This window comes from Phocoena sinus, chromosome 1 (genome assembly GCF_008692025.1).
Source record: "Phocoena sinus isolate mPhoSin1 chromosome 1, mPhoSin1.pri, whole genome shotgun sequence".
In the NCBI taxonomy this organism is placed as follows: Eukaryota; Metazoa; Chordata; class Mammalia; order Artiodactyla; family Phocoenidae; genus Phocoena; species Phocoena sinus.
The window spans coordinates 103,284,060-103,398,824 of record NC_045763.1 but is presented as its reverse complement, the minus strand read 5'-3'; the positions used below and the strand labels follow the sequence as shown (position 1 = coordinate 103,398,824).

Below are 114,765 nucleotides of genomic sequence, written 5' to 3'. Positions count from 1 at the left end.
AAGATCAAGTAATGAATGGAAAGTTTTCTGACGGCCAAACGTGGAATCTAGACTGTGGGGGCATGAGGTTGGGGAGGAACAATGAGGTAGGGCTTGTAAAACTAAAAGTCCTTGAAGAGTCTCTCCTCCACAAGAGGAAAGCGAAGTCTGAGTACTGTTGACACTGGGGATATCTGGGCTCAGGGATGAGAAGCGCACTGGCCTAGCTGGGGTGATCCATGCTGCAAATGTGGAGTGCCATCTTGGAATGATGGCGTCCAAATGCCTCATCTGGATTATAGCACCCAGTTGTTATTTAAGCAGAAGTGGGGTCAGTACCACCGCCAACGAGCTAAGGGGCCAGGACCAGCTTTGTCATGGGGTAAAAACTGATTTCCTTTACAGGACACCGGCGGTCTATGTGAAGTGTCTCTCGTCTACCTTACCATCCTCATGTCTCATGACACCTCCCAACCATCTGCCCCTTTGCCCCTCTACCCTTAGAACCTGAAGTTGGCCGAAGCTGCGTGGCTGTTTAACACCTCCAAGCCTTGGCTTATGCTGTTCCACCTGCTGGAAAGCCTGTCCTTCCCCATCTGTGCCTGCCTGGCAAACTCCTATAGAGATACACTCTGTGACACTTCCAGTCACGCCCCAGGCAAAAGGACCACCTCCTCTGCTGAGGCCTAGCTGCACCCCGTGGAGGCCTCTTACAGAACCTGCAATGTATTGTACTATTAAGTGTGTGTCTCCCCACCCCCACCCCCCGGCCATTAGTCTGAAAGCAACCTTAGGGAAAAGACTTTGGCTGATTCTGTTCTATCCTCAGTGCCTAAACTCGGATTGGTACTTAATCTTTAAAAAAAAAATTTTTTTTTTTATACAGCAGGTTCTTATTAGTCATCCACTTCTTACACATCAGTGTATACATGTCAGTCCCAATCTCCCAATTCATCACACCCACCCCCTGCCACTTTCCCCCTTTGGTGTCCATAGGTTTGTTCTCTACATCTGTGTTTCAATTTCTGCCCTGCAAACCGGTTCATCTGTACCATTTTTCTAGGTTCCATATATATGTGTTAATATGCGATATTTTTCTCTTTCTGACTTACTTCGCGCTGTATGACAGTCTCTAGATTCATCCACGTCTCTACAAATGACCCAGTTTCATTCCTTTTTGTGGCTGAGTAATATTCCATTGTATATATGTACCACATCTTCTTTATCCATTCGTCTGTTGATGGGCATTTAGGTTGCTTCCATGTCCTGGCTATTGTAAATAGTGCTGCAATGAACATTGGGGTGCATGTGTCTTTTTGAATTATGGTTTCCTCAGGGTATATGCCCAGTAGTGGGATTGCTGGGTCATATGGTAAACTTTGGAGTGGCTATTTCCTTTCCCATGTTAGGGAAGTTTTCGACTATAGTCTCTTCAAATATTTTCTCAGGTGCTTTCTCTCTCTCTTCTCCTTCTGGGACCCGTATAATGTGAATGTTGTTGCGTCTAATGTTGTCCCAGAGGGTTCCTAGGCTGATTCATTTCTTTTCATTCTTTTTTCTTTATTGTGTTCCGCAGCATTGAATCCCACCATTCTGTCTTCCAGGTCACTTATCCGTTCTTCTGCGTCAGTTATTCTGCTATTGATTCTTTCTAGTGTCGTTTTCATTTCAGTTATTGTGTTGTTCATCTCTGTTTGTTTGTTCTTTGATTCTTCTAGATCTTTGTTAAACATTTCTTGCATCTTCTCAATCTTTGCCTCCATTCTTTTTCCGAGGTCCTTGGTCATCTTCACTATCATTATTCTGAATTTTTTTTCTGGAAGGTTGCCTATCTCCACTTCATTTAGTTGTTTTTCTGGGGTTTTATCTTGTTCCTTCATCTTGTACATAGTTGTCTGCCTTTTCATTTTGTCTGTCTTTCTGTGAATGTGGTTTTCGTTTCACAGGCTGCAGGATTGTAGTCCTTCTTGCTTCTGCTGTGTGCCCTCTGGTGGATGAGGTTATCTAAGAGGCTTCTGCAAGTGTCCTGATGGGAGGGGCTCGTGGTGGGTAGTGCTGGCTGTTGCTTTGGTGGGCAGAGCTCAGTAAAACTTTAATCTGCTTGTCTGCTGATGGGTGGGGCTGGCTTCCCTCCCTGTTGGTTGTTTGCCCTGAGGTGACCCAGCACTGGAGCCTACCTGGCTCTTTGGTGAGGCTAATGGCATACTCTGGGAGGGCTCATGCCAAGGAGTACTTCCCAGAACTTCTGCTGTCAGTGTCCTTGACCTCACAGTGAGACACAGCCACCCCCCAACTCTGCAGGAGACCCTCCAACAATAGCACGTAGGTCTGGTTCAGTCTCCTATGGGTCACTGCTCTCTCCCCCTGAGTCCTGATGTGCACACTACTTTGTGTGTGCCCTCCAGAATTGGAGTCTCTGTTTCCCCCAGTCCTGTCAAACTCCTGCAAACAAATCCCACTAGCCTTCAAAGTCTTATTCTCTGGGAATTCCTCCTCCCATTGCCAGACCCTCAGATTGGGAAGACTGACATGGGGCTCAGAACCTTCCCTCCAGTGGGTGGACTTCTGTGGTATAAGAAGTGTTCTCCAGTTTGTGAGTCACCCACCCAGCAGTTATGGGATTTGATTTTATTGTGGTTGCGCCCCTTGTACCATCTCATTGTGGCGTCTCCTTTGTCTTTGGATGTGGGGTATCATTTTGGTGAGTTCCAGTGTCTTCCTTTTGATGATTTTTCAGCAGTTAGTTGTGATTCTGGTGTTCTTGCAAGAGAGAGTGAGAGCACGTCCTTCTACTCTGCCATCTTGAACCAATCTCAGTGATCTTGGTACTTAATCTTGTTTGACTAAATATTCTCTAAGCCCCAATGCAAAGCTAATTTAACAACTATTAGCACCATTAAGAATGTGCTATTGATTCTCGAAAGTCTATCTTATCCCAAGACGTTTTTGGCAACACGGTGTCATCTGTTCAGGTTTGCTGAGGATAGCCAATTGCTGAAGAAATAGGAAGACTATCTCCTTGGCTCAATAAGAAGGTTTCCAATGGGGGATGTTCTCTTTCCTCATGTTAGCAAAGTCCCCCAGCAATATAGCCATCATGACGGGAAGCAAAGCAGCATGGGGATGATAGCAGTGGTCCCAGGCCCCATTCTCTGGGCATGGAATGACCACAGCCACCTAAGTGTCCATGCATTTATTTTAATGCACCTTCAGACCCAAATGGTTGCAAGGTGAATTAAGGACCTTTTTCAAATTAACCTGGTATTTCATTGATCAGAACTCTTTGGAGCAGTGATGACCAGAATTCTTAATGATCACCCTAGTCACTGATGATTAGGTTACACCCAGTAGTTTTAGCATTGAGTGTGCTGCCATGTTCTCATTCATTCGTTCACTCATTCCAATATTCATTCAATGGACCCATAAAGCTGGTTACCACATGTGGATCACAGAAGGCAAAACGGAGTGGGTAAGATGGGAGAGTTGAGCAAGGAAACATGTTTAAAGCCCCCGTGTCAGTTGTACAAATGCATCATCATTTTGTCTGAGACATTATGAATTCTCAGAACCGTAGAAACACATTCAGATGTAAATATAGAGAACACAACCAGAAGGCAAATACAGTTTTGATTTTCCACGTCAGCATTAGCCTGCATAACTAGAAGATGCTGCATGACACCAGTAGGGAATTACCAAGTCTCTCTTGTGCAGGGATACTGCCCATTCCCACACTACTACTGGTGGGTCTTGTCTCTGGCACTAGGCACGCAGGCAGTGGCTGTAGCTGATGCCATCCTGATATCCCTCATTCCACTTCCATAATCTCAGTTTATCATCTGACATTCTCGGAACTCTTCCAAAATTCTATATCTGTATTATGGGTAATGAATGAAAAAGAGAAGTCTTTGGTTTATGTTTGCATACACTTTTAATCTTTTCTCTAGTAGGTTTTGCTTGTGCAGGTGTAAATTGTGCCCATCTTGGCCCAGAGAAACAGAGTTTATCAATAATCTATACAATGAATATCATCAAATCAATTACTTTCTCTGATCTTTATCCATGCAACAGGTAAGAATCTGACTGTGTGCTACCAGCATTCAGTAAGGACAGCTGGGAGTAGCAGAAGGCAAGCTCCAATATTTGTCAAATGATCAAGTTCCCTTTAAATAGACCTATCGAAAATAAGTCAATAATTTAAATTGAATTAGCAAGCCATTTGCAAAAACAATCCAACATTCATTCACCCTCCTCATAATTCCAGGGTCTGACATTTTCCTCCCTCCTTACTTGACTCAAAGATCTTTTTTCACTTGCTGATTTACTCAAAAGGCCTGTTTCACCTCCAAGTTTTAGAGCCTAAGGATTTAATTTTCAGTAATCTATTCATTTAAAACATTCTCTTGACCATAAAATGATCGCAACCTATAGTTTTTCTTACAATGGCAATTCCACTTTCCCGTTCAATCTACCATTACAATTATCTTGGTTTTCAGAGAAACTTGACAGGTTATATATATTTAAGAAGGTATCAAAATTATTCAAGAGTGAAAATGTTCCTTAAAAAGTAGAAAACACTTATGGTTACCAAAGGGGAAGGGGGGAGGGATAAATTAGGAGTTTGGGATTAACATATATACACTACTATATATGAAATATATAGATAGCCAACAAGGACCTACTGTATAGCACAGGGCAGTATACTCAGTATTATGTAATAACCTATAAGGGAAAATAACCTGAAAAAAATAATATGTATAACTGAATCACTTTGCTGTATACCTGAAACTAACACAACATTGTACGTCAACTATACCTCAATAAAAAATAAATAAATAAAATAAAACTTTTTAGATTGAAGTAATCACATGAAAAAAAAGTAACAAAATGTAATTTGGGATTTCAGTTTATTTTCCGAGTTTTACAGTATAAAAAATGTAACATGTAAAATGTTTTACAATTAATTGGAATGGGGGCCCAAAAGAGAACAAAATAACTTGGATGCCAGGTACACTATGCCCCTCATAGACTCTAACATTGTTACTGATGTTACAATGAAAAGAGGCTTCACTGCATACATCTTATGAATATACGTAAATGTACTTGGGCAGATGGTTGCTGGTAGTGTAATTCATTCATTCACATGTTTGCAATGTCTCAATAGAGCCCACCACCCAGTTTATGCAGGAAGTCACACTCAGACTTTGTCATACATATCTAGTGATTGTGCATTTTGCTAACCAGCAAAACTTCCCCTTCTGGTTACAAAGTGCAGTATTAACTAATAAGGGAGAATGAAAAAGACCCCTGGCCACATCTTTGCACAAACAGTAATGGCCCCATCAGATAGACAGATGGTTTTGTCACTGAAGTTGCTGGGTTGATACTGGATTCTAAATCCAGAAATGTAAAGTCCTTTCAACACAAAAGCGATGGTCAAATAAACTTCCCTTGAGTAAGACCTGGCTCCTGCCTCTCTGGTCTTCTCCCAAGCATCTTTGTTGAGGAAGTGGTCATCACAACATGAGTTAATTCACCACCCCAGTGAGCCAGTATCCACCACTGCCCTCATCCTGGCTGGTGTCCTCCACTCTATGCAATAGTTGTCATAAACAACTGCTTGGAAATCAAGTTTTTTAAACATGTCATAATTTAGGAGTCCCAGAGGACTCTGCTATTTAGTTAAAGCCTACTGTGAATCCATTATAAAAAGAAGGACTTCTCAGCAAAGTCTGGATTTTTTTTTAGAATGATGATCAACACTAAGTGAATATTCCATTATTTCTATAACTGAGGGGCGCTGGCCAATGCAAAGCGACCGCCACCTCTCTCCACCTGGCCCCTGGAATGGTGATGGTGTATTAACTGTTTAAATTCGCTACAACATGAATTGAACTAGACTTGACACCCGCAGATCAGATGCCCGGGTCCCACTACTAATTCCCTGAGCAAGAGTCTCTGGCCTCAGACATGAAGCTTTCCCAAGGTGAGGGCTTTTGGGGGTTTAAAAGCTCCTAAAGGATGACCTCCTTCAGAATGAAAGCTCATGTGCACAAGGGAAGGCTGAGATAAATACAAGCAAATACAAAACCAGACACTGCACAAATATTTTTATCCAAGTATTATTTCAGTGCCAAAAGAAGTGCCAAAGACACTCAAGATAAAAGCCTGGGAATTGGTCACATTTGTCCCCAAGGCTTAAGAGTGTTTTTATCCCACTAAAACAAGGACAAAACACTGATGTTTTCAAGCTGAGAGACATATCAATTGTAGATTCCTGGTGCCATATTGGGAGTAACATTTCACCGTGCTGCTTCAGGTGTCGGAAACCTGTTGCTGTGTTGGGGAGACTCTAAAACAACCCATTGAAGAGATTTATGTTACAGGTGAAACAAAACAAATTGGGTTATCTAAGTAGACAGGGACAGGCCTGGTAAAAGGGACACAGAGTACTAAAATCTAATTTTATTCAGTAGTTATACATTCCCTATTTACCCTCTGAAAATGTGTCCTACTCGTTCCTAATAAGCAGCAATGCCGAGAGGTGTGTTATCTTTCCTTTCCTATCCTCTACTGAAAGCAAACAGCAGGAGAGAAGGTAGTTTATGCACAACTAAACCAAAACCTCAAGACATTGGAATAGAGAAAAAAGTGTGCTCAGAGTCCTGTTTTATGTCTAGTGATTAAAACTCTAGAGGGCAAATGTGGGGAAGATAGTGGGATGCAAAATGCTTGCTGAGAACATGAAGTCAAGGATGGAGGCCAGGGGCTCCAGTCCCAAACCTCCCTAGGCTGGGCTGCAGGCAGTCCCTCTCCCACCCCAACCAGTGGAAGCTGTTGGGGCATAATGTTGACAAAACACCAGGAAGAGGCCTCCTCAGATCAGAGGGAGGCCAGGTCAGCCCCTGCACACTTCCCCAAGGTGCACACCTGCCCAAGCCAGCAGGGTGGGAGTGGAGGGGGAGGGGACAGAAGCAAAGGGTGGCTACCAGAACAATAGCACCTGAGTCCTACAGCAGGTGCAGCGCTAGCAGGGCTGGTTTTCCTAAGGGAAGGAGGATCCTCAAGTTCTTTCCATCAAAATTCCTGAGAAATCTGCTAGCACGGCGGAGCAGCCTTCCCTGGAGCCACAGCTCTGGTGCAAACCCGAGGTCAAAGAACAGATGTGATTTCGCCTCCAACGAACCCCCAATCCCAGCTTTTGATTCAAGGTTAAGTATCCTCAGGTCTCTCCTCCACATCCAGAAAATGCCAGATTATTTAGGTAATACTTCGAGGTAGTGACTGAGGGATTGGGATCAAACATTAGATTTGAAATTTCATTTATTAGCCATGAGATTTCAAGCAAGTTCCTCCCTCTCTGCTCATCCCTTTTCTTACCTGTAAAATTCAGATAACGCCTACCTTAAAGGAATTCACATTCTAAGACAACGCCTAACATGCGATACCTGATAGATACATCTTATTACCCTTCTCTTCCTTCTTTGACCAAAATATATTTTGTCAAAAATGTGACCCCAAATCTAATTTTCTAGGCATCCACTTGGTTAAAGCTCAATATGGAGATTTCAATGTAGTGCCTAAGGTACCTTATTCACTACTGCACTGAATACCATTCAAAAACTGTGCTATGGGCTTAAGAATAACTCATATTTTATTTATAATGGATTATGGCCACAGGGTTACATAGCAGTAAATTCACAGTAGTGATTTATTTTTTGTAAAACAAGACTCGCAAAGCACAAACACTACCCAGAAATACTTACACCACTTTACAACTGCAGGGTCTCTGCTGGACTATTTGAATATTATGGCACCATTTCTGTGCTGCTTTTAGTAATCAATCTTTTTTTTTAAATGAAGCTCAATTTTTAAGTTATATTGAGAAATCTATGGTAAGGCTTCCGGGGTAGTGAAGTTGGAGCAGTCATTATCATGGAGCTTGACCTTTCTTTCTTGCTGTTTTCAGGTCATAAAGTCCTGAGGCAAGAAAGTCTAATGGACTTGCCTACAGGACAGCAGGCTCTCCAGAAGACACTGCTGTGCTAAAGCCATTTACTCCTGGGGAGAAGCCAGTGTAACCTAGGGGGAGGAGTAAAGGCGGGGAGGGAGAAGTATCTGGCTTTAGAGTAACCTCCCAGAAGATGGGTGCTGTTAGGGTATCTCTCAAACACAGGGCATATGTAGAAACACATGGACTTTCACACACTCATCTATATAAACACATCCACAAGTTATTTGCTGAGATACACACCCATCTGTTACAGATAACACAGATGTTCAGATGGCTAACATAAACATGCCGTCCATCTGGTAATTACACTCAGAGAAATGCTCACATATATAGAAACACACACCCACAAACAAATGTGCGTCCCAGTGTAGGGAGCCTTCCATAGCAGGGTTCACACAGACGAGAGTAAACAAGGACTTGATTTTGCTGATTTCATTGAGCGGCTGCTACACTCACTCTCCCGGGAAAAAGTAAGGAGGGGCAGGGTCATCAGTTTCTGTCAGCCTAACAGGCTCATGGCTTCCCACAGGGCTACAGGCTTATCTATATACATGCACACCAAAGTGACCAGGAGACACAAGAAAGAGAGTACTCGACCACCACCAACTATGGTGAAGACAGCGGAGCACCTCATGCCCACCCAACACACACCCGAACAACCACCATCTCCCCATTGCAAAGGAGGTCCGAGCTCTGGCAATGAACCGCAGCACAACACACACGTACACATATACTACGGCCACTTTCCTCTATCCGTTGGCCGTACAGAATTTGTCCTGTGCGTAGACAGAGGACAGAGAGGAAGGAAGGGAGATGATGACAGCTGGGCAAAAAATAGTCAAGCATTTTCTCTAGGGCTTACTTTAAAAACTTTCGCAAAACCATTACACGTTTTGACTTAACCGATAATGCAAAGGATGGATCAATCACAAAGCCTTAAAATCCCTTCCAGCTCTATGAATGCAGACTTCACTGTTTAGTTCATGGACGATTAAAAATTGTCATTATCTTCAAAAGTACACACTTAAGAACAGAAACTATCTACTGGTTAAAACATCGCCAGGGAAGAGAACAATCTCAGACATATACTCCTCATTAAGTTTTTCTACTCCTTACTGTTTAACGTTCCCATTTTAATAACAGGTTGAAAGTTATAGAAAATCTATAAACATTTCAGGCAAACAAAATCTTGTATCCTCTAATGTGAACTTATCTTCTAATTCTACTAGCCCAGGGCACAGTTTACCCCTTTTCAAAAGAAGAGCTTATTGACTGCAAGAACTGAAAAGGACTGTGTTCAACTGTATGAGACAGCTTTTCTGAAAACTTACATTTTTAAAAAAATGCCATTTACATTGTTCCCACTGTACCAGTAACTCAGGCTATGAAGAGTTGGCAAGTGCAAAGCCTTGATACAAAGATCCCGCATTTTATTACGTTGTTCTTTCGAAAAGGACTCAGTACAAAGTCAGTGTAAAAAAATCAATATTCAATTTAAAACAGAAACAGTAATTTCACAAAGTCTGACATTCTCCTATGCAAAGACTGGGAGAGAGAGAAAAGAAATTCCTTAATTTAAACCTTTCTTCACCCCGCTGGGAAGGCAGGCACCAAAGCCATGAATCCAACTTAACCCCTTCTGGACTGGTAATTGAAGACAGGGTTGTAAGCACAGTTTTTTAGAAAGCTGATGGATAGTGTCGTTATTAACCAGATGAATATACACGTATGGCACTTCTATTGCCGGGTTTCTGATGCAGCAGCCTGTGATACATTTAGTCTGGGACAGTATAACCTTTATGCAGCCAAAGTCTCTTATACATTCACCATCCCTTGCCCAGTCTCCCAAAATATATTCCTGAGAAAGACATCAAAAGGAATGTCCGGCTTGAAGGGACCTAAAGGCAAAACTAAGAAGAACAAAAGCACCACGGTTACATGGTATGTGTTTTTCATAAACGGAAACCACGTAGTTAAATAGTATGTCTTGGCTTCACACCATACCGACTGGTTTCTCCTTCCTGCTTTTCCAACACATCTTCTTGTTGACCTGAAGGCTGTAGATTCAAGAACGCTGTTTACTTTTTCAGGTACAGGTGTGTGACAAATATCAAAAGCCAATTTTGGTTTAAGACAGTAATAACAAACACTGCACCACTTGTGGAATGCATAAACCAGAAAGGGTACATGCGAACACATACACAAAGAGCATTTGACAGTGTCATCCTTGGCTATAGCAAGGTGACTGGTTACCCTAAACACTGGGGAAAAGCGAGAGTGAACACTCTGCAAAGGTTTGCTGTGGATACAGGAAGGCAGATGCAGGAACTGAAGGCCGCTGCGGGGCTCTGCCCCTTGGCGCCTCCGCTCGCCCGGCCCGGCTGCTCCCCTGGGCCCGGGCCCAGGCAAGCCCACTGAAACCATCTAAGAAACAGACCAGGCTGGCATCATTCTGGATCACAAGCTCGGCTCCCTACTTTCCTTTCCCCAGATGCTGCAGCTTGCCCATTCCCTCTCCTCGCTTAACTGCCAACTACGAGTGATTTAGCACCAGGGCCTAAAGGAGCCCCTGCACGGGTAGTAAGGGGCGGAGGTGATGAGCGCACAGTGACGGTGGTCAGAGTCAGGGGCTGGACGCCGCAGCTGTCCCTTGGCAAGACAGCTTGCTATGGAGCTTTGTGAGGACGTACCTCCAGGGAAATGGAGGCTCTGAGCTGAACTTGCCAGTCCCTGAGTCACAGCGTGGGTCTCCCCCTGGTGGGTGTGGAGCAGTGGGGGGAGGGGCTCCTGCCGCAGCCTGAAAGGGACATCCTAGCTGGCATGCCCTCCCTGGGACCTACCTGGGGGGTACTTCACCCTTCCCTACGTAAACAAACAATCCGTGGGGCGGACCTGAGGCTGTGCATGGAGCCCGAGGGCACACGTGAAGAGCCAGGTCCTGGGCGGCTCTGAAGGCTGGGCTGCCAGCCAGGTAGGGTGTGGTGTGTTTTGGGAGGGTGGGGGTGGGATGGAGCGGGGTCAGGTAGGCCATCACTGGGTTAGGAAAGAGCTACCTGCTCAAGCTGGTAGGCAAGCAGGTCAAAACTGGGGCAGGTAGATTCTCTCTTTGGGGAAAAAAATCAAATCATTAAGAGCTGTAAACTGATAGTGCACGTTTGTCGTTGTGATCTTTCTCTGCAGAACCCAAGGCAACAGAGAACAAAGACGAAGGCAGGCATTTCGTGAACGGCCCGTGGCTCCCGTGGTGCCGGATGTTTACATATACAAACGCGTGTGGACATGTCCCGTCTGGTTCCCTGAAACAGGACAAAGACGTGTCCCCAGAGGCCCACGAGTGGGATGGCCAGAAGCAGGGCAGGGCTGGGTGCTGGACGAAAGGCAGGGACGAGTCGTAAGGCGAGGTTCCCAAGAACCTCCAGCTCCGCTTTGGTTTGCAGCTGTCACAGAAACGCCAGGGAACGGCTTCTCGAGAGACGTCCCATCCCCAAGCCAGATGTCATCAGTCACTTTTTTCCAGGACGGACATCTTCTGCTTCCTCCCAAATAAAGTGCAGATGGTCAAAGGACCCTGGTCTCTCATCTGCCAGTTCAGTCAGCAATGAAGAATAATAAAAACAAAGATGCCCCTCTGGTATACATATATATCTCTCTATATATTCTTTTTTTTTTTTTTAATAAAGCCACAAATATAGAACTTTTAAACTGACGTCTCAGACTGTAAGCGAAGGACAAATTTGTGAGACTTGGGGTCTATGAACTCTTCTGAGAGCATGATGAATGGAATTTTCTTCACATTGACTACGAGGCTGAAGTCCAAGCATTTGAGGACAAAAACGAGTCCATCCCGCAGCCCGCTGGTCACGGCCTCATCACTGACGAGCCGCCACTGCATGGCGAGCCAGCGCTCCCGGTCGTACTGCAGCGTGGGACCCGTGCTGAGGTACCGCTCGAGGAAGGCCTGCAAGGACAAGCGGAGATGCTATTAGGGAGGGAGCACCTGCTCCAGGCGGTGCTGCTGGGGGCTGCCTGCTCTCACTCCTGGGAAAACATGTCCTCCCAACAAACCAGGATGGCCCCGCAGATCACACCCAATTCCATCAGGACTGCCCCACGGAGTCCCTGCTGGGGAGGGAAGGCTCCCTTACTTTCTCACTCTCCAACCAGAGGGTGCCAACGGTGGTAAGCAGAGACACGAGGAAGGCAGGGTGGCTGGTACCCACGTCTGCCCAGAAGCCGTGGCTGAGGCACCAGCCGCCTCTAAGGGCCTGGGTCCCACGGCCCAGGCCACGGCTTGTACCTGTTCATAGGTCGGCCTCCTCCCATCCCGAGAGCTCCTCGGGGCAAGTGCCAAGCATGGAAAAGCACTCTGGAAAAGCAGGTTCAGCGGCCATGGCTCACGGGCCCAGCCGCTCCGCGGCACGTGGGATCTTCCCAGACCGGGGCACGAACCCGTGTCCCCTGCATCAGCAGGTGGACTCTCAATCACTGCGCCACCAGGGGAGCCCGGGAACTATTTTTTAAATTCGGATTTTCCATGTGCCTGGCATATGCTGGGGGGCTCAACAGCGTGTGTGTTATATCAATAAATTTATCGATTTAGCTTTGAGAAAGAAGAAGAAAGAATGAACCAGGGATCCAGATAGAAAATATTAGGATAAAACACTCTGGTCCTAAACAGGTCACAGATGGTTTCTAAGTGGTATCCTCCAACCACACCTCACTGCTGCTGCCAGGTACATTATTTCTCATCTATAAGCATATATTCTAAGGCAGAAGGGAGAGTTGTGCCTCTACCACAACACTCACTCATATAAAAATAACTCCTATGTGGGCAATTCCTGGCGGCCCAATGGTTATTAGGACTCAGTGCTTTCACTGCTGGGGCCCAGGTTCAATCCCTGATTGGGGAATTAAGACCCTGCAAGCCACGAGGCATGGCCAAAAAAAAAAAAAAAAAAAAAATACAACTCTTATGAATCATAAGGAAAAGAAACAGCTCAACAGTTAGATAAATGAAATTAATAAGACAATTTATAAAAGAATAGAAAATTAAGATATGAAAAGATGTTCTATCACATTAATAGTTAAATATGACTTCAAATAATAAAAATCTATTTCCCTCCTCTTAGATGGGCAATGATCAAAAAGAATGGTAACACCCAATGCTGGCAAGGGTAAGGGGGAAATAAACGGTCTCATATCCTAAAGGCAAAAGTGTAAAACAGTAACACCCCTTAGAAGGACAATTTGGCAGGATCTGTACCTTTGATCCAGCTGTTCCTCTACTAGAAATTTATCCTTCAGAAATACTTGCATAAATGTACAAACACATATGTAAAAAAGAGATATTCACTGCAACACTGTTTAGACCAGGGATTGGCAAACTTTTCTTTAAATATAAATATTTTTGGTGTTGCAAAGGCACACACTGTCACAACTACTCAACTCTGCTGTAGTAGAAAGCAGCTGTAGACAATCTGTAAACAAAAGGGTGTAGCTGTGTCCCAATAAAACTCGATTAACAAAAACCACCAACCCCTGGTTTAGACTAACGAAAGATCTTAATCCAAATGTGCATCAGTAGGCAATCCATTAAACAAACCATGGTATTCAGTGGAATAAGACGCAGCTATTACAGGGAATGAGTCAGATCTGTGTAACGGAGATTGCGAAGTACTGACATGGAAATATAGCCAAGAGACAGCTTTAAGTGAAAAAAGCAAGTGTCTAAACCTTACCTATATGGTATGAGATCCCATTTCTGTTTTTCTTTTTCTTTTTTTTTTTTTTATCCATTTCTGCTTTAAAAACACACACACACAAACACCTGAAAGAATATTACCCCTACTCTTTATATCAGTAAGAACTGTCTGGGTTAGAGGAATGAAAACTTCACTTTGTACATTATACTTTTCTTTAACGTTCGGATTTTTATACAAAGATTATTAGTTTTAATTCAGAAAAGTATGCTTTTAAATGAAAAAGAAAGCAACCAGGAAACTTAAAAAAAAAGAAAAAAACCTTGAAAAAGGAAACCACTTCCATTCTATGTGGTACGAGCTATCACTTTGCACATGCAGACATATTGTACTCACTCGTAACCACAGTGTTCAAAGCTTTTTGCATTCTGTTGTTTGTAAATATTCTTTTTTGTGTGTGTGTGTAAATATTCTAACGAAGATTCTTCCATGTTTTAACAGGTGAGACGCTGTACTATGTAAGCCACTGTTCTATTTTTAACTCCAGTTTGGAGTTAATACAGATTATTTTGCAAAAATCACGTGCATATATATTCATGAGTAGAGCTGACTGTGCTGAGTATTTTTTCTAGGAGAGGGATTAGTGAGTCAGAGAATATGGGAAACATTATGGCTTCTTTTTTTTTTTTTTTTTTTTTTTTTTGCGGTACGCGGGCCTCTCACTGTTGTGGCCTCTCCCGTTGCGGAGCACAGGCTCCGGACACACAGGCTCAGCAGCCATGGCTCACGGGCCCAGCCGCTCCATGGCACGTGGGTTCTTCCCAGACCGGGGCACGAACCCGTGTCCCCTGCATCGGCAGGCGGACTCTCAACCACTGCGCCACCAGGGAAGCCCTATGGCTTCTTAATGAATATTTCCATATTGCTTTTCTAAGGATCGTTACTGGTTAGTGACAATGCAACCAGCAGTTGTATATTACAAGGCAATGTATGAACACAGGTCCTTATACTAATAATATCACTACCATGTGTTATATGTGTACTATATGCAAGCTCATTTACTTTCTACCTCATGATTTACGTGTCATGCTGCCATATTTAATATAATTCTCATACAACAATCCTATCAGGTAGATACTATTATTATCCCCATTTTATAAAAGAGGAAACAAGTGAAGAGTAACTTAGGCAAAGTCACAAACCAATTAGGTGGTGGAGCCAGGATCTGAACCCACTTCTGTTTGAAGAGAGGTCCTTTGCTGAACCCTTCCTTCTACTTTGCCTCCTCGGCCACAGCCCTCTATTAGATGCATGGCTGTTTCCTGTAACAGCCCCAAAAGTGTGCTCATGTCATAATCCCAGAGAGCATTCAGTAAAACTCACCCCCTAAGAGCCAAAACACCAAAGTGATGGCACGTTTTCTATGGCTGATAATAATGGCTACTTATTTGGTCCTTATATTATGACAGACGCTGTTTTAAGCACTTCATAAGAATGGACTCTCTTAGTTCTCATGACAACCCAATGAGGTAGATATTAGTATTATCCCCAATTTACAGACTAGCAGACTGAGGCACAGAGCCATTAGGCTCTTGTCCCAAGGTTTCCCACTAGTTGGTGGAGGTGCCAGGTTACAGTGAGTCAACTTGGCCCCAGAATCCGCAGAGTAACCTGAACTACTACCTGGACTGTCTCTAAGTGAAAGTCTTTCCTCTGCTTGAATCTAGAGGCCTTCAAAGGCACATTTTTAAAACGACGGTATCAAAACAACATAAAATAAGTGAGAATCATTAATTCTTATTAGTTGGTGCTTTAGAGAAGCCTTTGATTTTATCATTCCTGGTAATACCCTAAGATGGGACTTTCCAAGCTCGGTGACAAGCCGCACCTTTGGGGTCATGCTGTTGGTGATGCAGAAGGCCAGGTGCTGCAGGATGCTCTCCATGCTGTGGTAGTGCTGCTGCCGGGTGGTGCGCAGGTACTTCTGCAGAGCCCGGGCCATGGAGGGGAAGATGGCCTGGGCGGCCTCCCTGGGGTCCATCACCTCCCCTGGGGCTTTCTGCTGCTCCTCAGCCTGGAGACGCTGGATGTGGATGAAGGCCTCCTCCACTGCAACCACCAGCCTGCAGGCGATGAAACACAGCAGTCAGGACCGTGGTGCAGGGCTGGAGAACAGAGTCACGTTGAATGTGGGATGACTCCTCCCAGTCTGCCACCAGCTCACCCAAGGCTCCAGTCCTTAGCTGACACTCCAGATGGTTGGGAGAGGAGGGAAGGGGAAAGGAAGGCAAAGGCAAAAATAATACGTGGAATGGGGGCTCCAGGGTGAGGAGGAAGGAGGCTGGGGGTCGGAGATGACTTCTGTTCTCAATTCTGCCACTAATTTACTCGGGAGACTCAGTTCAGTCCCTTTCATCTTTACAATGAAGGGTTAGATGAAAAGAGTTTTAAGGCCCCTCAGACTCTGGCTACAAAAGGCTCTGCTTGCACTGAGAGGTGGCTGGTGGTGCGGAAGCAGCCTTACAGAGAGCCAGAGCTGTATCCCCGGATCCAGCCGCCCATACCAGCAGCCCCTGGGAGAAAAGAAGGAAGGGGCCCATCTCTGTCCACTTTGGCTAATGTGATCAGATCTTGAAAATCAGCAAGAGCCTGGGGATATAGGGCGGGCCACTCAAAGTGCTGGCTGCGGGCCAGCAGCTTCATCATCAGTTGGGAATTTTAAAGAAATGCAAATTCTTGGGTGGGCCCCACTCTAGACCTTCTGAAAAGTTAAGTATCCGTTGCCGGTAGGGCCCAGAAGCTGAGATTTGTGTTTTAACAAGTCCTCCTGGTGATGCTTTTGAATGCTAAAGTTTGAGAAACACTGGAGCAAGATTCCCTCCAAAGGCCCAAGCAGGTCATGTTTATAAACTGAAATTTCATTCTGGTTAAAAAAAAAGTCTTACAGAGAACAGACTGTGGGTTGCCAAGGTGGAGGGGGCTGGGGGAGGGAAGGAGTGGGAGTTTGGGATTAGCAGATGCAAGCTGTTATATACATAAGATGGATAAACAACAAGATCCTACTGTATAGCACAGGGAACTGTATTCAATATCCTGTAATAAACCATAATGGAAAAGAATACAAAAAAGAATGTATGGATATGTATAACTGAGTCACTTTGCTGTATAGCAGAAATGAACACAACATTGTAAATCAACTACACTTCGATAAAATAAATTTTTGAAAAAGAGTGTTAGTATGCCATTCGAAAGAAAAGTGTGTTACAGGCATGCTAGTTTTGGGTGGTGGGCAGTGTACCTTGCTCTCCGCTTCTTCACCCGCCGTTCATGTTCCGCCTCCTCATAATACAACTCGTTGTGGCTCGAGTCCCTGCGCCGAGCAGCTGCGGCGATCATTGCCCGGGACTGACCAGTGGCGTTATTACTGGGGCCTTTGGGGGAAAGGACGATGGAGGAAGGACAGTTTTAATGCCTTGGGGCTGCGAAACAGAGCAGAAAACTAGTCCACAGTCTGTCAGTACCGTCTGCCCATCCCCTGTGAAGCACATACACAAATCCCAAAAGTAACTTCCCAGAAGGGTGAACAGGACCCCTGCTCTGCGTTCAAAATGCTCACAAGAAGAAGGATATCTCCCCAAACCCCAACTTGATGAGTGGAAATGGAAAAAGAACTCCGAAGGAGATGAAGAACGCTTGACAATTAAAATGCTGGCCAAAAATAGCACAGACTGTGCTGAAGACGTTACTTACCATCTGTTACATAAAGTTCCATTTTGGCCGTAAGGGCAGCTGGAACATTCATTTCGGCGACAAGACAATGGGAGAGGATGAGAGGGATGGGGGGAACAGGACAGAGGAAAAAGAGAGTCAATGGCCATGGAGACATTAACCACACACGTGCTGGAGGGTCATGGTAGCCACAACTTTTACAGAAAATACCCATGCTTGGGGTCTTGCAAAATGTCATGTTTATTAATACACACCTAGAACTCCCGGTCTCGTTCCCCTGACCGTGGACTGCCTTAACTTTTTAGAAGGACGAGGCCGACTGTACGCTTTCTTACGTAGCATCTACTTAATTAAGCCTGGCTTGCTAGTGGGATTCTGCACTAGGTTTGTGAAATTTACCAATCCTTTAGGATTCACAAGCGACTGCACAGCTCATAGAGCCAAAAACAAAAAAAGGGGGAGGATATTGTCACTAAAACTGACACCGCCTATAAATCACTCGACTTGTTAACAATATGATCCTCTTCTAGGTTTTGCAAAGCTCTTGCCCTGACCCAAGGTACCTGGCAAGAAATGACACCGTGTCCTGTTTCTTGCACTTAACCATCTGATAGCCCGAAACACAGCTCTGATGTCCCCAGCCTGGCCTCCGGCCTCCAGCCACCCACTCAACTCTGGTTCTCAGCCAGGACTGACAAATGCCTGTAAGAATCTCACCAGAGGCCTGAATTATAGACTTAATGGATTGGGGTAGCTGAATCTTTGGTAATTTATCCAAATTTTGAAAAGCAGCCTTTTCCTATGAGCTTTCAATGTAAGATGTTCACAACAGGAGGCAGGAAACCCACATCACTCCTGTTTCATGTAGTTTTCATAAAATCCTCAAATGAATGAATCTCCCACATATGCAGACTATCCATCAACATTTCTCTAAAAATATCTTTGTCGGGAAAAAAAAAAAAAAAGGAAAGGAAAGAAAGGAAGAAAAGACAAAAGAAAAAGAAAAAAGGAAAAATTGTTCTGAAATGAGAATGTACCATAAAGGCAGACCCTGAGAGGGGTAGAACCAAATGGAACATACAGTTTAATCTAAGTACTGGGTTGGCCAACTGCTCCCTGCACCCACCAGAGACACCACTTCAAGGCACGTACCATCTACGTTGTAGACTTTCAGCCCGGCCATGTGCTTGGCTGCTCGGAATTTGGAGGCTGTTAGGAGGTTGGGGTTATAGATGGTGAAATCTTTATAGTAATTTTCCAGAACCACCAATGCTGCTCGCTGGATACTGAGAAAAGAAGGAAAAATTAATGCAGTTTTTCCAAGCAGGTTCTATGTGAAAAAAATACTCTTTTGGAGTCAGGTAAAATAACGGATCACCAAGGATAACCGCACATAGAAGGCTCCTGGGTTTCACCACATCTTTTGTCTCCAGGACAAGAATTTAAAGATGAAACTTAAGTCCCATCGTTCAGTGGCTTCTGTGCCTTCTCCCAGGCTACATCATTAGCCGCATCCCATCTAGCCAATATGCGAGAAAGGAATGTTATACCTTCTAATTTAGATTTGCTTAGGCTATACAGAACGTTCCTCGTTTTCTCAGTTTACAGAGGAGCAAACTGGACCCCAAAAAGGTCAAGGACTTACAGATGGCTGCAGAGCTACTGAGTGAAACAACAAAGTGTAGATTCAAGTTTGTCAGGTCCTAGAGCAGTGTTTCTACCCACACCTCGTTGTCCCTGATGGAAGGAATGTAGGGTTTTCAGTTTTCTGTAGGTCAAAACAACACCCACACAGGGCAAAGTGCACTGGAAAAATACTGGCTGCAAACACTAGTTAATCCTGATTCCTACTCTTCATCCCATCCATCCCAGGCCAGCGAGAGCTCCCTCTTTCAGAGGAAACAAGATCCTTTTCCCTGAGCCCCCTGAGGCCTCGGCTGAGACCTCACTCTTTCTCGGTCTACAAGGCCTCCTGCTCCGTGGGTTGCTGTTTCCAGTCCTCCGCAGGGGTGTGTTAAGAGGACTCCACTTGCCAGTGTCCTGCGATCTCTAATCTGTCACCAGCTTGGCCACTCTGAGAGCAGCAGAGGAGCAGAGAAGAGGTAGCAGGGTGGGTGAAGGGGGCACCCATACTCAGTACTGGTCGCAAAAGAACATGCTCTTGGGCACAGATACAGGACACTCACCCCTTCAAAGAGTGACCTGTAATAACACAGCCAGGGATTTTACATACCTCATCTAATTTGACCCTCACAATCATTCAAGGGAAGAAAACCAAGGCCCAAAAATCTGACCTGCAAACAGGACACATCTACCAAACAGCAGAGCTGGAACTCCAATCTGTTCCTTCTCCCAGATGTGCGGCCACTGTAGGACAGTGTACGTATGCACTGACCTCTCCAGGTCTCTTAGATGTTCACCAACCACCAGTGTGCTAAACTCCTCATAGCTATTTGTATCTTGCCCTTTATATTTTTCTTCTTGTTTCCCTGCTAAGTAGGTGAGCTTATAAGGATTATTTACGATAGCCTGGGCACCAGGATAGGGCTGCCTTCAATTCCTGGATGACCACACTGCCTTCTACAGCTCTCCGAGTGGCTCAGGGTTCTTCACCCCAAGACAAGACTGCCCCTAACCCATCAGCTTGACACTCTGCCAACCCAGTCCTCAGCTCCCCTTGGGGCTGTGCCCCCAGAGTTTAACATGGAGTCGAAAAACAATCTAGAAGTCAATCAGCTAATCTCCTTGAGAGCAGAGTCATGGCAATGCTTTCTTACTCATATCCCCACAGTGCCTCGATCCGTGATCCGCAATCAGTTGGGGCTTAGTATCAACCTAGATATGCACACTCATGCAGGGCTGGGGAAATCTGGGAAGACCAACTTCCAATAACAGAAGTATAAGATTCCTAAGAGCAAATCCACATTCAAAAGCCCTAGACATTTAGTCTTCCAGTCGCCCACTCACCACTCTCATATTTAAGAACCTATGTCAGCCAAGCTCTGGGAATGCAAAGATTGGGTGGGAGGAGCTTCTCCTTGCCGGCGTTATGTGGAACAGAAGCTCTGTGACCACGAACTGGAATACACAGGGGCTGAGGAAGCGCAGAGGAGGGCTTCTAAGCACCTAGGACTTGGGTAGGCATAAGAGCAACTTCCTGAGGAAGTGAAGTGGCCCTTGAGTGGAGGTCTGTGTCTCATAGATCTTTGTGAAGAAGTCCTCTTGGCTTCCAGACACCCTGCCCGGCGGATCCCCGGCTCAGCATGGCCAGCCTCGGCTCTGTCCCTGTGTCCGTGACATTCTCCCACGGGCGGGGCATGTGTTGCTTCTCCACCTCCTGCTCCATCCTGAGGCTGACGGCGGCCTCTGCCTGCTGCTCGCTGATCACACACGGACACTCCCTCCTACGCACCTCCACCCGCCTGCCCAGGTACTGCTCTTCCAAAGTCTCTGGGCTTCTTGGAGATGAGAAGCCCCTCTACACAGAAGGAGGTCTGTTCATGAGCACGGACTTGCCGCACGCAGGCTACTTCATCCCAGGCTCCTGTGCTGACATGGACACATCTCAAGGGGCCTGGATTCCAGCGGAGAAGTATTTCCCTGATCAAGATTTAAAACTTAAAAAGGCAACTCAGAGGTTATGCTCAGGCCCGTCTTCAAAGCAAACCCTCTTGTGGTTGTGGGGTTTGGCTTTTCTGTTCAGCCAGCCCGCAAGGAGGGGCCCAGGGCACCACACTACCTCAGCCAGGGCCTGCAAGGCAGAGAGGGAACGGCTGGACCGGAGCCTGGCGGCCCTGTTTCCCAACCTCTCTACCCCCAAAGCCACCATGCTGCCCAGAGAAGGGGTGTCTGTCCACACCCAGCTCTGGCAGGAGCCTTGCTCTCCAAACTGGGCAAGTCCACAGTCAGCATTACTCCAGAGCCCTGGGCGGCCTGGGGAGGGCTCAAGGACTGGACAGGAACCTCCCCAGGCTCGGGAGCCTTTGCTCAGAAAACCAAACAAGGGGCAGGGCTCGGGTGATGTTTTCTTCCTTCAGCCCCGTCTCAACAGAGAGGCACCAGAAAGCCCCAGAATCAGCTGTGGACCTGCCCGCCTCCACAGGCTGACAAGCTAACACAGGATCAAAAAAAAAAAAAAAAAAAAAAAAAAAAAAAAAAAAAAGTTGAGATTTGGATTAAAATCCAATCTGCTTTTCTCCACCTTTTTTTTTTTTTTGCGGTACGCGGGCCTCTCACTGCTGTGGCCTCTCCCGTGGCGAAGCACAGGCTCCTGACATGCAGGCTCAGTGGCCATGGCTCACGGGCCCAGCAGCTCCACGGCACATGGGATCCTCCCAGACCGGGGCACGAACCCGTGTCCCCTGCATTGGCAGGCGGACTCTCAACCACTGCGCCACCAGGGAAATCCCTCTTCACCTTTTTGAAGAGAGCAGACTGTAATATATGATGTAAGTCTTGGTGAGTCAGGGTGATCACCAGCCCCAATGAGGTACTGGGCTGTGCTTTGTATGTATCAGAGGGGAGTGTCAGAGCCCTTAGGAGGCCGGGGTTCCTCCTGGTGCCCATGCTGCAGTCACCTTGAGTACTCAACAGCCGTTTTTCTCATTCTTCACCATGTTCTCTCTCACTACTGGCTACCGAAGTCATTCCTAGCTGCTGACAACCTAGCTGCCTCAGGCAATGATCCTCTGTTCTCGTACATCTTCAACCTTGGTATAGAGAAAATGGGCTTTGCGGCACCGGAGTGAGACGCTCTGCTCGGGCTAAGTGATATCCACTCCAGTACGGCAGTCCGATGTTGATTTCAATCCCAAGTCTAAGGGCTTTCTCATTTCTGTTCTGGCTCCTGATTCATGCTCTGGACTGGCTGAGTTTGTTAGATAACTTCAGGAGAAAAGAAATCTACAACTACTATATCATTTGGCATCTACTGAGGGGACACCACCCTGCAGGGCACCCTAGCATCAGCCTAAGTTATGGCTCCACAATGCCAGGATGCAGGAGCACCCCTGTCCTCAGCCAGTGTTGGGGTTCAGAAGCCCCCTGCCTCTGCTCCTTGGCATCTTCCAAATATGGCATCTCACAGGGCCAAAGCAGGGCTGATTTCTTTCAGGAAGCCTTTTCCAACCCTCCGGTCCCCACTGACCTGTCAGGGGAGTCACACAGACAAGGCTCGCTCTCTAACAAGCCCCGGGAAAGTCCCCCATGCACAGGGACACCTGCGGTGGCTTCCCCACGGTGCACGGTACTTGTTGGCTCAACCTGCACATTTAGGAAACCCTAGTAATTGCCACAGGTATAGGATCAGTTCTGAGCATGTATTTCATAAAACCATGGAGTTTCAGAGGTACAGGGGCCTCAGAGATGAACAAAAGCAAACCCTTCAACTAGCCCCAGTCTCCGGACCAGACTGCCTCTGGGGAAGGAGGGAGGCAAGAAAAACTGAGCTGGTGAGAAATTTGTTGCCTCTCTTATGACTACCACAGTCATAGACAAAAGACAGTAACCTGACTAAATGATCCTCGTGCAGAAACCCTGTATACAGGCAGGCGGAGCCTGATGTCCAGACTGACTGTGGACACGGCCACACCAAAAACCCATGAAAAGAGCACTTTCCCAAGATACGGAACTCTGAGCTCAATAATTACACCCTCCCAGGGAAATGCCCCTTTTCACAGACCACATATATTTGTGGAAAACAGCGCATGGATACGCATAGCTCATAACAGAAATTCACTTGAGACCTGCACATAAAAACACAAGTATAGGAATCCCAGATACGCCTAGAAAAGGACAACATGGATGATGGACTAGCCATGATCAGGACCAGAAGAAGTTGATGCTGTTCCCAGTGCGAAAGTAACCCCCTCAACTCTACTTGGTCCAAACTTGAGCTCGTGGATGAGACAGGGCAGCAATGGATCAGCACAAATGTCTGAGGGAATTCAACAGCCACGGCTGAATCTGAAACTCACCCTTGACCACGTTGCCTTACTGGTCTATTTTCTTTTCAGGACAAAGAGGGTGCAATGGGAAATGCTATGTCTAATCAGCTACAAAACATCTTCCAGGGTCAGCGACAACTGTCATACAAAACTGCCACGGCAATGGAGGCGAGGGCTCACCCTCGTGCTACATTTCTAAAACACATTTGGAGAGAAGCACCTCTGAACACAGTTCAAATTTTAGTTCATATAACTCCGAAAGACACGTCTTTGAAAAATAAATTCTGAAAAACAAAACCAAACTAATGCCCTACGTATCTGTACCCCCACAGCCTCTCCACTCTCTCTGACTGTGGGTCTAGGATGCACACTGTAAATGGTGCAGGCTCAGGGCTCAGAGAGCATGACCCTTGACTCTTCCATTTATTCTCTGACCTTGAACGAGTTAACTCATTTCTCCAAAGCTCAGATTCTTCATCTGTAAGATGAGAATATAACAACACAGAAAACCCTGCTATAACACGGTAAGTGGGCTTCAAAAGAGTCAACTGTATACATGTATTACTAAAAGGTTAATGAAGTGACTTGGGCCAGCCCGGTGAAGGTAGCTGGTGACAGACTGCAAGACCCAAATATACAGGTTTGGGCTGAGGTCTGGAGTCACCTGTGGTAATTGTCTCATGAGCTTAAATGTTAATGGGGACAATTCCAAATTCAATGACTTTCTGAGACTTCAACAGTTGGCACTGAGGCCAGGAAAAATACTGGAGACTCAGGAGTCTACCCTCCACCTTCCTATTTCCCAAGGAGAACCTGCCTGCCTGGTTTAGGTTTTTGTTAAAGATTAAATGAGGTAATATATTTTAAAGTGCCTGACCCAAAGCAAACGGCTTATGAATGGTAGCACCGTGAGCTTACGCATCTGTGTTTGTTGGGGAGGCCAATCTGTCCCCTATGTGTACCTGTACTGCCCTCCCCACCAAGGGCTACCACGAGGGCACTACTACAGGAAGTGAGCCAGGACCATTGCTTTCCTTAGGGACTTAGACCATAAAGTCGTGCTACTCTCTGTTTTTATGCAGTATTTGCTGCCAACTCTCAGCCTCCTGAAAAATCAAACCTGTAGCTACTGAGAGGCACCTGTGGTACAAAGAGTAGAAAAAGCACTGCCTTGGAGTCAGAAGGCCTGGATTCCTGCTACTCTGTAAACCATATAAGTTACTTCCCCTTTCTGGGCCCTGTCTCTTGGCTGATGATAGAGAGGGAATACTAACTACTGCATTTGGTCGTCGAGAAGAGCAAATGAAATACTGCCAGTGAAAACATTTATAAACTTACAGGATTATACAAATATAAAACAGTATCATATTACTAACGAGTCTGAGCATTTTGTAGCAAGAGATGGGGTTGGTTGTTGGCTAAGATATTCACACAGTTCCTGGACATAAAAGCATGACCCAATCTCCACATATATATATATATATATATATTTTTTTTTTTTAATTAATTTATTTTATTTTTGGCTGTGTTGGGTTTTCGTTGCTGCACACGGGCTCTTCTCTGGTTGCGGCAAGCAGGGGCTACTCTTCGTTGCGATGTGCAGGCTTCTCACTGGGTGGTTTCTCTTGTTGCAGAGCACGGGCTCTAGGCGTGTGGGCTTCAGTTGTTGTGGCACACAGGCTCAGTAGTTGTGGCTTGCGGGCTCTAGAGCGCAGGCTCAGTAGTTGTGGCACATGAGCTTGGCTGCCCCGCGGCATGTGGGATCTTCCCGGACCAGGGCTCGAACCCGAGTCCCCTGCATCGGCAGGCGGATTCTTAACCACTGTGCCACCAGGGAAGTCCCTCCACTTATGTTAAATCAGAAAATTCTTGAAATGAGAGTTTTAGTGTTCTCCTAAGCATAGACTCAAGAATTGAAGAAATCAGAGTCCATCTAGTCCCAACTCACAATCCAAGCACCAACTCTTTAAAACACCCCAGAAATCATTCAGCCTCTGCTTGAAAAGAAAATACGCTCTCACTTTGTACTGAAATGACCTTATTTTAAGTTCTACCCATTGGTCCACCCACAGCTTCCTTCCGCACCCAAGCCCCTCTTTCTTGTGAAAGCCCATCATATACTTGAAGAAAACAACTGTGGACATAAACCTCCTCCCTTTTAACTTTCCTATTTTGCAGATAAGGGCCCCGAGGCCTAAAAAAGTATGTGCACACCACCCCGCCCCCCCATACAGAGTTGTTTATTTCCTATTCATTCACTTTCCTCGGATCTGATTGTGGCTTCTGCAATTAAACTAGCACATGCTATTAAAATCAGAAATATTAAGGCTGGAAGAGCTCACCCAGTCAGAGGCCTCACATTCCGCAGCTTTAAGTTCTCCCAGAGCAGGGAGAAAAGGTGAGATAGGGCCAGGTGGGGAAGCCTTGTTCAGGTTTTAGCCACTTCTTTTCAAATGTTAATTGAGCCCTTGAGCTCTGTCAACAAAAACAGCTTTCCCACTGTGAAAAATGAGCGAGCATTTCCTACATACCAAAGCCCCACATAAACACTAGCTAGCCGCCTTTATTCTGACGGCCTGGGTATGTGCTGACAGGAAAGCTCTGGAGAGACCGTGTACTGGTCACAGAATGAAATCTGCAAAGGCCCCCCTTCAGGGTTAGTGTTCGTTATCCTGCCAGTCAACTAAGGATGCCAACATTCAGAAAGATTCTAATGACCAGCCTTGACCACTCCATCCAAAGGCAAGTAGGAATCAGGAGCACCTGCTAAGTCCTGCTAAGTCCCAAGTGCTGGGATGGATGTGAATGACACCTCAAGGGGCTCAGACTCCCGTCGGTGACAACCACCCAAACAGGGAAGTACAGCTGAGTGACCTGGGGGCCAAGACAGAGCATGTGAGTGGGGGTGGGGAGTGTCAGGTGAAGATCCAAAGTGGAGGCAAAGCTGAGTCTCAAAAGATGAATGATGGTCACACCATGTGGACGACAGCCTATAAAGCCAATTCCGGGCAGAGGAAGCAACGTAGGCAGACACAGGCTGGTGTTCAACAATCCACCTAAATGGCTATAACAAGAGCAATGGGGTCACAGCGCTGAGTCCTAGGACAGCTCTGAGAACCCTGATGGGGTGGGCTGAAGAGCATCTCCCCAAAATCTGCATCTACTCAGAAACTCAGAATGTGACCTTATTGGTCCTTGCAGATGTAATTACAATTAGTTAGTAAGATAAGGTCATACTGGTGTCTATATAAGAAGAAAATAGGACACACAGAGAAGGCCGTGTGATGATGGAGCTGAGACTGGAGGGATGCAGCTACAAGCCAAGGAGCCCCAAGGATTGCAGGCAGTGGCCAGAAGCAAGGAGGAGCAAGGGAGGGCTCTTCCCTGGTGCAGAGGGAACACGGCGCTACCAACACCTAGATTTCAGACTTCTTTGCGGTACGTGGGCCTCTCGCTGTTGCGGCCTCTCCCGTTGCGGAGCACAGGCTCCGGACGCGCAGGCTCAGCAGCCATGGCTCACGGGCCCAGCCGCTCCGCGGCATGTGGGATCTTCCCGGACTGGGGCACGAACCCGTGTCCCCTGCAACGGCAGGCGGACTCTCAACCACTGCGCCACCAGGGAAGCCCTAGATTTCAGACTTCTAACCTTCAAAACTCAGAAAATTGGTTCAAGTCACTCAGTTTGTGGTCCTTTGCCAGTAGCTGCAGGAAGAGAATACACTTGTATTTAGGGAAAGCAGGATGGAGGCAGGTAGAGGGCAAGGCTGAGCTAAGGTTAGGTGGCCGAGGCGCTGCATGAATGGCAAAGGGGAGAGGGTGAGGAGAGAGGAGGAGGGAGGGAAAGGTCGGTGGGGGCATGGGGGGTAGCACAGAGGGTGAGCCAGCTGAGAAGACCCAGAGAACAACGGCCGTAAAGGAGCCTGGGTATCACGGCCACCGCGTCTCTTGCTCTTTAAGGCATGCCTACCCAGTAGGTGAATTTTAGGCCGGAACCCAGGTCTTTGAGACAACTTGAAAATGCAGGATCCAAAATGAAAGTTGACTCAGCTTCTTGGGAAAATTCCCACCCTGGGAGAGAGCTTGATGCCCTCGGTTTCACCTGACTGCTACTTCTCCCCAGGAGAGTCAACAAGGGTTACATCTTCCTGAATGTGTGGGTTTCACTGCTCCCTGGACTTGGAGATAAACTGACTTTGTGACCGAGGGTCAGGAGCATTTGCAGTAACATTCGTGTGAGTCCCAGAGAGGCACATATAATTAGCCTCTGAACGTTGCTGCCACCTCCTCTGCTGAGAACCGGACACACGAGTGTTCATACCTCCTGGCCTTCCTGTCCTTCAATCAAAATGTTTGTCTCACAGCTGCATTGGGGGCAGTAGCTTACACAAGTCCTGCACAGATAACAGGCAGTGATCACCTGGGAACCTGAGGTCAGGGAGTGGCAAAAACTGGAATCGGCTCCTGTTTACTGACAGGTCTGGTTAGGATGCAGGAAGATCTGGGAGAATGGCAGGATGTTCTGGGACCTTCCCCTGACAGACCGGGGCGGTGGGGGGGGACACACGTGGCTGCCTGAGATCTTGAGATGCGAGGCCCATCCTGAGAGGGGACAGTGGCCAGCGTCCCTGTCCTGCTGGGGAGGCCCATGGAAGCCCTTCTCCAGGCCACATGGATTCTCCAGGGACCCAGGTTTGCCGGCTCCTCAGCTTCAGCGACCAAGTTCTCTGAATTGAGATTCGAAAACTGGCAGGTGTCCCTGGACGAGGCTTTGAACACCAGCTGCAGACAAGCGCTACAGGGGATCCCCATTGAAAGATAGCAAACAGAGACCAGAAGCCGCATAGTCCTATGGGGGAAGGAGGTGAAATGTGCTATCTGGCGGGGCACACAGGGTACTTCTCCAAGCCCTTTGGTGTCCTGCTTTAAGTTCCTGCTAAGAAAGTGTAACCTGGGAAACACCCTCTCTAATAAAACAAGCAAAGTCACACTGGGAGGAGACCACGTTGCCAGCACCAGGAGTCTGTGAGCACAGAAGTGGCCAACAGCTACATACAACGCCCTGGTCCTCCTGGTCGCAGCAACTGAAAAACGAGAGGTGTGTCATTCCTCTAGGCTGCAACACGGAGAGACCACCGGGTGGTTCTGAGCGTGCTGACGACACTGATGAGAAAGCCCTCACCTAGGGGATGATCCAGTCATATCTGGCTGTCCCATGAGAGAAAGATGCTGGCAGACCCCTTGCGCTGGGAGGACCTACGAGATGTGCTTCCCCTCAAGTGGCAGGTTTGGCTATGGCCACATCTCCCCAGAGAGCTCGCAGCCCACTTCCAGGCCAGGGCACAGGCCCCTCCCACAGGATCCAACCTGGGCTGCACCTGCCATGCCTGCAATGGGAAGTCGGCCTTCCAAGCTTTAAATCACTGAGCTAAATCACACCAGATCAAAGACGACCACCTGTTCTGGGTGCCTTGAAAAGCAGATTTAGATCAGGACCAAGAGCAGCCCCAGACCCACCCAAGATGCTCGGCTGGCCTGCTCTTATCCAGCCTCACATCCTCTTGACACCGGTACCTCTGGCCCTGGGAGGAACCGCAGGCACCCAAATGGAGAGGTCTGGAGGCCAAGGGCAACCAGTCTAGCCAACGGATCTCTGCTCACAGAGACCAAGCGAGGCCAGTATGGGGCAGGACAGGGAAAGGGGACCCTGTTCACTTGCCCTCTTGAGTGTTAGTGTACCACACACACTGAACCAAATCACACCCATCAATCCATGCGGGAGCGTGCAGAAAGCCAGGCAGGCCGAGGGGCAAGTCCTTGGGAAAACAGACCACACACCACTCCAGTGCGGATCCACCACCTGCCGCCAGGGGCGGGGGTGTGGGGACGGCACCATGGAAACCAGGTTCACGTCCAGGGCTCCGTCCCGTACTCTCCGCCTCGGAGAGAGGATCTGTGGGCAGACGCCGTGCGAGGGCAGCCTTCCCAGCTGTGGCTGCTGCCAGTAGGCAGCTGAGCAAACAGGCCCACAGTGTCCGGCACCTTCCACTCTCATTAAAGCCACTTTTAACAGGCACCACGGGGCCAAACCACAAACGGCAGCTCTGAGCCCGCCTTCGAAATTCTCCCACAGGAGAGCAGAGCCTGAGCAAAACTCTGCACACGCTACTCTTTAGCTCTTACTCATTTTCATCCTTTGTCTCCTTAGGGAGTGGGGGTGGGGACTGCTAATGTCTTTACTGAAAAGCAGCTACGCAAGAAGGCACATTTCCAAAACTGAGACTGCATGGGAAACCATGATCATAAAAAACATGAACCAAGACCTTTGGCGGTCATTTTAAAACACGCCCTCACTTCACAGGCGATGGAGTCAGGCCCTCCCGCGACAGTTGGTGCCGGTCTTGAACGTGGGAGGGAGGGGCCCACAGCCCAGCGTGACAGCCAAGCCTGATCAGTGGGGTAATCACCAGCTTTGATATCATTTGACCCAGAATCACAGACGCGAGATTTCCAGTGGAGCTGGATATATCCTGGCGTTACTGGAGTAACCTTAACCTCCCCAGGAGACTCTCCTTTTCACACTTCTAACTAGAAAACCAAAGTGCCATCGAGAGAAACAAGGCCCCCACTCAAGCTGGGAAGAGGCAGGCGAGATCTGGAGAGAGGACAATAGGAGCTCTGTTTCATGGGGTTAAGCTCTGCTCATTGATCCGTGGTTTCCTGGGGCTTTAGGGTCAAAGGTCACCAGGGTGCCTAACGTTCCTGTCTTAGCTCGGGCTGCCATAACAAAATACCAGAGACTGAGGGGTTTAAACAACAGAAGCGACTTTTCCTACAGTTCTGGAGCCTAGAAGTCCAAGCTCAAGGTCTGGCCAACTCAGTTTCTGCTGAGGACTCTCTCCCTGGCTTGCAGACGGCTGCCTTCTCACTGTGCCCTCACATGGTATTTCCCCAGTGCATGTGCACCAGGGGAGAGAGCGTGCAGGCAAGCTCTCTGGTGTCTCTCCTTCTAAGGCCACTAATTTAAAAGATCTATGAACTCCCTTAACCTTAATTACTTCTTTAGAGGTCCTATATCCAAACATAGCCACACTGGGGTTTAGAGCTTCAACCAATGAATTTGGGGGTAACATTCCACCTCTGGTTCCCCCAAAATTCATGTCCTTCCTGCAAAACATAATCCCACCAAGTTCTTTGCCATTTTATTACAAAGGTCACCTTTTCTCCATCATCCAATAACATGTTCCTTGTTTCCTCATTTCTAGCTATGAATTTTTCAAGGAACACATTCAGTCTGTATTAGTTCCTTTTCAACACAATGCTACAATCATACATGATCATAAATTTCCACTGTTTGAAAAGCAATCTAAGAATCATTTCTTCTAAAGCATGGGTGGGTTCTGTGATCAGTAATCAGAACTTTGATTAAATGGTCCACAGTCAATGCCAATTTGTAAGATACTTTTAGTCTCAATGAATGAAGCATTGAGTTAAAAAACCTGCTGGCTGAATTAGGTACAGTGGAGCTTCGGCAATATGAATATCTTACAGAATGGGTCACTGTGAATAGACAAGTTTCCCAGAGGACTGAGACGAGAGTTAAATCTGCTTTTGTGGTTTCTGTCCTTGCTGATGACTACCAGCTATCACCCTCCATTGATGTTCATGTACCTCCTTATAGCAGCTCTTTCCCTGACTTGAAATATGTTACTTCTGGACTCTTGGAGACCTCAAAGTCAATAATTAAATTTTTTAGAGCTCTAAGAATATGCAGACTCTGAGAATGAGGGCCTGAGGCTGTTGTGGGAGCCTGCCACACAGTGAACCCCAATGAACCAATGCTTCCAATATCCCCCACCTGGTGCAGTCTTTGCCCCTTAAATCTGGGCTGGGGCTCTGACTTGCTCTTAGAAGAGGATGCAGTGCAAGTAGTACTGGCCGAGTTCCAGGCCTAAGCCTTAAAAGAGAGCTTAGAGAGCTCTGCTTGTGTGTTCTTAGGAGCCCTGAGAAGTTGTCTAGCTACACTAATGAAGACACTACTCCCCCAGAGGGAAGGCCCTCTGGGGAAGGAGAGAACCACAGAATACCTTGGACAAGAAAGCAGCAAAATCCCAGTGGAATCACCACATGACTGCACCGGGACCACTGGCCAGACCAGCCAAAGAACCTCCCAGCTGAGCCCAGCCCACAGAACTATGAGAAATGATAATAATGTTGCCCTAACTAAGTTTTGGGGTGGTTTTAACAGCCATAGTTAAAAGAGGTCTTCTTCGGCAGGGGGACCCAACCCCCAGGCCACAGACCAGTAGCGGTCCTCGGCCTGTTATGAACCGGGCCGCACAGCAGGAGGTGAGCAGCGGACGAACGAGCAAAGCTTCATCTGCCGCTCCCCATCGCTCGCATTACCTCCTGACCCACCCCCCCGACCCCCACCACCGCTCACATCCGTGGAAAAATTGTCTTCCATGAAACCGGTCCCTGGTGCCAAAAAGGTTGGGGACTGCTATTCTTCAGGACATGTGACAAACAGAAAGTTAAAAATGTTTGACCAGGGGACTTCCCTGGTGGCGCAGTGGTTAAGGATCTGCCTGCCAATGCAGGGGACACGGGTTCGAGCTCTGGTCCGGGAAGATCCCACATGCCACAGAGCAACTCAGCCCGTGTGCCACAACTACTGAGCCTGCGCTCTAGAGCCCGCGAGCCACAACTACTGAGCCCGCGCGCCACAACTACTGAAGCCTGTGTGCCTAGAGCCCGTGCTCCACAAGAGGAGCCACCGCAACAGGAAGCCCCTGCACTGCAACAAAGACTAGCCCCCGCTCACCGCAACTAGAGAAAGCCCGCGGGCAGCAATGAAGACCCAACGCAGCCAAAAATAAATTAAGAAAAAAAAAGTTTGACCAGACAAAGGTTCAAACCTACTTACTACTGTGGTTATAAGGCAGAGGCTTTGTTTGCTGAGCAACTGAATAAAAGAACCAATGGAGCTAAGGAATGACCGTAGAGTGGGTGCCGGCCATCTCTGACAATCCTCTTCACACCCTCCTTTCCAGCCCTGAAGCTATGATTTAAATGAGATAGAATAAGGTGTACAAAAATATCTAGCACCCAGCCTGGTTCATGGTAAGCGCTCAAAAAATGCTTACAAGTCCACTCATGCATTCTTAAAGCAGTGATATGAACATGAACACATCTGTTCAGGGGCACCATGGTGAAACGGTTAAGATCATTCTGGAACCAGCCTGGGCTCAGATCCTGGCTCCCACAATTACAAACTGTGTGGCCATAGACAACCTACATAACTCCTCCAAGCCTCAGTTTCCTCACCTGAAAATGAGGGTAACAGTGCCTACCTCACAGGATTGCTGTGATGATTCAATGAGTTACATGTTAAGAGCTTAGAAGGTGCCTGGCACATGTTAAGGTCTATGTCAGTGTTAACTGGTAAGGTTTCCATTGTTGTTGCTTTGCTCTGCATCTTGGATTCAGTCAGTCAATTCCACTGGCTGCTATGCTCTAATATTTACAGGATTTACCTTTAAAGACTTCAAAACTGAGAAATCATTAATGAGGATCATTAAATGTCATTTTAAGTCTCTTTTTTCTTCTGGGTTTCTCCCCAGATACAGTCAGATCAAAACCTAGTGCTTGGTGAAATCCTGGAAAAGTTAGCAACTCATTGCGAGAACTTGGCCAAGAAAAGTGACACGTGAGGTATGTGTGGAGAATTACGAACCCAATGTGCCAAGACCCCAGGATGCTGCGGAGAACACAGGGACGGAGTGTGATGCACAGGAAGGCGCTGGTTCCTTGCGGTCTCAAGCAGGTCCCTGAACCTATGGCTCGGGGCCCTCAGTGGTAAAGGGGCGACACCACTACAGCACCTGCCCCCACCCCTGACAGCAGCGAGGAGGGGAAAGGGAGACATCCCTAAGAGCCCTGGTAATCCCTACGGCACTGGGCAAAGGTTAGGATGTATCTTAATCTACTTTGGGGTCTCACTTTGTACAACTGGAACATTTTACATTTCTGAAAGTTTTCAAATAAGCCCAAACTCCCATTCCTGCCAACAAGCAAGGTCCCTGCAAGTACCTTTTATGAGAGCTAAGGAGAAACATATTTTAAGACACTAAAGAATAGATATTTTTCTGACTATTCTCAAAAATAGCTCAGTTGACTTTATAAAATCACCTTTGAAAACAAAACAACAAAAGAACTCACCATCGCTCTGCATCTCAGCCCAGTAGGCCGCTGCTCCGGGGAGGGCCTTACATAACGGAAGAGTAGACTGGCCTGATTCTGGGAGGGTCTGGGGATGACCTGCTATTCTGATCCCCGGGAACTGCTTTGTGTCTATTCCAATTCCCCCTTCCCTCCTGTTTCGACACTTTACAAAAGGGCTTAGAAGTTCTATTTCTGATCCAGTGACTCTTCCAGCCACCGATGGATTTAGACCAGATTTAGCCCAAGGCTCGGCGGGTGACAGGCCCACAGGGGCCAGCAGGGAGAGATGGGTCCCAAGCCCGCCCCAGATCTCGCAGCCTGGCTGTCGCATGGGTGGCTGGCCCTGCCCGAGGGCTCTGGGAGTAAGGACACCTCTCCTTCCCTGGCCATCTTTCCACCCCACAACCAGGGTCTCCATGTGAGGGGCAAGAGGGGCCTTATGAAGGCAGGAGAGGAGGAAAACAAATGGTCCTGCAGAGGGGCTGGAAGGAAGATATGGGGCCACCCCCGGGCCGCCTTCCATCTCCCTGGGGAGCTAGGGTGAGTGGCTTCAGGGATAGCAAGTTAAGGACTAGGCAGCTGTTTGGTCATGGGGAGGACAACCCTGAGGGGTCCGCGGCAAGCCCTGGGCCACACGGCACTGTGGGCCCTGCGTCTCCTGCCCAGGTCTACGCCTGGCTGGCGCAGCCACGTGGTGAGGAACCGGGACGACCCACAATTTTCTGAACATACCGTGGCACACTGCCCTGGGGCTGTTTTGTGTGTCCCCTCCCCACCTCCACCCTGATCCAGCACGCAGAGCAAGCAGTCCTAGAGGGAGGAGGGACACGGGAGCCCACGGAGGGAGTCAGCCCCACTGCCTGGACTACCTAAAGTGGGAAGACTCCCTTCCCTCTTCCACCTCTGCAGGTGGGATTCACACAACTAGAGCTGAGCCAAAACACAAAACCACGGCAGGCCTCGCTACGGGCCAGTGTATTAACTACTTACATTTACAGAGTCCCAAATGTCACTCATCTCTCTGTGACCAGAGCTGGATTTCTCTCCACCCTCCTGACCTTTAGCAAAACCTGTCCAATCCTGAGACAGATGTGTGGCCGGGCTTTATCTCCGTCACTGCCTGAAGTCCACCCCATCCTCCTGTGTTCCCGTTGCCCATTCCAAGGCCAGCGTCTGCAACTATGCACTGCACAGTGTGGCACTGGTCCCCCTCCCAGGAGTTCCGGGATACAGCTTCGGAGGCAGCCACCCTGTGTCAATGGAGCCCCCAGGTCCGGGCTCTGTACGCAGCAGACGTTTAATGCAAGTCTGCTGGTCATTCTCCAATGTAAAATATGGGGAAAGAAAGCTGCCTGAGATGGATAAGCAGCAGAGACTTACTTGCCTTCACAGCCCCTCTGGCATCTGCAAAGGACTCAATGCATCTGATTTCGCTGCGTAGAGCCTGTGAATCAGACGTCGATTCCCTCCAAGGATCGGTCAAAGTGGCACAGGCCTTGAATGCTAAACCACCCAGTCCTCAGGCGGTACATCTGAGCCAGAGGAATGAAAGAAGATTCGTGCCAACACCAAGATGGTTCGGCAGTATCACGGACTCCAAACCGGGGTTGGGTCACCTCCCCGGGCCCCAGCCAAAAATATGACAAAGCCCACTGTTCTGATCTCCACTAAGGTGCCCTTGCCATCTTGGCTGCTTTGCAGTATCACAGCAGTAATAGCTACAACCAACAAAGTGCTTACCATACGCCAAGCAGGTTACACACGTCGACATACATGTTGATGCAGAGGAGGGAGGAGAGCCCTAGGAGAGGACAGTGTCACACATCCCAGGTCATTCTCTCATCCGGTAACCATCTGAGTGCCAACCGTGTGCTATGCTCTAGGCCAGGCACTGAAGATGCAAAGAAGAGTAAGACACAGCACCTGTCCTCAGGGAGCCCACAGTTTGTGGAAGAAAACACAGAAAAATAGGCCAATGACACCAAGTGAGAGATGCCATAATGAGGGCATTAACTTAGGTCTGGCTTCATGGCGTCTAGGGGATCCTGAACAAAGCTAGTCATGTTCTTTTGTATAAATTACTTAAATTCCCTAAATCCCCATCTCTTCATCTGTAATACAGGGATTAATAGTACCCACACCAAAGAGTTCTGTGAAGACAATCTATACAAAGTGCTTACTTCGGGGTACATAAAAACAAAATAAAATAAATAATGATGATCACTCTTTTAGTTAACCACAAAATAATTGATTTTATGCACAGATTTAAAATATGACATCTTAATGTATTTCTAACTTCTTCTCACGCGCATACATTTTTAAAACGCTCAACTCTTCCAAATTTGTACTTTGAGTCTTTACTGGAGGATCACTAAGGTGACCATGTAAGTTGTTGCCCAAACCAGGACACTTCTGAGAGTGGGGAGAAAAGGAATGATTAATAATTCCACTGGGACAATGGGGTAAACCAGATGTACCATTATGAACAAAATGGAACCGCTGATGACTCTATCGTTCACAGGCCAATTTCCGGGGCAAGGTCAGCAGCCATCACTAAGGCTTCCTTTCTCCATCATTTTTAAGAGCTGCCAACAACTTTGGAAATAGGCCCAACAAAACTCCAAGCTGGAAGAGAGCCAGCACCTGTGCCACCCCATCTAAAAATCAGGAAAGTCAATGCACATGAACAACCCCACCTCCACCCTGCCATACACACAGCCACACACACACACACACAGCCAGCCACACACCACACACACACACACACACACACACACACACACACACACACACACCCCTCCCAAAACCTGAAAAAAAGACTCAGAGCCCGGTCCTGGCTCTTGGCACCTGCCGTCACCCCTCACTTGTTGAAGACTAGCTGTCTTCTAGACGATCCCCCTCACCTCAGGTGTCCAAAGCTGTAGAAGCGGGACTCGCCATCAGTGGAGCGGACCACCTGCAGCGTGAACATGGGCTGCAGCTGTCTGAGCTCCAGCAGGACAACGGCCAGGTAGTGGATGAAGAGGAGGGCGTCCACGAGGGAGACGGCGTATTGCACGATGCCCTGGTAATTTCGGTCCCGAGAGTCCAAAATGCGGACCCCGTAAAAAAGCCAATAGGAGACCACGAAGAGAAAGATGAGGACCAACAAGAGCGCACGGAACACGAAGATCCGCGGCACGTCGGCTCTCTGCTTGCGGAAGAACAGAGCCCAGGTCCCAATGAGCAGAATCAGGAGCTTGAATGCCATGGAGATGAAGAGTCCCTCGCAGATGGTGCCACAAGGCTCCAGCTCCTCCCGCCACAGGATGGGGGGCAGCAGGATGAAGGCAATGGGGGTGAGGAAGACCAGGAGTCCGAGCACCGTGGCAACGGTGAGGCCCAGGTAGCGTCTGCAGTCCAGCCCCACGCTGTCCTCCATGTCCTTGCTGATGCGGGCGATGTCCTCCTGCGAGATGCTATGCTCCGAAGTGCCTGTGATGGCCGTGGTGGTCTCCCCCCAGTTGTCATCCTGACAGGGAGAGAACAGTGAGGATGAAGAGCCACATGGCAGGTCACGTGTAAAAGCCACAAAGCCTGCGGAGGCACAGGGGACAGGGAGGGCCCACCTCCTCCAACCAACCCACATGAGTGGGCTTCCTGGGAAATGGAGGCTTAGCTCTTTAAATAGAGGAAGTTTTTAACTTTAACAATTTTCACTGAAATTTTTCAAAATGTATTATATATCTACCTTTTCAAACAGAGAAAACATAATTTGACCTGTTTGTGTGTTTGGGTGATTCGTGACTACAACAGTGATTATCATCCACTGTGTTGGCGTCCCTGAGAGGCTCGGGGATAGACGATCCTGCTGTTAGACTACCGTGTGCGAGCGCACCTACCGCCTAAGGAGAGAACCCTCTGCACTTCCTTCTTAATTCACGGCTGGGCGATAAAGCCTTACTTTAAAGCCCAACCCCTGAGTGGGGAGCGTTACTGCGCCCTCCAGGAGCTCTGAGGAGGGAAGATCTTGCACAGGAGGGAAACTTACATGGCTACATACATATCAAAAGCCTCCTGTAGTCGGTACGCACATTTTTTAAAACTCCATGATGTTTTCCGTAAGTATCAAGCAATCTGACAACATTTCTCATTGAACAAGCTAAGCAGATGCAAGTATCTCTGGCCAGGACAGCTCAAAAATTCCTCCCTAAACACATGTTCTCATGGCAAACTAAACATCAAGAGCATAAAAATACTGAGATTGGGCTTCCCTGGTGGCGCAGTGGTTGAGAGTCCGCCTGCCGATGCAGGGGACACGGGTTCGTGCCCCGGTCTGGGAAGAGTCCACATGCCGCGGAGTGGCTGGGCCCGTGAGCCATGGCCGCTGAGCCTGTGCGTCTGGAGCCTGTGCTCCGCAATGGGAGAGGCCACAACAGTTGAGAGGCCCGCGTACCGCAAAAAAAAAGACAAAAACGAAAACAAAAACAAAACTGAGATGACTACAATGTGTGCCTTTTACTTTCTTGCTTTCACTGTCTCACTTTCTCTTGCTTTTTAAAGTCTGAGGTAGTGTGGAGTGATTGTCTCTTCATTTAACATGATCCAGTTGCCAGGGTTTTAAACAATTTCTCTACTTCTCTAGCAACTACGACATCGTTCCAAAGCAACAACAGAGCAAGAAGACAATGAAAAGCCACATTGGGTCCAAAGAGGTTTTTGCCTCAGAAATTTGTGTACGTGACTTAACTTGGAAAAAACAGTCAGCCACGGTGGTAAGTTGGGTGCAACTAATGCGTAAATACCAATTTAGAAAAATCTAAGTTAACAGCTGAATCAGCAAGATAGAGATCTCGAGATCTCACAGCCAAACGATAACCTCAAATCTAGTAACAATCAAAAAAATTAGGATTCATGAAACGTATAAGCTATGGCAAGAAATAGTGGTGGCGGCAGGGAAGGTCTGGACCTGCGAACAATAGGTCTTCAACTCGCAAAGTTACAAGTATCAAGTACTATGAGGGAAGTTACTAGTTAAGGTAACAGCCAGAAGCAACCGCTACTCTCACTGCTGGTAGAAGTTTAAAATGGTACAATCACTCTTGAAAACTGGTCTGGTAGTTTCATATATAAATGTAGATTTACACTTAACTGTATGGCCCAGCAATTCTACTCCCAGATTTTTACCCCAAATAAATGAAAACATATGTCCACAAAAAGATTTGAACCAGAATGTTCTTAACATCTTTATTTTCATGCCCAAAACGATGCAACCCAAATGTCTGTCCACCGGGAGAATGGATAACAAATTGTGGTATATTCATACACTAGAACATTATTCAGCAAAAATAAAAAAGAATGAAACACAGCAAAACATGTATGAGCCTCCAAGTTATTATGCTGAGTGAAAAAAAAGTCCAAAACAAAAGAATATGATTCCAATTATATTAAATTCTAAAACAGGCAAAACTAATCTACAGTGATAGAAATCAAAGCAGGGCTTGCCTTAGAGGGGTTTGGGGGCAGGGATTGACTGGGAAAGCATAAGAGAACTTTCTAGAGTGAAAGAAATATATCTTGATGGGAGTGTGGGTTATATGGGTTTATTCAGCTATTACAACTTTTCAAACTGTACACTTAAGATCTGTTCATTTCTCTGTGTGAATTTACTTCAATTTTGAAAAAGAAAACAACACAAGCACGAGAAGAAACAGCCACACATTCAAAGATGGACAACTTGCTTTAACATAAGGTGAGTTTACAGATCAGTAAAGTCACTTTGTAACACTCTTAGTGAAGGCAAATATTGGATTCCATGTTTTGTATTGGGCCTAATATTCAGCTGATGATCAGTGTTGAAATAATGATCACTAGTACTGTGGTCACTTTGTTATGTAGCTGATTTAGCTTCTCACCCTTTTTCCCGCCAAAGAGTTGCTAACTAAATCCCCTGTCCATTTTAAGAATATGTGCACATCTGTGCCTAAAAAATGAAGATATCCAACAATCTTCCCAAGACTGAGGTTCTTAGAAGAGAAAGGATCTTAGATCTTCTATCTCAATCCCCTGCATTTTCAATGAAGAAACTGAGGCCCACAAAGGTTGTGAATGCCCAAAGTCAAGTCACATAGCCGCTGAGAAGTACAGCCTCCAAATGCCCACTTCAATGCTTTTCCCTGGTGTAAACACCAACGGCTTCCTAATGTAGCTTCCTAGAGAGCTACAAGATGTAGAGAAGATGACAGACAAAATGCCTTCACGGTGGGCCACCAGCACCTCTGAATTCACATCCAGGAGGAAACTGACCCCTGCAGCACTTAAGGGTGGCCCCGTCTTAGGATTGGCCCCATCCATCCAACCATTCCTCTGGCCCTCTGGCTCTCCATCCCTATGACTGCCCCAGAGCCAAGGCAGGCTGTGCAACAGTAAGGACTAAAGGCATTTACTTACCACTGAACAAACCCCACATTCAACCACAACTGCAGCTTTGGCTTCTCAGAGCATCTTGCATGCTCTGAAGAATTCCAATTTCAGTCCATATATCTGCTTATAAATGCACATCTGTTTGTACCCATAGGTACACACAGATACGTGCTTATCTATATCTTTACAGCTGTGTGGGTACACATCAGTTTATTTGGGGCTAAGGCTAGACATGCATATACTTCAAGGGGCTGTGCAAACATGTTTCTGAGTATAGCTCAGATGTTTATTCAAATCAAGTAGACTGTGAGACAGTTGGGACCCAGAGAGAACACACACAATGTTTTAAAAAAATTAATAAATAGTCCATACTTTAAAATTGGATGATTTCACATAAAATCCTAACTTCCAGCTTTTCTTAAATATTGCAAGACCCAGGAACACTTAATTCCTGCATTCCTGGTGTTTCCTTGACAGAGGAAATGCATTCTCCAGGTGCCAGATTCCATCACTCCATGCCACAGCCCTGACACTGACATGCCACACAGATTGCTATTTACTCCCAAGCTAGCCTGATTTATTTTTGCCTCTTCTGTGTAACCCAGGGTCTATTTCACTCACCTATGTTTCCCTAGCAGGCATCTAAGTGTATAGCTCCAGGTTTAGTGAGGCTTCGTCTGGGCTGTCCTAACCTCTCAGCTCTTCTTCCCAACATGACTTAGGGTCTCTGGAGAGCGAGTTTCCTTCTCTCTTACACTGTTCTACTTTGGAATGAGTCTCCAGAGCCTGCAGCCTGCAACTTTCCCTTCTCTGCTCTGTCGTCAGCCTTGCTGGCTTCTTTTCAACACCACTCAAAGGCCAACCAATCACACTTCAGAAGAATCCTCAAGCTAGCCAATGGTAGGTCAGGCTGTCCTTAGACCAACAAGAAACCACAGGATATAGATAAACTAATTAACATGCTAGAAAAATAAAGATAAAAACCCAAGAGAACCTATTACAACAAGACTTAGGAAAACATTTACAGAAAAGAGGCTTGATTGAGTGCCAGTGTACTTACAGACTGCCTTTGATCCTTACCTGAGCTTCCTCCGTCCGAGTAGAATCATTTGCCAACAAGGGCTCTCCAGTGGGAGCTTGAATGGTGACAGATTTTTCTGACCCTCTGCCATCTTTATTCCGGGGTGATTTGTGCCTCTCTCTATTTCTTTCCCTGAAAAAAAATAATAAAAGATAAATCCGCTAGCACATTTATGCCATGTTAATTAACCCTCATCAAAACATGTTATAGGACTTCCTTGGTGGTGCAGTGGTTAAGAATCCACCCACCAACACAGGGGACACGGGTTCAGGCCCTGGTCCGGGAAGATCCCACATACCGCTGAGCAACTAAGTCCGTGCACCACAACTACTGAGACTACGTGCCACAACTACTGAAGCCCGTGCACCTAGAGCCTGTGCTCTGCAACAAGAGAAGCCACTGCAATGAAAAGCCTGTGCACTGCAACAGAGTGTACCCCTGCTCGCCGCAAGTAGAGAAAGCCCGTGTGCAACAACGAAGACCCAACGCAGCCAAAAATAAATTAATTAAATTAAAAAAATATATTGTTAAAAAAAAACGTTATAAATTTCATTTTGAATTTAAGAAACTTCTACACACACACACACACATACACAAACACACCCATCCCACCCCCCGGCAAAGAGTAAGCTGATCTTTACTCCCTACCTACTGTTTTCTTTCTGCCACTCCAAGACCCAAAAAAAGACTGTCAATTCTTCTCTATCAACAGTGACCATATTTTTTCAAAGCCTAATACTGTGAACTTTAGAATTTCTGTAGGTAAGGCACATTTCATTGTAAAATTACTGACTTGAGTTGATCATAATTCGCCTAAGCTTATTTTCTAGGACTTTTTTCTGTTGGGACAACACAGCAAAATACTTAAGCTTTGGTCTGTCCAAAAAAATCTGGGACACACTGTCACCCTACACCATTGGACAAGAAGAGAAGAAAGGAAACCCTAAACCAATACAGAGAATCAGTTACTTCCCATTACTACAAATTCAAAACTAAAAGTCATCCCCATAGATTCTAGATGAACTTAAAGCAGCCACAGAAACAGGCAAAAGTTAGAGCAAATGACCCCAAGAGGTACACACACGTGTGTGTGTGTGTGCGCATGTGTGTATCTTTTCAGGCCCCCTAAGGAAAGCAGGCTGTTGCATGGTTTTACCCCAGATGAACTTCCTGGGTGGTCTTCCAGGGTGACGGTGAGCGCACCCTGCTGTGGATCAATGCTGAAATTAGGAAAGGAATCAACCACTGTGCAAAGCCCAGGGGTCATGACCTGGCCATTAACCACCTATGGAGACTGGCACCCCTACCCCCAACTGTGAAGAGTCAACCCAGGAGCCCCTCCAAAGGAGCCCCTCAGTGGCCAAGAATAAGTTCCCTCAAACTCCGTCCCGCAGGCCGCCCTGACATCAGTCCTCCTTCCTTCACCTGTGCGCCCTCCTCCCCAAGGTCTCCCAGGCAGGACAGAAGCATCGCACACACACACTACAGAGACAGACGGTCAGATTTTGGTTCTGCCCCTACCTGATGTGTGAGCTTGCACACGTTACTGAACCTGCCAATGAAAGAATGTCGCTCACCAGTGGCTCTAAAAGGATGAAGTCGCTAGCCCCTGCTGTTGCTGACCTTCGACACACCCTGAAAGGAGTTCAGGGCAGAGATCAGGAATGAGGCACTCTGTGCTCTGGGAACACTGGCAGAACAGCCCTTCAGACAGTTAGACGTTTTCAGGAGAAAATGTTCCGAACCCAATTTCTCGCATCTTCTCATACCTAGAAAAGCACTAAAGTCATTAAAGGAGACGTCTGCTCCTCATGACCAGCAGCAACCTTCTACCAAGATGTGTGCCTGCTTGCATGTACCCCTTTCGTCAGGTCATATAGATGCTGACCGCCCCCACTACCTCTTCAGAGCAGTTCCTCAGAGCCATGTGAGAGGCTGTCTCCCAGGCTTTAGTCTTCAGGAAGCCCCAAATAAAAGTGACCTCACAGCTCTCATGTTGTGTTTTATTTCAGTTGACAAGCCTCTGAAAAACCTCAGTTTCATCATCTATGCAATGGGGATAACGATCTCACCACATAGACACAGGGATGTGAAATAATACTGTGGCTATTATTATTGCTATTACTATCCACACATGGCAAAGAATGGTGGCTTGACGTGGTGAAGCAGAGTATGTGTTCCTTGGAGACAGACGAAAAAGCAGCTTTTAACACACAATCAAACCCCCTCCCCCTGCACAGCATCCCTCCTATTAACCTACTACTTAGCTAACAAAACCACATGCAGACTTTCTGTGGTCAAGCTTCTGCTTTATCAGTATCTCCCTAGGATAAGCCCTGGTTAATTCCTTCAAAGGGCAGGGAGGCTTCAGTTGTCCCAGAGACGCTTTCAGTGATACCATCTCTAATCCCTGTAGCGTAATTTATCACTACAATCTATTGCTAAATTAGAGTCCAGAAATAGATGTGTTCTGGTCAACTCTGGTGTTTTATTTTAACTGGGCAACTAAGGAAACAGCTAAGAGATGTTGTTTGTTTAACCAAGGGTGTGTCTCACTGCCAATCACTCCACTGCCCACCCCAATTTAAAGAGCACTTTACCAAGTGCTTTCTTATGTTAATCTTGTTCAATCCTAACAATAACCCTATGTGGTATTATTGTCTGCATTTTATAAATGAGGAAACGGAGGCTCACAGAGGTTAAGTGACTCCCCAAAGTCATAGCAAGTGGCAGAGCTGGATGTGAACCCACCGCCTCGATTCAGACCCGCTCTGCGGCACTGATTTGAAGAGCAACTGGAAGATTTTGTAGCGTAAGTATTCCTTATGCTCATTCCCACACCCTGAACTTGATGAACTTACCAGAGCTATGGAATCTGCCTTTGAAGCTACTGCTAGAAGTCATGACTGGACCATGACCTTGGAGAACACAAAGCAGTGCACCCAACACTCTGGCTGCCAAAGACAACCACTTCAAAAGGACTCACTGTGAGAAACAATAAGCAATTGGGGAAAGTTTTCCCATGTGTCTGATCAGTCTTAGCTGTTTAGACTAAGTCTGGAATCACTGTTCCCCAGGACCCCCACCTTGGCCAGGCCAGACCGAGGCACTGCTCCTCTTACTGTGTTTCCACTTTCCCCAACTGCTCTCACATCTATCACTGTCCTGCCATCTGCCAAGTCACGTGCTCCCCTAACCCATCAATCTCTTCACTAGTCCCACGGGTCAAATCCTGTGACAGCACAAATTCCACTGGAAATCAAAATTCTTCCACCGAGTGCCAATTCCTGCAGGCGGAACACTACCAGGGCCGGGGCGGGTAGGGAACCACCCAGGGCCGGAAACAGCCTCTCAGGGGCCAGCCCTTCCTCGACCCGACCCCAACTGGCCCAGCCTTGGCCCTTAAAGGGCCCGACAGTCCCCAAAGGAGACGCAATCTCTACAGTTCCCCTGGTAACATCATAGATAAACCAGCCTATTACCTGACAACCCCAGGAAGGTTCCTCATCCTCCAAGCCCCAAACCCTAAACCACTGCTTCTCACACGCGAAATGTGCAGACAAGCCACCTGGGGTGTAGATGAAGTACAGATTCATTGGCCCCATCCCCAGAGAAATAGTCCGGAGGGGAGAGAAACCGGGAATCCGCCCTTTTCATCAGCACCCCAGGTGATTAGGAGGCAGGTGGTCCAGGAAACTCTGCCCAAGGCTTTCCCACCCAAATGCTCCTGGGGGAGGAGGTTGTTGGAGCAACTACTCAGAAATTTCCCTGTTTGTAAAATGCCCTGTATACAGCGGGGGCTCAATAATGGGAGATGTGAGTGCAGCGCTCAGCTACACAATGTTGCAGTGTACAGCGTGGCTTCTATACCAAAACAGCATTAAGTGCATGAGGTGGGAGCAGGACTCAGGACAGTGTGCATCAGGCCCAGAGCCAAGAGCCTTCCATTCACTGTCAAGTAAGGGGCCGACGGAAAGCTCACCCTATCCACTCAACGTGGGCTGCATGTCGTGCTGGTCCTTGTCAAGGGAGAAAGACCTGTTGTACAGCTTTTATAAAAATCACTGGTCCTGAATTACTGCCCTGAATTACTGTCTGAGCCCAGACTACATAGAGAAGCCCAACAAAAAAGGCTGCCTTCCAAGTGCTTTCCAGCATGCAGGGCTATGAGCCCAGTATGGCTACCGCTTCACTGCATCGGTACCCAAACGTTCATCCCCAGAGCTCCAACTGCCGTGATGTCAAGGACGTGCCAAGTACCCTCCAGGAGAGGGCCCGCCAGTGGTGAAGACCACCAGTCCACGGTGTCTAAGAGAAACAGGAGACAGGGAGTAGGCTACCAAACCACTGAAAGGATTTTTCAAACACACGCGTACTTGGTGTTTCTCCAACTCCACTCGAGTTGTTTGGATCAGCTACGCATCTTTGCTGGGCAGGTGTGTCAGCCACAGGAATCCTTGTATCTTTATCTCTGAGCCTGTCTCCATGCATCCTGTGCCCGTATGAGTAAAGATAAGTCAGGGGTTGGGGGCAAGCAGTAACATGCTGGAGGCCTGGGCATGTGTACGTACCTGCATGTGTGTGAGTGTGTAAATGCTTGTTTTCAGGCGATTCCAGAGCTCAGCCCTGGGGGTGCTGCTGTAAAGCCCGTCTCACTCTGACCAGAATCCCCGTCGATTCCTAGACCGTTCCCACTTACAGTCAGCATTTCCTGGGAAGATGATTTTGCCCTCTTTCTGTTGTTCGTCTATTTCTACTTGGGGAAAGCCAGCCCCACCGGTTACTCTTCCCTTTCCTTCTCTACCACCACCCACTACCTGTCCTTTCTCCACCAACTGCGACTGCCGGGGCCTGGCTGCTTCCTCTCGGCACTGCCTTGGGTGCGAGGGCTGGGCACAGGACAAACTGACTTGGAAGCGGCCTCGGAACAAAAGCACAGACCCCCCCTACCGCTCAGGCAGCCTCTTTCGGACAATGCATTTTAGTACATTAGTCACATGGCTTACCCTCCACTCCCTTTCTTCCCTATCAGTTACTCTGCCGCTCTCCACCCAGCACAGCCCAGGGAGGAAAGCATGGCTTCCAGAGGAGGACTAAATGGGGCCTTAAACCTGAGGGTCTCTACCAACCTCGTAACTTCAGGCAAATAGTGCTGTCTTTCTGCGTCTCAATTGTATTACCTGTTGAACGGGGGTCCCACCTCCCACTGGTTCTGGGACTGCTGTGAGGATGGGGGATAACGACCAAGGGTCCTAACAGGCACTCTCAAACTGGTCATGAACAGGTACTGGCAGCCGCTGTATTGAACTCGGGGAACTGGTGCTCCAAAACCCAAAGGTTAGGCGAGGTCGGCTGGAGTCTGTGCCGTTTTCCCAGCAAGTTAACTGGATACCCTCTGGAGATGGCAGGTATCACAAAACCAGACCACTAACCTCTTTGTTAGAAAAGAGTCACTTGTCATCTGCTTAGAACCCAGCCAGTCCTCCAAAGATGATCTCGGTGTCATCAGGCAAATCATGTTTGCTGCCCTTCACGATTCCCCGCTGACAGTTCTACCAAGATTCCTAAAGAGCAAGCTCCCTCTCCTTCCCTACTCTGCCATTCAAATTCCCAACAAACCCCTGAGCAAAGCAGCCCTCACAGGGACACTCCCGGCTGACAGAGACCCTCTGCTGGGTCCAGGGCACGCCTGGGGGAGGCTACTACTACTCCCCAATACCACCCCGACAAAAGACTCCTGGCACCTACTCTCTATGGATTACCACCTCTGCCCCACAGTCACTATGCCCTACGGGGCTGCCTGTCAGGGAATCCAACTCAGAGGCTGTTGCTTTTCTAAAGATGCCAGGAAGTTCACCTATAAATCTCTTATCTCTCACCCTGAGCTCTTCTGAGTAGGCATTCAGCAACACCCTTGGTTAACTTATTAAAGGTCTCAGCTTGTATTATTTGCCAAGTACTTTCCGCAGGGGTCCAAGAAGGCCCTCAGAGTTCTGCATGCTGTTTTCATTGAAAGTTACAGTCTCCTAAAGTTACAAGAGCACTGCAGTATCAATTTCTCGGGGCCCCAAGGGGCCTGAGGAAACAGCAGTGCAGAGCAATGACAGTCGGGACACGAGTCTAGATAAAGGAGGCCAGAGATGGTTCCTCCTCTGAACACTGCAAGGCGTCCCTCTCTACTCATCCCCAAGCACCAAGAGAACCCCAAATTCCCACTCCACTCATCACAGTGTAGGATGGGGAAGCTTGGCACACTGACAAGGGAATTGCTTTTTCCAGTTAAGTTCAAAGATTGGACATTTTTACACAGCTGTTTCTAGTATTTTAGAACAAACCTGATATGTTTACCCACTGATTGAAATTTGTGATTAAATGTTGCTCCCCAGAGGGTTCCTGACTTTCTCAGGATCTGGGTTCTGGCATGTTACTTTACGCCTCACTCAGCAGCCCTCCTTGCTGTTTCCCATGCTGACTAGAAAGCCTTGTCTGGGCTCCAGCACAAGCTCATTTACCTCTTTTCCCCAGATTGTTATGATTATAAGAGCAATACATGAAATTTAGAAAATAAGGAAAGTTAAAAACACACACACACACACAACTATAATCCCAAGAGTTGCACACCTAGAGACAGGCATGGTCAATCTGCTACCATTCATTGTATCATAAGAATATATAACCATTATATGCACAAAGTTTTGAATCTTGTTTTTTAGTAACATGGCATCATATGTATTTTCTCATGTCATTAAATAATCTTTGAAAGTCCTTCTTTTACACTCATTCCATTTCTACTTTTAATCACAAAATATACACTTGTAAAAGACTGAACAAGTGCAGAAAGATAAAGCATAAATGAAAGTTCCTATCAGTCACCATCCTGTGTGGACCCCTTCCCTGTGGATGACCGCTCTGGGCAGCTCGGACACTATCCTTCCAGACCCCTTTCTGCGTGTGTACGTCCATACATGCTAACAAACGAATAAATCAATGAGATATCCATATCTTACTGCTGTCTTACAAAACAAAATCCTGCTCTGCAGTCAGCTGCTTGTATGGGGAACTGCTCGGCAGTCAGGGAAACACCACTATAACCACCATTCCCAGCCATGGCAGGGCTGTGACCACAGGTGGGCCTTTGAGTGTGGTGCTGAAATGCCAAGGCCATTGATAGCATTAATACAGCCACTGGTTAGTGACCTACTATGTGCTGTGTTAAATGCTTCACAAGCATCATCTCATTTAATCCTCTCAACAGCCCTGCTATACCCATTTTACAAATGAGGGCTCTAAATAAGAGGCAGCATTGCAATTTTATCAACTGCGCTCTTCACCAGTACGGTACCACCTCTTCATTTATTCATTTCCTCGTTTCTCTCCTCACCATTCTGCAGGTCTGTAATACTGCAGGCCTTATGAATACCAGTGCCCACCTGTTCATTCCTCACAGAGGAGAGGAAATTTGGCCCCGTCACCGAGGGTCAGAGTTTTCAAAACCCAGGCCTGCTCACTGGGAAGACTAGTCAGAGAGAAATAAATAAGGCACTGGGCCAATCCTGCCACTTCAGTGGATAAGCCTCAGGCAAATGCATAATGGATAATGAGTCAGCAGCTTTGGGTGAGAAGCAACAAATTAACACTTTTTTTTTTTTTTGGAACTTTCACTGCATTCTTGGTAAAGCTTTGAGAGAACTGTCATCTATGAAAAGTACTTAGAAATGAAAAACATTTCCACTGAAGGGAGAAACTTTAATTTAAAATCAACTGTGAGAACTTAAAAGTCACCAACTGTAATGGTGGCTATAAAATGTAAATTGGTCGTATAGTTCCTCCCCATGCCTGTTAAATGCTCTTGGACTGAACCTCCGGAGTCAACTGCCCTGCAGGGGGACTGTTTGAAAGTGAGCCCAGGCAGCCTGAGCAACCCGCGAGTTTCCCCCAAAGGAAAAGTGGAACAAGCAGTAGCTTACATACCCTTGTCTGTGAGATTTTTTCGAATGACTGGAGTAGTAAGAGTATCCAGAATACGTGGATTCGGTATCCATAGCAACGGAGAGCTTGCTCTTGGTGAAGGAGCAGGTACTGTTTCTCCTTAGAGGTAGAGAATCTCACCTACTGGACTCCTCCTCAGACCTCAAAGGGCCTGGGAATCAAGGACTTACTCTTCGGCAGGAACGAATTCTGGGAAAACAGGAAAAATAAAGGATATCAACCTTCAAAGCCAAACCCGAGGGGCGAGAAGATAAGTGACAGTAGCAACCTCCTCTCTGGGGTCTCTGTGATGGAGTGAGCAAGGGTGAGGCTCCTGAGTGCTAAATGCTCCACTCAGGTAGCAGCCAGCTTGCCCAGGTGTCTGGGAGGGGGACGGGTGGGTGCCGGGCAAGCCCAACCCCTGCCCCGCAGCAGCGGGGAAACCCGAGGTGGGAGAGACCTGGCCCTTGGCCATCTCCCAGACACAGCCAGCCTTCCTGGCATCCCGGTCCTAGACACCGTGCCCAGCTCTCACTGCCAGTGTGCTGGTTACAAAACAATACCCAGGGAAGCAGCTTTTAAGGGATTTGCTCAGAGTTTCCGAATCCACTGGGGGAAAAAAAAAAAAATGGTTCTCAATCTCTTTAATCCAGGAATCCAAACTCCTGAGAATTTATCTCAGGGAACTAATCTCTTTTTTTAAACGAAAAACTATTATTAGCACATTGTCTGAAATAGTGAAAAGCAAGAAACACTCTCAATGCCCCCCAAACAGAGGACTAGGTCAGGGAGACACGATTCATTCACCCAAAGAAATATCATAGAGCTGTTTAAAATGATAATTATGAAGAACAGAAATTTGTACGATGTAGTGATAAATTTAAAAAGCAGGCTACGTACAGCATTGCAGGTAGACGCTGAAATCTACATTCCAGTTACAATCACACAAAATCACTTATGTAAGGACAAGGATGACAGAACATCAGAAAATGAAAGCAGGCGATTTATTAGCTGCAGCAGGTTCCTGGGTCTTTTCCCACATTTTCGTTAAATATTGCTATGCAATAAAAATAAATTGGAAATGTTTCCAAGTACATTCCTGAGCCCCACATGCTAAACCTTTACTTCGAGACAAAGGAGTTCTGCACCCCTCACCCCAGAGCTGGTCTCCACCCCACAGGGCTCCTCCTTCCAGCGCCCCTGGAAGCTGACACTGCAAACGGAGCCAGTGAGATCAGTGTGAAGAAAAAACAAAGAAGCCGCAAATGCCATACCTCTACCCACACTGGGAGGAGGCCAAGGCTCCTGAGCAATGACCTGCCAGCCTGGAGGGAATCACCCACAAACCACCACTGGCCAACACAGTCCGAGCCTCAGTCCCACCTAGGTTGTTTGCCCTTGTCATTCATTCCCTAGGGTCTGTCACCTAGGGCTAGCTAGCCTCCCTTGTCCTGATGTCCTGACTCATTATTTCATGGCTGCTCTCCTCCCGAGACCCGGGGTCTAGCCAGGGCTGCTCACTGTCAAGTACAGCCTGGGATAAGTCACCTGCCTTCTTGAGCCTCGATTTCCTCATTTGTCAAATGGGGATAAACCCACCAGCCATGGACTTCACAGGGTTGATCTGGAGACATAAGCTGATACGGTATTAGGAGCTGGGTTCCAATCCCAGGCTTTACTCACCTGTTAGCTATACGACCTCAGTCAAATTATTAAATCTCTCTGATCCCACATCTGTAAAAGGTGAATAAAAGGGCTCATGCGAGAAACAAACAAGCTACAACTGTGACCACTCCCAGCACCGGCTCCGATATGCTGGATAAGGGGCATTCGGGGTTATCAAGACTCCCGCGACCAGTCCCCAACCTAGAGGCTCTCCTTGTCTCTCTCAGTAAGAGAAAGACACGGAAAGGAGCAAGACAGAGTGGGTACCCATGCTCACCTTCCCACCTGAGGCTCACCTGCGGCCAGACAGCGCTGGGCTTGCATCCCAGTGCAGTCCAGGGCTTGCTAACTAGCTGTGTCCCCCTCGGAGCCTCAGGTGTCCTCATCCGTAAAATGGAAATAAGGCAGCCTATTTTGTGGGGTGACTGTAAAGAATCAAATGTGGGAAAAAACCCACTGTGGGCATTTTAAAAACATGTTAGTTTTGCTCTTGGACCTTCCCCCACTTTTCTAGAAGACTTTAAGAACAAGCTCATCTTTTTTTTATTTCTCCCTACTCTTCCCAGCATGTTCACTAGCAATTTCAATGAGCTTTCAGCACCTTAGACTCTCACGTCCTTTCTGCTCTGGGCTATGCTGCTTGTTCTTCTCCATACCTGGCAGACGCCAGCCTCAGGAGGTGAGCCAAGATCTCCAGACCTGCCCTGAACGAGCCTCTTTCCCCAAAGGTCCTTCACCCAGCTCTCTGCGGACCTGCAGGTTCCAACACCCGGCTGCCTGGCCCAGAAACCTGACTGCTGTCTTCTACACCCAGAATTGACCATCCACAACGTCTATACTTCTTTCTGCCCTCCAACCCACTAACTCTCGACTCTCTTTTCCATCCCAGCTTCTAGCTATTTCCGGCTAAATGCTGCTGGGGTGTCTCAGAGGCAGGTGGCCCAGGCCCCGAAGACCTGCACGGATCCTATTCACGCTCCCCGGCCGTGACACCGCGGGGCAGACACTTAGCTCTCTGAGCTTATCTCCCCACCCTCCCACCCCCCTGACACCCCCGTAAAATGAGGCCATTTAATATGATCTCTTCCTAGGGTTGCTGTTAAGCATTAAAGGAAGCTCCCAAAATAAAGCCTCTGGCACATGCTAATGCAAATTTCATTCCCCTACTGCAAGAAGACGTCATCCTTGGTCCTTATTAAAACCTCCGGCCATCCGTTAAGGCAACTCCAGGCATGTCCCTCAAAGGAAATCATGGGCTCCCAAGTGCTGTTTGGGGGAAAGCTTTACCTCCACTCTACCAGCTGCCCTTGTCTGGTTTCTCTCTCACAATTCCTATCTATACTTATCAAAGGGTCGGTTTGCATATGCTGCCATTCCCTCCCTCTTGTCACCCCAATCCTCCATCTCTGACGCTCCACTGAAACAGCGCTAAGTTGGCCAGATTGCCAGGAGCCAGATCCAAAGGTCCCACCCTTGTCCTTCTTCCCCCCCGCCCAGACCTTCTTAACCCATGTATTCATTCATCCGCCTCCACGTTTAGTGGGGCTATGAGAGACCTGCTAGGCGATGCTAGGTTACAGCAATGACAATGGCACACAGCACACGGCTGCCCTCGCGGAGCTCTCTGCTGTCTGTCCTCCTCCGATTTGATGGTGTTTGTGCTACTCCTCCTCCAACAGTCCTCTCCCTCTCCCCCATCAAGTTATCTTTTAAGACTCAAAACTCACCCATTATTCTCCTCCGTCCATGGATTTACTCTAGGATAAGCTCCATGGAGACAGGAGCTACTGTTTACCTACCCCAAGATACACTGAACATAAGAGGTACCCAAAAAATACTTACTGAAAGGATAAATCCCCAGTGCACATTTCCTACTCAGATGCCTCTTGCTCCGCTTGGGATTCCCATCACCCCCACGATGCTCTCCGGTGCCCCGGACAGTTCTTTTCAATTTCCTCCACTGGCGCCATGCGAACATCCTACTGACCCTATACAGCCAACCCAGCACCATTTTCACAACTCTCTCCCCGCTTCGGCCCACACATTCTATTGTCCCTAAGTGCCCTCTGTCCCGTTATCCATCCCTCACTCTCCCAGTTCTCAGGCCACCCACTTCCTCCAGGCTCCACGGACACAGGGCTAAACTATTCCAAAGCCTGCAGGTTTCCTCACAGAATCCAGTCTCTTGAGAGTTCGGGCCCCTTCTGCGTCACACTGTCTCTATCAGAGCTATCAATTCTTGTCCCAGATCTCAGCGAGGATTAAGAAGCAGCGACCAGAGGCAGACGGACAAAATCCAGAGCGAACTCATCTCAAAAGCCAATGGAAGGGTTTCGACATCGTTAACAGAAAAACACATCCTGAAGCTTATCATTGCAGCAGTTCCCTTGTATGCACAAGAAATTAGCAGAACTCAGATAAGGTCAGAGGGAGGCCTTATCAGGAAGATAATAAAGGAAAGGAAAGGAATCAGGTTCTCTGGGTAATAAAGTGATAGGCTGCTGCACTGGCTTGAATAGGATAGGGTCACATAAAGGTGTAAATGTGGATCCTGGAATCTGGAACTATCTATCTATCACACTGACCCCTGACATGACCCAGACTGTGCCTGGCTCTGGTTGGGCAGCTGCCAGAGTGATCTTTCAAATCACGACGTGGACGTCACTTCCCTGCTTAAAACCTCTCCACGGTGTTCCTCTGCACTTCAAATAAAACTCAAAATCCTTCACTTGGTCTGCCAGGCCCTGCCCACTTCTCCAGCTGGGCTTTCCTTCTCTACCCGAGGTTCTCTAAGGCACCCGGCTCTCTGCAGCCTCAGTACATCTGCTCTACTCACTCTTCACCCACCTCATTTTGCCCAATTCCTACTCATCCCTCTCAGCTGAAATACAGCTTCCTTCAAGGGCCTTTCCGGTCCTCCGGCCTCACCTGGCTCTTTCCCACCTCCCTGTACTTCTTGATATCCCAATTTCCAATTACACAGGGACTGGCTCCTGCAGAGACAGTAAGCTCCACAAGGGCAGGGGCCTCTTTCATTACTCCCGCTCCAGCTCCTGGAGCACAACAGGCTCTCTGTAAACGTGTACTGAATGAAGGAAGGGTTTAGGTGGCACGTATCGGGACGTGGAGCCCATAGGTTCACTGTGGAAAGAAACCTTAGAGGTCGTCTATTTTAAATCCTCAGTTTTACAACCGAAGAAAAAGACGCAGAGATTACATTCCACAGTGATAGCCGAACCACCAAGAGTGGAGCTTCTCTGCTGCTTGCACAAGTCTTACTCAGCGGCAAAGGTTATGTGCCAGACACAGTAAGAACTGGCATCAGTCTCTGCCTCCCCCTGTCCTCCTGTCATTTATCCCTTCCGGGCTGCAAGCAAACACCAGGATAGGGCTAGAGCTTGTCAAATCACATCTCACGAAGGTCAGAGGGCAGTGTTGAGACAGGCTCAAGAGCACTTTTGACTAAGTGGCAGCATCTTAAATCTGGAATTCCCCAACAAAAATGTCAGAGAACCTCCTTCCCCCCACCCCACCTTTATTAAAAGCAAAGTGGGGATCAGAGGCCTCGAAGAGAATCTGCCCCTAAAGTCACATTCACTCACAAAATATACCTGACTCCTACTTGAAAGGAAAACACAGGGTTCAGAAAATCATATGAGGGAAATAATATGTTATGGTAATGACAGTGGTAAACATAAGCTAACCTTCTCAGAAAAGGAAATTATAAAAATGTCAACAGCTCTGCCTAGAGCTATTAAGTGAACTTGGGTTGGAGGGTAGAAAGTTACCTTGCAAGGGGTACAGAGACACACGCTGAATTTAAAGAGCCATTCTACTCCTTCTGCAGTGGATATACTTCCAAGGGAAGCAACTGTGTTTATATATACTGTGCACATCACTTTGCATATTTGATTTTTATCATATATATAATTCTAAAGGGTTTACACCATTTATTATTTTTATTGTTTTCAAGCTAACATTTTTCTCAAGGTACCCGTTTTTAATTACGTGGCACTCAAGGGGAAAAGGATAATTTAGATAATTTTGTTTAGTCAACTTTTCTTCTACAGGAGACAAGCAATGAGCACAGGTTTTGAAGTTAGATTGTCACTGTTCAAATCCTGGCTCTGCTACTTATCAGCTGTGTGACCTCAGATTAATTACTTAACCCTTCTGTGCCTGTTTCCCTAATTATAACAACAGAATTATATTTTACTTACCTTATAGGCTCAAGGCAGGTTAAATGAGATCATTCATAATCATTCAGACTAATGCCTAGCACACGGTAAGCATTATTACTACTTAGTAAAGTTAAATTCCTTCCATTGGAAAGAATACCTTTGTAAGGCACATGACTCATGTATCATTTTCATTAAACGTATGTATTTTTTTTGGTCTATGTGAGTCTACTTTAATGAATCCCATTAGCTATAGCTAACTAGTTTATTGATTTCCATTCTTTTCCTTGCAGGCCTTCTTTTACCGTCCCCAGGTTAGAAATGAGTATCACAGAAAGCTCTGTGTGTTTTATTGGGTTTATCTGGAGGACCTCAGGGTTGTAAGGGAGGATGGGAAGAAGTATTTTGCTGAACTTGTGGTCTATAAACCATAACACATCATCCAGGCCACTGATGTGGGGATCAGAAGGATTGTGGCATTTGCAACAAACCCAGTGATTCTTTCATTACAACAGTGCTCTTATAAATGAGTGATTCCGGGCCACTATTCACAAGAAAAGAAAATGTCAACCTCATTTTACCAATGATTTCAACTCACCTTCCCAGAATATCTCCTCTTGGTTCCAGTCATCAATTACCTCTGAAACACCCTTAACAGCTGGGTATAGATTTCCAAAAGCTGTGAATGGTTAATGTGTCTGGAGTTCTTACGATGTATATTTGTTTTCAAGTGACCCCCGCCCCTTGTCCCCTGCCAGATTTTTAAGCTTTGGAAAAGTAATTTCGAAAATACTACCTCCCCTGTAAATTCCAGGACGCAGGGTCCAATGACTGCTGTCCAATAAAGTGGTATTCAGAAGGACACCAATGGAGACAGACCTCAGCTGAACATACATGCACCTTTTCATCAGGCTTCAGGTGAGACCAAAGCCACTACTAGAAACATGGTCCAACCCCACGTCCACCTAATCCTGCCTTGTCCACCTTCTGGAAAATGGCACAGCACGATGTCCATACACAGCTAGTCCCCTAGCCACAGCTAGTTCACTTTATAGAGAGAGAAGGGCCATAATAATCTAATGGCTCACAGTTAATCGAGTGCTTCATATGTATTAGGAACTGTTTTAAGTCATTTGCATATAATATCTCACTTAACCCTCAGAACACGCCTTATATGGGAGAAAAAATAAGAATTTCATGTTACAGTTAAGAAAACCAAGGTGGCATACCTGGTAAGTGCTGGAGCTGGGCCTTGAACTCTGAGAGTCTAATTCCAGAACCTGTGCTCTTGACTATGGAAACTATATAACAATGTAGCAATTACCAAACTTGTTTATTTACAGGGAGGAGGGGAGGCAACCATCACAAATTGTCCCAAACCACACATAACCCACAAAGAATTCTGCAATTTCAACTCCTACTCACAGGTTCAGTGTCCCAAGCATTGTGGGGAGTCCAAAAGAAAAGAAATGAATCTGAAATAGTTCTAACTCCAAGGAGCTCACAGCTTAAAGGTAGAACCTGCCTATTAAAATACAATGTGATAAGTGCCCACTCAACCCAAATGCTGCTGAAGTCTGGGATAACAAACAGGGTGTGTGTTTGTGTGTGTTGGGGGCTGGAGGGGAGAATACCTTCCTCACTCAACATTTGTTTATTCTCCAGTGGACCAGGGTGACCTGGCATTGCTGCTTGGTCAGGAAACCTTCCTTTACGGTTTCATCCTTTTCCTCAAGTACACAAGGCAATGAAAATGTGTTGCCTGGCAAGCAGTCCTTACAAATATGCCATTCTCAAAATTCTCCCATTTTACTTACAAATTAAGTTGCAACCAAGTCACACTGCCAACACTGTAACAGTGAAAATTTCAACCTAGCTGTTTCAGTAATTATATTGGGAGACATCAAAGTCTGGGAATGCTAAATGCTTATGGATAGGTGAAGAGTGTTATTTATTTGAACTGGAGAATAAACAGTTTCCTCCCAGAAATCAAACCCCAACTATATCACATTGATTTAATTCAACTCTAAAAACTCTAATTAGTGGTTACATAAAATGACTAATTATATCTCCCTGGATTCAGTTTCTGCCATCTCACTTAAAGAGCCTAGGAGCTGTGTAATCAAACAACCCACCCACTGGAAGGAGAACGCTAATTAGCATTGTTGATTGGTGACACAAGTTATAATATTTTTCCAGCAACCCTGTAAAATTTATAAACACATCAGTGAAAATGCCAGATTCTTTACAGTTTGTTAGCTTTTGGAATAGATATCCAAAAATACATGTATTTCCAATCACAGCCCCGCAAAAGGGGTTTAACAAAATGCACGTGCCAGCCACAAAATCATCATAATAAAGAGCTCTAACGTCTCTTAACAAGCGGCTAAACGAGCTCACACCACCTTCGCGGGGTGGGCTTTATACCTGGTTTGAAGCTGTGAAAACTGAGCCACAGGTTTCTCGGCTCCAAGTCTCACTAGCTCATCTCCGGGCCGCCAGGCCGCGGCTCCGCCCCACTCCTGCCTCCGCCACCGACGCGTTTAAATTTTTATAAAGCTTCACACTTCCCCGGACACGTTTGCTTGGGGCAGTTTAAAGCCTGCAGGAGGAAATGAGGTCCTGCCCGTGGCGAAGGCTGCCCCGAGGCGGTGAGATTGCCTCCAACCGGGACGCCTCGGGCAGAAACTAGCCGGACGCCTGCTGCTCCACCCCGGCGTTTTTGAAAGTAAACTCCTACCTGCCTGTTGCGCTCTCCGATGCGCAACCGGACTCGCCCCCCGCCCGCCTCCAGGGCCAGCTCCCTTCTGTAAGCGAGGTGGGAACACAGGCCAGCTCTGTGCTGGTTTCTGGCCCAGGGTCGGGCGGGCCCCCGGGCGCGGGCTGTTCCCGGGTCGAGCCCCGCGGCGGGGTGGGAACCACGGAGCGCGCCCGGCTCCCGGGGTGCGCAGGGCGGTCCGGCCCCAGCCCCGCAGGGCCGGTGCCTCAGCGCGGGTGCCTGCAGGAACGCTCGGCCACTCCCTGCCGGCCGGGGCGCGCACCCCAAAGTGCAGCCACGGTAGAAGCGAGCGTCCGAGGCGTGGGGAGGAAATGCCCGGACCGAGGAAGTGGGGTGCGCGGGGAGCGCGGCCCCGGGGCGGGAGGGGCGCACCTCGCGGGGATGGGAGAGGAGTGGGGTCCCGGGAAGCACGGCTCGGGCTATGGACCGCGGGAGGGAAGGAGGCTCCCGGCCAGAGGCGGGAGAAGGGCAGTGAACCAGGGTCTGAGTCCGGGGTGGGGCTGCGGGAGGAGGACTCAGGGGGTCGCTGGTCCGGGTGGGGGCGTCTCCCCGCGGGAGGTCTGCACCCCGCGCCCGCCGCCCCGCCGCGCCCGGCCTGCGGCGGGACTCACCTCCGCGCCGGCCGTGCGGGCTCCGCGGCCCGCGGTCTCGGCTCGCAGCGGCCCCGACTCTGCGGCCTGCACTGGGCTCCTGTAGAGGCAGAGCCCCGCCGCCGCCGCCGCTGCACTGCTGCTTTCCGCTTCCTGTCCCGGCGCCGCCCCGCAGCCCGAGCCCAGCCCTGCGAGCCCGGCGCGGCCGCGAGCCAAGAGCAGCGAGCGCGGCCGGCCCAGCCGAGGGCCCGGCCCACCTGCAGCGCAGGGCGGGGCCCGCCGGCGTCTCCCCCCAACCCCCAGGCGCAACGCGCCCCGGACACACACGCACACACACTCAAACACACATACCGACTCACACACCCATTCAGGCACACTCGTACCCACACAGACCCTAGGGGCTGACCCCACACACACACACACACACACTCATCCACACGTCACAAACACATGGTCAGGGATTAACCCCCCCAGCACCCCAACATACTTGCACGCTCAAACTTACACACTCATGCACACACAGACTCACAATCATGCACAAAATTCAAGGCTGTCTGCCCCCAATGGAGCCCCAAAACACATTTGCCCAGTAGCCCAGGGACTAACCCCCTACACACACACACACACACACACACACACACTCAAATACACATATTCCAAGAACCAGCCCACAAATGTCCATATATACCCATACCTCAACCCACATACACACTCACACTTAAACTCACATGCAGCTCAGGAAATGATCCCACATATAACCATGCACACCCAGACCCCCTATAGGCCCCCAAAGCCGACCCTACCCCTCCTCCTCCCTTTAACAGCGTGGTCACTGCCCCCCAACCCCAGTATCCTAGAAGCTACTGGAAGAGCACACCCCTGAAGGCAGGCAGCCCCAGGTTCCAATCCTGATTCAACCAGGTCTGCTTCTAAGTCTTTGTTTCCCTGTCTGAAAGGCAGAGAGGAAGATAAAGCCAGCCTTTGCAGGACAGCGGTGAGGATTATGAAAAGTGGCTGGTGCCCAGTAGACACTGAACAGTTGCCAACTATTTATATGAATATTTACTCTTCTTACTTAGTTGTCTTGTGTGGGTGAATAGGGTTAGGGATCCATGTGGAGAGTCTGGAGTCTGGCTGGGACCCAAAGCAGCTTACATGGCAGCGCTGCCCAGTAGAGGTGGCGTATAATGAAGTAGTGTGGGCAGTGTGGTGGGGAAACATACCCATGCTGAACTAGCCTTAGTTATGGAACTTTAGCCCCCAAAGCCCTCACTCTTCCCTCACCACCTCTTCCCCATCCTCCCTAGTCCCCATTCTCTCTCCCATATATATTATTTCTTGAGGACATTATATGTTCAATGTAGGTGATCTTCATGCAGCCCCATCTGGCCACCAGGCTTACTGCTCACTCTTGGCCGTGTAAGGCATCTGACCCTCCCCTCGCCAGCCTCATACCTGTCTCCTGAGGGCAGCCAGCTTCCTAAGGTTAAAGCCCATTGTCTGTCCACCTGAATCAGTGCTCAGGTGCAGAAATGTAGAGTTTTATAAAAACATGTCTCTTTCATCTTTAAAGTGTAGACCCTTCAAAGTTATAACAGGCCAGGGTTTTCCAATTGTAGTTATGATATTACTGAATAGCCCCCATGAGATCTACAGGTCCTCAATGGATTTTCATGAAAAGTGATTTTAGTACACTTTAGTGTATTATGTCTACCTTACCATGTGGTGCTTTTGTGGGAAAGAGAGGTAGTGCAAAATAAACCCTTTTTTAAGATAATAAATTCCATCTACTTTAAATGCCATCTACTGTTTGTTTTTATCCGACAATCTCAAGTATTCGAGTTTAAAAGATGAGTTGGAAAACTTCTCAGGACCTGGATGATGGTATAACCTGGCTCCCGTTACCTGTCACAAAGTGGGTCAGCCTTAACCTAGGGTTCGGTTAGCAGGCTTACCGAACTCTTGCCTAGACTCTGGCTTAACCTTAATCGGTAAAAAGGGTAATATTGGGGGCTCCATCTGCCACTCCTTGGTCTTATCATTTGTGCCAAAGTCAGTTGGGGAAAGGGGGTACTATGTACTGGGTGCTCTCAAGACAACAGCGTGACTGTAATTCCACAAATTCATGCATATATCTCTCTCCCTTCCTGCCCATTCTTGCAGATTTCCCAAACCCTGAAATGCTACCCACTAAAGTTCTTCCTGCTACCAAGGTCCAACACAAATGCTGTCTCTATAAAGCCTTCTCCAGTTCTCCCAACGAGAAAACATTCTCTTCTCCTTATTTGAATTCTATGGATTTTTATGTTCACCTTCTACCGTGTATTGGTTATTTTGTCTCCTCAATAATGTGTAAATGCTAAATCTTTATCTCTTTTCTATCACAGGTCTTTCCACATAGTAGCCATTTTGAAAACTACTTAGCAAATGAATGAATGGCTATAAAATACCACTTGTCCTGGGAAATTAATAATCTAATCAGGAAATAATCTAATTGGAAAGTAATCTAATTGGCAAGTTATGACATGTGCACATAAAGATAGTTAACAACAAAAGAATATATAAAATGCTAAATGCACTATTGGCACACTTTTTACGAAGTCACTTATCCAGCCTCAAGAATTCTGAATACACCTGAAAAACAGGAGTTAAGTGAGAAAGGCCTCTGATCAACTGAATAGATTGCATAAATTTATGCTTTAAAACAGATAGACTTTGGGACTTCCCTGGTGGTGCAGTGGTTAAGAATCCACCTGCCAGTGCAGGGCACAGGGGTTCGAACCTGGGAAGATCCCACATGCCACGGAGCAACTAAGCCCGTGTGCCACATCTACTGAGCCTTCGCTCTAGAGCCCGCGAATCACAACTACTGAGCCCATGTGCCATAGCTACTGAAGCCTGAGCGCCTAGTGCCCGTGCTCTGCAACAAGAGAAGCCACTGCAATGAGAAGTCCACGCACTGCAACGAAGAGTAGCCCCAGCTCGCTGCAACTAGAGAAAGCCTGCACGCAGCAATGAAGACCCAATGCAGCCAAAAATAAATAAATAAATAAAAATTAAAAAAACCCAAAACAAATAGACTTTATACATAGGAGAATCTCTCATGCCCTCACTTAAGACACTGTTTACATATAGTTTACAAATATTTCTATAAACTTTGTCGTCTGATTCCTAAGCCCACTGTAGGTTAGAAACACATTAAAAGAGAGCAGGAGGTGACCTCAGGAGATCCCAGGGACCACAAAGGGGGGTCATTGCAAAGACTGTTTAACTCCAAAACTCATGCCCTTTCCTTTTACCAGTTACTCCTCTTGGTACATTATCACATCACAGAATACTGGTGACCCTGAGTTATAAAAGTTAGATGGAAATTCTGTAGATAGTACCCTATTTAAGAAGACAGGGAAGATGTTGAAAAAAAATTAGATTTCCATCCAAAATGTTTGAAATGTTAACTACTGGTTCTTTAAAAGTCCATTTTCTGTAAAATCTACATATGTGTAATATCTGCTTATAGGGTAATAATGCCAGTGATGAGGTGCTAAAATGTGGGTTATTAGTTCCCACAGGGAGAGTCACACGGGTCTGAATGGTCAAGGTCAACTTGTCCATGAGGACAAGAAAAGAAAAGGAAAAGAGGAAAGAAAGAAGTGGAACGAGCACAGGTGGAGGACAGTGGCTGGAACAGTTACTGGCTTATCTCAAGTACTTGCTTAATCAATATGAGTTGAATAAATGGGTAAATAGTATTTGTCTGGAGTCTGGGCAGGGGTGTGGAGAGAACAGTGTCTGAGATAGAGTCAAGGGCAGTGAGCAGAGTGGTTAAGCTCAAGAAAAGGGCTCATGCTGAGACATAGAGGATTCCAAGTTGAGTGGCTAGGATTAGAAGATGGAGAACTTGGAATCCAATATTAGTATTTGAACTTTTTAAAATGGGCTAGCAATGTGACAAAGTATTCATCCACCCAGCCATTCATTCAAAAACACATACTTAGTACCTACTAGAGGCAGGCAATGTATGAGCTACGGAGAAACAAAAGTAGATAATGTAATATTGATCCGTGATTTGACAAGTTAGTCAACAAATATTTATTGAGCACTTATTTTTTTAAATTAATTAATATTTGGCTGTATTGGTTCTTCGTTGCTGCATGTGGGCTTTTCTCTAGTTGCAGCAAGAGGGAGCTACTCTGTTTTGGTGCGTGGGCTTCTCATTGTGGTGGCTTCTCCTGTTGCGGAGCACGGGCTCTAGGCGCTCGGGCTTCAGTAGCTGTGGCACGTGGACTCAGTAGTTGTGGTGCATGGGCTTTGTTGCTTCACGGCATGTGGGATCTTCCTGGACCAGGGATCGAACCCGTGTCTCCTCCATTGGCAGGCGGATTCTTAACCGCTGCACCACCAGGGAAATCCCTGTTGAGCACTTATTAGTTCCAGTCACTATTCTAGGCTCTGGGGATACATCAAAATAGACAAAAGCTTCTGCCCTCATGGAGTTTATATTCTAGTGAGGGGAGATGGGCAAATGAGCAGCATGTCAGATGGTTTAACAAGTGCTCAGGAGAGAACAAAGCGGGATGGGAGACAGGGGTGGGGGTGGGGTGTGCCCCTCGCTGTCCTGGAGGATGTCTTCAACATCCTCCTGGAGGATGTCTTCAACTGCAGCTTCAACAGAGCCTCACAGTGGAAGAGGAGAGCGCTGGGACCGGAACCAGAGCAGCACAGAGAAAGGGGCCAGCTTAGCCTGAGGAAGCGGCGTGGCTTCACCCGGCCATGACCCTGGAAGCAAAACTTGAAGGATGAGTATTTGACAGAGGAAACAGGAGGAAGCATTCTGGGTACAGGCACAGAAACCTGGCAGAGTACGCCCAGGAAGCCATGTCAGACGGTGTACCGCGCTGATGCGCTGGAGGAGAGTGGGGGCGGGGTGGCACAGGAGGCCGTGCAGAGCCGCAGGTCTGGAAGGATGAGGCACCGAAATGCCGCTGGTGTCCGGAAGGACAGGAAGGAAGCTCTGAAGCAGCACGGCTCCTCGGGGGCCTGCCAGCAGTTTGGCCTGGGGAGAGCATACGGGAGGAAGCAGGTCTGGGATGGGTGGGAGGGGGCAGCACGACCTGGAAAAAGTGGGTAGAGTCCGGAGCTCGCAGGGCTCTATGTGGTGAGCTTAAAAGTGTGGGATTTGGGCTTCCCTGGTGGTGCAGTGGTTGAGAGTCCGCCTGCCAATGCAGGGGACACGGGTTCGTGCCCCGGTCCGGGAAGATCCCACATGCCGCGGAGCGGCTGGGCCCGTGAGGATGGCCGCTGAGCCTGCGCTCCGCAACGGGAGAGGCCGCAGCAGTGAGAGGCCCGCGTACGGGGAAAAAAAAAAAAAAGTATGTGTTTTATCTGGTAGGCAATAGAGAGCCGTTGAAGTTTTTTACGGAGAGGAATAAGATGAGCTGACTTTGCGGTTTGGAGAGTGGCTTCTTGAGGAAAGAGTGAAGGCAGAGGGACCAAATAGGAGAGACATAGGGAGCCTGAAGTGATGAATGGGCCTGAGTCACTGCAGCCTTTGGAGGCAAGTATCAATCACAAACAGGGAACAGAGAGGAAGAAGAAGTTCAAGGAGAAAAGGTAAGTTCAGTTTTAGGTATGTTGAGTGTAAGTATCTTTGGGAGGTGCAGGTGCAAACAATAAGAGGTCACATTTATTGAGCATTTATTATGTGCCAGCACTGTTCTGAGTATTTTATAGGTCTTACTCATCCTTCACAACAACCCATGTTTTAGGTATTATATCATCTATATCCATTTTACAGAGAAGGAAACTCAGGCATAGAAAGGTTAAATAAACGGCAGGAGATCATGCAGCCGCTGACAGGTGGCGCCAGGCTCTGACCCAAGTTTTGCTGACCACAGACTCCCCGCCTTTAATCCATCAGCTATATGGCTTCTTGGCAGTGTACATTTAGAGCTCAGGAGGAGACGGGCTACTGACAATGAATACAGTTTTCAGAGATTACATGTGGTTGACAATGAAGTAGAGAAAAGAGCAAGAGGTGGGTAGAAAACTGCAGAACGTGTGAGGCAGAGAGATATGACAGGGACAGGCAGAGGTGACAGGTGTCATAGTTGTTTTGTTTCGAAATAGGAAATCCTGAAACCTGTTTATAGACCAGGGAGGAGAAATCTTAAATTTCAAAATTTAGGATGGGAGGGGTAACTTGGGGGATGGGTGGAAGGACTAGCCTTGTAAATGTACAGACAGAGGTGAGCCTAATGTGAGCGTGGAGAGTCAAGGGCGTCTCAGTATTCTCCATGAAGTAGGAAGCAGGAGGCTCTAACAGAGCCTGGGAGTCCAGGAGATGGAGTCCAGAGAGAGGAGGTATATCTGATGGCTTCTCAGGGGCCCTTTGAACATCTGATTGCCGCGGGGATGGAAATCACAGAAAATGCACATTCCCCTTTATTTTTGCAAACTATTTGAATGGACTCACAGGCTCAAGGCCTCTAAGGGACCCCAGACATTGTCCTTTCTACAGCCTCTTCCATGTCTAAGAATTGTTATCTTTAATGAGTTGAGTTTGAGGTGAGAGTGGGATGCCCAAATAGAAACATGAAAAAGCAGAGGAAATGATGAGACTTTCTGTATAACAGCTTTCTTGGGCTCGCGAGTGTAGTCTATGGACAAGAAAGCAAATGTGCTCTGTGTAAAGGGGGACCTAAACACACAGCCATGACCCATGGACCAAGTGCACTAACGCCCCAGTGGGGCCAGGCCCTGGCATCTGTGCTGGTCCACAGGCCTGGGTGGGCAGCTGACTCCCAGGCCCAGCGGCTCTCATTACCAGGGGAGCTGGGAGGCAGCGTGATGTCAGGTAGAGCTCAGATCTCAGAAGCAGGATGCTGCCAAGGCTTCAGTCAACCCTTCCTTTTCACTTGTTATCAGTGAAAAGGAGAGAGGCCGGGGCAGAGAACCTGATGGAGACACCAGTCAGAACACATGGCTCTGGGGCTTCTAAGTGTTCCCAAGGTGATTCCACTTGCCTGGGCTGTGCAAAGGATCACACTCAGGGCCAGTCATGGGCAGGGATGGACTGGCTAATAATACCTTCTGGGGACTGGAAGTTTCTTCTTTAATGTTGTTTTTAATCTGGGGAGTCATCATCAGTAATTCATTACCTATTTATAAGAAACACTTGAATAACACCCTGCATACTGCGTTAAGCTAATTACTTGGACTAACACCAGGTGGCATTATTTCCTAAGGGTGAACCAGCCTCTGGCACTCCTGGCCTGGGCTCAGACTCCGGGCTGTGGAGCAGACACAGGTGTGGAAGGAAGGCCTCGGCTTCTGGCCCACAGCCAGACCCACTCACCGCAAGTCACCAATAGTCTCCATAGTTGCTGCAGAAGGGGAAGGCCAAGTCTGGGCATAGATGGACAGCACCATTAATCCATCTTAGTGATCAGGGTTTGAGTTAATTATACCTTTTTATTTTCTGCATTTCTAATGCTTTGACATCTGGGGGCCTTGCTGCCCCAGGAGAGACTTCCCCCCTCAGGGCTAGCTAATTCCTAGACATAGTAAAGACTCACAAGCGATGCTCTTCATATGCAAACCAACCAATCCAGAACCCATACCCCATCCTTCTCCTCTATCCAACTCTCACACTCTGGACCACTATCCATCTGCCCTAATCCCCCCAGGGTCAGGTATGGGACAAGTAGAGACAGGCCCTACACCCCAGAACCTGCTGAAATTATTTAAACCAGAAATGCTTAAGCTTGCTTACCCTGCCTTACTTGTTCCCTCTCACGGGAAAATAAAGGCTCTGGCCCATGTTTTCCTTCCACTCTCCCTTCCTCCTCACTGACCCTGGTGCTTCTCTGTGCGGCCCTGCCTGGTGTAGTGTACCCCCTCCTCTTGGAATTGTCCTCTCAAAGGCAATTGTCTCCTGATCTGTTGGCCTTATCATACCTGAATAATAATAAAACCTACATTTTAAAACAGGGTTTCTATTGAAGCTGCTCATTTGTGAACCATATAAATGATTAGGCAGAGAGAAGGAATTAATATTTATTCTGTTTTTTATTATGTGGCAGGCATTGTAATAGTCATTTTTAATCTATTATTTAATAGTATTTTCCTGGTAACACTGTAGTGTAGATTTTTTTTTTTTTTACAAAAACTCAAATAGTTTAAGTGCCATTTCCAAGGTCACAGAAGCTAAACCCAGGCTTTCTGGTTTTCAGCCAGACTTTCCCATTGCACTGGCTGTAGATAATTAAGACAGATTTCTTCCTGCTGTTACTTTATTCCCTCTTCCCTTCTCTGTTTAATGATCACTGCTTACCCCATCCTCTACCACTTTTCTTTCCTTCTACTTTTCCATTTATTTATTTATTAGCAACTGTTTATTTTCCATCAACCTATTCCTTCAGACCACTCTGTGACCTCAGGTCGAGTAGCAGTGAACATGGGAGCTGGAGCAGTCCATTCACTCTGAAATCCCTTCTAGGTCACAGCCTTTTCAGCTGAGGCCTGCTCTTCCTTTTCAATCTCTTCAGGATCCCTGTAGAAGCAGAGATCAGGCATGATCTCTGACGGGTGTTCATGGGAGGTGGTGCCACGCATGTGCAGAACTTCCCAGGCCAGCACCCAGCACATCAGACCCACTGAGTGGGCTCTCTTATTGCTACACAGGATGGCAATGTCCACATAGCACAGAGGAGAGTCTATGTTACAGGGAGCGATGGTAGACAGGTTAACGTAAGACTCCTCTGTGAGAGGCTGGTGTCGGCCCTGGGATCAGTAACCACCGGAAGTCTTGGCTCCCCAAAGGCTGCCTGGATCTGGTTAGTGAAGGTTCCAGGAATGGAGCACCCACTATAGGAGTGGCTCCGATGGCAGCAGCAAGCTTCAGCACAACTCGCTGGCCAGACGATATGACACTGACATCAGCCAGGTTTTCAATGGCAACAATCGTGCAAGCTGCCAACAGAACCTTCTCCCAAGTTCTCTCCAGATTTATGATATAGATGCCACGTAGATTCCTTTTGTAGGTGTGCTGTTCCACTTGGAAGTCAAGGTTGGTGACACCTAGGTGGGTTCCTGCTGCAAGGAAGTTGAGGACATCCTCCTCCTTTATTTGCAGGACATCAAGGGCTTCAGATATTGTGAAAGTTTCCCTTTAAGTTGTTATGGGAACGCAGAACAGCACCATATGGACCCCTGTCTGGGTAGTTCAGAAAGGCCCTACCTTTCCCCTTAAACAAAAAAATTTCTTGGCAATGTTATGTGTGTGTGTGTTTCTTAACTAGGTGAAAATCTGAAAGACAAATCATAAATTCCAGAATATAATAAAATTTCTTCTTTTAACTACAAAAACTTTCAGTTCTGAACTTATAATTATTTTTACATTTTAAGTGCGATAATCCAATTTCAAATATGTACTTTGTTTTAAATGCTTTTTTAAAACGCCAGGGCCAAGATAGAGGAAAAGCTCTGGATTTATCCTCCCATGTGAAATAACTATAAATTCAGACAAAATATATGAAACAACAGGATTCAAGAAATTGGATCAGGTAACAGAAGACAGTGATCCCTGAGATGCAGGACACCAACTAGGTCATCCCCATGGTGGCCCTAACTTTCTGCCTAAAGAGTTTTTAGGCTGTGGTATAAGGAGGGGGAACCAAGCAGAGCGTAGTGGGCCCCCTGCACTGAACAGGTAGAGCTAATAGGGTTTAAGGAGGCAAAGTAATAGAGATGAGAAAGCTGCAGGTAAGGAGAACTGTAGAAAAACGCAGAGGCTCCCCTCAAGTACTCAGTTGAGTGCTGTTCAGTGTATGTGTGTGAGGAAAGAACACCCTGAAAGGATAAAAGGGGGCAATACCTAGAGTCACACAGTAAATAGTATCTGTTATGACCAGCCAGGCTGGCAAACCTCACAATCCATGAAGCACTGGGTAGTGTAATCAGACTGGTCTTGCCTCAGTAGTGGGGCAAAAACACCCTAGATTAAATGCTGCTCTGGTTGGGCCAAACGAAGCTTAAAAGCAAAGCCTGAAAGCATCAAACTGTTTCCAAGTACTTTATGTTCCAAACAAAGGTCAAGAACATTTATGAAGTACACAAATATGCAGCATCCAGCAAAGTACAGTAACAGGGATCCTGTAAAGATTACCAAACATATAAGGAAGTAGAAGAATGTGGCTTAAAAGGAGGAGGAAAATCTATCAATTGAAACACCAGAATTGACACAGATGATAGAATAAGTAAAACTAACAAACAAAAACCCCTTTAAAACGGTAATTCAGAAAGCTAGGCGTGGTACAGCCACTGTGGAGAACAGTATGGAGGTTCCTTAAAAAAAACCAAAAATAGAGCTACCATATGATGCAGCAATCCCACTCCTGTGCATATATCCAGAGAAAACCATATTTTGAAAAGATACATGTACCCCAGTGTTCATTGCAGCACTATTTACAATCACCAGGACATGGAAGCAACCAAAATGTCCATCGATGGAAGAATGGATAAAGAAGATGTGGTATACGTATACGTGGAATATTACTCAGCCATAAAAAAGAATGAAACAATGCCATTTTCAGCGACATGGATGGACCTAGAGATTATCATACTGAGTGAAGTAAGTCAGACAAAGACATATACCATATGACATTGTTTATATGCGGAATTTAAAAAAATGGTACAAATGAACCTATTTATAAAACAGAAATGGAGTCACAGATGAAGAAAAAAACGTACTGTTACCAAGGGGGGGAGGGGGGGAGGGATAAAGTGGGAGATTAAGATTGACATATACACATTACTATATATAAAATAGATAACTAATAAGGACCTACTGTATAGCCCAGGGACGTCTTCTCAATACTCTATAATGGCCTATATGGGAAAAGAATCTAAAAACGAGTGAATGTTTGTATAACTGATTCACTTTGCTCTACAGCAGAAACTACTAATACTCCAATAAAAATTAATTTTAAACAAAGCTGGGGGAAAATTAAACATGATAACCAGAGAAATGGAAGATGAAGTCCAAGTTGAGCTTCTAGAGATGAAAACTATAATGTCTGAAATAAAAAATATACCAGGTAAGATTAGCAAAAGATTAGACATAGTAGGAACAAAGATCAGTGAATTTGAAAATATAGCAAAAGAAACTATCCAAGTTTGTTAACCTCTTCTTATGCAATGTGTAATCCGTTGTTAATCCCATCCAGTGTACTTCTTCATTTTGTAGTTTTCATCCTAAAAGTTTGATTTGTGCCTCTTTTATATTGTCCATGTTTCTACTTAAATTTGAAATGAAATAACTATTTTAATGTCCTTGTCAGCTAAATTTAACATCTGTATCAATTCTTTGTCATTTTCAAATGGCTGATTGACTTCTTCCCCCTCACTATGGTCATATTTTTATGCTTCTTTGGATGTCTAATAATTTTTTATTGGATACTAGACATTGTGAATTTTTTTGTTGACTGTTAGATAGTTTTGTATTCCTATAAATATTCCTGAGCTTTGCTCTGGGATGCAGCTAAGTTATTTGGAAGTCGTTTGATCCTTTTAGGTCCTCCTTTTAAGACCTGTTATGTGGGACCAGAGTCATGTTTACTGTAGGGCTAATTGCTTCCCAATACTGAGGAAGACATTTCTGAGTACTCTACCCAACACCCCATGGATTATGAGATGGGAACAGGCACTATTCCTAGTTAGTGTGAGTACCAGGTACTTGTCCCTCTAATCCTTTTGAGTGGTTCTTTCCTCAGTCTCAATACTCTCCTCACATTAATACACTCATCAGTATTCTGTAGAAGTCATTAAAGGGACTCTCTGAGAACCTCTGAGGTTCTCTCTCTGTGCAGCTCTCTCCTCTCTGGTACTCTCTACTGGAAACTCTAGCTACCTTAGTTTCTCTGGACATTCAGAGAAATGTCTCCTTATCTCATGCAGTCTTCTGGGCTTTTCCAGGTTTGCCTTTCCTAACCACAGTAGGATTTCTCCCAAGAGAGTAAGCCTGGGCAATCATAGGTCTCACTTTGTTTGTTCCCCATCTATCAGGGATCACTGTCCTCTGTTGCCTAATGTGAAATGTCTCAAAACCACTGTTTTGTGAATTTTGTCCAGTTTAATAGTTTTAGGCAGGAGGGTAAATCTGGTCACTGTTATTCCATCTTGTTTAAGAGTAGAACCCCTGGATGATTTACATGTAATTTAATTATTGACTTGGTTGGCTTTATATCTACTATGTTGCTCAGGGTTTTCTGTTTGTTCGATTTGTTCTTTTCCATTATTTTTCTTTTCTTGCTCTCATTTGTATTAATGATTTATTCATGATTTCATTTTATACATTATTAATTCATTTGTTACTTTTTTAAAAGACTTTTTTTAGAGCAGTTTTAGGTTCACAGGAGAATAAAGAGGAAGGTACAGAGATGTCCCATGTACTCCATGTATGTATACCATACATGCACAGCTTTCCCTGTTATCAACATCCCCCACCAGAGTGGTCCATTTGTTATAGTTGATGAATCTACAATGACACATCATAATTACCCAAAGTCCATAGTTTACCTTAGGGTTCACTTGGTGTTGTAAATTTCATGGGTTTGGACAAGTGTATAATGACATGTATCTATTGTTATAATATCATAGAGTATTTTCACTGCCTTAACAATGCTTGGTGCACTGCGTATTCATCCTTCCCCCTCCCCAACCTTGACATCCACTGATCATTTTTCTGTCTATATTTTTGCCTTTTCCAGAATGTCCTGTAGTTGGAATCATACAGATATAACCTTTTCAGATTGGCCTATTTCACTTAGTAATATGCATTTAAGGTTCCTACAGGTCTTTTCATGCTTGATAGCTCATTTCTTATTAGTGTGGAATAATTTTCCATTGTTTGGATGTACCACAGTTTATTTATCCATTCACCTACTGGAGAACATCTTGGTTGCTTCCAAGTTTTGGCAATTATGAATAATGCTGCTATAAACATCTGTGTTCAGGTTTTCGTGTGGATGTAAGTTTTTAACTCCTTTGGGTAAATATCTAGGAGCACAATTACTGGATCATATGGTAAGAGTTTGTTTAGTTTTGTAAGGAACCGCCAAACTGTCTTCCAAAGTGGCTGTATCATTTTCCATTCCCATGAGCAATGTAGGAGAGTTCCTGTTGCTCCACAACCTCACCAGCATTTGGTGTTGTCAGTGTTCTGGATTTTGGCCATTCTTATAGGTGCATGGTGGTATCTCGTTTCAATTTGCATTTCCTTGATGATATATGAGGTAGAGCATCTTCTCATACACTATTTGCCATCTGTATGGCAGTGCTGAAATGTCTTTTAAGGTCTTTGGCCAATTTTCTAACCGGGTTTTTGTTTTCTTATTGTTGACTTTTACTAGTTCTTTGTATATTTTAACAGTGCTTTATCAGATATGTCTTTTGCAAATATTTCCCTCCAGTCTGTGGCTTGTCTTTTCATTCTCTTGACATTATCTTTCACAGAGCAGAAGTTTTAAATTTTAATGAAGTCCAGATTTCCAATGATTTCTTTCTTGAATTGTGCCTTTGTTGTTGTGTCTAATTCATCACCATACCCAAGATCATCTAGGTTTTCACCTATGTTACCTTCTAGGAGTTTATAGTTTTATGTTTTACATTTAGGTCTTTAATCCATTTGCGTTAATTTTTGTGAAGGGTGGTCTGTGTCTAGATTCATCTTTTTTGCATGTGGATGTCCAGTTGTTTCAGCACCATTTGTTGAAGAGACTGTTTTTGCTCCAATATATTGCCTTCGATCCTTTGTCAAAGATCAGTTGACTCTATTCATACGGGTCTACTTCAGGGCTCCCTATTCTGTTCTGTTGATCTATATTTTTCCCAGTCATGCTGTTTTCTTGACATCAGTGTAGAATTCTGGACCCAAGATCTTTCTTGCTGTCCCTGGGGGTAGAGGATTTTTACTTCTACTCTTCTTCTAGCAGTGATGGTTCTTTGCCTATTTCCTGGGGGAGAGTTTCCTACCTTGTCCCAAGAAAGGTGGATTTTACTCCTCCTCTTCTCTCAGAAGCCGTGTATCTATAAGGTGCACTCTCTCTCCCTCAACAGCTTAGGGCTTTTGCTTCATAGGAGAAAAGGGTCCAGGAAAACAACAGGGCTTTGTGCCTGTCCCACTCAGCCATCATTACCTTCTTCCCTCCTGTGTCAGAGGAGGCTCTCGTCAATCTGCTCCCCTGTGCCCAGTCTTTCTTTTGAGCACCCAGTAGAGGTTCATGAAGAAGAGCTTACAAGTGAAGCAAGCTCTCCTGGTGCCTAGTGCCCCCACTATTCCAAACTGACATGCTGACGCACTCTTGGCCTCCAAGAATTTGTTAAGCTTTTTTTTTTTTTTTTTTTTCGGTACGCGGGCCTCTCACTGTTGTGACCTCTCCCGTTGCGGAGCACAGGCTCCGGACGTGCAGGCTCAGTGGCCATGGCTCACGGGTCCAGTCGCTCCGCGGCATGTGGGATCTTCCTGGACCGCGGCACGAACCTGTGTCCCCTGCATCGGCAGGCGGACTCCCAACCACTGCGCCACCAGCGAAGCCCTTGTTAAGCTTTTAGTTTACTTTTTACTTGTTTGTTTAGCAGCCTCATCTTTCTCCCAGGCTCTGCCAAAAGAGAGATACTGTGTGTGTCCCACCTTGCCTTTGAGGGTCTTGTTCCTCCTTGGAATCTGGTTAACTTAGTTGCCTTGTGAACTCAGATCACCCATGGGCTCTATATAACTTATAATTTTATAGCTTATCTAGTTTTTACTCATTGTTAGGATGGGAATAACATTCTTTCCAGCTCTCTTCATCCTGAGAGAAAGCCTCATTCTCTTAGCATCAAATTCACTCTTTTTAAAAAAAATTTGTTTAATCTTTTAAAATTATTTTTATTTTATTTTATTTTTGGGCTGTGTTGGGTCTTCCTTGCTGCACGCGGGATTTCTCTAGTTGCAGCGAACGAGGGCTACTTTTCATTGTGGTGCGTGGGCTTCTCATTGCGGTGGCTTCTCTTGTTGCAGAGCCTGGGCTCTAGGCACGCGGGCTTCAGTAGTTGTGGCTCACGGGCTCTAGAGCGCAGGCTCAGTAGTTGTGGCGCACGGGCTTAGCTGCTCCATGGCATGTGGGATCTTCCGGGACCAGGGATCGAACCTGTGTCCCCTGCCTTGGCAGGTGGATTCTTAACCACTGCGCCTCCAGGGAAGTCCCCGAATTCACTCTTTTTCTTAATGGCCAGAAGAGGTGAGTCTCCCATTTCACACAGAGGAAACTGAGATCTTGGAGAGGTTATCCTCCTCGACTGGTAGGTGATGATGGTGGGACTCCTCAGCTACCAGAAATCTATGAGGTCTTCATTGGGATGGAGGGCCAGGATGAGACAGCAGAAAGCTTGGGCGCCCTGGGAGGTGAGAGAGCATGGGGAATAGAGGCTGTCCAAGGGGCGAGGGTCCAAATATTCACACTTCTGTCGGAGGCAAGAATCTAGCTATCAACCAAACCAAAAAGCCTGACTGGGTGGCTTTCTGAAACATCACTGGCCAGGAATTGACCCACCCAGGGTGGGGGAGGAGGATTGTGGGGGACGGTGATGATGCATCCACCACAACTCTGCTTTACACTCAGGGTCCAGGACGATGCCTCACACCCCCTCCACCGCCTGCCCCCCTGACCTTCACAGCTGTGCTCTCCGCCACTCCCAGCCTACTCCATGCCCCTCCACGATGCAGACACACTAGCCTACTTGCTGTTTTTCAAACACACTCCTCCCTTTCCTGACATTATTGACTTCTTCAGGGTGTTGCCTGAACCTGTAATGCCCTGTCTGACTCTCACAAAATGCCCTCAGGTCTGCCTTCCAAAGCTGAAGAAGATAGGGGGGAACAACTCTGTATGTATATGTGTGTGTGTGTCCGTCCAAGAGACTGATGAGGACAACAGTGTGCATTGTGTATGTGAAATGAAAGTAAGGCTCTGGGTGTGACTGGCAGGAGGAGGGCACCCCAGCAAAGGTGAGGGATGGTTCAGAGGGCACTCAGAGGGGAGCAGAGACAGGCAAAAATGGGCTTGCTCATTTTATCACAATTCTAGAGCAGCCCTGGAGAGATGCATCTCATCCATCAGTGCTAATGTTTTGGTAAGACGTAAGTGTCTAGCTACAAACGAGACAGAGTTAGTGCAGCAGGGTAACGATGACAGCTTTTGCTGGGGATGCTCTTCCAAGCCAGCTGCATAAAAAGGGACCCAGTGAGGTTGCCCCTGCTACAGACAGAGGCGCAGACAGGGTAGGCACACCTAGGTGAATGGCTTGAGGGGTCGCGGAAGGTCTAATGCTAGAGTGGATGAAATCCCACGATTAGGGATTCAATACTTTACCATGTCCTCCATACCATGTCTTTTAAAATGCAAATCTAAGAAGGGTGATATGTTTAATTCCTTTGGTTTGGTTTTATGTGAACAGCATGGGTTTTGAATCCATTAGAACTGAGTTCAAATCCTCACCCTACCAATTACCAGCGATGAGCGCTGCGAACCTTTTGTTTTTAGTCTTTAAGCCTTCTGAGCATTCATTCCCTCGTCTGTAAAATGAGGACAATGATACCCAATTACAGGTATGTGAGGATGAAGTGAGATGGTGAACATAAAATGCCTCACACAGCGTATCCCACAAGAGTCACCCATTCACCCATTCGTTCACCAAATATTTATTGAGCACCTACTAAGTGCCAGGCACCCCCTCTACATGCCGGGCATTCAACAGTGAACAGGGAAAATTCCCCACCATCATGGAGCTCATATTGTAGAACAAGGTGATAAAAAACTAAATAAACGGGTAAATATAAAGTATGTCAGATAGTAAGTGCTCCAGGGAACAACAGAGCAAGGGGGTAGGGAGTATGGGGAAGGGGCATCATTCCAGTTTTATATGGGGTGTTCAAATGCCTCTTCCTTGAAGTGATATTTGAGCAGGGCCTGAAGGAAGTGAGGGTGTGAGTGCCAAAGATATGGGGAGAGAGTTGGTAGAGGAGCAAAGAGTGAACAAAGGTCTGTATCCTGTGGCAGGCTGGGCAAGTGTGAGGGATGAGGGAGGGCAAGGAGGCCAGGGTGGCCTGAGCAGAGTGTGGACAGGAGCCATGGGAGAGGAAGAGGGGCCGAGGGTGTTATATGTCCTGTAGGACTTGTGGGCCCATGAGAACCACAGCTTTTACCCTGAGATGGAGCCGTGGGAGGGTCATAAGAGAGGGGTGGCCCATGTTCACCCGGGGTGCTGTGTGGAGTGTAGATTGCAGGAAGGGGAAAGGTGTAGACACTGGGAGGCCGTTCAGGGAGCCATGGTGATGTAAGGAAATGTTGTCTAGGACCTTGGTCCAACTGTGTGGCTGGTGAGAAGAGATCAGATCCTGGATAGAAAGTGGAGGCCACAGGATGTGCTGGTGAATGGAATGTGGTATAAGAGGGACAGCAAGGGGTACTACAGGGTGTTTGACTTGAGCGACTGGAAGGACAGACGTGCCAGTTACTGAAATGAGGAAATTGAAGGCAGTGGGCTACAAGTTGGTTTTGGACGTGTTTGTTGGGCACCCAAGAGGAGCTGTCAGCAGACAGATGGATGCATGAGTCTGGCATGCAGAGAAGAGGTTAAGGCTGGAGGGAGCAGTGGACAGAGGGAGGTAAGGCAGTGTCTGGGGACCGTCCCTTCTTTCTCTCCATGTAGGTATGTCTGTAGGGGGGCATAAAGAAGGCCCTGGAAGGAGGGCAGGGCTCTGACAGTTCACACCTAGGCCCCACCCCTTCCTAGTATGTGTTTTTTCAGATGATTGTCTGCTTTGAGCTCATTTGTTTGTCCGTGGAGGAGGAGTTGGACCAGATCATCTTAAGGTCTGACACATCATGGCTCTGTGCGTGTCTCATGGAGATTCAGACTCACTTAGAAGAGGTAACACAGCAAACCATCCATAACCTGTGTGGGTCCATCTATCAGTTATCTACCTGGGAAGCAGAGGAAAGATCCTGAGGGTTAGAACCCACAGAGGCAGGTGCTAAGGGCGGGGATGAGAGTCCATCTGGAAGGATGCGGGTGCTACTCTTCAGAGTAGAAGAGGCAAAAGATGGGTTTTGCATTGCTGCCCAGAGCAAGAAAGAGTGGACTGCCCACCCCTGCTCTCCAGGAGCCTGGCCATCCCAGCTGCTGAGCGGCCTGTTCATTTTGCAGCTCAAACCTGAAAGCTCCGTTTTCCTAAGAGAATTGACTGCCTTTCCTAAAGGAGGCCGTTTCCCTGCCTGAAAGCACTGATCACACTGCAGCTGCACAATTCGGTACAGGCTTCCAGTTCTACAACTAACTGAAGGAAACAGTTCTTTGGCCTGAAACCCGCCAGTCTGTGATTGGTGACCCCTCAGAGCGTGTCCTAATGAGGCAGAAACTTCACTTGCTAAGAGAGAAATTAAACCGTGCCGTTAGTATTTCAAGTTATCAAAAGGGGGGCACTTATGGAATAAATTATCATGCAATACAAAACAAAAGCAGGGCTTGCCTGGTGGCGCAGTGGTTGAGAGTCTGCCTGCCGATGCAGGGGACGTGGGTTCGTGCCCTGGTCCGGGAGGATCCCACATGCTGCGGAGTGGCTGAGCCTGCGCGTCCGGAGCCTGTGCTCCGCAACGGGAGAGGCCACAACAGTGAGAGGCCCGTGTACCACAAAAATCAAACAAACAAAAAAACAAAAGCAGTCAAGTCAAATTAAGCAAGAATATAAGTTAAGCCATGAGTACAGAGCATGCTGGGATTTAAGTAAAAATGGTTGAGAATTACACCCAAAAAGTGGCTCCTTGCCAGGGTCATGTTGGTCAGAGGTGATGCCCATGGTCAGAGGGTCGACAGAGTCCTAGGTCCACGCCATTCACAGCGGGGAATCGGATGCCACCTCCGTTGGTCCAAGGAAGGCAGAGACAAGGATGATCGAGGGTGCTCAAACTCTGGTGTGGAAAACTCACCTTTCAAGCTGAAGGGGAGATATGTCCATCCCCAGAGATTCAGTATGTCTGGGATGTGGCCTGGGATTCTGTATCTTAACAAGCACCTCAAATGAATCTGCTTCAAGCGATCCTGTGCCACCCTTGAAGAAGCACTGGTATAGGAGGGGAAGGTCCCACCCAAGGAGGCTGGGGACTAGGGGAGGGTTTCGGTGTTTTAGTAGTGAGTTTTGCTGCCAGTGGAGATGGAAGTCTGGCCCTGGACATACCAGCAAGGCAGCAGTAGGATCAATTGCTAATTGAACCTGTTTGGGCTCATCCCTGGTGGCCAAGTATTGGGTCCATGTAGACAAGACCTACTCTTAGCCCCCAGATGACAGGCAGGGGAGTGGAGAAACTAGGAAGGCCGGTGGAAGATGTCTGTGACTCCACCTGGGATGAATAGGGAAGGGAGAAGAGGACCATTGGCAAACTCTATGATATGCCAACAAAATTTATGAGGGGCGGGTACATCTATTTGTGTTTCAACCATGGCTGACTTTGATAGGAAAGGACTTTGTTCCCCAAAGATTCATAAACAGGAGAGTTACCACTGGTACTCCCCGGCTGACTATAGGAGGACTTGTTTGTAAACAGTTAAATTTTACAGAGAAGAAAGCCCATCACAGAAGCTTCCTTGTTGATCTAAAATGGGAGAATGCATTCTCAAGGGGTGGGCTTGCATGGCATTTCCCTGCCTCCTGGTGTGGAGGAGAGGGTAGGCTCTCCCATGAGGATGTATAAACTCGCCAGCCTGTGGTTATGGATGAGGCCCCATTAGCTGGAGTGACCACCCCATGTAGGCTCATCACCTCCACCTATGCCAACACAGTACTCTAGAAAAAGTACTAAAGTACTAGAGTACCTGGGCGATGAGACAGGTAAGCAAGTAATAGAGAAAGAGGGTGCAGACGCATCTCAAACCAGGCAGTAAAATTAGTCAACTTTTCAACCTGCAGCTGGAATAGAATCATTCAGCTGAGATCATAATTTTGTTTCCTGAGGTAGCAATTTATAACCCTAGACAGGTATAAAATAACTATAGAGATAATGAAACACTGGATGCAGATTTCTTTCCAGTGGGTTATATTGTAAGGGATTTGTAACAAGTCTTGAAATCATTCTACTGCTTTATATATGCTGTCTGCTTTTCTGTTTTTATGATGTTGGAAATGGGTAAGAGAATCTGACACACCACATTTGCAAGACTGATTTATTAATTTGCAGTTCTCATAATTGCTGAGAATAATTTTTCTCTTGTTAAGTCTGCCACGACAGGAGTTTCAATTACCTGGAAGAATCCAATATATTGAATTTGTGATTGTACTTTCAAATGTCTGAGGAAGTGTGATTAATTAAAAAATAAATGAAGTAACTGTTTAAGAAGGATTTAATCTGTTAAACTTAAGTTAATTGACATTAATCAAAGAGCCAGTAGAAACCATTTTTATACTTCTTTTTCATTGCTGGATTTGTACAGACGAAACTGACTTGTAGGTTGAGCTCGAAGGTTTAAGATAAACTAGGCTTTAAGAATTAAAACTTTGATATATTGCATATTAGATTTTGAAAAAAAAAAACCACAATGAACTGTAATTAGTGTTTTCAAGGTACAGAAGTCTCCTTTCTCCATATGAAGAAAAGAAAAAAATTATAGCAACATTCCCATCAGCTCCCTGCAGGATTGCTCCAGGTCTTGCTACAAATTGGTTGTTATTCCTCTTATTAATTTCTGCCAACCTTACGAGTCAAAAATGATATTTCATTATTGCTTTAATTTACATTGCTATGACTACAGAGAGGCTGAACATCTTTTCATCTTGAATTGGACATTTATGGTGGTGTCAGAATTTCTGCTGAAGCCTGAAAGCTAAAAACAGTACGTGATACCGTGTGTGGGAATGTAAACTGGTACAGTCACTGTGGAAAACAGTATGGAGGGTCTTCAAAAAATTAAAAATAGAAATACCATATGATCCAGCAATTCCACTTTGGGAAATGTATTCAAAGAAAATGAAAACACTAACTGGAAATGATATATGTGCCCCCAAGTTCATTGCATCATTATTTACAATATCCAAGTTATGGAAACAACCTAAGTGTCCATCACTGGATGAATGGATATATAAAATATATATTATATAAATTAATATATATTTATGTATATTAATATGTATTATATTATTTAGCCATAAAAAAGAATGAAATATTGCCATTTGCGACACCATAGGTGGAACTTGAAGGCATTATGCTAAGTGAAATAAGTCAGACAAAGACAAATACTACATGATCTCACTTATATGTGGAATCCCCGCCCCACACCCCCCCAAAAAACCCCAAAGCTCATAAATACAGAACAGATCGGCGGGCTGGGCAAAAAGAGTGAAGAAAGTCAAAAGGTACAAACTTGCAGTTATAAAGTAGATAAGTGATGGGGAGGTAATGTACAGCATGGCTACTATAGTTAATAATACTGTATTGCATATTTGACAGTTGCTAAGAGTAAATCTTAAAAGTTCTCATCACAAGAAAAACATTCTCTAACTATGTATGGCAAAGTCCTAGGACCCACCACTGTGCTCACTCACTAATTGGATGCTGCCCCAGAAGGACACAGCTCATTCCAAAGCCAAGGCCAATCCTGTGGGCACTGCAGCGGGAGGCTGCCCTCCTTTCAACTAAATGGCAAATTCTTTTTTGAGCGGAGATCCAAACAGCACACCTCCATGGTTGCCACGTCAACCAGTGGGATTAAATTACATTTAACTAGTGATGAAATACCCGCTCCTTCTATCCCTAGGGCAGACAATGCTGTATTCTACAGGGCTCCACAGAGGGCCTCCAGCGAGATAGAGCCCTAGTTGCCTACAGCAGTAACCAGCTTGATGGTGCACCCTTGGCTCGATTTGCCCTCCTTCCTTTGACTCTTTCCCTAGTCCCTCACACCTGTTCCCCGCGATCACTTCTCAGGTGATCTGTATACAAGCCCTGGTCTCAAACTCTGCTGTGGTGGGAACCCAGGCTGAGAGGCTGGCTTACTGCGTCTCTTAGTTCAGCAGTGCCCTCTTCTGTTGGTACAATGGAGTTCAGGTTCTTTGATGAATGGTGGTGTGTGTGCCATCGTTAGTGGCATGCTTCTGATTCTGTGATACTCTGTTTCTAAGGACACTTAAATTCAAATGTTTCTTCCTCCCTTCCTTTCACTATCAAGCTTCTAAGGGATACCTCCTCCTTCCAAATTACCCACCCCCCCCGTCCCCTAAAGTGCTTAAAGGCTCACATACTTTCTCTGCTATTGTCATGCTATCACTGTTCTCCTTTTCTATTTCATAAGGCATTATCATTATTACTGTACTATATAGTCAATATTACTTAGATTTACTCACATCTTTACTATTTTATTTTCTCATTATTCTTTCCCACATATCAGATATTTCTTCTGGAATAATTTTTCTTCTTTCTAAAGAATCTTCTGGATTTGTTTTTAGTGATGGTCTTTGGTGGTCAACTCCTTGTTTTTGTTTGCCTCAAAATTAATTTAGTTAACCTTTGTATTTGAAAAATTTTTTTTTTTTTTTTTTTTTTTTTTAGCGGTACGCGGGCCTCTCACTGTTGTGGCCTCTCCCGTTGTGGAGCACAGGCTCCGGACGCTCAGGCTCAGCGGCCATGGCTCACGGGCCCAGCCGCTCCGCGGCATGTGGGATCCTCCCCGACCGGGGCACGAACCCGTGTCTCCTGCATCGGCAGGCAGACTCTCAACCACTGCGCCACCAGGGAAGCCCTGAAAAATATTTTTTATTGTTGTATAATTCTAGTTATCTTTTCTCTCAGCAAATTAAAGATATAATTCCACTATATTCTGTTGTTCATTATTGTCTTTGAGCAGACACTTATCTGTTTAATTGTCAATTTTAGAGCCAATTTCTCTTTTCTCTGCTTCAAAGATTTTTTTATCTGCTGTCCTGTAGTCTTTACATGGATTTACTTATTTATTTATTGGCCATGCCGCACAGCATGTGGGATCTTAGTTCCCCAACCAGGGGTCGAACCCGCACTCCCTGCGGTGGAGGCACTGAGTCTTAACCACTGGACCACCAGGGAAGTCCCTGGATTTATTTATAAAATTTATTTTATTTAATAAACATTTAGCCCTTTACTAGGCGTTAGACATTTCTAAGCTCCTTGAATATCAAGGATATCAAGGAATATCCTTTAAGTCTCAAAACAACCTTATGAGGTAGGTATTATTAAATGTCTTTTCATATGAGTAGATTGAGGCCCCGAGAGGTTAGGTAACTTCCCTAAGTTTACACAGCTAGTAAATGGTAGAGCCATGATTTCAACCAATGTAGTCTGAGGGGTGAGGAAGAAGACAGTCTAAAGGAGAATTCAAGTTTTCTGGTATGGTTTGGGAATATGGTGGTGCCTAAAAGATCTAAAAGAAGGAAAAAGTGTTGTGACGATTAATTTTTTTTTTTTTTTGCGGTACACAGGCCTCTCACTGTTGTGGCCTCTCCCGTTGCGGAGCACAGGCTCCGGATGCGCAGGCTCAGCGGCCATGGCTCACGGACCCAGCCGCTCCGCGGCATGTGGGATCTTCCCGGACCGGGGCGCGAACCTGTGTCCCCTGCATCGGCAGGCGGACTCTCAATCACTGCACCACCAGGGAAGCCCTGATGATTAATTTTATATATCAACTCTACTGGGTCATAGGGTGCTCAGCTATTTGGTCAAACATTACTCCGAAAACCAGAATCTGTATTAGTTCTCCAGAGAAACAGAAGCAATAGGAGATATTTATATCTATTTACTATTTATCCATCTATCTATCCCCGTCCCACACACACTCATTTTTTTTTTTTTTAATTGTAAGGGATAAGCTCACGTGATTATGGAGGCTGAGAAGGCCCGGATCTGCAGTTGTCAAGCTGGAGCCCCAGGAGAGCTAATGGTGTAGCTCCTGTGTGAAGGCCGGCAGTCTTAAAACCCAGGAAGAGCTGCTGTTTCAGTTTGAGTCCGAAGGCAGGAAAACACTGATGTCCCAGTTTGAAGGCAGTGAGGCAGGAGGAAGTGCAGCGATGGGCACGTGCTTGTAGAATTCACCGGTCTTGCCGTGTTCACCAGCACCCTGAAGCAGATGGCTCGATTCAACAGTGGAATGGCCTCTTGAAGACTCAATTATCGTGCCAGCTAGGTGGCGATATGTTGCAGGACTGGGGCATGGTTCTCCAGAAAGCTACATAGGCTCCGAATCAGCACCCAATATATGATGCCCTTCCTTGCATTGCCCAGATTCACAGGTCCAGGCATCAAGGGGTGGGAATGGGAGTGTCACCCCTCACGATGACTCCTAGTGACCCACTAGCAAAATTTTTGCTTCCTGTTCCCATGACCTTATGCTCTGCTGGCATAGAGGTCTTCGTTCCAGAGGGAGGAATGCTTGCCCCAGAAGACACAACAATGATTCCATTAAACTGAGAGTTAAGACTTCCGCTCAGTCACTTTGAGCTCCTCATGCCTCTGAATCAACAGGCAGAGAAGGGAGTTACTGTGCTGACTTACGTGACTGAGCCCAACTATCAAGAGAAATTGGACTGCGACTCCACAATGGCGGTAAAGAGGAATATGTCGGGACTATGGGAGATTCCTTAGGGTGTTTTAAAATATCACCATGCCCTGTGATTAAGATCAATGGAAAAACGACAGCTACCCAATCCAGGCAGGACAATGAACGGCTCAGACCCTTCAGGAATAAAAGTTTGGGTCACCCTACCGTGAAGCAAAAGGAAGATGGGATGAGTGAATGAGTAGTGGAAGAAGATATATATTATATATATTATAATTTGTATTATTATATATAATATCTATATATAAGATACATAATACATATATTAAATATTTTTGTTTTCTTCCCTGTCTTATTCCTTTATCATGAAGCATAACATGTATTGACTTTATATGATAACATTTAAGTATTGTTAATTTAACATCATAGTATTTAAGCTACAAGATATCAAGAAGAAGAGTAAATGTCACTCAAGGACTTTACTTCCTCTTTTGGGGGAGGAGCTAGTGCATTTTTCAGTTGTACATAGGACAGTTGTCTCATTTGAGGTGGAATTATGACCTTCTTATTGTCTTTATTTGGAAATTACATATGGTTTAAGATGACGTGATAGGTGCCAGGTTGACAAGGGTGGCTTTGTGATGCTTACTTAATTTTACGTGTCAACTTGACAGGGCCATGGGGTGCCCAGATATTTGGCCAAACGTTATCCTGGTGTTTCTGTGAAGGTGTTTTTGAAGGAGCTTAACATTTAAACTGATAGATGGAGTAAAGCGGATTGCCCTCCATACCGTGGGTGGGCCTCTTCCAATCAGTTGAAGGCCTGAATAGCACAAAAAAAGACTGACCCTCCCCTGAATAAGAGGGGGTTGAGAATGAGGTACAGAGATTCAGAGATGACCACGGTGAATCTGTGTGTCTATTTCTAGTCCTAGTTATGAAGCCACCAGTCAAAAACACAAGCCTGAAACTCAGGAGCTTTTGCTGAAGATACAGACTTAGGAGTGGTCAGCGCAGTTCTTAGAACAATGTCAGTGTACATAATTATCCACGCAAAGCAGGACACTTAGAAGATACAGTTCTTCACGAGAGTTGTTCTCAACGTGTGGGCCAGAGCCTTGCCTCACAAACGTCTGAGATGCTAGTTAGAGAAGCACATTCCTAGATTCCCTCCTGAGTTAAAACCTCAGGTAGAGCCCAGGAATCCTCATTTTTAACAAGCATCCGGATGACTTTCCTGCACACCTAAGTCAGAGAACGTCTGCCCAGCGAGAAGGCAAACTGCCTTCCAGGAGAGCTGCGTGACCGACAGGTAGACAGGTGGCCCCTGACTCACTAGATGGCGCCAAACCACATGAAATCTCCAGTTTTGCGCTCAATCGCTCAGCCGGAATGTAAAAAGGACTTGTAAAAGGCTCCTCCGGATTCTTTAAAAGAAATTCTGTAAGAGGATTTCTGCCAACCCTTTCCCACAGTGAAGGAATGGCAAAGACTAAAATACCTACACTGACACTGTCAGTCACCCCGAGGAAGGTCTGCCCCGAAGAGCCTAGAGTGATTGGTAGGGAGCAGGTAGAATCCTCTACTGACTGACTTCCTGGGACCACACTTGTTCCATCACACAGGTCTAGGAGGTATTGGTGAGAGCCTCCTCAGACCCAGTGAGAGGCACAGCTGTGGAGAGCCAGGGGTCTGCCCCCTCCCACCCAGGTGTCCATGTGTCCCCAGCACAGGCCAAGCTTTACGTTTCATGGTCAGACACAAGGGCCTGGGTTGCCCCGCAGAGCCAGGGGCATCCTGTATCCTTTTCCTCAGAAGCAATAGCTCCATCTTGTGTCAGAGGAGGATTGGTGGAGGGGGGCTGGGAAGGGAAGAGTAGACCCGGGGGACCACGGGGTATGCAAAGAGGGAAGACAAGAGTACCACAAGCTGAGAAGAGGGAGCAAACAGGAGAGCTCAGTCAGGAACCCCTGGGAGAGAGAAGATACACCTGAACAGGGTGACCGAGGAGGGTTTCATGAGGGAGCAGGGTACGAGGGAAGGGGCAGGATTACGGAAAACCAACGAGAGATGATGTTTCCAGCAATGCTAGCAACAGCGGGGAGAGAGCCATTACCATCCCTGGGCCAAGGGTCCAGTGCAAGGGCAGTGACTGGAATCTAGTGGGAGAAGCAGGACTTGGAGTGCCAGGGCTGGGGAAATGCCCCTACCTTGCCTTCCTCGCGTCTCCTCTGCCTGCTTCCTCCCATCTCTCTTCCTTGGGTCTCCGTGGGGGCCTCCCTTTGCCAAGCCCAGTGGGAAACTAGAGGGCAGGGGAGCCTTTGATGCTGGTGTGAAGTTCAGCCAAGGCAGAGGGCAGAGAGGAGAAGGCAGAACAGGGATCATGGAAGAACAAGACGAGGCTATCAGCATAAGAGACCGGGACCAGGAAAGACGCCCTTTGGTGTTCAGCCCTTTGCAATTTCAACATGATGTTGGGAGCAGGTGCTGAATTTTGGGAGCCACAGGTGCCTGTGCTTGGCCCTAAAACTTACTCCACAGTAGACACTTGGGGCAGGTTTCTTAATGCCTAACGTGGAACAGCGGGAAACGACCATGTGCATCTTCCATGTTTTGTGCATATTCAAAGAGATAACATGTGCCTATCACACGAGCCTGGCTGGGGACAGCGTGGGGGAGAAGGGGGGACCCAGGGCAAGGGTCTCTCCTCTTGCCATGTCCTCCTTGTATGCCTAGGAATCCAGAGGGTTGGCCAGAGACTTCTATTCCCATGGCTGTGCCTCGTGGCTTAGAACTGAATCAGACTAGCCCTCAGCTTGGCCATTAGGTCCCAGGGCAAGTGCAAGGGCTCTCCTGCTGCATTCTCTGGACCAAGGACAGCGCAGGGACCGAGAGGCAGCAGGCCAGCTGCAGACCTGGTCAGACTGGGCTGGGCCCATCCAGTGGCCCCCAACCCATCCTCTCAACACACAGTCCGGGGGCCTGAATTCTAATTTTCTGAGACGGGGAGGCTTGACGTCTCCACGATCATCTGCGTGGTTGTTCGTCAATCCTCCCCTCGCCCCAGGGCCCTCCCACTCCTCAGTCCTGCCCTTCTCATTCTCATTCTCAGGGCCCCGGGGAACATCCACAACTCCAGGCGTGCCTGACGGTGCTCCTGGAGCCCAGGGCTGAGCGTGGGGATCTGCTCCGGCGATAAGGCGACGTGGTTGTGACCTCCGGGTCAAAGAAATGACCATTTACCATGACCGGAGTTTGGACTGGATTGGCTCCGAGGCTGGGTAGGGCTTTGAAGGGAGGACTGGGGTCCTTTGGTTCCCCGCACACCCAGATTGGGCGGAAGCTGTGTCCCCCTCAAGGCCCAGCACCCAGCCTTGTTTTTACAGCCCCCCCACTTCCCGTCACGTGCACAGTCCGCTCCCTCTGACACACACCGCACGTCCCGCCACGTCCACCGCCAGAGGGAGAGGACCACACCGGACAGCAAGGGCTGCGGAGGCAGGGCCGGGCGGCCTGGGTCTCCCCTGCACAGTAAGCCTGAAATGTGACCCCCATATTGTCTCCAAATGTGGTCATTCAGTTGGTGCTTTTTTGTTAAAAAGCATCAAAGAATAATGTATAAATTGCCCTTTTTATGACCCCATTTTGGCATTTATGCATTTCTTAAAAATAGAAGCTTCAAGAAATGGAAGTAGATGGGGTCTTTCTCAGGTTATGAAGGCCTTGCCCCAGAGGGTCACAGAGGATCTGAAACGGAGCAGGTACTTCATAGTACCGGTGAGTTCTAGCGTGCGTCTCCTCCCTCCCCTCTGAGGGAGCCCTGGTCCACCTGTGAAGCAGAGGTGGGGAGGGCCCGTGCCTGGTGGCGGGAGGGGGCAGGTGAGGGGGGCGGGGGTGGGAGGGCGGGGGTGGGGGCGGGTGAGGGGGTGGGGGGAGGGCGGGGGTGGGAGGGTGAGGGTGCTGCCCAGCCTTCCCTGCTTCCTCCCGGCGGGCGGCTGGCTCTTCCCCAACACAGTGTCTCGGCGGAGGTCCACCCAAGAGGCTGTGCCTCGCAGCCCAGCGTCTCCACTGCCAAAACACACACACACACACACACACACACACACACACACACATACACGCACACGTGCGCACGCGCGCACACACACACACACACACACACACACACTATGCCCAGGGGATGCTGCAGAGAATTCTCTGGATACCAGTTCTGCAGACTGGGAGCAGAGTGGGCATCAGAGCCTCAGGAGTCTCAGAAACACACACCCGGCTAGCAAAAATCACTAACTCCGGACCCTGACCTCCAGAGGGAGAAGACTTGGCAGGCAGAAGGGCCACTGAGGACTACAGATGTGTCAAGGAAGCACAGTGACGTCAGGCTGCTTATTAACTTGCTAATGGGACAGGCACTGGGATTCCTGGAGGGGGGAGTGGCGATGATAACAGTACAATAGCCAGCATTTACTTCTGGCCAGGAACCCGGCTAAAAGGTTTTACAGACATCACGAGCCACCCCAGACTGTGGATATCGCTTTTCCCTCTCCAGAGATAAGGAAACGGAGGGCTGACAGAGATTAGGTAACTTGCTGGCTCACGCAGGAGTAAGGGATGGAGGATTACAGACTAGATGTTTCATGTCCCCATTCCTGGAAGGGAAGGAGAGAGGGAGGGAGGGAAAGGAGTCTAGCAGCAGACCCCAAAGTAGGCCAAAGTGGCTAAGAGGTAGCATTACTGAGAGCCTAAGTCTGAGCTCCCTCTCCAATTTTAAAATCCAGTCTCTCTTGAAATTTAAACCACACACTATTTCTTCTTAGCTGCAAGTCTTCTCTCTCTCCCTTCTTCCTTCCTGCTGCCTTCCTTCCTTCCCTCCTTTTTTGTTCATCTGCCATGTGATGCCATGTACTGTGCTCTGCTCTAGGCCTCTTGGATAATGAAAATGTGCAAGTGCTTTGAGAATCCTGGAGGGAGAGTTCTATCTAGAGGAGGAGCCGGGAAGCCTTTCCCAGAGGAGGAGGAATTTTAGTTCAGTCTAGAAGGATTGTTTGGCTTTGGTGTGGAAATCCTTCTGATAGAGAAGTAGAGGTAGGGACTTTAGGCGGAGGGAAGAGCATGTTAGAAAGCCGAACCCAAGAAACTCTGTCCACTAGACTCTACCTGCAGTATCCATAAACTAAAGGAAAATCCACTCTTCTCCAGGTCCCCCAAATTGACAAAGGTTTCTGGCTTTCCAGGAAATGACCTTCTTTACCATCTGTGAGAATGGGACCCTAGAAATCAGGAACCCAACTTAGACTTCCAGTAGGGCTTTGTGGGCATCAGTTTGATGAGTAAAGTCAGCCCTTGCTCCTTAAAAGAGGCTGTTCATACCTAATTCAATGAGGATCATTCTCAAGTGTGACACTCCAGCTAAGGTCTTGGTCGCACAATCCATTTGCCCAATTATATCCTGGTAAGAACTTGTGCAAGTAACTGCATCGCCACGGAAAGTAAGGAAAGTCAGAATTCAGAACTTCTGATTTGGGGTCCAGGGATAATCAGATATCATTAAAAAAATTAATTAGTTCATTTATTTATTTTTTGGTTGCATTGGATCTTTGTTGCTGCATGCAGGCTTTCTCTAGTTGCGGCGAGCGGGGTCTACTCTTCGTTGTGGTGCGCGGGCTTCTCACTGCGGTGGCTTCTCTTGTTGCAGGGCAGAGGCTCTAGGTGCGGGGGCTTCAGTAGTCGTGGCACGCGGACTCAGTAGTTGTGGCTCATGGGCTCTAGAGCACTGGATCAGTAGTTGTGGTGCACGGGCTTAGTTGATCGGCGGTATGTGGGATCTTCCTGAACCAGGGTTTGAACCGTGTCCCCTGCATTGGCAGGTTGATTCTTAAGCACTGCGCCACCAGGGAAGTCTCCAGATACCATTTTTAAATGTTTTACTTCGGTTTACAAAAGTAGAGTTTACTAAATTGATTTGGTTTATGGAAAGTTTAGGAAGAAAGTAAAATGACGTTCTTAAATACATGAAAATGATATCAACAGTATTCAGAATGAATAGTCACAAAAATGGTTTTCATTAGTTCATTCAGTCTTATGTCATTAATTCTTGTTCGGCAGGATCTTGGGTTAGTAGTCTGTTTTCATGAAGCTGAAGCTGTCTGTTTCTGAACTAAAAGCAGTCCTGGAAATCTTGCTGTTTTCTGAAAGTTGTCTAAGCAGAGCCAGCACAGAATCCTGGACCTGAGAGATTACTCTTTGAAGCATCAATAGTTCGTAGGATGTGGTACTGTCCATCTCCACAAGGTGGGCTCTAAGACTGTCCTTTGCTGAAGACACAAATGCTGGCCTGTAGCTTATAGAGGAGACTTCAAGCAAGCAACTTGCTTGAAGACAGTGAGACAAAAGCTATCTGTAAATGATGATGGGAGACTGAATACACCAATGGACTAGGGCCAGACTATATATAAAAGTAGAACTCTGACCCACAACCTGCAGCAACCAGCCCAAGAAGCCAACCCGTCCAAGAAGCCAAATGGTAATTCCTGTAGCAATCAGCCCCAAATGGCCAACACTTGATTAAAAACTGACAGCTTCCTGAATTTTTGCCCTAGCTTCCAACTTAGAACCAACCAGCAAAGCTAAATGTGCCCCCCCAACCAATCACACAGGATGTGCCATTTCTAATTTGACACCTCCAGTTTCTCCAGGTCAACAGCCTCCAATCACGGCATACTTGAAGCCTTCCCTTTTTTCCCACTACAGAGCTTTCCCACTCCTCTACCCGCCTTTGAGTTTCTGCCAAGATGCAAGCAATGGTGGCTGACTCCCTTGTTATAGTAAGCTCAGAAAAAATAGGCTTTGCTTATTTTCATTTGGGTGGTTTTTAAAAAAAATTTCCACAACACAGAAATAATAATGGCTATGGTTATTTTATAATTGACCATTTTCAAATGTGAAAGGTCTGGTGAAGTTTCGTAACATGAAAAATACACTGGTTGAAGAAATTTGGTTATTTCAATGGCACATAAAATAAAGATAGAAAAATCTTAAGGTTAACATATAATAGTCTAAAGGCATATTTTTTCTTAGAATATTAAGTAAAAAGATTCAATAGATAACTAATAAGAACCTGCTGTATATAAAAAAAATATTCAGTAGGTGTAGAGTAGGGCCTAGATATTTGAATTTTTATAAAACTCCAAGAATAAGTCTGATGTGCATCCGGCTTGACATCTACTGGCCTAGAAGATGCTTTATGCAAATAAAAGAAGATTGTGGCCAATTAAACATTTTAATAATATGCAAAATTATTATGGCTAACAAGATACTGTTGTTTTCTAATATCAGGCAAAGCACCTCCAGGACTCTGACAAGTGTAGGAAAATGCTGCAAAACTACTTCATCAGAGTTTTGATCAGTTATCCTAGAGGGAAAAAACATTATAACAGCAAGGGTATTGACCATTACCCAGGGACTTCCCACAAAGCATACAATTCCTGGAATATTTATATTAATAACATTTTATCTATCCAAATTTAACCTAGGGTAGAATGAGTATCTTTTCTGATGTGACAACTCTTCCCATGTAACTCTTGTAGTAAAAGCACATCAAATAAATCAAATTCTTTCTAATACCTCTCTTTTTATAAGGTAAAAGAACAAATTTTGTGATTTTCCAGGGAACTGGAGAGATAGTTTTAGATGTAAGAGAGATCCTAAAGTTTTATTCTTTCCTATATCTAGGATCTAATTTTGAGTAGGCAAACATTTTAAAAAAAAATGTTGTAAGAGGAAATTTGGACACTTGACTAAGATAGGGTCATGGGCGAAGAGAAACAGAACTTGGTTACCTACTCAATCAAAATGACAATCACACATTAAAGGATAAACACAGAAGATAACATGGGATGGAAAAGAACCTTAGTTCTTTTGTAAGAGAGGACTCTTTGTTTTGTTTTGTTTTTTCTTAAATAATAAAGGCCTTAATACAGTCAATATAAAGTCCTGAAAATTATGCTGTTAAGACCCAGAGTTTCTACTACACAGGAAGGTCATGAAGAAGGCAGAGAATAACCTTTCATGTTATAGTCAAATGCATTCGTTGGTAAACCAAGTAAGCCCATTGGCATTGAATGGACTTTGCTATATTTTAACATATTTCATTACTTTCTATTCAGATGCAGGTATGTTAAACCAAGGAAAAGAAACGTAACTTTCCAAGCTTTTTTCTTCATTGTGCTCTTTCACATTCTGGAGCAAACTGACACTTTAAGATAGCAGTTCTCTCTCAGGGGTCCATGAGATTGAAATTATTTTAATAATAATGCTAAGATGTTATTCATGTTAACATGAAATGCATCTATCATTGCTATCTTTAAATGAGCCAAGTAATAAATATTTGTAAAATTTCTGAATATCAATTTCTACTATGGGAAATATTGACAGTTCTATAACCCACATATACAAAAGCTCTTTGAGATCTGTGGTAGGCAGCCTCTAGACGATCACTGAGTCTACCTCCTGGTATTCATACCTTCTGTAATTGCTTCTCCTTAAGCGTAGGCTGGACTTACTGACTTTCTTCCAATGAATAAAATATGACAGAGTGATGAGATGTTACTTCTGATACCAAGGTTGCAAGAAGACCATGACTTCCTTCTTGGCAGCTTTCTCCTGCTCTCTGGCTCACCCTGAGGAAAGTCAGCTGCCACTGTGATCTGCTCTCTAGAGAAGCCCATGTAGCAAGACACTGAGGAGGGCTTTTGCCCAACAGCCAGTGCGAAGCTGAAGACCTCTGCCCACCAGCCCATGAGGAACTGAGTCCTGACAACCACATGAGTGAACTTGGAAGCAGATTCTTGCCCAGTCGAGATTTCACACGAAAACTGCAGCCCTGGCCAACAGCTGGACTGCAAACTCATGACAAACCTTGAGCCTTCAGAAAATAGGAAATCTTTCCATAGTCTTACAATGAGCGATAAAGGCCTTTCTGAATTAGAGACAGACAGACAGACAGACACGCAGAGCGCTTATAGCTTTAAATCTGCAACTTCAGCCACAGATAAATACAGAAACAAACAAAAAAATTTCAGTTATAAATATACCAAAGAGCTGTTCTTCTCCCACTGTGCACTAAATGATTAATTGATTTTAGATAAAAGGACAAATGGATAAACAAGCAAACAAAAAACCCTACTGAACTGAATTATCTGTCATCTCTCCCAACAGAGAATAGATGTCTGTCATCCTTCTAGAGAAATCACCCGAATTGTGAGATTATAAAACCAAATTCCTAATCATTCCTACCAACAATGGGAACTAACTCATCGGCCATAACAAAACAAAAACAAAAATCCAGTAGGGAAGAATAAAAATAAACCAGAGAAGGGGAGAGTTAGCAAAGTTAAATTCTGTTGTCACTTGGAACTCACCTGTGGGTGTCAAGAAGAGATATATCTGGGTTAACGCCCCCATGGAGCGCACTCCTGAGGCAATGCAATTTACCTGTTTCTGTCAGGTAAATCCATTGGGTAGCTAGGCTAACCTCTGAAACTGTTAAAAAAAATAAAAATTTTTAACAAAAGTAAAATCATGATAATAAACTCATGCCAAAGGCTTTATTTAACCCATTTACTAATATGGGAAACAGCAGGGCATTATAACTAGTTCAAAGGAGAAATCAAAGAGGAGATACTTATATAGGCCATCAGGAATATAGAAATAAATTTGCTTAATTATGTGAAACCACTTAGCATCCACAGGGCAGTAATCAGGTGCATCTTCACCAGACACAATTTGCTTTTCCATGGATGAGAATAAAATGTATTATTAATTTCTACAACATACAGAGTTGTGTCACAGCACAAAGACAATGAATAGCAGAGAGATAACCTAGAGGGTGGTCTAGATAGGACACTAGGTCCTCTTCTTTGCCCCTTTCCAAAGCTTTCACAATCTCCCTGATAGAGAGCTTTGTGAGCACTGGCTCCACATATGTTGCTTTTTTCATATCTAATTAAATGGGAATCTTTCTTAAATATGGTGCTCCGTCTTTCTCTAAATAGAGTGGATGGCTTTGGTTGTCAAGTCAGTGTTTTAAATTATATTCTGGCAAAAAGAAGACATTTTAATTAAACCCATGCAATAACTATATTGTTCAAGGAAAGTTAGGAGACTATAAGAGTTTCTGAATTGAAGGATGAGGGGAGAGGAGTGTCAGGGAGAATTGGGTACCATTTGCTTAACTTCAGGTAGCAAAGCAGAGTCTACTACAGTGAAGGTTAGAGTTAGCTTAAGAAGAAAGAGAAAGGGTTTCCTGATGTATCCAATGAAGAAAAAAACCCTACAAACACAGACATACAAAAGCAACATGAACAATACTCCAAACGAGTAGCTCCAATTAAACTTAGCTCATCAAGTTCACTCAATCTGATGTAAGTGATTAATTCTTAATATACTATAGTTCACAATTAATAATATAATTAATTCTTCTGCTGCTGAGTTTTCTGTCAGCAGTTTGTTTTCAGAAAGCCATTTGCTTCCAGACTAAAATGAGTCCTGGAAATCCCACCCAGTCCACTGGTGTGGTCTGAAGTTGTCCAAGCGGAGTCAGCTCAGAAGCTTGTCCCTGAGAATCTATTCTTTGGAGTATCAATGGTTCAAAGTCCCTGATGCAATCCTTCCCATGAAGCTCTGAGACTCTTTCTTAGTTGACAAGAGAAACTCTAGTTTATAGCTTATGAGAGAGCCATCAGGCAAGCATCAAACTAAAGCAAAAATTATTTGTAAATGACGAAGACAGAAAGGCTGAGGTTAATTTATCACATTAACTGATCATATCAGTATATAGAAAAATAAAATCCTCTCCTGGGGGACATTTCGTATGAGTTTGAGCAGTGATTTCCCCTGAAAGTAAAAACATATTAAGGACAGTGAGTACACTGAAAAGTTTCCAGGGATTTCACATAAAGCATACAATTTAAAAAATTTATATTAATAATAGTTTACCTATTCTAACTTAATTCATGGAAGATTTTTTCATGATTTGGTAATTCTTTTTTTTTTTTTTGCGGTACGTGGGCCTCTCACCGCTGTGGCCTCTCCCGTTGCGGAGCACAGGCTCCGGACGTGCAGGCTCAGTGGCCATGGCTCATGGGCCCAGCCGCTCCGCGGCATGTGGGATCTTCCCGGACCGGGGCATGAACCCGTGTCCCCTGCATCAGCAGACGGACTCTCAAACCACTGCGCCACCAGGGAAGCCCCATGAGTTGGTAATTCTTATGCAGCTTTTACAATAATGTTGAGCTTGTTAAGAAATATGGGCATGTCAACAAACCTAATTATTTCTAACATTGCTCCTTTTATGAGGCAAAATAACAAATTGTTGCCATTTTCCATGGGCCTTTTAGGTTACCTCAACGATAGGTTTAGGTGCAAATAATATTCCGGAAACTTTACTTTATTCTTTCTAAGCTTAGGGCTCGATCTTGGGAGGACAAAATTAAAAAGCTTGTCAGAGGAGTTTTAATCCTATCTTAATCACTTGATTAAAATGGGATCATGGGTGATTGAGAAACAATACCAACTTACCAACTTAATCTAATTACAATAAAATATTTAAAAATAAACAGAAGAAAATAATACAATTCTATAGAAACTCAGCCCTTTCACAAGTAAAGAAACTTTAAGAAAATAATCAAAAACATCATAAAGTCAACATCGTCACAGAAAATTATTCTGCAAAGACATGGAATCTTTGATTTCTAGGTAGATGACAGAGATGGTAAATAATCTTTCACGTTGTAAACGAGGGCATTAATAAACCAGGGAAGCAAGCCCATCAAAATTTTAAGAGTTCATAAATTTATTTTCAGACTGAGATGCTTTAAACCAAGGCAAGGGGCTTCCCTGGTGGCACAGTGGTTAAGAATCCACCTGCCAATGCAGGGGACACGGGTTCGAGCCCTGATCCAGGAGGATCCCACATGCAGCAGAGCAACTAAGGCTGTGCACCACAACTACTGAGCCTGCGCTCGAGAGCCTGCGAGCCACAACTACTGAGCCCACGTGCCACAACTACTGGAGTCCATGTGCCTAGAGGCCATGCTCCACAACAAGAGAAGCCACTGCAATGAGAAGCCCACGCACTGCAGTGAAGAGTAGCCTCTGCTCACCGCAACTAAAGAAAGCCCGCACGCATCAACAAAGACCCAATGCAGCCAAAAATTAATAAATTAAATAAATAAATTAAAAAAACCCAAAAACCATAGCAAATAAAATGTACTTTTCTCGAGTTTTGTCCTTCATTCTTATTCTGACTGTAACAAACTCTTATTTTAGGATGAAACTATTCTTTCTCCCTTGAAAATAAAAAAATGCATAAAGTTGTTTTTCTTCATCACTATTGTTCTTATATAGTTTTAACCACTTATATTACCATTACTTTTAATCAAAGTAATTAATTTCTGTTTTATAAAGAAAACTGCACAATAGATGATTGACCTTAGTCGTATACAAGCATTTTAGCAGGCCAGAGAAAGATCTCAAATACACAAAGCACAACTTTCTACTGTCACCCAATCCTTGTACACCTTCTTAAAGTGGCAAAAATGACCATGTTTATTAAATGACTCCCAATATAACCACTCTATAGCATATGAAAATGAAAACAAAAGTAAATAAATATCAATACTTGTGTCCAGTATTTTCCTTTTATTGGCTCAATTAATATTAGTTCAAGGGATTTTCCTGGTGGTGCAGTGGTTAAGAATCCGCCTGCCAATGCAGGAGACACGGGTTGGATCCCTGGTCTGGGAAGATCCCACATGCCGCAGAGCAACTAAGCCCGTGCACCATAACTACTGAGCCTGCGCTCTAGAGCCCGTGAACCACAACTATTGAGCCTGCGTGCCACAACTACTGAAGCCCGCGTGCTTAGAGCCTGTGCTCCGCAACAAGAGAAGCCACTGAAATGAGAAGCCCGCGCACCAAAACAGAGTAGCCCCCGCTCGCCTCAACTAGAGAAAGGCCCATGTGCAGCAATGAAGAACCAATGCAGCCCAAAATAAATATAAAAAAAATAAATTTATGTAAAAAAATATTAGTTCAAGGTTTTAAGTTTCCTAAAATATTGAAAATTATGTGTAAGCTGATGCATACAACACATAATTTTTGTTGATATAAAAAACTGAGGAAAAAAGTTAAGGTTCTGTTGTCAATTAAGGAGCACTCTGGAGGCAAAGAAAAGATGGGCTTAGGCATAAGCAACCCAGGAGGGAGACTTCTCTTCCAAAGCAGTTTCCCTGGCTCCCCCAGGAAAGTACACTGGAGCATCTTGGTGATGATTGATAAAATCCTCAAAATATTGTCAAGTGGTAAATTGATGACTCTCACAGAAATTTAAAATGAACATGTACCAAGGATGTTATGTAATTCTTTAATTAATGAGGGAACCAGTAAGATGTTAAAATCAGTTTGAATCAAGATTCGGCTTACAGTAGTTTGTAGTCTCTGTGAGACAAAATTTATCTGCATAGTTATGAAAAGGAATCATTTGCCCTGTTGTGGAAGAAGACATCTGCATTACCATCCATTGTCCACAACTTAACCTCTAATTCTAGAGTTGTGAAACAGCCTCGCCCACCAAAGGCAATCAGAGGTGCACAGTCCGTATAGAGTTAGACCGTCCCTGACAATCACACTAGGCAAGGCCAGCATTTCACAGAAGGTACTCTACTAATCGATTTTCTTCACTTTTGAGACTTTCATGCTTTTTTTCCCATAGGAGCTTTTTGAAGGAGTTAAAAGTATCTGTGTGTGTGTGTGTGTGTGTGTGTGTGTGTGTGTGTGGTGCGGGCAGGGTGGAGCGGTGGAGGGGAAGTATTAACATATTGGAACTGAGATCACATTCGGACAGTCTTCTATGCCATGCCAAAAAATTTACTCTGGGTACAATGATAAAGTTCTGAAGCACAGAAGTGACATGATCACTTTATATATTAAAAAAAAAATCACCCTGGTCTCAGTGGAGGATAGTTTATCAGGCTGGCCCTTGAGCCTATGATTTTTATTCTTTCTTTTTTTTTTGACTGCATTGGGTCTTCATCGCTGTGCACGGGCTTTCTCTAGCTGCAGCGAGCGGGGGCTACTCTTCGTTGTGGTGCGCGGGCTTCTCATTGCTGTGGCTTCTCTTGTTGCAGAGCCCAAGCTATAGGCGCACGGGCTTCAGTAGTTGTGGCACGCAGGCTCAGTAGTTGTTGCTCGAGGGCTCTAGAGCGCAGACTTAGTAGTTGTGGTGTACAGGCTTGTTGCTTTGCAGCATGTGGGATCTTCCTGGACCAGGGATCGAACCTGTGTCCCCTGCATTGGCAGGCAGATTCTTAACCACTGTGCCACCAGGGAAGTCCCTGGAGTATAGTTTAGAGAAGAAAGAGATGGAGGTGTGAGTCCAGTTAGTAGGTTGGTGTGATGGTCCTGGGGATTAATAGGAAGAGGATGAGATGAGGCATTTCCCAGGTAAAACGAAGGTAAAACCCACAAGTATTTGGCAAGGTAAATTCAGGAGCCCAGAGATAGGATATGTCCAAGACTACTTAAGGTTTCTTGTAGGTTACTTGTAGCCATTGTTGAGTCTGGGAATACAGGAGTGACAGTAGGTCCCAGAAGAATAAGTTCAGCCTTAGCCACCATGCTGCCTGACTGAAGATCCAGAATCCTTCAATGACAACATCTAATAGAGAGAGGAAAGGGTGGTTGGGATTTAAGGAGAATGATCAGGGCTGGGACGAAGTATCAAAGCCAGAGTGGCTGGGTGGCTGGTGAGGGAGACAGAAGCAGCTGGAAAGTGAATCCTGGCAAAGAGGAAAAGGGGCCGTGAAGCAAGCTGAGAAGCAGTGGTCGTAAATGATCAGTTCCTTCCTCTGACCCTTTATTCTACCACGTGTGACATTTACTAGCACTTCCTGCGTTTTGGAGGCTATTTGGGGATATGTCTTCCTTAACCAACTGTATTTGCCCCGTGTAGCTCCAGGACCTCACCGAGAACTTTGAACACAGCTGCCATTCAAGACTTGTTGAGTAAATTAATGGAAAGAACAAGTAAACAAAGAGGAAACTGGAGAGGAGTGTTGAGCCACAGAGGAGAAACTGGGAAAATGGTCTGCTAGAAAGGTCTTAAGAGAAACGTCAGGATCACATAGAAAACTGTGTGGGTGGGGCCCGGAAGGTGCCAATAAAGATGGGGTGAACAACTTACGCCACTCTGGTGGCCACGTACCCAAATGCAGCCCCTTGCGGTCAGCCAGAGCGGTGCTGCCTGCAGTTGGGCCACAAGCCAACGCGTTGCCTTCTGACCACACGTGTAGCGAGCGTCCTTGTAGGGAGGCTCCCCTGGAAGGGAACTGCTCTCCTTTTGGATCTCTCGACATCGCTAGTTGATTGATCGCCCAAAGAAAGCACAGACTCATTATCACCAAGGAAAATATCCAACTCACCAAGACACTTAAGTTCCCACTTCTGACTTCACCCCTCTGAACAGGATGACCACTAGATTCTCTGTCAGTGGGCACATTCACTCACCTGCCATTTCCCCTGCCTGCTCTCCTGTTACTGTTTGATGCCTTTCTCACTCTATAGTTATTGGCTGGCACTATAGAACTAGTATGTAAAAGTAGAAGTTTTATATTTGTCAGTTGCCAGCTTTTTACGTTGCTTTTTTTTTTTTTTTGCAAAAGTTGACTTTTGGTACTTTATCCTTGATTTCTGCCACATTAAAGTCATAGGAGCCAGGGGTGGGCCTCAGGCGTTAAGGGTGATGTGCTCTGCCCTGGATGAGAAAGAACCAACATCCCATCTTATCCCTCTAGCAAAAGTGCAGTAATGTATTAACTTTTTTTTTTTTTTTTTTTTTTTTTTTTGCGGTACGCGGGCCTTTCACTGTTGTGGCCTCTCCCATTGTGAAGCACAGGCTCCGGATGCGCAGGCTCAGCGGCCATGGCTCATGGGCCCAGCCACTCCGCGCGCATGTGGGATCCTCCCGGACCGGGGCACGAACCCGGGTCCCCTGCATCGGCAGGCGGACTCTCAACCACTGCGCCACCAGGGAAGCCCCTGTATTAACTTTTTAAACATTCTTCAGTTAGCACTCATCGTCCTACTATGGTGGAGAACATAATAAATATTAAAGCAACATTTTCCAAATACCTCAAATCTCATCCCAAATATATCAATAAGATCAAATACTTTAAATTCCTTCCATCTCTTTTGATTACAAGGATCCCTTTAAACTGCCAAACAATTTAGTGGAGCCTCACAAGAATGTCTGAACTTTAATGAACATTCTGATGCTTGAGAGAACATTATGACCAAAAGCTCTTATGAATTCAGTAACTCTGAATTTGCAATTAATTAATCACACTGTTATAGATTGTCACACTATTGGTCCAAAAAAAAACAACCCCTTGGTTTAGTTTCCTGTCGCATTGACTCTGGATGGAGTGACCTGCTTGGCCAAGGGGACATCAATAAACTTGACACAGCAATACCTTGGTAAGTGCTTGCTCTCTGGGGTTTGCCTTCTTGGAACCTAGCTGCCATCATATGAGGAAGCTGGTCTAGCCTCACAAGGGGAGAGAGAGGCCCACCCATCCCAGCTGAGCTATCAGTCCAGTCACCAGCTGATTGCTAGCTGAATGCAGCCACATGAATGATCCCAGGTAGAACCAGCAGGACAACCCAGGCAACCAACAGAATCATGAGAAATGACAAGATCATTGTTGTTTTAAGCCAGTAAGTTTTGGAGTAGTTTGTTATGCAGCCATAGGTAATCTAAATACAATGGTATTTACATAATTTGAAATACACTAGTATGTAAATGAATGCGGTGGTTCATTCATTCATTTAATAAATATTTACCAGAGCCTAGTAAGTACACATTGTCCAGGCTACTCTCAGGGCTGGCTCAGCATTAAGGATCCATGGATACTTGATAATAACCCTGTGGCCCCAGAAAGTCTGAAATCACAGGTAGGGAAGGAAGTCCCAAATTAGGATAATATTCTATATAGAGTATTTTCAAAGTTAGGAAAAAAAACAGGAACAGCCTCCCCATCTCCACCCCAGGTCTGTAATGCGAGCTGACCCTTTAATTGTGGTGGTTTGATCACTGGTCTGAAAATAAAGACTTAGTTGTGGTTTTGTATCTGCCTGAGCTAATCATTTTTCTTTGCTCTACCCACGATTATTTGCTGTACTATGAGTTCTGTCAAACAGTTTGTCTTTAACAGTGACTAATCTTGTGTTAATGTAGCCCTTTACAGTTTACAAAGTGTTCTTCATTCTACAAAGCACTTTCACATTCATTATCTCATTAAACCTGGGAACAACCCAGGGAAGTTTTTTGTTCCAGGCCCCTTGGAGCAAATGTGCATGTAGAGGGTCAGTGCAAATCTGTCACCACGTTTGGACAAATGGTTTTGAGTGTAGACCTTATGAGTGGTTGGGCATTTTCATAAACTTGTATTAAAGATGAGCTCTCATAAATGATATCATAATACAATTTGAAAGGTGATACTCCTTTATCGATAGCGTTAATGCTTTTTCAATTAGAATTTTAGATTAATTTCTGTTTTCTTCTCTGGAACTTTTAATTAAGACAGAAAAACTTTAACATCTCACATCCTTCACAATATACATTAAAAGTTTGGGTTTTTCTCTCTTTGAGGCCCCTGTTCCCCCAGGGATATTTTAGCAAGAAGAATGTTATTCAAAGATTTCCAGATGTTACTTTTCAGATGCGTCTCAGCATGCATCTATAAACCATCTGGTGGCAGCAGCAGCTGGACTGGCTCCAACTGTAAATGTACATTCAGGTAAATGGGTATTAATAGAAGAAATTGAGCTGATGAGTGGTTTGTCAGTTAAGTTTGTGATATTGTTTAATCAGTTGTTGAAATGAGCTCTCAGTAACCAAGACAGGCTTTCAAAATTCTATAGTCGGTTTTCCTTTTTGCTCAAGATGGGTATTCCTTACGTGGATATTCCAAATCCGTGGCTAGGTCAGAAACTATTTGTGTTTAGTCTTAGAGTTAACTCTGCTCTATTTAAGTGTTCTGAAGGATCCATAGTATTGCTTTTACAAATATGAAAATACCTTTGCATCCCCACGCCCTTTCCAACCAGTGAAAGAAAGGACTGTCTCTGAAATGTGCTGGGGACAAACAGTTAGTGGGTATCTGGGGTGCTGGTAAATGTATATCTTGATCATCTGGCTTCTGAGTCAGGAAACTGCTTAAAGCATAAGTGAGTGGCAACATTCCCTAGTTCCTGGAATGAAAGATTATATTCCCTAGCCATCTGACTCTGGGACCTTCAACAGGGTAGGATCATCTTATGAATTCAGCTCCATTTTGGGGGAAGTTTTGATGATATGCCAGGGGCTGGGCTGAACTTTTCCTAGCTATAAACTAAGTTTTAACTCTGCAAATTAACAACAGTAACAATACATAGTAAAAAGTATGAAAATTAATTTAAAACATTTCAGGGAGAATATTCCATCTACATTTAAAAAATTACTTCCAAGCGCCTCAAAAGTAATTGATTTCCAAAAAAAAAAAAAGTAATTGATTTCCTAATTTAAAGATGGTAATAATAGCAAACATTTATTAAGCATTACTGTGAGCTAGGTATTTTGCTACTTAATTTATATAGATAATCTCATTTAATTATCACATTGAACTGATGGAGTTCTCTCATTAATCTTAACTGTATAGAACAGGAAATCAAGGTGCCGGGTATTAGGAAATTTGCCCAAAGTCATAGATCTTGTAAATGATAGTTGAACTGGGATTGAACTGAACTAGATTGTTCTAAAACCCCACATCCTTAAATATTTAATTATAATGCTACTCAGTTATTGCTATTCATTCATTTATTTGTTCATTCATCCAAGAGAAGCTTTTTGAATACTGGGGAGTCACAGTTTAATAATGTTTAATCTCTCCTCTTAAGAAGTTTACAGTCAATGATGAGACCACAAAAAAAAGACAGAATGATATATACAACAGCAGATATATACAAAGTATGCTATGGGAACACCAAGAAAGGGAATTTAAATCGGAATAAGAAAATCTTCTGAGAGCAAAAGTCACCTATGGAGGAGTATGTGATGGTTATAGAGAAAAGAGGGGAAGGGCATAGCAAGAATATTCAGAGGCATGAGACAGCTAGCCATTCCGGAGCCCACCTGGACCCCCTAACCTTACTTCCTGGGTCTGAGAATTTTATTTATCTTTAAATCTTGAAGCAAAATGGAAGGACTTAAACATGAAGGCAGAGATGGAGACAGGCTCAAACTGTATGTTAGAAGAAATTATTTGGAAAGCATCATGGAGAGTGGATTTGAGAGGGGTCAGACCAGAGGCAGGAGAGTCTCTAGATGATCCAGGTCACAAGTGATGAAGGCCTGAATTAAAGCAGTGGCAGTGGGAGGTGATAAAGCGGTGGGATCAGCCAGTCTTGAAGACTAGTTGTATTTGGAGAGAAAGGGCAAGGATTGGGTGGTGAGGGAGAGGTACGCATAGGAAGAGCCAGTAATTCCTGGTTGGAGCAGCTGTGTGAATGGTGGTTGCCCTTCTACAATGCCGGCCTCACAGGGGGAGAAGGAGGAGGCTGGGTGGAAAGGTGATGAGTTCAATTCTGGTCATGGAGGTTTTCAATTTGGGTTGGGGCAGTGGATAAGCTAGTATTTCATAAAGTGTTTAGAGCAGTACCTGCTACAGAGTATATGAGGATTTGTTGAATAAAAATTGAGTTCTCTGGTAGACAGTTAGATACCATATATGGTTCTGGAGCTCAAAGAAGAAGTCTGGGCTGGAGACACAGATCTGGCACTCATCAGAACGAAAATGGTAGTGGTCACCATGGGCCTTCGCGAGGGTGTCCAAGGGTGTGTACAGCATGAGCAGAGGAGACTGAGGGGGAACGGACAGAGAGGCATGAGAGGAAACAGGAATAAGTGGTGTTCAGAGGTAAGGCAAGAGGAGACTGCAAGAAAAAGAAAGTAATTAATATTATCAATGACTCACAGAGTCAAGATAAGCTATAGACCAAACGTTGTCCATTGGATTTAACTGTATGGACATCAGTGATCATAATGAGAACATTTTGGTGAAGGGAGGTTGGGCAGCAGTAAGGAATGAGTAAAAGGAGACAAACGGATGCAGCTAAGATAACTTCCTCCCAGAGTTAAATGTGGAATGATAGAGAAAAAGGGCAAGATTTGGAGGTAGATATAAGATTGAGGAAGGTTGGTTGGTTTGTGTTTTTAAGATAGAAGAGTCTTTGAGCCTCTTCTTGGCCGAGCAGGGTGAGAGGGAGAGGAGGGACTGATGGAACATGAAGGAAGAAAGAGATGGTCCCAGAGTTCAGAGGAGAGATGAGCTATGGATGGCAGAGGAGGACCACAGGAAAGGGAGATGGATGCAGACGAGCAAGTGGTAGGGCTGGAGGAGAAACATGTCCACCCAGTTCAAAGTCTCTTGCTCACTTCTTATCTCTGTGAAAATATAGATAGTTTGGCACTATACTATTACCACTCCTTCCTTGCAGGCAATGTCTTCACTTGCTCGTGTTATACAGGGATGGGTCGGTTTACCTCTTCCCTCTCAGGATGAGTCTTTTCTATCTTCTCCTCAGGTGCTTCTTTTTACCTCCCAGCCCTTGGGTGTCCACTGAGGAGTCATCCTTGTTGCTGTTTTGCTACATCTCAACATTCTCTCTGCACAGTGATATCCATGCTTCTAGAGTCACTTGCCACCTGCCAGCTGGTGTCTCTACCCGAATCTCCCCTCCTCAGATCACTTCTCTTCACCAAGCCATTTTATGCACTTATGCACCGCTGCAAGATTGATACATTTCAGGAGTTCTGATCTGGCCCTTTCCTTGATCAGAAACCATTGATGACCAAATCCCAACCAACCCTACCAACCCTACTTCCTATCACTTGGAGATTCTGCCTGACTCACTCATCAGTACAGGGTTCTTTGTTCCTGACACCCCTGTGACTCTCAGCATCCTTGATTTAGGGTATTTTATCATAATAAAGTATTAAAGTCATGAGAGGCAATCAATCTAGCAGGAGAGACTGGATTGCCTCCTTTGAGCTATCCGGAGATAGCATAGATCAAGGAGATGTGGGGCTTGGCTGCAGAGGTAAAGAATGAGGCAATAACGTGGAGCCAAGACCACGGGGATAAAGAGTAGAACAGCAAGGGGGAAGACCCAAGGGGAAAGAGCTCCCCTGCACCCTCGCAAAGTACAGTAAGCCTTACTTCTGACTCAAGGGGGACTGCAAAGCAATGCTTGTTCTGACGTCTGGATCCCTGAGGGTATCCACGGTTGACAGCAATTGGCTCCTTTTGTATGTATTTTCCACCACTGTGGGTATTATCAGTAGGGCTAGCCCACCCTCTATTTAAAGTAAATGGCTCACTGTTCCTTGTACACACCACACCAGACTTTCCTGCTTCTATGTCCTCACTCATGCTGTTCCCTTTGCCAGACACCCTTCACACACTTCTCCACATCTGCCAATCCAATCTTCAAGAGCTGACTCACATGCCATCTAATGAATGAATATTCCTATCATCTCCCTAGGGTTGCAATTTCTCCCTTCCCTGAACTTCTCTTTTGGTCAAAGTCACCTAGAGGTTCTTTTTTTTTTTTTTTTCAGAACCAACGGTTGTTCCTGAAGAACCAGGAATGTTCTTTATTCCTCAGCACTAGAGGAGCAAATGGAACTGGGGAATGGAAAGAGAATAGCCAACTCTCCTCCTCCCCGCCCCTCCTCCCCTTCACCCCCATACCTCGCTAATCACAAAGGAGAGCACTCTACCTTAAAAACGTGGAGGTCTGGCTGATCACCATCTTAGCCCTGGAATCAAATTTAGCATCATGATTGGGATTGACATATGTACGCTAATATGTATAAAATAGATAACTAATGAGAAACTGCTGTATAGCACAGGGAACTCTACATAGTGCTCTGTGTGACCTAAATGGGAAGGAAATCCAAAAACGAGGGGATATATGTATATACATGGCTGATTCACTTCACTGTACAGTAGAAACTAACACAACATTATAAAACAACTATACCCTAATTAAAAAAAAATTAGCATCAAAGGAGACAGAAAGTGTGTGTATGTGGCAGGCAAGCTGGGAGTGGGGGTGGGTGGGAAGTAGTCTGTTCTAGATTTTTAAAAATTTAAGAGACATAACAACCAAGTGCATCTTTGATTGGATACCTATTCCCAAAAAAGTTACAAGATCTATTTTGGAAATAATTTGGGAAAATTTGACATTAAGTCGGTATTAGATGATACTAGGAAATTGTTAATTTGGTTAGTGTATAATGTTAATTTAGTTATAAAAGAATGACTTCTCTTGGAAATGCATGTTGAAATACTTTGGGATGAAGAGTCACTATCTCTGCAGTAGTTCAGCAAATATATATATATATATATATATATATATATATATATATATATATACATACATACATACATACATACGTATACACACATATATAACATAATATATAATATGGCAAAATGCTAACTAGGTGGTAGATTGTTCATTATATTGTTCTTTTCACTCTTCGGTAGACGTAAAATTTTTCATAATAAAAAAAAATTAAGTAAAAGAGTAGAGGTAAAAAGTGACACCAGACTTCTTGGCCAGGTAGAGAGAAGAAGCCAGGACTAGGACGGACCGGACCACACCATCATGCTGAGAGAGAAGTGGCCTCAGGTCTGAGTGCAGAGCTCCTCACTGGAGGTAATGATATTTCTTTCACCTCAATGGTGAGAAGGGAAAATGAAAGGGGATACCTTTATTCTTTTTTTTTTTTTTTTTTTTTTTTTTTGTGGTACGTAGGCCTCTCACTGTTGTGGCCTCTCCCGTTGCGGAGCACAGGCTCCAGATGCACAGGCTCAGTGGCCATGGCTCACGGGCCCAGCCGCTTCGCGGCATGTGGGATCTTCCCGGACCGGGGCACGAACCCGCGTCCCCTGCATCGGCAGGTGGACTCTCAACCAATGCGCCGCCAGGGAAGCCCCACCTTTATTCTTTCATTAAAGAAATTCATCTAACATTTGGTAAAAAAGCTACTCTGTTCCAAGTACATTCACAGATGCCAATTTATGTAATTCTCACAATAATTTTGTGAGCCAATTTTTGTCCTTATTACTTTCATTTTTATAGGTGAGGAAAACAAACCCCAAATTCAGTGATTTTATTTAGATCCCAGAACCAATACATGGCAGAGTGAGAATGTGACCCCAGTTCTGCAGATTCCAAGTCTTATGTCATTCTAAGATCCTTTCATTGTCTTTTCCTGGGGAATAAAGGCCAAAGCCCTCGGGACAGAGCCGTTAAGCCCGTGGAGCTTAACCTTATTTGGGTTAGCCCTAGTATCCTCTGGGTATGATACTTTGCAAACATAGACCATTGGGCCTATCTGAAGGACCACAGTATTTCCTGGTTTCATCCCAACAGCCCCTGAAATTGCAAGTTTGCTAACTGCGGTGTAGAGAAATGTTTGCTGATCCCTTGTCTAGCCATCAGGCCAGCATGTATCACATAGGGACTTCTGTGGTTGCACCAAGGGAGTCCTTATTGGTGCTCTCCAAAAGCAGCAAGGAAATCCAGCTGCCTTTGGGAGTCAGGTTCTAATGAAGGAGAGATTTCTGAGTCAAAGCAGACAGTAGATGCTCAACCACATCAAGGAAGAAACAGACACAGGCAGAGGTCAAATTGCAGTACTGGGGAATGCTGACTGATTAGGGCAACCGCAGGGCGGGACATTCCAAGCTCCTCCTGGGCTGGAGCAAAGCGGAAGAGTGAGGATGGAAGGTGAGCTGAAGCAGGCAGGGAGGCACAAATTGTCAGGATCTGTGAACATCTGGGGATGCTTAATCGGGAGGAAATGTAGACCTCCCACACAGTAGCACATTTATGAGCTCTGATTATACACTAAGGTACAGAAAAAAATAACAGAAACTAGTGCGCTGGTAAATAATACCCCTCCTTGATGCATAAAACCTGCAGCTTTCTTGAATCTTTCCCTTTCACCACGTTTAAAAGGCAAATGATGCCAAGTGTATCAGCGTGACAGGAAGGGGGCTGAGCTCCCGTTTAACACTGACCGCTCCTGGGAGGCCGTGCCAAGTAGGAGCCTCCTGAGCCACTAAGGGAACTGATGGCCCCAAGATTCCTCTGGGAGACCTGAAAATATGTTACTCAGGCCTTTAAGTCTCAGAACCAGTGCAGGAGTTGGGAGGCAGGGTGGGGCTGGAGGGTAAGGGATGAGGGCCTCACTCACTCACTCACTCATTCACTCATTCATTCATTCATTCGGTATAACGTTAAAAATGTGTGCTCTGACGTCAGCACATCTGGATTTAAATCCCAGCCCCACAGCTTGAGAGCTCTGTGAACTCCAGCCAGTAACTTAGCCTCTTTAAGGCTTTGGTTTCCTCATCTTACAAAGGGGTCCTATTATGAGGAATAAAATGCCTGGTAATACGATTATGCCCCCACTGGGCAGGCACACGGTGGGTGATCCATCGATGTATGCTATAATCGTTATTGAGTCTTTCGATAAGTACGTAATGAGCGCTGGGCTAGTTTCTCAGGGAACAAAGATGGTGACTTTGGGGCATAATTTTACCCCCGCTTGTGGAATGAGACATTGGCCAAATTTTTCTTCCAGGCTTCGATTCTCCTTCCCTTCTATTTTTCCCACTTTCCCACGTTTGGAAAACTTAATGGATGTGTTAGGGGAGCCACTGACGGAAACCACGCGCCCTGGCCAGCCCCGATAGTAACCACTTGCATGAATTCTCTTACAACAGGAGTTCCTGGTAAGGAACGTGGAATTAAAAAGCTACCACCAACCAGAAGAATTCAGGGAAGGTCAAAGGAGAGAGGAGACACCAGTCCATGTGTCCTACCAACCTCCCAGAATCCTCCTCGCTGGAATCCATCTTGGCTGAGTGATGTGCGCGCCACACGGAAGGACCCTGAGTCAGAAAGATTGGCCAGAGACAAGCCGGAAACTAACCCCATCACCATAAAACCCGAGACGGCGAGCCACGTGGCAGAGCAGTCCTTCTGGGTTCCCTTTCCCGCCTGCCCTCCGCCCGGGCGCCCCTTCCCAGTAAAGTCTCCTGCTTTGTCAGCACGTGTGTCTCTTCGGACAATTCATTTCCGAGTGTTAGACGAGAGCCCGCTCTCGGGTCCTGGAAGGGGTCCCCCTTCCTGCAACAGATGGAGCAAGGGAGAAAGTGGGCTCTGTGGTCAGAGAGGTGATGAGAAAATGAGAACATTCTAGAGTCCTCTCTGTGCCTGGCACACAGTAGGGACTTGGTAGTTGAATAATGTGCCTCCAAATTCTCAGAAGGAGAATGGAAAATTTAATCCAATTTTCCTGGTGTTTTTAACTAAAATGGAGTCACTCATTTGGAATTCAGGAGTCGCAAACTGGACCAATGGATCAGGTCTGGTGCAGTGATAAGTTTTGTTTGGCAAGTTTTAAAATTGGAAAATTTCACATGAAAACCTGGATTTCTGGCTTCTCCTGGAAAATGTGAAGATCTGCAACACTGAGCCTGCATTCCCGTGTGGAAAGGGAGTGGGTGGAGGCTGCCACCATTCCAGGGGACCCTCCTGCCCTCTCCCCTGCGGCACCACCACCCCTATCGTATTACAGCCTCCCTCCCCTGTTTATACACTTTCCAAGAGAGCCACGACTTCGTTTGCTCATCTTGGCCACGCTTGAGGTGATCACAGTGAGGAGAGCAGAGCTCAGAGGACTCCAGATGCAGCCCTTTCTCAACCCAGCGCTCTCCCCCTGCGCTCCTTCCGGTGCTCGGGCTTCCAACTTCCATGACTGACCTTTCTGTTTCCATGCAGATATGTTGGCCCCTTCTCAACACTGCCGACACCGCCCTTTCCTTATGATTACTCCCCCTCCAGACAACAAGAAAACGACTGAATGACAATTACTGTGACATCTGATACAAGGGCGATTTCCCTCTGGCTAGCCAACCCCGGGATGGAACATAACTGCACATTCTTTGCATACCTTTACCGTGACTGAGGGTGATCCTGTAGTGAAGGCTTTGCTGAGAGATCAGGACATTCAAAAGACACAGACCTACTAGAGAATGGACTTGAGGATATGGGGAGGGGGAAGGGTAAGCTGGGACGAAGTGAGAGAGTGGCATGGACATATATACACTACCAAACGTGAAATAGATAGCTAGTGGGAAGCAGCCGCATAGCACAGGGAGATCAGCTCGGTGGTTTGTGACCACCTAGAGGGGTGGGATAGGGAGGGTGGGAGGGAGACGCAAGAGGGAAGAGATAGGGAAACATATGTAAATGTATAACTGATTCACTTTGTCATAAAGCAGAAACTAACACACCATTGTAAAGCAATTATACTCCAATAAAGATGTTAAAAAAAAAAGTGAAGGCACAGGGGGCTCAAACATCATAGAGTACGGTGGCTTTCAAGACCACTTCGTTCTTTTTTTACCTGTGTTCCTTTCATTATACTTTTATTTATTTATTTTTTTACCAAATGAACTCTTACATGGGGCCTGACCAAACCAGAGCTTCACCTGGCAGTACCTTCTTGGGTTCCTGGGAGCCCAGAGATCGCAGATTGAAAAACACTGGTCTAATCATACCGTCTCTTTTACAAATCAGGAGGCAGAGGCCTGGAGTGGGACAGCGGCCTGTCCAAGCTCACGGAGGGAGGAGCTCGCAGAGTGCATTCAGAGACGCCTCATGCCGGGTCTGGCACGCTTTGCCCCCGGGGCAGCTCCTGGGGGAGCTGGACTCCTGGGTGTCACTCCTGCTGAACCGGAGCCTTCACCTTACAGCACTCAAGTGGGGTCTCTGTCTAGCTGAGTGACGGCACTTCGGGAAGTGTCACTGAGTTTCTGAGTTTGGGGTTCGTACAGTCTGAAAGCTGCTGCCTCCCCAGAGCAGCCAGCCCCCCAGATGGCCCTAGTGATCCTGCGTCCTGGTGTTTACACCCTTGTGCAGTGCCCGCCCACAATCTGCTAGCTTGGTCTTTGGCCCAGTGGAATATGGCAGAAGTGACGGGTGTCACGTCTCAGATTAGGTTAAAAAGACACAGCAGCTGGCATTTCTCTTTCTCTCTCATCACTCACTCTGGGAGGAAGCTCTGTTGAGAGTAGACCTATGAAGAGTCTCGTGGTGAGGAACTGAAGTCCGCTGCCCAACGGCCACTGGAGGGCGCTTCAAAGCATGTCCTGCAGCCGTAGTCATGGGTCCAGGGACTGCTGCCCTGGCTGACAGACAGCTTGACAGAAACCCTACAAGAAAATATGAGCCAGAACCCCCCAGCTCTGCTCCCAGATTCCTGACCCCTAGAAGCTCTGATATAGCCAAAGTCTGTTGTCTTAAGCGGCTGAGTTGTGATGTGATTTGCTACTCAACCCTAGATAACCTTTACGCAGAAGCACTGCAGTGATGTGGGGTGATGGGCATCCTTAGAAAGACTTCCAAATCCAGGCAAAAACATAAATGTCTGGCTTCCTATAGCTAAAATTATCCTGACGACGTGGATCAAAGCCAGAATTAGAGTGTTATTTAATTAGATTTAACCAAGAAATATATATTTATGGGATTTGGGAGGAGGTTTAAAAAAAAGAACTACACGTGGAACTAAAGATGGAGGTTTTTTTAAAAACTGAGGTGTATTTCTTATAACAGAAAATTCATCCTTTTTTAAATAAATTTTTATTGGAGTATAGTTGATCTACAATGTTGTGTTAGTTTCAGGTGTACAGCAAAGTGAATCAGTTATACATATACATATATCCACTCTTTTTTAGATTCTTTTCCCATATAGGCCACAACGGAGTATTGAGTAGAGTTCCCTGTTCTATACAGTAGGTCCTTAACCTCCCAGTTTATCCCTCCCCCCGACCCCCACCGGTAACCATAAGTTTGTTCTCTACATCTGTGACTCTATTTTGGCTTTGTAAATAATTTCATTTGTATTATTTTTTCAGATTCCACATATAAGCAATATCATGTGATAAACTTAATCCCTTTAAAGTGTACAATCTTTATTGTCTTTTTTATTGTACTCAGTATTCTGTGCAACCATCACCTTTATCTAACTCTAGAACAATTTCATCACTCCAAAAATACGACTTATTTGTTCTTCCCATTTCCTGACAACCACTAATCTACTGTCTGTCTCTATGGCTTTGCCGATTCTGGACATTTCATAGAAACGGAATCATACAGTGTGTCCTTTTTTATTTGGCTTCTTTCACTAAGCATAATGTTTTCAAAGTTCATCATGTTCTATCATATATCAGTACTTCATTCCTTTTTATTGTTGAATAATATTTCATTGTATGGATATACCACATTTTATTTACCCATTGATCGGCTGATGGGCATTTAGCCTGTTTCCACTTTCTGGCTACTCTGCATAATGTTGCCATGAATGTGTGTGTGTTTACACATTTTTGCATGAACATATATTTTTAGTTCTTTGGGGTATATACCTAAGAGAGGAATTGTAAGATCATATGGTAACTCTATGTTTAAGTTTTTGAGGGACTGCCAAACTGTTTTCCACAGTGGCTGCACCATGTTACATTCAAGTGGGTATTTTTAACCTAGTAAACAGTCTAATGGCTATACAAAAATGGAACCTCAAAATATGCATAAAATTGAGACATTTTATGTCTCAATTTTATAGAGAAATTTATTTCATTATATTTGAGTCTCTGCTTCTGACTTTTCATCATTTAGCATGTCATTGGGCATTGCACAGACTCAGGACCAGTGGTTATAGTTGAGACTGCTAGTTGTACCCTGACATCTATTCTTCCTTCTAAGTAATTGAACCCTTGGTTTTAAGCTGGTACTTCATAAAGGGGAGAATTCTCAGCTTCCTATGCAGATAAGTATATCCATTGACTAAGTTCTGGTAAATGAGAGGTAATCAGAAGTTTGGTATGTGACTTTGAAGAAATACCCTCAAAGGGAGGAGACATGTCCCTTTTCCTCTTCCCCTCTTCTGCTAGCTGGAATGCAGATGCAATGGCTGAGCTCAAGGTGACAGTTTTGGACCAGGAGGTGGTGACTCTGCGCTACAGAAGGCAAAGCAAGAAAATAGAAGATGCCTGTGTGCTTGACATGGCAGAACCCTGAACTAGCCGTGGATTGACCATCTTCAGGCTTTTTAAATGTGAATTAAAAATAAAGTTTTATCTTATTTAAACTATTGCTATTCAGTGTTTCTGGTTATATACAGCTGAACTTAAACCTGAAAACCCAAGTGCTTAAGAGTAGTGATTAAAAGTACAGTCTTTGGAGACTAACAGACCTGAATTCAAATCCTTGAAAGTTTTCTCTTCCTCACTTCCCCGATTCAATCATAGTCAATACCTATAATTTTACCTCTTTACTCTCTCTCAGTTTTTTTTCCATCTCCAACATTGCCTCCAAGCCACCATTGTCTTTCTCTTGGACTTCTAAAATAGCCAACAATGGTCATCCATCTCCACTCTTGCCACTCTTCAACGTGTTCTCCATACAGCACTCAGTGTGATCTTCTTAAACTATAATTTAGGTCCTGTCACTTTGCTTAAAACTCATCAACGGCTTTCCATTGATCTTAGGATAAAGACTCAAATCCTCAAAGGCCTTGCGGGTTCTGACCTCTTTCTTCTTCAGGCTCTTCTGGACCCATGCACCTCTCTTTCTGTCCACTTCGGCCTCACTGACCTTCTTTCGATTCCTTGACTAGGTCATGATGAATCCCACCACAAGCTTTGCACATGAGCCTGCTCCTTTCCGGGGTGATGAAGCCAGGGTGATGTGCTGGGGTACTGCCAACAGCACACAGGACAGTAGACAGAGGCTCTGCACTTAGCAGCACCCCAATCCTAAGACAAGTCAGGTAAGGATGGGCCCCATGAGGTCTCCATGCCCTAGTTTCTTGGGATCCAGGCCAGGCCTGTGCTGGGCCAAGGGAGAGGGTCTACTGATAAAGGTGGTCATGCAATAGTTCATCCCACCAGGGCCTGGCCTCTACCCCCGTGAGCAGCACTTGCCCCTCGTGCTGGGGGCCTATTTGAGGGCCATTCTTGTCGCCTCCCCTAATCAAAGTTCATTCAGTCCCAACGTTCGCAGTCTTCCCCTGTGCCCTCCCCTGGATCCTACCAGAAGCAGTAATAAATAACACCAGAGCTCTCTCTTCGCTGCGTCTTTCTAGGTCATTTCCTGGAGGGATGAGGGGAAGGCAGGTGATGAGTAGCAGACCTAGAAGACACAGGGGTGCTCTGCTGCTAGGACATAACCAGGAGCCACCTTGCCTTGCCCACCACTGAGCCAGAAGCATCCTCCTGGCCCTGTCAGCATGACTGGAGACATAATTTGCAGACTCCTAGTTAAAAAATTATTAAACATTTCAAGATGGTGACAGCAGAGCTTTGAACCAAGCACAGGGCGTTTTTGAGCACAAGGTTCTGCGAGACTATACAGGTCACACACCCAGGAAGTCAATTCTGCCTTGCAAGTCCTTGATGTTACGACAGCTGCCAAGTGAGGCTGCCAGAGAGACTCTGAGTGAGCAGGAGAGTCTCCTGGGCCCATGTTTATGCTTGGGATGACAACAGAAGGAGGAGTGAAGGTGGAGGGTTGGATAGTCATGGGCAAAACTTTGTGGAAGGCAGAGCCTGAGTGTCTGCATGCCCATTTTCCTGCTTGCCCAGGATTGAGCCTGTTATACATGTCACCTCCTCATGTCGGTGGCCTGTCCTCATGGACGTCCCCATTTATCATGATGGGGTGGGAAGAACACAAATTCTGCTGCTTGCTGGCTGGGTGAGACTGTAACACCCATGAGATTTCCCTCTTCTGCTTGGATTTTTGATATCTGTGATCTCTCTTTATCCCAGCTGAAATTACTCTTCTCCATAGGATCAGGGCTCCGAGAATGCCACACTTAAGGGGCAAACCAAACAACAGGCATATTTATTACCATGGATGGGCTACTGGGTACCTGATCGTGGGACTGGGAATGTTGTATACCCACTCACCCATACACTGCTTTCCCCAGCAAACACATAGATCACACACACACAGACACACACACACACGACTTACCTTTACCCAAGTCTCTTTTGGAGACGGGTTACAAGTCCATTTAAAAAAGTGAGGTCATGCTATGCTCTGAATGTTTATGTCCCCTAAAATTCATATTAGAAACCCTAAACCCCCAAGTGATGGTGTTTAGAGGTGGGGCCTTTGGAAGGTGATTAGGTCATGAGGGAGGAGCCCTTATGAACGGGATTAGTGCCCTTATATAAGAGACTCCAGGGAGCTCTCTTGCCCTCTTTCTGCCATGTGAGGAGAAAAGATGTCAGTCTGCAACCTGGAAGAAAGCCCAAGGCCTGGACCTGATCTTGGGCCTTGAGCCTCCGGAACTGTGAGAAATAAATATCTCTTGTTTATAAGCCACCCAGTGTGTGATGTTTTGCTATAGCAGCCTGAACGGGATAATAGAGGTCAGAGGGTGATGTGGGGTATACAGTACTCCTCCTCCCTGGGATACCTCTCTCCTCACTCACTCCCACCAAATCTTTGTGAAATTCTACCATCCCTCCCAAAAAGAAAACTAACAAAATGAAACCAACCAAAAGCTCAACACAGCCTGCCTCACATTCCCCAATCCAAGGGGTGACTGTGGCATTTTCGAAGGAGTCCATATGATTTGGGGTCAGCCCTAAAATGAAACCTGTGTTTGTAGTGAGGGATTGTAATCCTCCAGAAAGACTTTGAGAGAACTGAGGATGTGAGAGGG

The 114,765-nt window shown here is 46.0% G+C and overlaps 1 protein-coding gene and 1 pseudogene across 3 annotated transcripts; both read right to left on the bottom strand.

The window, feature by feature from the left end:
* Positions 1–4,864: 4,864 nt before the first annotated feature.
* On the bottom strand, positions 4,865–82,599 carry VANGL1 (VANGL planar cell polarity protein 1). 3 transcript variants are annotated; one of them, XM_032650965.1, is made up of 8 exons: positions 82,176–82,599; positions 49,039–49,245; positions 41,067–41,199; positions 36,488–37,095; positions 18,571–18,704; positions 16,988–17,120; positions 15,578–15,812; positions 4,865–11,948 (listed from the first exon to the last, which is right to left on the bottom strand). In XM_032650965.1, the coding sequence occupies exons 2-8, from the start codon at positions 49,107–49,109 to the stop codon at positions 11,688–11,690; spliced, it is 1,575 nt and encodes a 524-aa protein (XP_032506856.1). In that variant the 5' UTR covers positions 49,110–49,245; positions 82,176–82,599; the 3' UTR covers positions 4,865–11,687. The 3 variants fall into 3 exon arrangements, with proteins under 3 accessions (XP_032506856.1, XP_032506866.1, XP_032506849.1); XM_032650975.1 differs by lacking the exon at positions 82,176–82,599 and adding an exon at positions 59,112–59,124 and having other exon boundaries at positions 49,039–49,225; XM_032650958.1 differs by lacking the exon at positions 82,176–82,599 and adding an exon at positions 58,269–58,405.
* On the bottom strand, positions 66,651–103,579 carry LOC116761628 (annotated as a pseudogene).
* Positions 103,580–114,765: the final 11,186 nt, after the last annotated feature.

What these genes read in the sequence shown, in the direction of transcription:
- VANGL1 (XM_032650965.1), bottom strand. Translation starts at nt 49,109, where the DNA reads ATGGATACCGAATCCACGTATTCTGGATACTCTTACTACTCCAGTCAT. An exon ending in AAAAAATCTCACAGACAAGG is followed by an intron (nt 41,200 to 49,038) that starts GTATGTAAGCTA and finishes ATTTTTTTTCAG; the next exon opens with GGAAAGAAATAGAGAGAGGC. An exon ending in CTCGGACGGAGGAAGCTCAG is followed by an intron (nt 37,096 to 41,066) that starts GTAAGGATCAAA and finishes TCTCCCTGTCAG; the next exon opens with GATGACAACTGGGGGGAGAC.